The sequence below is a fragment of the Nomascus leucogenys genome, chromosome 12 (genome assembly GCF_006542625.1).
Source record: "Nomascus leucogenys isolate Asia chromosome 12, Asia_NLE_v1, whole genome shotgun sequence".
Lineage (NCBI taxonomy): Eukaryota > Metazoa > Chordata > Mammalia > Primates > Hylobatidae > Nomascus > Nomascus leucogenys.
Genome location: NC_044392.1, coordinates 84,690,446 through 84,834,624, shown reverse-complemented (window position 1 = coordinate 84,834,624; position 144,179 = coordinate 84,690,446). Strand labels below are relative to the sequence as shown.

Here is a 144,179-nt window from a genome sequence, read left to right as displayed (position 1 = left end):
GGAACAAGAACTACATCTTTATTCTGTATCCAAAACAATGTTTTGATATCTCAAATGCTGTAACAGTACCATAGTCCCAGAGAGTCCTGGGCTGGCCTCTGGAGACCTGTGTGCCATGCAAAGTGCACCGAGTACATAGGCCAGCTCAGATGGCATCTTGGTCTTTAATGCAGGTGAAGCCAGGGTCCCTTACTGGTTACAAATAGGCCTTATTTTTCTTAAAGAGTATTTATCTGCTAAGATAACCCAAACCAATATTGGGATCCATTTTACAAAAGAGGTTTAGGGAAGTTTTTAGAGGAAAAGCCCTTTATCATCGTTTCCATTTGGGGATAACACTCCCTACCTCACTGGTTTGTCCCTGCTCTCCAATACCCTCGTACTGGGTTGAATAGCATCCCCCTCAAAATTCATGTCCTCCCAGGACTTCAGAATGTGATTTATTTGGAAATAGGGTCTTTGTAGATAGAATTAGTTAAGGTGACATCATACTGGATTAGGGTGGACCCTAAATCCAATGACTGGCATTGTTAAAAGAAGGCCATGTGGACCAGGCACGGTGGCTCATACTTGTAACCTCAGCACTTTGGGAGGCCAAGACAGGCAGATCGCTTGAGGCCAGGAGTTCAAGACCAGCCTGGCTAGTATGGTGAAATCCTGTCTGTACTAAAAATACAAAAAAATTAGCCGGGCGTGGTGGCACTCACCTGTGGTCCCAGCTGCTTGAAAGGCTGACATGGAAGAATCCCCTGGGCCCGGGAGGTTGAGGCTGCAGTGAGATTGCACCACTGCACTCCAGCCTGGACAAGAAGAGTAAAACTCTGTCTCAAAAAAAAAAAAAATTTTTTTACTTACTATACTACCAGATGCTGTGGTCAATGCCGGTGTGCTATGGACATGGTCCAAGACCTCGCAGAGATCACCTTTTAGAAGGGCAAGCAAACATGAGTTAGAAAACAAGTGTAGCATTGCCACTATGAGAAGTACTGCTGCAGAACATTAACATGGAATTTCGACTGTGCTTTGGCTGAGGACACAAGACAGTAGTTGGCAAGTGCTCCCTTATCCCAGAGTGAATTGCTAGATCAGCTGTACAGGCCTTGCAAAGGAGGCTATGAACTGATTTTGAGACCTTAGCTGACTGTCCTCTCCAGCCTAGGAAAGGGGTTGGAGTTTCTGAGAGGAAGGCTAGAAACACAGAAGGAGGATTTGATGGGTGGACAGTGTGTGGTTCACCCCACCTCCCTACAATGCAGAAGATGCCATGGGCCTGCAGGAGACCTTCTGGAGCCATTGAATGTGTCGCTGGAGGTGGAGTTTTGATTGGTATCTGTTTTGTGACTGGGAAATCTAAAGGCCAGGAGTCTGACTGAAGCTGCCCACGGCAACAGTGCAGAGGGTACAATTTGGGAAGTTTACTCCCCTGACAACAGGTCAGAGGTGCATTTTGCCATGAAACAGAAGTGCAGATATCCAAAGGATGAGCTGTGAGTTGACCAGGAGGCTCCTTAAAGGGACTTTGCCCCAAAGGGCCACTTTTAAAGTTATCGCAACAGAAAGCATTAAATCCTTGAGAACAGGGGCTTCAGGGGGAGATTCGAATGGGCACCTGACCCTCTGAGATTTGGGTGAGGGATCACCCGAATCAGGGAAGTACAGGTGAGAGATCGCGGGAGGGGGGTCGCCAAAGAATCTCAGAGCAGCCCATGGGAGAATTCAGAACACCTGCCAGCCCAGAGAGCACAGAGTGCAAGCACTCAGCAGAAGATTTTCAGCCCCTTATCCTACCTCCCCTCTAACGCTGCAGGAGTCAGAAGTTGCACCTGGTGGCGGAATGGGTGTGGAGGTGGAAGGAGAAACTGGAGCGGTAGAGAGAGAAGCTGACCACATCCCCATTTCCTGCTGCAGGTTTCCTGCCCACAATGGGCCAACATTGAATGATTCATAGTTTTTATTATTCCTCCGGACTGGACACAATTAACTACCAAGAGCTAAAGTGACAGAGCACTTTTCATGACCAGATAATCTATGGTGGCTGCTAGAGGAAACTGTCCCATCAGGGTGGTTTACAGGGGTAATCATGGGGAAAAATTAGTTTGTTTTATGACTGGGCTCTTCAAATTCTACACTTTCAATTACACCATGAAATGGAGGCACATGGCGCTGTAAGTGCATATGACAGAGGGTTGGACCTGAAAGGAGGAGGTGAGGGGAACACAGACAGGGCCTCGGGTAGTGGGAAATCTTGAAGGATTGCAGCAGCAGCAGCAGCAAAGGGGGTGTGAAGAGCAAATAAGCAGGAAGGGTAGGAATTGAGCTCAGGGTGGGCTTTCTGAATTACCCTATGGGAGATGGAATGGTTTGGGGTGACTTTCAGGTAGAGACCATGGTCATACAAAGTGGTATGTGGGTAAAAGTGAGAAGAAGGTGAACTGGAGAGAGAGAACTAAAGAGGCCGGAGATGGGAGCCACTCATGAGATGTGAACTCTAGCCAAGATGATGGCAGGGCTGGAGACAGACAGGAGGGCTATGACTGTAGTCATCAATGAGCAGCGAGGAGCAGATCGGGAAGTCTGCATGAACCACAAAGGAACAGGGCTTCACCGACATGAGCAAGAGTTGGGAAGATAGGAGATTCAGATGGCTCAGTGGAAGAGTTTGGGAAAGAGGAAGTGAGTGGGAAAGTGGGAGGAGGAGAGGGAGCACCACGTTTTGTGGGGGTGAGATCATGGAGTGGGGGTTACAACTGTAGGTCAGCCAATGAATATAGGAATGTGAGGAGAGATGGTTGAGTCCCTGATGGTCTTCTACAGCCTTGCTGCTCAAAGGGTGCTCTGAGGATCAGCAGCATCAACATCACCTGAGAAGTTGATGTCAGGCCCCACTGTGGACAAATGGGATCAGATTCCGCATATGACAAGCCACCTAAGTGGTTCTACGCACATGGAGGTTTGACAGTTCTGCTCTAGAGTTTGACAAGCAATCCTGGGAGGAGCACTGTGAGGTTACCATTTGTAGCTGGATATTCCTTATTTTTTAGTCCATAGGAGGCTGTTTACTGGCCCCCTGGTGCAACATCTATAGGAAAATTGATTTTAGGAGGCATTACAAATAAGCCATTTGGCACATGGCCACTTACAGGCTGCTGTGATGGTTTCAGTTTTGGGGTTTTTTTGTTTGTTTTTTGTTTTTTGAGATGAAATCTCACTCTGTCACCCAGGCTGGAGGGCAGTGGCATGATCTCAGCACAATGCAACCTCCGCCTCCTGGGTTCAAGCGATTCTCCCACCTCAGTCTCCCAAGTAACTGGGATTACAGGTGCCTACCACCACGCCTGGCTGATTTTTGTATTTTTAGTAGAGACAGGGTTTCACCATGTTGGCCAGGCTGGTCTTGAACTCCTGACCTCAGGTGGTCTGCCCATATCAGCCTCCCAAGGTGCTGGGATTACAGGCATGTGCCACCATGCCCAGCCCTGCTGTGATGGTTTTTAGAGACTGATCTATGGCCCAGTCTGTGGATGCTGTTTGATGGGGATACTGTAGCTGAGTGGAATTGAAGTCAGTTTCACATATGAACAGAGTAAGTGATTGGAGGGAGTAGGCAAAGATAAAGCCCCCATATATCTCCCCATCAGCTTGCTTGATTTAGGCCTAACATCCCACATCTCCCACTCCTGTAGCCAAATCCATAGGTATTTACTGGATGTGCACCAAGGGCCAGGCAGGCACTCTTAAATATCCCCTTCAATTTCCACAGCCTTTGCATAAGCCAGCTCACATTTTAATTTTTATTCTCATAACTACCTTTTGAAGGTAGAAGATACTTTCTTTATTTACAGTGCTGGAGGATTTACCCTAAAAAACAGAGCTGATCAGTGGCTGAGCTGGGATTTGAATCTAGATTCTCTAACTTCAGCGGATTTCTGCAGAAAAGGCAGGTTTGTTTATGAAGGGGCTTATTATTTATGTCATAGATACTAGAGTTTGGTGGACCTTGACCTGTTATAAAGTGTTTGGTTTCCTAATTACATAAGCAAGAGGATTTAAAATGCAGAAAGAGGCCCTTTCAGTGACAATCTCCTCTCTGGTCCTCTCTGACCCATCTCATGGGATATCACAAAGCAAGAAGCACCACAGAAAGCAGAGAGGCCCATTTCAATGGGCTTATTTGGGACAATGTGCAAAGAGGCCCTGATGCCCTTTGTGGAGAGGGAGCACTTAGGAAAGCTTGGACATGGCTTTTCTGCTTCCTCACCTGGTGGAGTGGTGGCTTGGCAGCTGCATGGCTGTAAAACACCACTGTCTGGTCACTCTGCTTCTAATTGAATGCACATCACACTAAACATATTGCTTGCAGGAGTCTTAATTTTTAAAAACAAGACAAATGTGGGAGGAATGAGCCGGCTTGTCCCATCACTTTCCAACTCTCTGCACCTGTTCTTCCACGTGATTCTCATTGTCCTCCTCGAGGGACTCCTGTGTAGTCAGGGAGACCGGGCTAGGAAAGAAGTGGAGGGAGGCCCAGAGCTGCTTCTGTCTGTATTGTTTGGCAACCTGAGCTCTCCCTTTCTGTTACACAGCTTGAACCTGAGAGTTGTTTTTCAAAAGCCAGGAGAAATAGCACTGGACGGAAGCTGCCACTGTTGATACGGAAGTAGCTCTCCCATCGGCCCTCTAAATGCTTTTGAGATAAGCTGCCAGCTAGCTCCCATGGGTCATTTGCCTCAGTTGCTTACACAAGTCTACCAGAGATGGAAGGGATGGCTGTGAAATCGAAGTGAACGAGCCTATTTCAATCTTCATTACTCAGTCCCAGCAGCACCTACCAGAGCCCACAGCTTTTTGCTCTAGCAGTGGGCTCAGAGCGTCTCACTGGGCTTCCAGCTGTGTTTTGTTTTTATTTTTAAATTATATGATGTGATGCCCTCAACCAGAGTTGAGGACTCAGTGATAAGGAAAGGCTGTCCTGCCACTGGTCCTAATGTTTAGTCTTTACTTGGCAGAGCACAGGGGCCTATGCTGGGTAAGCCGGTGCCAGCTCTGTGAGCACCATGGTCCCGCAGACAGAGAATTCCAAATCCAGAGAATCTAGATATTGGGAGCTTTTTGTATAATCACCCTGTTTTTGTAGCACTGGCCTCTTAAATCAATTAGGATATTGAATTTCTGAGTTGGCTATTTAAGTACCTTACCAGGAAAACCTCTAAAGAAAGCATGTACCTTAACCTGCCATTCTTACACAGTCTGAAGCCTTCTGATGATTTTCCCATTAACATAACACATTCCTAGAATTAAGGACGTTAGATAAAAGCAGGTCTAAAAAGAATTACAGGCCGGGCCCGGTGACTCATGCCTGTAATCTCAGAGATCTGGGAGGCCAAGGCAGGAGGATGGCTTGAGGCCAAGAGTTTGAGACCAGCCTAGGAAACATGGCAAGACCCCATCTCCACAAAAAATTTTAAAAATTACCCTGCTATACTGATGCATACCTGTAGTCCCAGATACTCAGGAGGCGGAAGCAAGAGGATAGCTTGAACCCAGGAACTACAGGCTACAGTGAACTATGAATGTGCCACTGCACTCCAGCGTCGGTGCTGGAGCAAGACCTTGTTCCTAAATAAATAAATAAGATTCCATAAAAGGTTCTAGGAATGAAGTTTTGATGAAATGAAAAATCGTTTAACTTTTTTCCTTAGCTACTTTACCCATTAAGAGCTAGAATAAAATTGATTAGAGAAAAATAATAGCACCCATATATTGATCTCTTACTCTGTGCCATGCCCTGTGTTAAGCCCTTTCATATATTTCTTATTTAATCCCCATGACAATCTTGAGTTCTCTTCCTGTTAATGGAAAGATGGCTTAGATTTACCTAAATTTACAGAAGCCACTAACCAGTGGGACTGGGAATAAAATTCACATAAGTCTGTGTTTAAAGTCCTTAATTGCCACGCGTCATTCGTAAAAAGATGACTGGAAGGGGTCTTTATTTTATTTTGAGACAGAGTCTCGCTCCGTTACCCAGGCTGGAGTACAATGGCCTGATCTTGGCTCACTGCAACCTCTGCCTCCCCAGTTCAAGCAATTCTCCTGCCTCAGCCTCCTCAGCAGCTGGAACTACAGGCATGTGCCACCATGCCCAACAAATTTTTGTATATTAGTAGAGACAGGGTTTCACCATGTTGGCCAGGATGGTCTTGAACTCCTGACCTCAGCTGATGTGCCCACCTCAGCATCCCAGAGTGCTGGGATTATCACAGGCATGAGCCACTGCAGCCGGCCAAGGTCTTTATTTTTGAACCTTGCATTTTCTATAGCACTTTGTAATTTTCAAAGTATTTTGTGAACAGTATCTTTTTTCGAATATCTTAATAATTCTGTGAATAAGGCCAAGAAGGCCTTTTTCCCATTTTGAAGATGAGGAAACTAAGACCCAGACAGGTTAAATGATTGACCAAGTTTCCAGAACTAGTAAATATTGGAACACCAATAAAAATGTAGGTCTTCTGACTCTTGTCCCAGTGTGAGATCCGTTCCTCTCACCACCTCTCCATATAAGCAAAGAACCATGTGCTGGAAGAGACCTGAGTGATCATGGAGTCTACAGATCTAATTTTTAATTTTCAGAAACTAAGATCCAGAATGGGGCATTCCTTAACCAAGGTCACCCAACTAGCCAATAACAGAACTGGCCCCAGAAATCACACCCAATATTTGCCACTCTTCAAAAAAAAAAAAAAAAAAAAAAAAAAAAAAAAAAAAAAAAAGAAGCGATTTGTAAGCAAAATCGTCATCATTAAAAAACATTTGAGGGAAACATTTTGCCAGTTGCTTTGGAAGCATGAAAGAGGAAACTTCAGGATGAAGCATCGTTGGTTCCTGAGTTCTATTCTCAACCTGCACGGTATTTACCAAAAGATTTTGTTTCAAGAATAAATTTGTTCATCAGTCATTAATATTATGCCTGTAAAGTCGCAAAGTAATTTTTCCTCGGTGTTGATGTGTAACTGGCTATTAAAGATGGTTTTATGTAGGCTACAAGAGCCTTCAAAGGACAGTGTGCCTTAAATTAAAAACTTGAACTGTTCAGACAGAATGAGTCATTACAGCGTCGGACACTAGAGGGCGCTCCGTGAGAAGGCTGGCTACACAAACAGGAAGCCGTCTGGAGCAGCTGGAGACCCAAAAGGGAAGCAAAGAAGAGAAAAAATAAACAGTAAAAAGATACAGTAGTATCAATGGATCCGATGTCACAAGCCACACGATGGGCAATGAAAATGGCTGTGTCTGTGCGTGTCTCTGTATTTTGGTTTTGGTTTTGTTTTTGTTTTAATATAGCCTTAGTCTAGAATAGGATTTTCATGTGGATACCATTAAATCCTCACAACCTTGAAAAGTAGGTATTACTGATCTCCACTTTATAGGTTAAGAAATCAAAGTTCAGTGAAATTAAGTGATGTGCCCAGGGTCATAAATACAAAAGTAGTGTACTATTAACTCCTACCAATAGCATTTTCAAAGCAATAAGTCTTTGATTACTGAAGAATATGTAATAATACCCTATTGTCTAATTAAATGCCTTTCATTTGCAGAATTCCTTAGAATTTCTTTAGTTAAAACTGTTATTCCACATCCTTGTCCTTCCACTCTAGCCAGCACGGTAATTTTTTTTTGTCCATAAATATTTCATTCTGGATTCTCTTGGTGACTTTATTCCAACCTCTTACTAGAAACATCCTCTTTTCTTCCTCCTCCTCTGAGACCACCTAACCTTCATGCCCTAGGGTCTGAATTGGCACCTCCTGTGGCCCTTACACCTCTCCTCTCTGATCCTGACTGAAGAGACTTCTTGAATCGTAGTAGGTGCCTGATAAATACTGGCTAACAACGGTTCTCAAACCTTAATAGGCATCAGAATCACCAAGGGTGCTTGTCAAACTTGAAGATATTCAGACTTTACCCTAAGAAATTATGATTCTCAAATTCTGGGATAGTATTCTTGCATATTTAACAAGCATCTTGGCTGATTCTGACATAGGTAGTCTGTGAATCTCATCTTGGCAAAATACTTCTTGTTGCATTCTTCTAATGATATGATTTGCCATTTGTTACTACTACTGGAAACATTTTCTCAAGCTGCCACACTTCTATACATTTTGTTTCTGAAGGGTAGAACCTTTAGAGGGCAGAGACCTAATTTTCTTTTCTTTCCTATTACTCCCTTTCATAGCCATCAGATCCCCATTGTGTTGGCAGTTCCCAGGCACTTCTCTTCACCTACACCATAACTCTCTCCCCATGCCCTTTACCTGCGTAGCTCCCACCCCACTTCATGGCTCAGTCTGGATGGCTCCAAGTGATCTTATTGCTCAAGTCCAGGAATGCACTGCTGCTACATGTTCCCAAGGCACCCTCCACCTCTCCCACCAGGGCATGGCACACGATGCACACGTCTTTGCCTTCCCTTAGAAACTTTATTCCAACCTCACCCACTAGATGCTTGCTGCACCCTCTTTGTGAGGACAGGACTTTTGGTTTTCTTATCCCAACTCTAGGAACAGAGTTCCTAGACATTATCTTATCCCAACTCTAGGAACAGAGCCTGATATTGGAAAAGCCCTTAATGAATGTTTATAGATAAGTGAATGAACAAACTGAGAAGAATGATTAAAAAGAGAGAAATACAGGAGAAATACACTTTTTTAACTTCTCCTTTCTTTTAAAAAAATTACACCAGAGGAGCTTAATGAGCCCCACTTAACTTTTTGTAGAAAAAGAGAAATACACTTTAAAAATTACCTTATTTCATAAAGGGCATGTGAAGTGTGGGGACAATGCCTTTGGGGTCAGAATGGGGCACCCAGGGATGGCCAGGGGGAGCAGAGGAGCCCTGTTTACTTCACTAACTTCAGTTTCCCTGTGAATCTAATACAGTTCAACTTCATACATATTTATTGGGAGTCTTTGATGTGAAAGCCACTATGCTGGACACTGGGGAGTCAAAAATGTGTTAAGATACAGTCCCTGAACTTGAGGGTATGATATTTAAAGTGAAACCATTTTGTGATCTATATGCCAGTGTGCTTAACTATTAATAGGAAACAAGAGATGACCCTATTCTGCTCTGAGGACAGTTCAAATGATTCTGGGTCTTATAATTGCTACATGATGTAAGGTGAGTCTTAAGAAGCAATGAAGCACAACGGGGGAAAAAAAAGCCAGGCTTTAAAGACCCACAAACCCATGTTTAATACTGTAGCTCCCTCCTCTTACTAGTTATGCTACCAGCAGCCTGGGCTGCCTGTGTAACGTAGGTCTAATAATAATAACACCACTTCTGGCACATATTAGCAGTGGTCAGCATGATTTAGCACTGTAACAGGCACTCTGCTAAGCACTTTCCATGCGTTATCATATTTAATCCTCTCAGCTATCTAAGTGCCACTTTTATTCACATTTTATTACTGAGGAAACTGGCTATCATAGACTGAAGGTTTGTGAACCCCCAAAATTCGTATGTTGAAGCTCTAAACCCTGCTGTGGCTGTATTTGGAGATGGGACCTCAAAGGACATATTTAAGATTAAATAAGGTCATAAGAGTGGGGCCCTGATCAAATAGTTTTAGTGTCCTTATTAGAAGAGACACCAGAAGGCCAGGCACAGTGGCACACACCTATAATCCCAGCACTCTGGGCGGCTGAGGTGGGAGGATCACCTGAGCCCAGGAGTTTGAGACCAGCCTGGACAATATAGTGAGACCCCGTCCCTACAAAAAAAAATTAAAAATTAGTTGGGTGTGATGGTGCACCTGTTGTCCCACCTACTCGAGAGGCTGGGGTGGGAGGATTGCTTGCACCTGGGAGTAGAGACTGCAGAGTCATGATTGTGCCACTGCACTCCAATCTGGGAGACAGGGCAAGACCCTGTCTCAAAAACAAAAAAAGAGACCCAGAGAAAACTCTCTCTCTTCACCCCCTCCCCTCCAAGAAAGAACGTGTGAGGTTTTTGCACCAAAGAAAGGCCTCATGAAGACACAGTGAGAAGGCAGCCAGGTGCAACTTAAAGACAGACCGCTCACCAGACACCCAGACACCAACCCTGCTGGCATCTTGATCTTAGACTTCCAGTCTTCAGAACTATGAGAAAATAAATTTCTGTTGTTTAAACCACCCTGTTTATGGTATTCTGCTATGGCAGCCCGAGTTGACTAATACAGCTCAGAGAGGTTAAGTAATTTGCCTAAAGTGACCCAGATATCAAATAGTACAGTCAGGATTTAAACCTGAACCTGGCTGATTAATAAATTAGATAATGTAGGTAAAATTCCTGCATGGTGCTGGCAAATAGTAATCCCTTAATAAATGGTTTATAATATTCATATCGCACTCCAGAAGTCAGGCCCACAGAATTATTGCTGTTAGGGTGAGTTACTAGGAGGACGGCTCAGCAAGAGAGCAAGGAGGGCTGGGCTCCAGAGCCTGTGGCATGAGCCAGACACAAGAAAGGAGACACCTCAGCCACCACCAGTGCTTGTGCAACTCCTCCTGCACTGAGCTTCCTTGGACTCAGGAGCTATCACCCAGATCTGTGGAACTCTAACATCACAGGGTTACAAAGGCCTCACAGGTCACCCAGGTCCACTGGTGCCTGCATACCCCTATCACATCTCTGCCAAGTGACAGCTGCTGCTTTAATCTCTCATCTGATGGCCTCTCAGTATGGTTCTCAGGCAGGGAAGGCGGGGGATAGAGCCCAAGTCCCAGAAGTCATCCCTGGATGACACTTTCAAGATCTTCTAAGTCAACCCCATGTGTTCCACATGGCCTGCCTGGAGGGGGAATAGCAGGGACTTAACCTAGGGAGAGGCTGGAGCTTTTCCCTCCCTCCTGTAGAATGAGTCATTCCTTCCCAACCCACTTTTCTCATTGTCCTTCCATGAGACAGTGAAAAGGTTCACATATCTGGAAATCCAAATTAACACTGATGCAAACAAAAGGGCCCCTAAGTCATTGGGAACTGGGCGGTCGGCATCACCACGGAGACCTGGGAGGTGGTTGTCAGACGAGAGCTGGCTCAGATGTCAGAGATGCACAAACTTGCATATGCTCAGTCCACAAGCAACACCCCCACAGCTGGCATCTAAACCCTTGATGAAGCTCTTGGCTACAGAGTGCTCGTCGATGACTACATTTCATCTCCCAGGCTCTCCTTGACTTTCCTTTCACTGATACAATGTACTGCAGCTTGAAGCCTCCTACTTTAGCTTTCAGCACAGGGGGTCATTAGTGAGGGGTAATGCTGTATTCACATGCTGGTTACCTGTTTGTCTTGTCTTCTCTTTTCTGATAACACACAGCAGGCAAGGCCTTATCATCCTTTGATGAGTACGGACAGCTATCTTCTTCAAAGGGTTGGAGTCTCAAAATGAGATGGTCCTTTAGATTTTTTTTTTTTTTTTTTTTTTTTTTTGAGACGGAGTCTCGCTGTGTCGCCCAGGCTGGAGTGCAGTGGCGCAATCTCGGCTCACTGCAAGCTCCGCCTCCCGGGTTCACGCCATTCTCCTGCCTCAGCCTCTCCGAGTATCTGGGACTACAGGCGCCCGCCACCACACCCGGCTAATTTTTTGTATTTTTAGTAGAGACGGGGTTTCACCGTGGTCTCGATCTCCTGACCTTGTGATCCGCCCGCCTCGGCCTCCCAAAGTGCTGGGATTACAAGCGTGAGCCACCACGCCCGGCCCGGTCCTTTAGATTTTATAGTCCCAACTCTTTCATGAAATTGTACCAAGATCCTGATTTTCTAAGCAGACATGGGTCAGGAACTTCATTATTACCGTTTAATAGCTTATATGTTAGTAGGTGCTTGATAAAATTCACACTGAACAGGACCTGTATGTGAGTTCATCCTTGGAGCCACTGCTCTGCCCCTGAAGCTTTCTCTCTCCTAGCCCTCCAGATTTCCCTTCCTGCTGGAGTTCTGCCACTCCTGCAGGGCTATGAAATTCAATTGTGAAAACATCTCTCCAGACCTCATCATCAGTTCTTCCTAACAACTCTAAGCCTCTAATACTTGTGCTTAGACTATTTTTTAACTTCTCCTTTCTTTTAAAAAATTACACCAGAGGAGCTTAATGAGCCCCACTTAACTTTTTGTAGAAAAAGAAAATTTGCAGACATTAACCAATAAGTGCTACTGAACACCATGGTTAGCTGGCACGCCTCTGAAAACCTGCCTTCTCTCTGTGCAATACAATAGTTTATTTTTGGACAGCAGCCTCCACACAACACCATGAACACGCAACACTGGGGTTTATAATGAACTTAAAAGAAAATGAAGATTTATGTGAGAGGTTTAGAGAAGGAACTCAGGGTTGCAGAGGGCAGGGTGTGGGAAGGAGGGATGAGTTCCTGGGCAATGAGAAGTCCTGGCTGCCCAAAGCAGCTTCCAGCATCTTGCACCTCCAGATTCTTTATCTTTGCTTTGAATCAGCCAGGTGTATGAATGATATGAAGCAAGTGGGAGAAAATAAGCAATATTTCAGATTTTTGTTCATTATCATGTAAAACTAACACACACACAGACACGCACACACCACCACCACCACCACCAAAACCAGCAACTATCCAAACAAAAAAGAGCTTGAGCTCTTACAAAGAATAAAACGCTGTGGCAATAAACATTTTCGTCACTCATCCATCCAAACTCAAGAGTCCCTTTGGGTCAAAGCTGATTCTAGGGAAAGGTTCTCAGCTGTCCTGTAAGGCAAGAGGTCCAAGTCACAAATTACAGGACTGCCCCAATTTGTGTCATAGCAGTTAGGACATGACATTTGCCCTCTGGATTTTGGCTGAAGTATCATGGAGGTCTTTCCAGGCATGAAAGTAAAGCCCTGTTCTTATTGGCGCTCATACCCAACTGTGCTGGTTGTTCTAAAATCATCTGATTACTTTCCCTATTATCACCATGACCTTCTAAATTGGGGCTCAGCTATGCCTTTACCTAATGGGGTTACAATAAACCCTCTCTGACCTGGGGTTTGTGAACGCAGTGTGAGTCATGCAAACACAGCCTTATTTAATGGCTACTGGTGTGTCTAAGGTCTGGGGACAAGAGAGGGAGGAAGTTAGACTTCATCAGAGGAAGACCTTCCTCTCTGGGTAATTAGCCCATTCTCTCTGAACAGTGTTAGTGTTATAATGTATCATTCTTTAGAATTTTTCTTTAGAATCCATATTATTTCAAGCATTCCATGATAACTCAGAAGATAAAAGTGCTTGCTCAAAGCAGGACAAAGTACTGTCTGGCTGTGTTGGCTAAAAGAAAAGATTTTTAAGATGCTAAGAAATAAAGGAGAAATTTGTACATGACAGGAATAATTTTTAAGTTTATTACCATGGCAAATTACTTGTGATCAAAATGAGTGTGAAGTATTTATTCATGATGTATACAACTTTGATTAATTAATCAAAAGGAGACAGGATAAGAAGAGCAATTCTTTTGAGTTGCCACTCAAGTCTAGTGCTCATAATGAAAAAGGCAAAGAGTTTCGTGTTTAGACTCTTTGACTCTTTTTTTTTTTTTTTTTTTTTTTTGAGGTGGAGTCTCGCCTTTTCACCCAGGCTGGAGTGCAGTGGCACAATCTCGGCTCACTGCAAGCTCCGCCTCCCGGGTTCACGCCATTCTCCTGCCTCAGCCTCTCCGAGTAGCTGGGACTAACAGGCGCCCGCCACCACGCCCGGCTAATTTTTTGTATTTTTAGTAGAGACGAGGTTTCACCGTGGTCTCGATCTCCTGACCTCGTGATCCGCCCGTCTCGGCCTCCCAAAGTGCTGGGATTACAAGCGTGAGCCACCGCGCCCGGCCTCGTGTTTAGACTCTTGATGAGAGGTTAAAAAGTCAACAAACCTCCATCAAAAAAAGCAATTTTCTGAGTTCTTTACTTGCATGTTCGCTAGTGAGGCAAAAGCAGCCAAGGCTTTTGCTTTATGCACAATGTAAACAGAAATTGTGTAATCCTTATTCAATGGCTCATTGAATTTAGGTTTAGAAAGGGCCTCATTGCTTGTCCCAGGCTACATGATAGAATGGAGATGAAGACAAGCTCTGTGCCTGTGCTCATACTGTTCCCTCTGTTGGTAGAACCTTCCCTGTTTTATCTGCTAGGTGAACTTCTGTTCATCTTTTGGGACCCAGCAAAAAATGCTATCTCCTGTCTGAAGGTTCCCTTGATGCACCCAAGACAAAGTATAATCTTTCTATCTGAATTTCTGTCTCTCCTCACAGACTATGGGCTCATAAAGATGCAAGAATATGCTTTATTGATATGTGCATTTCGAGCACAATTGTTGGCTCACAGTAAGCAAGTACTCAACAAAGGTTATCGATCATGTATGTAAATAAATGCTTTTTGAAGGCATGCATATATGGCAATGACAAGGAGAACAAATAATAAAAAGAATTGAATATAGGCATTATTTCATAAATTAATAATCACTGATTCATCACTGTGCAAGGCAGTGGGGGAGACTGAAGAAACTTAAGACAGAGTCTAGGTCCTAGTTGGGAGAGTTAAATGAAACCTACATGAAATAGCAGGGAACACAAAAAGCAATATGTGATTGCATCTTACAGCTAATGGTTCAGAGTAGTGCGGGTAGGTGTCAGAGCTTTGAGTTCTACCCCTCTCCAAGAGGATTACCCGAATCCAATGTTCACCACTCAAACAGCTGTCAGAATCCTTTTCTGGGTTGTTCCTCACCCTACTTTGCACTTTGTTCTGGATGGTAAAAGGTGCTGGAAATCTAGGCATTTATGTGAAATCTCCTGATTACTAAGTATCAGCAACTAATTTTAAAAATCTTAGGACACCATGTAGTGAAAACACATTTGTAGGCTTTGGGTCTACAGCTTGTCAGCCAGGTGTCACAGAAGAAGAGAAGAAAGACTAACATAGTTAACTCATAAAACTCTTACTCCATTTAAAGAGAAGAAAGATCAGATTTTGGGAGACAGGTAAATGTTACTGAGGAAAGTGTCGGGAGAACTATCTGTTGATATGCTGGAGATAAACTTCCAGGGGATATAATAGAGGCTCAGGAATGGGAGGTAGCTGGGCAACTAGTCTCAAGAATGGATGATTTAGACTCATAGTCTCAGCTCCCTGTATGAGTAAGGGTTTTCTCAAGAAATGGATCTAATAGTGTATTTATATAGAGAGATATGTAAAAGAGGATTTATGATGGGAATTCGCTCATGTGATTATGGAGGCTACGCAGTCCCACGATCTGCAAACTGGAGAACTGGGCAAACCAGCGGTGTAATTCAGTCTGAGGCCAGAGGCCTGAGAACCAGGGGAGCCAATGGCATAATTCTCAGTCTGAGGCTGCAGGCCTGACATCCTAGGGGGGCCATTAGTGCAAGGCTGGGAGTCTGAAGGTCTGAGAGCCTGGAGTTCTGATGTCCAAGGACAGGAGAAGATGGCTGTCCCAGCTCCAGGAAGGAATTTGAATTTGCATTTCCTTTGCCTTTTTGTTCTATCTGGACTCTCAACTGATTGGATGGTGCTCGCTTTCATTGGGTGAAGATGGATCTTCCTTACTCAGTCCACTGACTCAAATGCCGGTGTCTTCTGGAAACATCCTCAGACATACCCAGAAATAATGCCTTACCAGCAATCTGGGTATCTCTTAACCTAATCAAATTGACACTTAAATGTAAGCATCACACTCCCCTTTGGCTTAGGTTCCCTGCCTGAGCTGAGCAAGGGCACCAACTTCGAGAATGATCAGCAACAGGAGACAGGACTGCTGCCTTCTTCTGTGCATCTGTGTTGCCCAGGGAGCCACTCACGTTAGGATAACACTGACTTTTAGTGCCATGGCTACAACCTCTCAGTCCGAACTTTATTTTCAAATCATCTCCAGGTTTTGCTGCTTTGAGAAGCTGGCAGGTGAAATTTCAAACAATGCTCAGATATATTAATCTTTTAAAGCCAGAATGCTAGAATTTCACTCATGAGTAAGAAAACCTCACAAGCTGGCTTCTCTCTTCCTGCTGCTACATTCCTCTCTCTAGCGCAGGCACTGCTCAGCCTCATCTTGACATTTAAGGTTTCTGGCTGTGCTCATCTTCTCTTCCCACAGACAAGAGCTATGAGGAGACATACTAACAAAGTAATTTCCATGTGGATTTCTAAACATTCAACTCACCATTTAGAAATAGCAATTACTCTTCCTCTTTTCGAGTGACCATACAAATCAGTTTGCTTTGGGAGCTTTTTAATTTTTTAAGAATTGCTCAATTCTTTTCTTATGGTGATTTTCTCAAGGATTTTTTTTTTTTTTTTGCCATTTCAACTTTCAATTAGAAAAACTTAGATTGCCACTTGCTATTTTATGTCACATCTGTGTTCTTTTATTCTCACTTAAACCTTTTATTTTAGCCAATTAGAATACATAGCAGCCTTACTGCACATGACAGTTTTAAAGTAAATAATATGTTACAGGAAAATGAATGTTTAATCTGCTCTTATTCTTTTCACTATTGTGTTACTTTGTTTAAATGTTTTCCTTAATTAGAATATAATTTAGGACTTTGGAATTACTATTTAGCAATTTTGTTTATTTGTTAAGTCAGATCAGATTGTTTTTCCTTATAAGAGATTAGCAAAAAGTGGCTGGGCATGGTGGCTCACGCCTGTAATCCCAGCACTTTGGGAGGCCGAGGCGGGTGGATCACCTGAGGTCAGGAGTTCCAGACCAGCCTGACCAACATGGAGAAAACTCATCTCTACTAAAAATACAAAATTAGCTGGGCGTGGTGGCATATGCCTGTAATCCCAGCTACTCAGGAGGTGGAGGTAGGAGAATCTCTTGAAACCGGGGAGGCAAAGGTTGCAGTGAGCTGAGATCGTGCTATTGCATTCCAGCCTGGGCAACGAGAGCGAAATTCCGTCTCAAAAAAAAAAAAAAAGGGGGGAGATTAGCAAAAATGGTAATGTTTTCCACTGTTTTATCTCATGCCATGTAAACTACTAGGTGTTGTTTTAGTAATAGGTAGGTATGAATTGGAAACTCTGAATATGAATGCCTTTTTTCAATTAACAAGACTCAGAGAACAGCATGATGTGGAAAAATCTCTTCCTGGGAAAAATTTTCCTGCATTTACTATTGATTAGAAATCTGAAATAAATTCATTAATTCATTATAAAATAATTATTCAGTGTGTACTATGTGCCAGATACTATTCTAAATACATGTGGGCAAAATAGATAAAATTTCCTATCCGCAAAAAGCTTATATTCTAGCAGGAAGAGATAGATAATAAACAAAAAATATAATAAGCAAGTGATAAGTGCCCAAGGGAAAGTAATGAAGCAGGGTGATGGAAACGGAAGCAGGCAGGGAGTGGATTCCAATTTTAGATATGGTTGTCTGGGTATGCTTCTCTGAGTGACGTTTGGGTGTGTGATACGCAGATCATGTAAGAACCTCACAAGTTGCCGTAAGGACTTTGGCTTTACTCTGAGTGAAATGGGGAGTGATCACAGGGTTTGGGCAAAGGAGTGAGACAATCAGACATATGTTAAAATGATCACTCTGGCTGCTGCTGAGAATAGACTGTGGGGAGGAATAGGATAGAAGCAGAACTACATAGACTAATTAGATGACTAATGAGTTAATCGAGGAGAGAGATGATGGTGGATGGGACCAAGGTGGTAGCCGTGAAAGTGCATAGTTGGAAAGTAGAGCAAACAGAATTTCCTATTTCAATATGAGTTGCCTGAGATAAAGAGTCAAGGATAACTTGGGGCTTTTAGCCCAGGCAACTGGAAGAATGGAATTGCCATTTAGTACGGGGGTAAAACTGTGTGGGATGCACAAGTTTTGGGGAGAAATCAGGAGTTCAGTTTTGAACATGTGGAATTTGAGGTGTCTAGTAGACGTGAAAGTAGGAAACCCAACTAGGCAGTCAGAAACACAAGCTGGAGCTCAGGAAAGAGGACTGAGTAAGAGACATAAATGCAAAGTTGTTGGCGTAGAAGGGGAATTCAAGGCTGTATAACTGGATGAACTCATTGAAGGGAGTGAGTTTGGTGTCCTGAAAGGCAAGAGAAGTCCACTTGAAGAGGCAGTAGTATTCAATGGTGTTCAGTGCTGCTGAGAGGTCAAGTAAGGACCAAGAATTGTTGACTGTATTTAGCAGTGTGGAAGTCATTGTTTTCCTTGGCAAGATCAGTTTTACTGATGCTTTGGGTGTAAAACCCTGATTCAATTAAGTTTAAGATGGGGGTGGGGGATGAATTGGAGACAATGAGTTGAGACAATTATTTTGAGATCCATTCATAGTAGAAGCACGCAGGAAGGTGGAGTATATGGGTACAAATTCATAGGCAGTTGAATTTGGTATATATATTTTTTTACAATTTAGTGAAGGGAACACTTATTTCATGGTTACCCATTAAGATGCACCCACTCACTTAGATAGATAACCCTAATTTTACCACTCTCCGAATACATTTTTTATTTTTATTTAAATAGAGACGGGGGTCTTGCTATGTTGACCAGTCTGGTCTCAAACTCCTGGCCTCAAGCGATCCTCCCATCTCAGCCTCCCAAAGCACTGGGATTACAGAGGTGAGCCACCACACCCAGCCCTATGAATCCATTTTAGAAGGCGTAGATCCACTTCTCTCTTCTTTTTGTGGTTAAGACATGTACCCTTAGTTTTTCTAGTTTCAGTTTCGCCATGTTATTTCTAACTATAGCAGTCTGGCAATTTCCCTTCCTCTTTGGACTTGATGTTGTGTCATACTCGCGGAGGGTTATCCCCCACACCCCGCCCAGCTCCATTTCCTCCACAGTGCTTCTCCCCTTTCAACCTGTTCATTGCTAGTCTAGTCATTTCAATTTCCTTAGCTGTGAGGAATGGAGACAGTTTGCCTCTTTAGCTACCTATAAGGCTAAGAGTTTTTAAGCCTGGGCAACATAGTGAGGCCCCATCTCTACAAAATTTTTTGTTTTAAAATAGCTGGGCATGGTGGTGCATGCTGTGGTTCTAGCTCTTGGGAGGCTGAGGTGGGAGGATTGCTTGAGCCAAGAGGTTTAGGCTACAGAGAGTGGTGATGGCGCCACTGCACTCCAGGCTGGGTGACAGGGCAGGAACCTGTCTCAGAAAACAAACAAACAGACAAAAAATCTGCAAGAGTTTAAATAAGTCTGAAAAGTGAAATGGGTTTAACCCATATAAAGAAAGTTTGAAATGGGTCTAACCCATATAAAGAATAGAAAGAACATTAAAGTAGTAGGTAGCACAGGGGAGGAAAGAAAATGAGAAAACATTTGTTTTACCATTTACTTAGGCTGAACTCCTACCATGTAATTTTAAAGCATCATATGTATTAAGTTCCTGTCTTTTAACAATAAGGTGCTCTAGATATTGCATATTATGTTAGTTAGGTTATTAAGAGACACACTAGATTGAGAAATTTGGTCACACTTATAATATGTGGTTGTACTTAGGTAACATTTACTGAGCAATGCCTATTAACCACTTAGCTAAGCCCTTTCCACATATTATGTCATTTAATTCTTTCCCTCATAATCAACTGAGGTATGTATTAGTATTCCCATTTCAGAGATGAGGAAACCGAGAGGGGTGAGAGAGAGGCTCAAATAATTTGAAACTCTTCAGCATTACTACCACTTTCAAGCAAATATACTGTACATTTATTTGTGTATGACTATGCAGGTATATCCATATTTAGCCCTTCCCCCCAGGGCTATTTTTCATTTTACAACGAATTCATCATGACGTTACTCACAAGCCACCTCAGTGCAATTTGAGATCAATTTATAAAGTTTGATTGCTGCACGATTTTTCAAAAACATGTTTACAGATTATTGAAACCCATATTGCCTACCATATGTTAGGCACTCTACTAGGTGATAAAATGGAAGAATGCAAAATCACTCCTCCAAGGAGCTCAGATTCTTCTTTTGTAGGAAAGTCAATTATTCATTCCCTCATTCAAAAGTATTATTGAGTGTCTTGGAGCATGCTATAGTTTAGGTAAGAACAAATCAAGTTAGAATCATCATACTTGGTAAGAGGAGATGCACAAATAATGCCCTTTATCTTACATGGTCCTTTCAGGCAGTACTGTGATTAAGTGCTTAGCCCTCTAGAGCCAGGTCACCTGACTTAGAAATCTAGCTCTGTCAGTTAAAAGCTATGTGGTATTGAGCTAGTCACAGAGCCTCTTTAAAGCCTTCTGTTTCCCATCTATTAGATGAGGATAGTATCTCATAGGGCTGCTGTGAAGACTAAAGGTATGTGTAAAGTATTTGGAAGAGGACCTATGTAAGTATTAGTTGTTATTGTTGATACAGATTTACCATGTGCTGAAACAGTTGCCAACTCTCATAACAAGTAGCAAAGGATAGTAAGTGCTCTATTAAGTTTTTGTTGAATGGAACTTCCTAGGAGCCGTGTGTTTCTCTGTAGATATGTCCAGAGTAGCCTCAGATTCCCTTTCCATCATATTTCTTCATTCTGAACCCAACGTCAAATCAGTTATTGTCCTTTGCTGCCTCCATTCTGTTTTTTTGTGGAAAAGGGGAAACTGATGGGCTGATTTTTTTTGTTTCTGTTTTTACATCGTAGATAATCCGAGTTATTTTTCATTACTTATCATTGGTAGACTTCTTACTATTTTGATCCATGCTATAGGCTGAATATTGTGTCCCCTGTGCCTCCATTTTATATGTTGAAATCCTAACCCCTAAACTGATGGTATTAGGAGGTCGTTCCTTTGGGAGGCGATTAGGTCATGATGGCAGAGCCTTCATGAAAGGGATTAGTGGCCTTAAAAAGGAGGCCTGAGAGAGACCCTCACTCCTTCCACTATATGAAGACACAGCAAGAAGTCACCCTCTCTGAACTAGAAAGAAGGCGCACACACACAGACGTGGAATCTGCTGTTGCCTTGAACTTCCTAGCCCCCAGACTGTAAGAAAAAATTTTTTTTTTTTTTTTGAGACAGAGCCTCACTCTGTCACCCAGGCTGGAGTGCAGTGGCATGATCTTGGCTCATTGCAACCTCCACCTCCTGGGTTCAAGTGATTCTCCTGCCTCAGCCTCCCGAGTAGCTGGGATTACAGGTGCCTGCCACCACTCATAGCTAATTTTTTTATTTTTAGTAGAGACAGGGTTTCACCATGTTGGCCAGGCTGGTCTCAAACTCCTGACCTCAGGTGATCCTCCAGCCTAGGTCTCCCAAAGTGCTGGGATTACAGGCATAAGCCACCACGCCCAGCCAATTTCTGTTGCTTATAAGCCACCCAGCTTATGGTATTTTGTTATAATAGCCTGAATATACTCTAAAACAATCCTTTCAATTTTTAAAATTATTATTCTGATTATCAGAGTAATATGTGCTCAATATAAAAACAACTCAAACATACAGAACTTGATGAAAGGCCCTAGTAATCCCACACCCAGAGATAATCACCATTAACAGCTTGTTATATATGCTTCCAGATTTCTTCTGAAGCATACATTTAATAACATGTATATCTTAATGCAAAAAAATACAAAAAAATGGAATCATACTATTCATATTGTTCTGCAGCCTCCTTTTTTTTTCCCACTTATAGATTTTGGACATCCTTCCATGTAGGTACAAATAGATCTAGCTTATTTTTATTAATGGCTGCTTATGGTTTCCTTCTACAGATCTGGCAAAATTTGCTGAAACAGTTTCCTACTGGGACTTTATTATTTGATGTTTACACCATTACATGTTCCCACTATTACAAACAATGTTGCAATAAGACACACACACACATACATATATAGAGAGTACATGTGTAAATATTTCTGACATAATTTTTGCACAAATACGCTTAACGTACAAACTCTTAGACATGGAATTACCTATTCAAAGGGAACACACCTATTAATCAAAAATTTCCAAATTGTCCTCCAAAGGGGTTTGTCCAATTTCCTCTTACTTTTACAGTGTGTGAGAGTGTCTATTTCTCGACATTTGACTGTTTTCTGAATATCACTTTTTTCTTTTCTCAATTTATACCAATCTTGAAATCATGTTTTTCAAGTCTAGAATCACAATTCAAAACCCAGGGAAGATCAAAAGAACAAAGTACAGAAGATTGGTTTTTTTGGTTTTTTGGTTTTGAGACGGAGTCTCACTCTGTCACCCAGGATGGAGTGTGGTGGCACCATCTCAGCTCACTGCAACCTCCGCCTCCCAGGTTCAAGCGATTCTCCTGCCTCAGCCTCCTGAGTAGCTGGGATTACAGGTGCGTGCCACCATGCCCAGCTAATTTTTGTATTTTTAGTAGAGACAGGTTTTCACCATGTTGGTCAGGCTGGTCTCTTAACTCCTGACCTCGTGATCCTCCTGCCTCGGCCTCCCAAAGTACCGGGATTACAGGCATGAGCCACTGCACCCGGCCTATAATTTTTTTTTTTTTTACAAACAGCCAAACATTCCATATTCATTACAATAGTGGGCTGTTTTCAATAAAAATATCCCACCACTAGTTGTTAAGTTTTAAAAGACCTCTCATCTCTTAGATCAGCAAATCTGACACTGATTAGATCACTTACACATACTCCCTGCCCATACACCTCCTTCTTGGCAGTGTGTGGAACAGGAGTGGCTGCCGGCAAGGAGGGTCAGGGAAGGAAAGTGAGAGCAAAAGGGCCGAGGGCTCAGAATCTGGTGTCATCTTGTAACGGGTCTCAGGCGGTCCCTTGAGTGTATTGTGGACCTCTCTGTTCATGTTCCTGTTTGGGCTGCTCTTCTTCACATCCAATGCCTGATGGCCAAGTGCTCACCATCCAAGGGTCAATTCTATCACCTCCTCTCTGAATCCTTTTCTGAAACCCTGGACAATCATTCTCTTTAATGTCTCACTGTCTCTGAACCGACACCTTCCTGAGTACCTGTAACATTTGTGCAGCATGCTTATTAAGAATATTTAGATGCTGGGTAAACGTTGATTGAACATTTGCTGACATGGAGAGATATTGGTAGAAGACAGATTAGACTTCCCATGGTTTACAGAAACACATGGATTCAGATAAAAGAAGATACTAAAGCACTGGGTTGAACCACGTATTTTGTTACAAGCAAATAACTCCAAATAGCCCGCCTTAATTTATTTATTGGCCCCTGCCTCTGCTCACCCACAAAAAAGACTGCAAATGAACCCTGATCCTACAGCAACAACAAAAAACAGTGACACTATCGGGCTGCAAAACCCTCTTAGCATAGAAGAATCTTTTCATCTGTCTCTTTCAGATGTAACATATTTTTGAAGAAAAGAATGGGATGAAAGGGGCGGACTCAGATAAAAAACAAGAACCGACTTTCCAATACAGCTTCAATAGCAGACGGAACACATGAAGCTGAGAAACTCTCCATGCCAAGAAGTAGTTGTGTGTGCCCCAAAGCTCAGATAAGTACTTTCTCCTTAGAGCTGGAAGGTGCTTAAGTGACTTTTTAACGTAGTTCAACTCCGCACCCACAGCGCCCAGTCTTAATATCAGAGTTTTAGTCGACGAGACAGACTCCTTCGCCCAGGACGGGTGAAGGTTCCTGACCATGCCTCGCAGCTACATGGCAGCTGCGCCTGCCCGGCACCGAGCCCTGCCCAGGTGGACGCTTGAGAGAGCATTACGGCGATGGTTATGAGGCTGCCGTTCTTTCCCTCCCAAGCACATGCTCGGCATCTAGCAATCGCTCGCCGCCAGTCTCCAACCCCAGGCCCCCTCCCTCGCCACGCAGACCCAGTCTGGTCAGGCACTGCAGGGCGACTGGAGAAAAGTGCTCGCAATCACATGGAGGCCCGGGCCCGCCCCATTGGCTGCGGCCGGGCCAGTCGCGGCGCTCGCCGGCTGCGGTTGGTCCCAGAGCTGCAGCGCCTGCACGGGCCCGGAGTCCATGTTACGCTTTGTCTAATTCCCCTCGTTACAGAGTCATGTGCTGCTGCTCTCGTCGCCGCTGCTGCCGCTGCCGCCGCCCGTGGTGCCCCGGCTCCTCCGCCGCGCTTCGAGGTGGCAGCCGCGGGCGGCGCCGCGGGAGCAGGGTCCAGGGCGCAGCGCGCCTTCGCCGCCCCGGCGCGTCCCGGTGCAGCCGCCGCCCGCCGCGGGTGATGCCGCCACCTCCGGCCTCAGCATAAGCCGTGGCTCGGCGGCCGAGCTGCCCCCGAAGGTTGGTGCGCACCTCTCCCGGCAGGGGCCGGGGGCTGCGAGGGAAGGCGACGCGCAGGTGGAGCCGCGCCGAGCCGAAGCGCGCAACCCTGGCGCAGGCGCCGCGGCCCGAGGTGCGGTTGCGACCGGGAACTCATTCGGGGACGTCCGGGGGTCGGGAGGAGGTGGCGGCGAGCGGAGTGGGCTTCCGTTTGCTGCCGCCAGGGCCTGGGAGATTGTTCCGCTTTCTGCAGTCTGAGCGTCGGCCGCTTGGGCCCCGGGCGGCCGGCCCTGCGGGAGGGGAGTGCGGCTGCCAGGCTCCTGGACCCCTCGCGCGCGCTCCCATCTCTCGCCTCCCTCCGCCCTATCGGAAAGGCGGGGAGAGCCGGTTTCGGCTCCGCTGGTTCCTCCCGGAGGTGGGTGTTTGGTGTCTGGCCTTGCTGGCCCGGTGTCCGTAAGGTGAGCCCTTTAACTTCTCCAGAATCGCCTCCCCTCCGCTTCCTTCCCGTGCCAGGTGGGCTGCGCTGGGAGCCCGGCGGGCGGGGGCGGGGAGGTGAAGGCCCGCGCCCCGCCCCCCGCGCCTGTGGGAGGGAGCTGGGGACCCGCAGGTGCACCCAGCCGGCCGCGGGCCATCTCCGGGTTGGGTACCGGTATAATCCGCTTCTAGCTTGTTTGGAGGCGTGGGCTCTTGGGAGCGGGACTTCTGCTCAAATCCTGTCCAGGGGCTTGAAAAGGAGGAGAATTGGGAGTGGTTGCCGGGAGGACCAGCACCTCCGGTTACTGGAGGGTTGATAGGGGCCTTCTCCTTTCCGTCTCCCTTTACTAGGGGGTATCCCTTGCAGATAAATGAGATTTTTTGATTTCTTAAAAAGCCAGCTGCAGTGAAGAAGAACTGCTGCAGGTCGAGGGGAAGAGAGGTAGGTCCTTGCTGCAGAGGGAGAGGTGGGCTGTGAGGTCCCAGGAGCACGCAGTTGGGGTGTGTGTGGCCGAAAGTATAGAGGTAGGGTTGTGGGAAAGAAACAGCCGAGATGAGAGGGAGGGCGCACTCAGGATGTAGGCGGAGAGATGGGGAATAGGTACTGGGGAGTCCTAGCAGAATGTGGGGCCCAGCCGGAGCCGCTTGGCTTACATTTGGCTCCTCGTTGCCTCGCAGATTTCCTGCTCTTGGATCTTGAAAAATATTTTTTGTTGGACAAAGAAAACTCTGAGGACATATTTTGGAAGGCAGGACTAAAGAGCTGACTTCTGGAAACTTTCCTTGGCAGCTTTGATAGTAAAATTCCGTACAGGCAGCGTTTATTGAGCACCTATTACGTGGTTTGTACCGGACTTTGGAAGAGTCTGGACAGGCAGGGAATCCCCGTTTGCAGTAATGATGAGAGCTGTCTACTTTATAAACAACCAAGGGGCTCCTCCCAGTGCCAAGAATGAGAGTGATCAGACCTTCCTCGCCATAGCATCTGGGGCCTCTGCTTCTTACAGACCTGTGGGAAGAACCCTGCACCATATCCCGTAAATGGGGTCTTCAGGCAGCATTTATTTTTACAGTCCAAAAATAGTGACCAAACACCTACTGTCAGCTAGTTGAGAGTTGGGGTTCTTGCTTCATCTGTCTTGACACCAACTAACTAAATCCCTGTTAAAATCCGAGTGCAAGATGGGGAAGAATCTGAGATGAAAATTAGGTGGTTAAAACAGGGGTCACGAAAAGTTGATTTGAGGTGTTTGGTCTCTGTAGGTTACTTATGGAGCCCCCCCATAAAATGATTAGGTAATCTGTGGAGCCAGGGAAAAATTCCAAAATCTTGAATTGGCACAGTTTATTTATATATTTGAACACTATGTTAGATTTGTCTCGTTTTTATTGAGGGTGTATGTGTGCGTGTTGATTAAAACCTAACAGATTAGAAGGTTGGAGAAGAAACTGTCCTTAGATGACCCAGCCTTCCATTACCATGTGGAGTAGCATATGATGCAACAGTTGAAGTATTGAGCCATATTCATATCATTTTCTCCCTGCTGTGTTTTCCAGCATTTAAAAAACGTGGTCAAAACTTGGCCCTTTTTTTTTTTCTCAAAATCGCTAAAGTTTAATGGAAAGAAAAAAAAAGAAAAAATCTAGGCCCCCTTTTCCCTTAATTTTTATATTATGCAGCGTCTTTAAAAATTAGTTTTAGAAAATTTTGATGTGTTTGTCATGTCCAAGTAGTTAAATTGTTTTGGTAGCTATAGTTTGGAAATTAGACTTGATTCTGTTCTCAGTACTGTAGACAAAATAGCTATTAAAGTCAAAAGTTTGTCAAAACTTTGTAATCATAATTATTATGTTGTTGAAGTGGTAGCTTGTAAGAGATTTCAGTTATTTTTAATTGGAGCTGGTGTTTGACATTCTAAGAAACACCAGTTAATATTTGTTGAGTGCCAGCAGGAAGCATAGAACTGGAGTGGGTGCTGTGGGATCTTAACAAGGCAGGAGAGGATTCTCGTAGTAATCACAGAGAGCAGAGAAGACAGGCACACATGAGGATGCCAGCAGAAGCAGACAGTAATAGTTGTCTAAGAATCCAGGGTGTGTGGAACCAGATAAAAGTGTATGAAGTGTGCTGAGGGAGGAGTGGAAATCTGAATTGACTTTTGACAGTGGTCAGGGATGTAGAACAGAATATATGACTAATAAAGGAGGGTAGAGGGAACCTAGTTAGTGAAAAACTTAACCACAAGTCAGTGGTGTTAATCATTTGCCTCAAGACCAGTGGCTCTCAGAAGTAGGCAATTTTGCTTCTCAGCAGACATTGAGGAAGGTCGGAGACATTTATGGTTATCATAGCTAGGCGGCAGGTGCTGCTGTCATCTAGTGGCTAGAGGACAGAGATGCTACATAAGCATCCTACTGTGCACAGGACGTCAACCCCCTTCCTCCTAAACAAAGAATGATCCTGTCCGAAATGGCGATAGTGCCTGCCCTTAGATCTCAGAATAGGTCTTGAAGGGAGGTGGAAACCCTGTCCTTAGATCTGAGAATAGGTCTTGAAGGGAGGTGGTTCTTGACTTGGGAGGAATAATAACACTGAGCTTAGGAAGCTGGTGTAGGAGACTTTTGTGCTCAGATCTGATGTGATTAGGGTCTGGGCAAATCCTTATTGAACGAAAGGGGCAGTTTGGAGGGAAATCATAGCAGACAAGCACAGTATGATAGTGGAGTAAGTTGGGGATCACAGAATCAGAATTGGCATTTTAGAGGGGCCTTATCCAATTTATTTATTTTAGTAAATTCTTACTCTTTCTGGGTAACCTTTCTTTAACCCCAGGAACCGTGAACTTCTCCTGAAGACAAGTTGTTACACCTTTGGACTGTTTGTTGTGTTATTACTTGAGCTGAAGACTGTCTCCTTGAATTTTTTTTTCCAATGATTTTAGTCTTTTGGAGCTGCCTACTCTCTTTGAATGCACCAAGACAATATGATGTCCCCTTGTCAGGGGACAACATGATGTCCCCTTGTCAACCCCCAGTTGACTTTCCTAATGCAAACTAGTCCCAATTCTTTTCACAGTCTTTTATTGGGATGTGGTTTCTTGATGTCTTCTCAGTTTATCAGCATCTCACATGGAGAATCTGGAATTGAATATGTAATTGAGATGTGATCTGGCCAACAGAGAGTACAGTAAGACAGCTGTTTGCTGAGACCTAAGCATAAATGTCTACTTACTGCACCTTAAGCTTACAACTGCCTATGATTTTCTTAGGCAGTGCCAAGCACAAACTTCTTTATTAGATAATCATGTTTTGGATAGTCAAAACCCCCAGATATTTGCTCTGTGAGCTGCTGCATCCTGTATTTCATGTGCAGATTTTTTTGGAGAAGTTTTTGTTGTTGTTGTCGTTCCTTCTCAATGTTATCCTATTTATTTTGATCCAGTCTTCTAGCCTTTGACATGTTTGAATTTATGTCTTCTAATTATATCAGAGAGGAATGGAGGATGACTTTGTTGAAAACTGTAGTCAATACTATGTAAAACTCAGTAGTTTGGGGGGCACTGTTGGTCCTATGTGAGAGCTGGGATCACTGAGTGATGGAGGTGAGTTCTAGGGCTAATTAGCCCTTATTTTGGGGGCTTCTGAGAAATCTAAATGCCAAGCCACATGGCATTTAGCTCTTGAAATGTTTGTATCTGGGGTACCATTTTGAAATTGTTCGAGTCTGTTGCAAGCTTCTGAAATCTGAATTCCTTCCTCTGGGTCTTTGTAGTTCTGTTTATGTATCTGGAAGAGAGTTTCTAATGTTTTTTGCAAATCTGAAGCTTGCAGAGTTAGAGTTGCTTCTGAAATTTGTGAGAAGGTAGGATAACTGGCAAAAATCAACTATGGACTTGGTTCCCACTCAGGCTAAGCTTTGTTTTCTTTTTTGCTAATATGCCTCAAATACTTAGTGACAGCCTTATATTTAGGGAAGGAGAGAGGATTGAGGTTTAGAAACAAACCTTTTTCTCAGAGCTTGGCTTTAACTTGTCATTGATGTAAGTTCATACTTAACTTGAATTTTACAGTCTTCACTGCAAAGACATTAGGAAATTACCATTCCCAGATGTCTTCTGAAGCTGGCAGGTAAGAAATCCCAGGTACCTTAGTGCCAAGTTCTCCAAATACTCTAGATCTATCCAGTGAACTAGATTTAATAAATTACTTGATTTGGGTGATAGCTATCTCACAGTGTTGAAGGAGAGCTAGAGGAAAATTTCAAATCTGATGGCCAAATGTGTGTGACCTCTTTGTGATGAATGTCCATTGTGCCCCAATCCTTTGTTAGTGTGTTGGCTGTCCAGATGGTGCAGTCTACTTGGTTTCCCTTCTCTGCCAGTCCACATGGGAAACCTCTTTATATCCTCTGGAGATGAAGGATATTCCAGTGAAAAGAAGGGCTGCCTTCTGAATATTTGAAATTTCTTGAGGGGAAAAGTGTTGCTGTCCTTTTATATTTTCAAAGGCTCTGTCGAAGTTGAAGTCTTAGAATTAAGGATGCAGTTGTGTCATTTTGAATAGAAGAATATTATAGCTGGAAGGGATCAACCCTTACATTTTATTTCATTTTATTTTATTTTTTTAGATGGAGTCTCGCTCTGTCGCCCAGGCTGGAGTGCAGTGGCACTATCTCGGCTCACTGCAAGCTCCACCTCCTGGGTTCACGCCATTCTCCTGCCTCAGCCTCCCGAGTAGCTGGGACTACAGCTGCCCGCCACTGCGCCCAGCTAATTTTTTGCATTTTTAGTAGAGACGGGGTTTCACCGTGATCTCAATCTCCTGACCTCATGATCCGCCCGCCTTGGCCTCCCAGAGTGCTGGGATTACAGGCGTGAGCCACCGTGCCCGGCTACCCTTAAATTTTATAGTTGAGTGTATCCAGGCATAGGGAGGTGATGTGATTAGCGTAAGTTTACACATGTAGTGACAGAGTAGGCATTAGAATCTATCTGCCTTAAAGACCACAATAAAGGCTAAGGATCAGGATTTCTTCTCTGCTTAGAGGTGTGTAAACAGTGGGGTCCCTCGGGTCTTATTTACATAATTGATCTAAAAGAAGGAGCACACAGTGGAATTTCTAGGTTTGCAGATGACAGCTTTTCTGGATTATGAAATGTCTAACCACTGGGGATTTGCTCCAGGGAAACCACACTAGGATGTATTAGTCATCAGAAGATTTGCAGGTGAGTTTCTTGTGGGCAAATAGGCGGTTGGGTATTAAGGGGAAATTACAGAATTTTCATAGGATGGTGTTTTGTTGGATAAACTCAGGGAAGGGCTCTGAAAATACCTTCGTGTTGTTGTCCTGACTTGCTGTTGCAGAAAAACAAAAACCACGAAATGCTAGGCTTCATCAAAAAGATTTTGGGGCTGGGCATGGTAGCTCAGGCCTGTAATCCCAGCAGTTTGGGAGGCCGAAGTGGGCAGATCACCTAAGGTCAGGAATTCGAGACCAGCCTGGCCAACATGGTGAAACCCTGTCTCTACTAAAAATAACAAAATTAGCCAGATGTGGTGGTGGTGCCTGCAATCCCAGCTACTCGGGAAGTTGAGGTAGGAGAATCAGTTGAACTCGGGAGGCGGAGTTTGCAGTGAGCTGAGATCGCGCCATTGCACTCTAGCCTGGGCAACAGAGTGAGACTCTGTCTCAAAAAAAAAAAAAAAAAAGATTTTGGGAAAAAAAACCCCAGAAAATATAGTCTTAATTGAGTTTTTACTGACTGTGTTTTTTCCCCCAAAGTCGTGGGCACTTAACCTTCAGAAAGACACTAGAGCTGGAATGACCATTGTAACGATACCTAGAATGTTTGGACATTGCTGCTAGAATGTAAGCTTCATGAGGACAGGGTCCTTGCTCATCTGTTTCTCTGATAAAAATATTAGGATTTCTAGCACCTGGAAAGAGTCATCTGAGAGGAGATGGCATGGAGGCCTGTGAAATCACAAGGATAGGGCCGTAGGCAGCCTTGATGGTTCACTTTATTCTAATAAGCCCGAGTGTGCTATTTTAATTGCCTCCTTGTCTTCATGCTCCGCTACTCTTTCAGTGTGGTGAGGGTAGGGATTTATCTCTCTTGTTCTCTGCTGATTTTCTAGTGCCTTGCACATGGCAGGCCCTCTATTAGTATTTGTCACCCAGAGAAATGAATGAAGAGGTATACCTTAAAACTTTACAAGATATAAATTCAGGATAAATGCCAAAAAATATGGTTTTTCTTAACCCTGGCTGGCATCAGAATCAGTCTGGGGAATATTTTTTAAATACATATATTCAGATCCTTCTCCATGCCTATTGAATCAGAATCTCTGGATATGGCGTTTAGTTTTGAAAAGAGCCCTCCCTGCCTCCAAGTAATTCTAATGGGCAGCTCAGCTCAGAACCACCATCTTAGTAGTTGTGCACGAAGGCTGGGTACTGACTGAAGACACCTTCAAATGGGTTTGAAACATTTGTGGCCAGCAAGCCCATCATTGGTTATTAAGACAAAAGAGAAGCTTTAAGGATATGTCAGTCTTCTTGGAAGGTATAGTGACCCGAGCAGCACATGGTCCACCATGGCCCTTGGTGCCTCCATGAGATAGTGCATCCTGGGCTGGATGGATGATGGGACCGACTCCCAGTCCATCCTTGAGCAGTCATTTCCAGAGTGGGTCCCTGATGACAGTTTCACCAGCCCATGAAAAAATGAGAAGAGTAAAGACAATGCAACAAACTTTTCTGTTTCAACTTTAGTGCTAAGTTTATTCAATTACAAGAGTCTGGTTTTTGTTTTGTTTTGTTTTTGTTTTTGTTTTGTTTAATCTTGGGTTGTCCTTCCTACTGGAGGGTTGGCTTGTTTTTTCATTTTATGAAAGGATGGTGATGCTTTTTTGGTGTCATTTCTAGATCCAGTTTTAAGCTGGCAATTTTGTGATAGTCTTTCTTTTGACATTTTACTGGCCTGTGAAATCAAAAGTCTAGGAACTACCACTCCTCTGAGGTTTTCAAGATGTCTGTGTCTACCCCTTGACACCTCCTTTTGGGGAACGCTCATAAATATGGTGTTAGATTCCATTACAAGCATTTTTTTTCCTTAAAACATTTTTTTCTTTCCTCTTATGCTTGCTGGTAATAGGAACATTGCCAGAGAAAGCTTCACTTCCCAACAACGCATAAATCCAGTTGCTACATCTTAGCATCAACAGATAGCCAGCACTGCAATGAGTTCTACAGAACAAGGAGAAGAAAAGATGTACAAGAAAACACCTTTTTCTCTGATGGTCACTGGCTGCCAGAAAGCTGTGTCTCAAAATCTCTCATGCTATAGAGACAGGACAGAACTCTTCAGATTGGGTATTAAATGCCGTCAGTCAAAATTCTCTTCACTGATTGCTTACAACCCAATTTTAAGAAATATTAGAAAATTAAAATGCTTGGAAAAATGGTCCCCGTGATGCTTGCAATGGCACTCTACTGAGTAGGCTTTTAAAATCAGTGTATTCTCAGATATGGCTGCTTTTTTCTTTTCGTATTTAACTTAGCTGGTTAAGAAGTACTTGGACAATGTATGGAACACCTAAAGTTATTAATAGTAACAGCTATTAGGCACTTATTGATTGTCCAAACCTATGCCCTGGAATTTACATGCATTCTCATATAATCCTCAAAACAATTCTTGGTGAAAGATAGACTTATTCCCACTCTACAGATGAGGTCGTAAGGCTGGAGAGGTTATATAATTTGCAACAATGTCACATAGAAGTGGCGGAGGTGGAATTTGAAACCAGACTCATTTTATACCAGACTTTTATATTTTAAACCAGACTTTTTAATATTTTATAATATATACCTATTCTCTTATCTACTGTACCCTTTCTCATTTCTGCACATTTCTTTGTATTTATCTTATAATACCTAGTGATATTTCTGTTACATGAAAAAGAATGAGGTTTTGAGGTGTGAAGGTGCCTGATAACTCCTCTGGTTCGTGCTGCGTGTTTGAAGAGCAGAGCCGTAGTGGCATCCCGGCGTTTAGGCTTCCAGGCCAATGCTCTTGTCACCCCAAGTTGGTCTTAGAAGTATCAGCCTACTGGTAAAACTACTTGAATGAAAATTTATCCTGGAATTGAGAGGATAACTTTAAATCACTTAATTATTCTGGTGTTTTCTCTAGCCCTGTTCTCTTTTGTCACCCATATTGGTGATGGAATGCCACTTGTAAAGTACATCTTAAGCACCCTCCTCCTGGTTAGATCTCAGCCACAATAACTACTGTACGTAAACATATCATGTAAAGATATGTCTAATATTTGCTAAGGTGTTATGTCTTAGCTGAAAAAACTGCTATAACAAATGTTTGCTGAATAAATGCCATAAATATATTCAATAAAAAAATCTATATCCTCAAAGCAAATGAATGAATAAATATCCATATAGCTACATCATATTCATAGGCTGTTTCATTCGTGCCTTTATTTTTTAAATACAAGAAAATTATACTTCATTATACTCAAGTATAATCTCTTTGCTGGAGTGAATTTATTCTGTTCAAGTTTTACTTTAACTATTGAATTATTTATCTTAACATTTAGCCAGTAATAAAGTACAAATTGGGAACTGGGCTGCAGTTTCATACATCTTGCACAAAACACCCCCTTCCTACAAACACACACGCTCAGAGAGAGAGAGAGATGCACTTGTTCTTTAACTTAGCTCTCAAGATATTTTTCGATTCCAAAATAGTTTATCTTTCACCTGTTCTAAATTCTTTTCCTTGTAACTTATTTACACCTGCTAAGTTCTGTACCAAGCAGAAATTAGATCTGTAATTTCTGTGCTAATCAGAGTTGGATACTAGCAGTAGCTTGGGGGTCTTGAGCAAATAGTGTGCCTCAGAGATGATTTGTGGCAGCAGGCACTCGCCCTCAGGGTGGGGTCATCAGGAGTGGGAGGCCCGTCAGAAGTGGGTCTGTTGAGCAGTGCGTTGTTGCCACGTGGGAATGTGGGCCGGTGTTGCCAGTTCTTCTGATTTTTCACTGTAAGCCAGAAATCTGGATTATTGTGTAAAATCTGATTTGAAAGATTGGCTAATTCAACATTTTAGAACTTCCTGTAACCAAACAAAATAGCTTTGTGGGCTGGAAACAGCCTCTTTAGGCCCTTAGAGATAGCCCTTTAGTGGCCAGATAAATGGAAGCATAGGGTTTGAATAAAAAGCACAATACGGCCGGGCGCGGTGGCTCACGCCTGTAATCCCAGCACTTTGGGAGGCCGAGGCGGGCGGATCACGAGGTCAGGAGATCGAGACCATCCTGGCTAACACGGTGAAACCCCGTCTCTACTAAAAATACAAAAAATTAGCCGGGTGAGGTGGTGGGCGCCTGTAGTCCCAGCTACGCAGGAGGCTGAGGCAGGAGAATGGCGTGAACCCCGGGGGTTGGAGCCTGCAGTGAGCCAAGATTGTGCCACTGCACTCCAGCCTGGGTTAAAGGGCGAGACTCCGTCTCAAAAAAAAAAAAAAAAAAAAAAAAAAAGCACAATACACTTGTTTTTTTTTTTTGAGATGGAGTCTCACTCTGTGGCCCAGGCTGGAGTGCAGTGCTGTGATCTTGGCTTGCTGCAACCTCTGCCTCCCGGGTTCAAGCAATTTTCCTACCTCAGCCTCCTGAGTAGCTGGGATTACAGGTGCGCACCACCACACCCAGCTAATTTTTGTATTTTTAGGAGAGCGGGGGTTTCACCATGTTGGCCAGGCTGGTCTCGAACTCCTGACCTCATGTGATCCGCCTGCCTCAGCCTCCCAAAGTGCTGGGATTATAGGCATGAGCCACCACGCCTGGCCCACAATACACTTTTAAACATTAATTTAAATTGACATAAATTGAAACTTGATTTCATTCTTTTCTCTCCCAACCCCAGACACAAAGCAGAGCAAAGCAAACCCCAAGCCCCGTACTTTTAATGATAACAATTTCTGACCTTTAAATGTGGCGTATTACATCTGGAGTGGTTGCATTTGAACAGGTTGTCTGGCCTGGGGAGGAATAGGTTTAGGGAGAAATAGGTAGAGTATGAATATAAAAGAGGAGAGGACAGGTGGGACACGCAAAGAGAAGGAAGGGTAAGAGCCACTTGGAGTTGAGTAAAGAGATCATCTACCCCAGGAGATACGGGAAGATTTGTTCATATCTTAAAATTGATTTGGGGTAAATGGGGAAGAAAGAGAAAGAAAGAAAAAATGTCAATATTTAGAAATAGTGCAGAGTCTATGTTGTTGGGGGGTAAAGAGTGCTATTATTTTGCAATTCCTAGTGTATCATGTTAATGTATACGGTGGCTTCTCCAAAAGGGGAATTGGAATGAAAAGGAAGGGAAAGAGTTTATGTCAGAAAGAAGACTAGGGAGTGAGATAAAGAAGAGGGGTCCAGAGAACAGCTGATAGCAAAAAATAAACCAAGAATGCTGGAAAACATTTGCATAGGGGAAAGTTGGCTATGTTAGAGTACAAAGCATCGTTTTTTTCCCCCACCCAAACGACGACGTTGAGGGGATATACACAGCAGTCCCTAGGAAAAAGATGGTTTGGAACACCAGCTTGTTTTGCTGTTGAAGGGCCAGCCTCCAGGGTCCCTTTGTGTGAAGCAGTGTCAGCAGGGCTGCGTCTGCCCTGTCAGGGCACACTGCCGGGAGGATATTGTCTAGTGGGTTTTAGCCCCTCTCCACCATCTGGGTATCCTGGTGCAGGACAGGACCTCAGACCTTTACTGTGACCCCAATAGTGCTCCTGTCTTTAGTTTTATTTGCTTTTCTGGGGGAAAATCTAACATTGTTTGTGTAATTTGTTGTATATACACCCTCTTTGAAAGAGAAGAGAGTAATATTTGAACAGATTTCTGCTGCTAGCAGAATCCTAGTCTGAGAAGATTTTTAAAAGCATTTTGCTCTTAATCATCCTGAGTATATAGTACCTTGTTTCTGGAATTTCAGCATTTTCTGGGGGGGCGGGGAACAACGTCTTTTGATCCATCTGCAGGTTTTATTCCAGTCCTAGGACTATCATCCCTGTGTGATCTGAACTATGTCTTTCTAGACTGGAATAACTTTAAATTTCTAATATTTTGGTTGCTTTTTAGAATAAATTCATTTTAAAATGTTGCCTTCTATTTGTTACCTTAATGCAGTAAGGATCTTTATGGATTTCTTTTCCCCCTTATGGAAACCATTTGTAGTATTGAGAGAATGGGTTCAGGTTTTCTTGCACTGTTGGGAAGAAGAAAAATTCTTCAAATTCCACTGCTCAGCCTTCTAGGGACTCTACTCTACAGATGGAAATCCTGGAAGATCCTATCAGGAAGTGAAACTTGTAAATAATCTTTGTGCTTATTTGGGGCATTATGCATTAACAAGTTGTACAAGAAGTCTTCTTTAACCTTATAAAATACACTTAAAAAAGAATCCAGTCCTAGTGACGAATCTGGAAATAAGACTAGGAAACACTTCACCATGTGCCAGGCACTGTTTGCAGCACTTTACATATATTAGCTCATTTACTTCTGACAACAGCCCCATTTTGTAGCAGAGGAAACCAAGGCTGGGTTCTCTAGCCTGGCTGCTCCTCCCAATCACCATGAGCAGCCAAGGTCATTACAGGAAGTGGCAGAACTGTGATTTGAATCCAAGCTGCCATGGCTTCAGGATCTGTGCTTTTTAGGACTGCTCCATTGCCCCTTGAACTCTCTCACAACAATGACGAACACAAATTTGCTTTAGAAACTTCTTTTGCCTTCCACATTACCTCAGTCTTAAAGTCAGCATCAGAGTTTGGTTGAAAAAAGAAATAAAATTATATTCCTTCCCTGATACTCCCTCCCCAAACCAAATGAACAAATGAAATCATGGAGACAGTTTCCATCTAGGAACAGAAACCTGACTAAAGGATCTTCCTGGAACACCATACTAAAACGCTGGACTGATCATTACAAAGGCTGTAGTTGGAGCCTTGTGGCTGTGACAACCCGCATCCTTGGCACCAGAATCGTTTTTAACAGCACAAAACCCATCTCGTTTTACCTTTACCTTTACAACTGGTAGATTTGGTGAGCTTCTGAGAGCACTTTTTTTTTTTTTTTTTGAGACGGAGTCTCGCCCTGTCGCCCAGGCTGGAGTGCAGTGGCGCAATCTCGGCTCACTGCAAGCTCCGCCTCCCGGGTTCACACCATTCTCCTGCCTCAGCCTCCTGAGTAGCTGGGACTACAGGCGCCCGCCACCACGCCCGGCTAATTTTTTTTGTATTTTTAGTAGAGACGGGGTTTCACCGTGGTCTCGATCTCCTGACCTTGTGATCCGCCCGCCTCGGCCTCCTAAAGTGCTGGGATTACAAGCGTGAGCCACCGCGCCCGGCCTGAGAGCACTTTTTAAATTGCTTTTTGCAACCTATACGGAGGCAGTGGGAAGGACCTAGGATTTGGAGCTTAAAAGACTTGAGTTCTAGTTCCAGCAGTCTCTTCTGTGGACTTGTGTGACCTTAGGTTTCATCTCCTGTAAATGGGGGAGGGGACAGTAACGGCAATAGGATTGGTTTGGTGAGGATAAGAAGCTATTATATCTGACAGTATTTTATTCACAACAATAGCCATGTGTGTCAGGCAGTGAGCTGACCAGCAAGTCCTTTGTGAGTCTTGGAATGCATTTTCCATGGTGGGTGGTGAGGTAGGTGGTTGGGGAAGGTTTGTGTTGATCTGAACCCCTTTTCTTTCCTGTTCTCTCCTTACCTGTATTCTAGTGTGAATGATAGTGTGGGTGTCAACTCAGTTTTTGGCCCAAATTCCTTTTCCTTGGTTTTCCCCCCTCCTAATTTGGGCTCTCTTCCAGTTTGCCTACAAAGTGCTATTTGTTGCAAGGGTGAAGCAGGCAATTCTCTGGGCAGCGACACTGTGGCTGCAGGCAGTTACTGTAGTTCAAAGCAAACAGCCAAGCTAGAGTAGGAGGGACACTGACAGGGCTTGTTCATTAGAATTTTGAACATTAATTTTTGAAGGAAAGAAAGGGGAGTACAAATAGAATAGGAATAGAAATATTATGAGATGTTCTTTATAACAGAACAAAATTGGGTCAGGAGAAAGGACTTTAAGAAATCACTTAACATTTATCATTACTTTGAAAGCAAATGCTTTTTTTGAGTAAAAGCAAATGCTTTTTGAGCATTTACTTTGTCTGCAATGCACTCTAGTGGGATGGGAAACAAAAGTTAGCACTAAATATTAACGGCTATCATGTTAGTGCATTTCAGGTGGTCCACCGTGGGCCACTTTTCTGTTTTATACTTATATCAGCCATGAAGGTTGGTGTCATTGGTGTTCCATTTCAAAGATTACAAAACTGAGGCTCAGTGTGTTTAAATAACCCACTCAAGGATACACTGCTAGTAACTAGCAGAGGGAGCTAAACTTTGACCTAGGTCTCTTTCTCATCCACAGTATGAAAGATGAGTAGGATATGCCCCTGCTTTGAAGAGAAGACCTGCATGTAAACAGTTTAGTATAATTCAGCACAGTTTGCAGTATGTGTTGTAATTCTTGTGAGAGCTACATTTTTTGGACATTTGCTCAGAAGGAGAGACTGATTTTGACTGGAAAGATCAGAGGAGGTCTCACAAGGAAAAATACCTTGAATAGGGCCTTGAAGGATGACAAAGATGGTGACAGGTAGAGAACTGATGGGAAAGCTGAGGGAATGTTGGAGCAGCAAAGCATGGAGATGTAGAAGTATAGAATGTGTTTGGGGAATGCTGCTGGGATGGAGTGAGGGATGGAGGAGGAAAGGAAGCCAGAGAAGTAGTTTGGGACAGATTACAGAGGGCCTAGCGTGTCCTGCTGAGGAATTTAGACTTCACTTGGTTGCCTTTGAATAAAGGCTATTCCACTGAAGTTTCTTGAGAAGGGAAATAATTTTGCCTTGATCTCTGCCTTCAGCAATTCTGGTGGTAGCATGGGCTTTCGCCAACTAGGCTGCATCTAAGGATCACTTGGGAGTTTCCTAAATGTGCAAATTCCAGGAGCACCTCTCCACCCCCATGATTTCAATGGTTCACATCTTGGGTGGGGCCTGGGAAAGCGTGTTTTGAAGGCTCTGCAGGTGCTTCTGAGGGCAGCCTGGTGAGGGAAGGGTTCTAGAGGGCATTGGGGCATTCTAGAGAAGGGTCTGAGCTGAAGCTAATTTTGAGTTTGTCATTGTACGGATGATTTTTTAAACCATGGGAGGGGGCTAGTCATCAAACTTTGTGGAAGATCTGTCTGTGTAGGTTCTATGGTTTGCTTTTTGTCCTCTGTAAGTATTAAACAGTAATCTCTCAGAGCATTGTCATTTGGTTGAAGTTTTTCACATATATTTCCTGTTCAAATCTAGAATGTGGGGTGGCTGTAATCCTTATGTCTCTGTGCTACATTTCTCCTTTTTTGTTGCTGTTTCTTTTAGAAGGCAGAGGAATATATGGGATTCTATTGTGGGCTGTACCTGTCTTCAGTGACAATCTCTTGGAGAGCATGAGCTCTGGAGTCTACTGCCTAGATTTTTACTCTGCCTTTCTAGCCATGGGAACATGGGAATGTTACTTAACTTTCTGTAAAATGAAGATATAACAGTATTTACCTCCTAGGGTTAGTTGTGAGGATAGTTTATATAAAATGCTTAGAACAGTTCCTGGCACATAGTTAACACTCAGGTGTTAGCTGCTGTTGCTGTTATTATTGTCATTAATTCTGCGGATACCCGAAGGTATTCCTTGCCTGCATTGTTCACATATTGAGGGCTTCACCTTAAAAAATAACCGTACAAATTATGATTGAGAGTAGTAAGGGTGACGTATTAGAAAGTTTTAATTATTCAGTGACCCTCTTTCCTTTCAGAGCCTTTGATTTTCTAGAAACATATGCTTTCCTCCCATAAACAAGCCTGCTAAGATATACTTAAAACCCATATCTGGTCAAGAATCTCTTCCTGCATATTGGCTACAGAGCTAATAGTGCAGTTCTTCAGTCTCTTGGGAGCTGCATGAAATGATGCTCACTTTTACATTTCCTAGGACCCAGCCTGAATATAGGTCATTTTTTTTTTTTCCAAATGTTTCAGAGCTCTCTTACTCTCATTTGTGAGTTCTAAATCAACTGCTAACATTTAAAATACAATTTTTGCTGGGAGGACAGATAGTTCTACCAAGGGATAAGCTATTTCTCAACATTAAAGCAATTAGAAATTATAATTTATGCTTAAAAAAATAATGTTAGTTCAAGTTTTAGCTTGCTTCTCTCTCCCTTCTCTGCTGTTCTTTGTCCTGCTATGTGTTTGCAAACCATTCTCATGACCTTCTGCCTGTGCGGCATATTTGTAGTGGGGCCAGATTATACATATGCTACTGACTTTTTCATCTGACTTCCTAAACTCAGCCTTTGAGCCCCTTCTTTCCTCTGGGTTTTCCTAACGAAGTCTTGTTGAAAGGAATATTATTTCCCATGGAACTTTACTGATAGTGTATGGAATAATGCGATCCTGCTCTGTGAAGTTCAGACCTGAAGTCTTAACATTTTAAACATGTGTCTACGTGCTATTGCTTACTTAGTTCAGTCTTGGCATTTTAGGTCTAGAGGTGGTTACTACCCATTGGACATCCATAGCCACTCCCTGCAAATTAAAGGGGACACAAAAATGAAACTGAACTTCTGTTTTTTCTTCACCTCTCTGCTAATTTAACTAAGTCAATTGGCTTGCCCTCATTTGCCCTCTTCACACCTCCCAAATTAATGTTATGTGCACATTTGATTAAAACAGCGTGAGTAATTTCTAAGTTACTTTTGAATACGGATTGAATTCCGTTCCTTGTAGCTTTTCTCTTCATCATATTAGTAGATGTGGCCAGTGTTTTTCTTTCTAGCCTGCTTAACTTGTGTGGTTCTTGGAACAACACAAGTTTTAGTTGATTTAGGATCCTGATTTCACAGGACACTGTATCAACTGCTTTACCAAGATCAAAGTACATGGGTTCACTGCATTCCTTTCAGTTGCTAATTCAGTTGTGCTGTAGCCAGGCAATCCTGGAGCCTTGAAATCCAGGATTCTGGTCAAGGTGAGGAAGCAGCCCTTCCTCCTAGCTTTTTCATTCTGCAAATATCTTTTCTTTCCTTCTTAATATTTATTTATTCAGCAATGTGGCCCAGGCTCTGCATCCCTGACTCCCTAAAGCTTTCAGCCTAGTGCCCCTAGACTAGTGGTTACATTCCTGCTACAAACTGGAAAGTCTCTGAGCCCCTCACCCCACTCCTCCGCACTTCTTTCTTCTGCTGTATTTATGGCACTGTACCTCATGAACTTTCACACTAGGGAAAGCAAACTCAATCCAATTGGGTCTTATGGGTAAGAAAATGTGTTGGTTAAAATAGATTCTGGTCAGCCAGGCTATTGAAGTTTTAGTATTTACTAGCAGTGTGACTTTGGGCAAATTACTTAACATCTCCATGTCCGTGTCTGTTTTCTCATCTGTAATATGGAGGTAATGATAACTCCTACTTCATAGGGTTGTTGTCAGGAATCATTGAGTTAATACATGTAAAGTGCTTGGCATTTATTAAACTAGGGTTAGTTAAAAAATTGATGAATAAGCTATTAAAAGTTCATAATAAAGTTTCTGGAGTTTTCAGGTACGCCGTTTCTCTTTCGTGCCATTTGCCTTGGCTATTCCACTATAGGCAAAGGAAAGGAGATGAAATTTAAAGTATCTAATTTTGTAACCTTAAATTATTCATGAATTGTTTTTCTTCATGTAGACTCCACTATAATGTATAATGGAGAATTGTATTCAAGATATGATGTGTGTGACTTATTCCTTATGAACTCCGAAAGTCATTTTTAAGAGCACTTCTTAATAATGAACATTATGTTTATTTGACTTTTAAGGATCCAACCCTTTTACATTGTTGGGCTTTTTAATATGTTATTTAAAAAACAAGATTGCCCAGGCCAGGCGCGGTGGCTCATGCCTGTAGTCCCAGCACTTTGGGAGACCGAGGTGGGTGGATCATTTGAGTCCAGGAGTTTGAGACCAGCCTGGGCAACATGGCGAAACCCCTGTCCCTTAAAAAAAAAAAAAAAAAAAAAAAAAAAAAAAAAAAAAGAGAAAAAAGAAAAATTAGCTGGATGTGGCGAGCTTCTGTAGTCCCAGCTACTGGGGAGGCTAAGGTGGAAGGATTGGTTGGGCCCTAGAGAACAAGGCTACAGTGAGCTGAGACTGTGCCACTGCACTCCAGCCCGGGCAACAGAGTGAGACTCTGTCTCAAAAATAAAAATAAGATAAATAAGATTGCCCAAAGAGAATTAAAACAATGTTTCAAATAAGGAAACAGATACTACCACAGGAGATTAACAGACAAAACATGCTTTCCAAAGGAGAATGAATTATAGGACAGTATTTCATCTACATAATACACATTAAAATCAACAGTCATTAAATAACCCAAGGCTATTCATTCCTAGCAGTCTGTGCTGGGAACATTTTGAACAGTCTTTTATACAGGTATTTGCATTTAGTCAGAATTTTGGGGTATCTTACCCTTCTTTCACAGTATTATGCTTAGTAAATCCCAGTACATCAACCATCGTGTCCTACTTTACATGCATTTTTTGCATACTAATTGAAGAATGAGAGAGGAAGCTTGGAAAAAATGTGTTAAGATTTTGTTTATCACAGTTTGATCAGTGGATCTGTCTTCTTATTTTATAAAATAATATCCAGCTGCAGCTCAAGGGCATATTTTACCTAATTTATATCTACTTATATTCCTGTGGCTTAAAGTCAGTTGGCCTATTACAAAATACATGTTTATCCTTTACACTTTACCAAAATCTGGTGAGGTGATGAGGGTGTATGATGCACTTGAGAGACCACATTACAAGTTATGTTTTTAAAGTGGGATTTTTTTCTGAGCAAAAAATATGTAGTGCAGAATAATATATCCACAGCCAAAATGCACCCACTCATTTCTATTCAATTAAAAGAAGGAAGAACAGACCTAGGGTGAGTTTTCGTTCCATTACCTAAGGCTTTGAGAATATCACTTAACATCTGTGAGCCCCGCTGCTGCTTCTGTAACACATTAATGATGACACCTCCCTGCAAAGGTAGTTCTGAGAATTCATTGAGGCAGGGCCTGTGAGGGTTTGTCCTGTGTAATGTTAGTAATTTTGTGCAAGGTGTGTGGGTTCATTGTGTGTGTGTGGAAGCTGAGGAAATTGGAGCATTGAGCTTAGAGAGATACCAGCTCAGGCCTGTAGCCACCCTGGCCCTATGTTTCTGCCTTGTGGCTGGATCTTCTAAGTCATGCTGTGGGATGCTTTAAGTAGTGCTTTCCTTATTGTTTGCTCAAAACCAGGAAACTATCTTACAGGCATATTTATTTTTTTAAGATGATTTGCGACCCTTGCTGCATTTTGTCATGTGAAATGACACTTACTCTGGTTCCTTAAAGATGGCTAATAACCCTCTGTGGGTAAATGCCAATCAGGCCAGCCAGTTGGCTCTGCGAAAGGCTTCCTTGAAAGCCATGGTTCAGGTTTTGCAGAGGCCAGGAAGTGAATGTGAGTGCCAGAGACCTCCTTTCCAGAAAATCCTGTTGCATGTGCTACCCCGGAGGTGTGAAGACAAGGTAGGGAGGGACACTGCTGTGAAGGCTGATAGTGCAGAGAGGTCATCTCTTCGGTAACCAGACAGCTTGTCATTTTTTATTTTGTTTGCAAAATCCATGTGTAATAATCACCAAGAATCCTGATATTCACACAGAGAATTGCTTGTGGCAAACATTTTTAACCACCAAACTAAGATCTTTCTTAAGATGAAGAAAGATAAGCAGCATTGTTTTTTAGAGATGAGTTTATCATTCTCCTCCTCCACACCCATTAGTCCTCAGAAAAGCTATTTCTTGAAACTGAATTTGGAGCTTCTAAAATGGCTTTCAAAGTGTTGCTCTCTTCATCTGGGGATTGTGGTACTTAGGGAGTGGAGACTTTCAAAGTGAACCTTCCACATTTTTCCAAAATCGTTTGTGGCATAATTTGTGCCTACCTGAGAGTGTACTTTTTCTTCTTATGAGGCTGTGATTTTAATATATATACACACATGTGCGCATACACACACACACAAAAGCATAACAGCGGCTATGAGAAAGAAACACTTCTCCACGAAACACAGAAGGAGCGGGCGAATAGCTGACCAGGGGAAAGTATGAGATGGTGTTCAGGCCTCATGGTAGTTAGGATTAGGAAATGTCAGGGGCTGTGTTGTATTCGCCAAACTGTAAACTTTGGGAGTCCTACAGAGTGAATGTTAAATATTTTTGATAAGGAGGAGGGTTTGGGTTCATAGGGAGCCTAAGAAAGAGAAATGTGGCTGCCCTTCTCCCACAGCTGGCCACTGCTCTAGAGGGGAGAGTATTACACATTTGGGTGTGGACATAGCAGCGTAGGTGAATACCAGTGTTAGTCTCCCACCAAATGCTCTTCTGTATTTTGTTACCTATTAAACCATACAAACTCTTCTATATATCATTAAATTATCACTCAGTACAGTACTTGGACAAAATAGGAATAGTCTACTGTTGACTGTTTTTCGATTAATGACTTTGAATTTTTCCTAAGAGAGATTTTAAGAAGTTAGATAGTCTAATCTCATGAGTCCCAAATATAAAAAACAAAGGCTCTGCAGGTTTAAGTTTTCCTTTGCCTTTTCTTAAGAATTTAAACATTTTTCTTCAGAGGTTTTCCTTTGGGCTGTTAGATAATGAGTAACCAAAATGAAGGAGGGATACCAAAAGATATTTCAAAACATAATTGTGTCCTTAAAAACATGGTAATAATTGACAGGGTTTTTAAAATGAGAGAAGTTTCTAGCTAAATGCCCTGCTTCACACCCCCACTCCCCACACTGAGTACTTTGTGGAAAATATGTGGTAGCTGTTTGGGAAGAAATATTAAGCTTGTGAAAAGAGATGAAGAGTTGCCAGGACCACGGTAAGCAAAGGACTGAGAAGGAAAAAGGTGGACAGAGCTAGACGCTAAAAGGATGCTAAGATCCGTTGAGAAGTCTTTTAGTAAGAAGCCATCATTAGACTGCAAGTGCCTGGTGGACAGGAATGCATCTCACTGGTCCTTGCAGTCTTCTTGCCAGCCCCTGCCTTTGTACTTGCAGGCCATGGTCATCTGGGTGCGCTACAATTCAGGTCTGTGAGGTGGGGAGAAAAGGGTGGGTGAGGTGTAGTTCATCATCTGGAGGCTTCAGTATTGTCAAGATTCCCCCCTCCCCTTTTTTTGAGTGCGCAAGACTCTTAATCACCTTTTCATTTGGTTGCATCGGGAGCCTCATAGCAGCATGCTACTGACAGGTGATTGTGAACTAAGTGTTAAAGCAGAAGGAAACACAATGAGAGAATGTCAACTTGAAACCATGTGTGTTTTTGTGAACAACGTTTGCCACTTTCTTAAAGAGCCCCAGTTAGAGAAAAAATAATGCAGGAAGCAAATTTTAGTCAGGTTGTTAGGTTCTGAACTGGACAGACGTTGTGCCTTGGCATATGAGTAGCCATTCTAGAACCTTTTGAACTTTTGCCACCAAGTAATTCTGAAAAGGCTGACAGCCAGCAGTAGATAATGGAAAAAGCCAGTGTCCTCTGCCCGAGAAATTAAGGTATGTATTATTCAGGTGGTTAAAGAAACTGCCTAGCACAACAGCAATAGCTGGTAAGTGGCAGGATCATTCAGAGATGAAGGGATGGATCACAGGATGGTTGCTGTGCTGGACTTTCTCTCTAGAAGTCATGATCATTGGCCAGGCATAGTGATTTATGCCTGTAATCCCAGCACTTTGGGAGGCTGAGGCAGGTGGATCATGAGGTCAGGAGATCGAGATCATCCTGACCAACGTTGTGAAACCTCATCTGTACTAAAAATACAAAAAAATTAGCTGGGCATGGTGGCGTGTGCCTGTAGTTTCAGCTTCTTGGGAGGCTGAGGCAGGAGAATTGCTTGAACCCGAGAGGCGGAGGTTGCAGTGAGCTGAGATCACGCCACTGCACTCCAGCCTGGGCAACAGAACGAGACTCTGTCTCAGAAAAAAAAAAAAAAAAATTCGTGATCATTGTAGGAATTCGCAGTGTAGGGGAAATGGTGCAGATTTTGTAATCAGGAAAGACCTGTATTCAGCTCTCCATTTGACCACTTTCTAGCAGAGCCATGGGAACAGTTAGTTAATTTCTCTGACCCTGTTTCCTCACTTGGGAATAGGACTTTGCAGATCTGTTGGAAAATATTAAGGCCAAGAGGGGTTTAAAACGAGATGTTGTCTAGCACTGAGTAGGAGCTTAATATCTATCAGTTCCTTTCTGCTTCAGTCAAAACTGAGCTTTATATGTAGAATAATTATTGTTTGTATTCCATTCTCCATTTTGAGTATGGAGCCATGAATGCCAACAGCTTGATGATAAAAGGAGCCGTTTGTCAGAGACAGTCCTGTAAGCGCTTTGTAACCTGGTAGACTGTGCATGTAAGGGCAAGCAGGTTACAAATGAGAATCCCCATAGCCAGCACACTCTGCATGCAGCAGATTCTTAAGCCATCTGTGTACTCTTTTTAACACTATACCGAAGTCCACTTAAGTCAGAGTTCAACAAAATGAATGAATGTAATCCCGGGACTATGGAACTTCTCTGTGATTACATAGCACAGAGAACTACGGAATCATTTTCTGGAAGAATGCACCATGCGATTATGCTCCATGCGGAATTGGTATATGTAAATGTTGGTAGACTGTGAGGATGAGGTTGACAGGTTGATCTGAGCAGAGACCCTAGGAGGAACCGAGGATACTATGTAGTTTTGTGGTTGTTACTGTTGTTTTGCGGTTCCTGGCTGCTCTGTGTTGGCAGCTGTGTGCACGCTTTCTCTTTTGAGCCAGCGAGGCACAAGACAAGTAATTTCCCATCCTGAATCTCTCACAGCTGCTGAGCTGTAGTGGATATACTGGGATGTGGCTATGAACTTTAAAAATTTGCATAAATCCAGCCCCCACTCCCCTGCAAAGGCTCAGTCTTGTCTTTACACATTCCCTGAGGTGATTATTTTCTGGGAGTAGGGGTGGGGATTGGGAGGGTGAAGAAAGGAAGAAAAAGAAGGCCGACCACTCTGGGCACCGGCGGAGGAAGCGTGGAGTCCATTGATCTAGGTACTTGTTGGGAGGGGAGAACCCGAGCAGCAGCTGCAAACGGAAGGGCTGCGAGCGAGCGGCGGGCGGGCGGCTGGCAGCGAGGCCACCGGCAGGGGGGGCCCGGGCCGAGGCCGCGCCACCTCGGCACCACGCGGGCAGCCGGTGCGGCGGGGTCGCCGCGGCCGGGGGAGCCCTGGGTGCCTACCATGGCAGTTATGCAAGCGGTGGCCCCCTGGTCATGCCTCCCCGCCGCCCTGCACTCCTTCCTCCCCGCTGCCGACACTCGGAACTCTCTCGCTCTTTCTCTCCCCTGTGTTTTCAAACAGGAAGTGCACGGCTGTCTATAACGTGCTGCTGGGTCTCAGGATGGAGGAGTGAAGTCTCCTGTCGCCGTGGTTCCAGCCTCCGGAGCTCGCCCAAGCCGCGTCCCCAGAGAGCGCCCTGAGAGAACAGGGTGGCCGCTTGGTCCAGGTGCGCGGGGTCGGGTCTGGGTCCAGGGCGCAGGTCTGGGTCCATGGCGCGGGTCGGGAAGTCCGCGGCACGGAGCGCTGCTGGTGTCGGATCTGCATCTCCAGCTCTGTGCTACAGCTTCACTTGCCCGCCCCCCACCACTGGCTTCTCACCCGGGGTCTCTGCCAAACTCTGGCTGCTGCCGCCCTGGGTTCGGGCCGGCGGAAGGCCCTGGGCATGCGCTGCGGGGCCGCCTGCGAGGACTCTACTAGGGCGCTTTCCAGGCTGGGCTGCCCCGGGCTGCGCTGGCGCTGGGGCTGCCAGTGCCCTAGGAGTCTTCCTAGAGTCCCCAGCTGCCCTCTCCACCCTCTCCTCCAGCTGCTGCTGCGTGAAGCAGCAGCTCTTTCAGCTCTTTGTTCCTCCCTTGCTGGTCTAGGGTCATGCACATAAATGTCCTCGGAGGCAGGGTGGTGTGAGAGTAAGGGGTTGGGACGTAGGGAAGAGGAAGAAGATGAGTTGTGGGTGAAGTGTAAGGTGGACAGGAGAAAAGAATCTTAGTGTCTATGCTTAGAAATCAGCTCCTCAGCTGCTGAAACAGAGGACCCTGGTTCCTTGGTTTCTGTTGTGGGAAAGCCAGGCCATGCCAAACGGAGGGAATTAATGATGCAGGCACACACCGGAAAGGTAGGGACCAGGAATGAGGCACAGCAGCGCGTTCTGAGATGTTTAGTCTGGTGTCTGGCTTGTTAACTCCACTGTGGTTTCTGAGCCAGGCTTCCTCGCTGAGACAGAAGGTACTCTAACATATGAGCCAGGCACCTTTATTAATTCCATTTGTCATCAAAGTAAAATTCAGAGTGACTTTTCTCAAATTCACCAGGTAGATTATAATTTCACATCCACATCGTGTTCCATCTCAAATGTTCACAGAAGGAGAATAAAACGCTAGGGCTGGTTTTATGCTACAGACGTTTTGCATCTTTATTTCCCTGGCAGGTCCTCTTTCTCCAGACTAACTCAGATGGACTTCTTCCCCCAGTAAAAGCCTAGCCTTGTTTTACCGCCTGTTTATCTACCTGGTGAAACTCTAGTCTTGGGGAGGACACTAAGGGGAGTGGGATGGCTGAGAATAATCAGTTTGACGGGATCATTATATGGCCTCAAATTAAATGAGCCCTATTAAAGCCAGTAGCATCTTCTTAATTTTTATTTCCGAGGAGGGGATGTGAGCATATGACTAGAGGGGAGGAAAGTGAGACTCTGCCAAAGAAGGCCTCTCCCTGTAGCACAGAGGAAAAGTGAATCTGTAGCACAGTATCACATACACTGCGTGCTTTCACTTTATTGGGTAGCCAAGCCATCTAAGGAGTCAGGGTTAGGTGTAGAATTTACATTCATGACGTGGGATGCTGACTATAGCATTCTGATGCTGAAAATTTTATCATAAAACGTATTTACTACATAATTAAGTTTGCTTTGAAAGGAAAATTTACCAGGGTGGTACAGATTTACCAGCTTGAGTACAAAACATGTACTCAATAAGTACATGGCATTAAGTAGTCAAAATGCACTATGAAAACTGAACAGTTAAACTTATCCTTCCTAGATAGACATGGACTTCTTAAGTTTGAATTTAATTGTGAGATGGCTGTGTTTATGCCTCTTCCTGCCAAGTACGTCATGAAAAGTGAGAAAGTAATTGAGAGAAATTCTTTTTATTTTGAGACGGATTTTCATTCTGTCACCCAGGCTGGAGTGCAGTGATGCGATCTTGGCTCACTGCAATCTCTGCCACCTGGATTCAAGCAATTCTCCTGCCTCAGCCTCCTGAGTAGCTGAGATTACAGGTGCACGCCACCACACCCAGCTAATTTTGTATTTTTAGTAGAGACAGGGTTTTGCCGTGTTGGCCAGGCTGGTCTCGAACTCCTGACCTCAAGTGATCTGCCCACCTCAGCCTCCCAAAATACTGGGAGGCCACCACGCTCAGCCAGTCAAAAGAGATTCTTGAAAGACCTGTACTACCATAGTGTTTTGCATCTATTTATTTATTTATTTATTTATTTATTTATTTATTGAGATGGAGGAGTTTCGCTCTTGTTGCCCTGGCTGGAGTGCAATGGTGCGATCTTGGCTTACCACAACCTCTGTCTCCCGGGTTCAAGCGATTCTCCTGCTACAGCCTCCTGAGTAGCTGGGATTACAGGCACACGCCACCACACCCAGCTAATTTTGTATTTTTAGTATTGATGGGGTTTATCGATGTTGGTCAGGCTGGTCTAGAACTCCTCACCCCATGATCCACCTGCCTTGGCCTCCCAAAGTGCTGGGATTACAGGAGTGAGCCACTGCACCCAGCCACTGCCTCTACTTTTATACCTATGTGTGTTCCATGCCCCCCAGTTTATTATTTGGGGACTTTCTTTAGCATCTGCCACTCTGCTCTAAGATACAGTAGAACAGCTTTTGTGAGCCTCCAAATCTCTCTCCCATTTAGGAACAGAGTCTCCTTCCATTCTAGTGATATTTAAACTCAGAAATCATAACTGGCCTTTAGATTGTCATTTTCTGTTTACACAGTGTATATGATGTATTTTTTTTTACTCCTTTCAACAGAGCTAAACTCTTCTTGCTCCTTTCAATGATGTAGTGAAGTAGGATTCATTTTCTCCAGTTTATGGAGAGAGGAAACAGGCTGATGAGATGTAACTTGTCAGTGGTCGTATTAGTAAATGGAGTTGTTGGGACCTGAACAAGGTCTTCTGATGTAATCCGTGGCTCTTTCGTAGTCTGGAAAGCCGCTGCCTAAGGAAGAGGTGGTAGTGCTGATTCAGGTGGTCCTTTGCCATTCCAAAAGAAAGCTGGATTGCCTTACCAAATCTCCAGGTTTTTCGTTATTCCTCTTCACTCAGGCTCTGCCCAGAGCTCAAGGTTTGTTTTCATTTTTAAAGCAGTTTTTTTTTTTCATATTTGAAATTTACACTTCCTGTGTGTCTGTGACTAGATTTAGCTGTGTTTGCACCAGTGTGATTTGTATTCTGCCAAAATTCTAGTAGTATATTTTAATTTACAGATACCTTTTGTCAGGTTTTAGTGAGCAAGTGTCTTTCCAAGAGTTCAGATTATCATATTTTACCATATTTTAGAATTAAAAAACCTCTTCTGGCTTACTCCTAGGGCAGTTTATATCCTAGAAAATTAATTAATTAGTAAATGATATATATGACTCTCCACTCCCCATTACTACTGCCACCGTGCACATCCCCTACTCTTTCATTCCAGCTCACAGTAATCCACTGAGAGGTTCACATTACAGAACAATGTGAGCAAACCCATGTAACTTTAAATTATAGATTAAATATTTTTGTAACATTCCTTAAATGCAAGTAAGTTTATTTCCTTATCTTTGTAGCGCTTAAAGTTGAGGCTGTCTTTAGTTACAGTTTTAATGTTGCACCATTAACTAAACTGTAAAATTATGGTTTAATTTGTTGTACTGCAAATTAAAATTTGGAGTACACTTTTCATAAGTGTTGGATAAAATATTTGTTTTCTCTTCAATAATTGGAATATTTATAGTGGCCTATAACTTTCCCTCTGTAAAACTGTGGTCAAAACCCTCAGGGAGAGGAGAAGGTAAAGGAGGAGCAAAAGAGAGGAAATGAGAGCTCATTCTTTTATAAGGGAGGAATGAAATGATATATGTATGGTTCCTTAATACGCAGTGCACTGCCTTTTCTGTCTGTTGGTGAGTTGCAGTGGCTTGTGAACCAGCCATGTATCTCTTCCAACAGAAAGGCTAAAAATGAAAGGGTAACTAGCTTTGATGTTAAATGCCAAGGAAAAGTTAATGGCCAAGAGGGGACTAGGAGTGGAGATAAATGCAAGTTAAGATTTCATTTTTTCAAAACTTTTTTTCCCTTCGTGTATATTATAAAGTAAAAAATACCTTCTTAGTCAAATTGTAAACTATAATGCAGTGGCTCCTGACACTTAGAAAAATCAGGAAGCTTTTATTTAATATTAAAAGATTTCAGTGATCTTAACTGGTTCACTATTTTACTTCGTATCTCTTATAATTGCAAATGTTTCATGAGAGTTATTTAATATCACTCAGCCGAGTATATATTGCAAGTAATGACTTCGGCATCTTCCTGTATTTGTAAAAGAGCACTGCATGTATGTATGAGGTAGGGATTCAGCCTACAGACCTCTTGCAGTACCCTGAAGTCTACAGGTTGGGAATCGAGGCCAAAGCAAAACAACTGCTCCAGACTGAAAATGCTGAAATGGTGATGAAAAATGCATAATATGTTAGCCATCAGATTATAAAGATTCCCAGGTGGAATTTTTCCTCTTTGTTGTACATTAAATGGATTATGTGTTAAGCCCTGATTTTGGATCTGGTCTTGTTTCCGTGCTAATTGTTTTTCATGGTCAGCTTTGAGATCTTTGCAGTTAGTCATGGATAACTGGATTTCTCTTAAGAGCATTTTCCCTACAATACTTCTGCGAATATCCCTTCCCTGTTTTTGTAGAGTCAGGACTCTGAGGCCAGTTTCAGAATCATGACAGTCATAGCCACCACCACCACCACCATCAGCCCTATATTCATTTCCCAGAAGCTAAAAGAGGCTTCCCAATCTTAACCTTTACAATTTGTGGTAAGTTTTAAGGAAAGGGAGATAGGATTTATCCCTGTTCTGCAGTGGGAAAAACTGATGTGTGAATTCATATTGAATTAGTCTTTCTGATTTCTGTGTGCGTTGTATTGACATGAATGTAAGTCATTCTGCTTAAGATAGGTTGAGCAGGGCATGGAAATCTAATAGGGTTATTTCATGAAGTTCCTTTATTTGGTTAAAAGAAATCACTTCCTATCTATTGAACATCATATTTTTCAGGCACTGACAAATAGACATTGATTATCTCTAATCCTCCTGCTATTATGCAGAGTGGGTAATAACCCTGTTTGTTTTTTTGTTTTTTGGGTTTTTTTTTTTCTGAGACTGAGTCTCGCCTTGTCGCCCAGGCTGGAGTGCAGTGACACGATCTCGGCTCACCGCAAGCTCTGCCTCCCAGGTTCATGCCATTCTCCTGCCTCAGCCTCCCGAGTAGCTGGGACTACAGGCGCCCACCACCACGCTGGCTAATTTTTTGTATTTTTAGTAGAGATGGGGTTTCACCTTGTTAGCCAGGATGGTCTCGATCTCCTGACTTCGTGATCTACCCGCTCTGCCTCCCAAAGTGCTGGGATTACAGGCATGAGCCACTATACCCAGCCAATTACTCTGTTTTATGTGAACAAACTGAGGCAGGCGGAGACTCCAAGTCACACAGACAAGCTAAGGCCTGGACTCAGGATCCAGATTTGTGCAGTCTCCAACACTAAAACATTTCCCTCACTGTATATCCTGCTTTCCTTGTTCTTAAACTAGCCTATGTAAAGAAATGATCATGGTTTGTGTAGTCTTACCTGCTTTCAGCAAAGGTTAAGTTAAAACTGTAGACAATATGGAGACAGTACAAATAGGGGCATGAAAGGGTCAACATTTTTATGAATATTTTTGGCTTCCATGTAGTATGTATTCATTTTTTTCTAAGCAACCTAGGCATATGGAATTTATTGGCCTTCATGAGAATTTCTTGAAACGATATTGACCACAAACAATATTGCTGGATCATAGGATATGTGCGTACTAGGAACTACATAATTTTACTGGGAACTGCACCGATAGTTGCCAACTTTATATCTCCACCAATACTGCATAATGCCTTTTTTTTTTTTTTTAACAAATTTCCTGATTGCTGCCAACCTGATAGATGTTGATTATACCTAATGGTTTAATTTTGCCTTTTTCTGATTGCTAGTGAGGCTGAACATGTCTTCATTTACTAAATTTAATTTCCCTTTTCCATGAATTGTCTTTTTATGTCTTTAGCCTGCCCTTTATTTTCTGTTGGGTCTCTTGCCTTTTTCTTGCAAGAACTTCTTGAGAGAATTTTTGTAATGTTTCTTGTGTATTCTAGAAATTAATTCCTCTTTGTCTTTAGACATTGTGAGTAATTTTCTTCTAGTGTGTCACTTTCCTAATAACTTTGTCTATGGTGCCTTTCAGTAATAGCAACAATAAAATCTTTAGTTTTAATGTAGTTATCTCATCACTTTATATTATTATTATGGTCCATGCATTTTGAGTCATTTAGGAAATCCTCCCCTATTCTGGGCTCACAATATTGTCTCTCATTTTCTTTTATTAACTTCAAAGGTTACTCTTATCATTTGGGTTTTTAAACTCTTTGAAATTTGAGATATGAAGCATTAACCCAATTTTTATTTTTAAAAATCTGGTCATATTGTGAGCCAGTTTTCCCAGCACTATTTGCCAACTAATACATTTTTTCTCCACAGAGTTTTGGTGCTACCCCTAGGATGTAAGTGCATATATGTAGATGTCTCTTTCTGAGATCTCTATTTGGTTCCAGTTGACTTAATTGTATGTTCTTGGGCCTTTGATATACTGTTTTATTTATTTATTTTTCAACTTTAAGTTTAGGGGTACAAGTGCAGGTTTATTACAAAGGTAAACTTGTGTCATGGGGGTTTGTTATACAGATCATTTTATCACCCAGGTATTAAGCCTAGTACCCATTAGTTATTTTTCCTGATCCTCTTCCTTCTCCACTTTCCAAAAGGCCCCACTGTGTGTTATTTTCCTCTATGTGTCCATGTGTTCTCATCATTTAGCTCCCACTTACAAGTGAGAACATGTGGTATTTGGTTTTCTGTTCCTGTGTTAGTTTGCAAAGGATAATGGCCTCCCACTCCATCCAAATCCCTGCAAAGCACATGATCTTGTTCTTTTCTATGAATTTTTATGTTCTTTTTTTTTATCAAGGAATACTACTCCTTGGTGTATATGTACCCCATTTCCTTTATCCAGCCTGTCATTGATGGACATTTAGGTTGACTCCATTTCTTTACTATTGGATACACTGTTTTAATTGTTCCATGTACCTTTATATAACATGATCTTATTAGCATGACTTCTTGTTACATGTACATTTATATAACTTGACCTTATTGTTATGATTGATACATTAATATAAATTTTAAAGTTCAAGACTTTAAGATTATTTTGAGGCAGATTCCTTGCCCTTATTTGCATGTGTTAACTTTTTGCAGCTACACATTTTCTAAAAATACTTTTCTAAAAGATACATTTTTCTAGAAATGTGTCGACCTATCTAGGAATATTGTTTAATTTCCTTACTTGGTAACATAATTTTAATATTGCTGACATTACATTTTCTTCTTTTTTTTTTTTTTCTCTTTTCTTCTTTTGTTAGCAGTTATGGCTCCCTTTCATACTTGGTCATCTGTGTAGGGCAGTGGTGTCTCACTTCAAAGGCTTGTCCTCCTCTCTTGCTCTGTATGTGCTTATAGAGCTATGATGTACATTCCTGGTATGGCTTTTGAATGAATGTCTTATGAGGTGTGATGCTGTACTGACTGCATGGGTGAATACTCTTGGAAGTCTCTTAATTATAGATGTCTCTTTATTATTGGGACAACTTTGTCAGTTTCAGCTTGATTTTCTCCAAGTTTACTTTGCTCTAGTCTTCTCAGTTTAGTGGGTCTTATTCTTTCCCCTGTCTGCAATTTATGTCACACTGAATCCTAGGTCACTTTATTTGATAAGTGGGTGTTTGTGTGCCTGTGCAGAGTACAATGTATTTTCCCCTTGTCTTTTTTTTTCTTTTCTTTTTTCTTTTTTTTTTTTTTGAGACGAGAGTTGCTGTGTTGCCCAGGCTGGAGTGCAATGGCACAATCTCGGCTCACTGCAACCTCTGCCTCCTGGGTTCAGGTGATTCTCCTGTCTCAGCCTCCTGAGTAGCTGGGATTACAGATGCACACCACCACGTCTGGCTAATTTTTTTGTATTTTAGTAGAGACGGGGTTTCACCATGTTGCCCAGGCTGGTCTCAAACTCCTGAGCTCAGGCAATCCACCTGCCTCAGCCTCCCAAAGTGCTAGGATTACAGGCATGAGCCACCGCGACTGGCACCACCTTGGTTTTTAAAATGTGATGAAACCACGTTGTATACATAGCATGGCTTATTATTATAAATAAATTTGAAATCATGATGGGGACAAATTTAGGTCTCAAAATAGATATTGTGTGACAAGGTTAGGCTAAGACAAAGATGTTAACCTTGGCCAATAGTTACAGGATTACATAGATAATAGCTGTATTTTTTTTTTCTAGTGTCTGTAGTTCTTCAGGTGCTTTATGGACACAGGAGAGAGTTGCAGTCTTTTTAGTTAACTGCTGAGATTTACCAAGCTTGCACAAGGTCTGATAAAATCATAATATAGAATGTTCTAGGGTCCAAAACCTGCTGAGATGGATAAGACTGATATCTGTGGGCTGTTGGAATTGTTCTCATATTGTGCTTTAAATGGGATTTATTAGCTATTCTCTTGAGTTTGATTATAACAGCCCTAGCTAGTGACCTGACTAAACTTACATGCTCATTAGAGGACTTTATCAGTATGGAAGTTCTCCATTTCTCATTCAGATTCCTCTGTGCTCCCCTTAGCAGCTGTCCTACCAGCCTTCCCTCTTATTCAATTACTGTAATATAATTGGCAGCCAAACTACTTCATCCATTCAACAGGAGACATTTGCTGAGCTCCAAATTATTAAATCTTAGTCCCCGCCCCTCCCCACCATCCCCCCGCCTCCTGTGTACTGGTCATTTTGTTAAGTTCTGAGGATGCAATGTGAGTATCAAATGGTGCCTAACCTCTGAAGATAGACTCATAAACCACTAACTAGAACTTAACTTTTTTATAACTTAAGGCACTTTATAGCAATATATTGTGGTGATAATGATAGAGAGTAGGGCACATAGAAGGGAGTGATTTGTTCTTTCTTGTTTGTGAGGAAGGAATTCCTGAAGGAGGGGATTTTGGTGCTGAATATTGAGAGGCTGAGATCATTTACCAGGCTGAGGTGGAGAAAGGACAGACAGAGGAAACAGCCCAGGTTCAGAGCCCCAAAGGGCTCAGTGAATGTGGAACATGGACTATGAGTGAATGGAGCCAAGCAATGGTGGTGCAGAGGGGAGAAGAGGCTGAAGGTGCCTACTGGCTTGGATTCTTGGTCAAACCCATGTCTAGGGCCATGCATTTCGTTTCTGGAAGTGTAAACTTTATCCTGACAGCATTGTGGAGTCATTAAAGGTAAAATAAGTGTTCCAATCACTGTTTTCAGGTATGTGAAAAGAAAGCAGGGAGCAATCTAGTGGCTACCATCATAATCCAGGCAGACGACATGAGGATCCGAACTAAGGTGATGAAGGTGAGAAAGGAAAGGAGAGACTGGATTGAATAAATGATTAGGAGAAATAATTAGTTATCGATTAGATGGAAAGTAGGAAAGGAGTAAGAGGAAGGAAAAAGATGATTCTTGATTCTTCTGGTTTTGATGACTTATGTCTGAAGGTGTCATTAGTAAGGATGGAAAACATAAGAAGTTTGGGGACAATTGTGAGTTCAAGTTGAAGTGGAGTTGAGGTGTCTGTGGGGCATTCTTTTGACCTTAAGAGGCCTGAGCCCCAGGAGAGAAGTGAGGGCTGGAGACAATTATTGAAGAGTGACTAGGATTGATCGTGGTAGCCATGAATGTCGTTGAAACTCCACAGGGATGGCCAAAGGATCAAAGACTGAGCAGACAAAAGAGGAAAATCTGAAAACAAAAGTGACAACATTGAGTACCAGGTGCTTTTTGTTTGTTTGTTTTTATATATTATACAATTCTTACAACAATCTCCTGTGAAATAATTATGTTATTGTCTTTTACAGACAGGGTGTCTAAACCTCAGGTGAGCAACTTGCCATGCTGCTCAGAGAGTAAATAGGGAAAAGCTGTCAGGTCCTATCAGGGCACAGGAAGGTCCGGTAGAGTGAAGATTGAATATAGGAGATTGCATCTGACAGTTAGGTATTCAGTGGGTAGTCAGAAGACCTCTAAAGCCTAACACTGGATTGTCACCAGTGAGGAAAGAGGAGGAGTTAAGAAGTGGGGGAAGCAAATGGAGAGAGAGTGAGAGAGCACAGGCAGGAGAGCGAGCAGATGCACGCGGGTGTGTACACGTTTGCGAGGAATTGTGTGTATGTGTGTGATAGTGAATAGAGCTTATAGTTTGGCTGAGAATAGTGGTGAGGAAGTGACTACAAGTAGAAGAGGAAATCATTAATGGAGTAAAGTTCCAGAAAAGATAGGGGGGCCAAGTTCTAGAGCACAAGCATACTCAAAGGGGTTGTTATAAAAGGGAATTGGGACGTTTATTCCATTGGGACAGGAGAAGATGAGGAAGAGATATGTGTGGCTGTAGGTGAATATGCAAGTGGGTGGGAAAGAAGTTGAGAAAGTTTGTTCCTGATGGCTTGGATATTTTCAGTAAAGGAGAAGATGAAATCTGCTGAGAGTGTGGGGCCTTGAGGACATAGCTGGAAGTTAGTATACAATTACCTTTGTAAGAGGAGCCCAGTGCTTTAGGATGAGAGATAGCTGTGCATCATTGAAGTCCCAGTTGTAGTTTTGTCAGTGGTGGTTAGGTGCTGATGGAGGATTTTTTTTTTTTTTCTGTTTGATAGAGTACTGTAAGATGAATAGCATGAATGACCTTTTAAAATAGAACGCACAGGCCCTGCCTGAAACATTAAGTTTGGATGGTGATATAAAGATCAGATGGGAGGAGAGAAGGAGCAGCAGACTTAACGTTAGGGAACTTGAGTTCTAGTTCTAGTTCTTCCATTTAATGGAAGACGGGGAGTTCTTCCTCTTTATCTTTCAATGGAGGAAGTTGCATTTAATGTCCTCTCAAGTCTTCTGTAGCTCTCAGAACTTCTGTGAGATTTGCACGTCATTAGACGAAAATGAGTGGAGAAGAGACTAAGAGCAGCTAGAGTCCTATCACTTATCATTTATGGGTTCTTCTGATGGCAGCACTAATCCCAGAGCCTTTGGGAAGTTACAGCATGAACAGCAGGATGGCTGTTAGATAACGGTACCCAGGTGTCTGCAGTTGTGTCTGTGCATGGCAATGGGAGAGGGGTAGCAAGTCAGAAAAGGGGAAGGACAGGAGCATGAATCTGTGATGGGATTTGTGTGTGGGGTAGACAGTGTGGATTTACCCTTTGCCCCTCCTGCTGAGTGCCATGGTTTCCTGAGGAATCACTGGTAGCAGATAATTTAGTCCTTTCATAAGAGGAGGTGATGCTCTTTGCATTCATCTCCCTATGTTGTTTCTCTCTCCCTCTCTGGTTCCATTTTCTTTTTTCTAGGCTCATTTCTCTCTTAGTTAAAAGTGTGGTGTTGTAGAAGAGAATCGAACAGTTGGAGAAGGCTAAGTATTCAGAGGATCTTACCTTAAAGAGTCCTTTCTCCTTTCCGTTTCCATCACTGCACCTTGAATGCCTTTGCCTGTAGATTTTGAAGGATTTCATCACTCTTCTGAGTTGGCTGTATTCTTCCTCTGGAAGGTGTACTTATTCTTCAAAGCCATTTAACTGTCTGAGCCCCCTTTTAAGAACAGGGATAACATCTTAAAGCCCTCAAGGTGTGGTTAGCATTAAAAGGTGAATCCAGTCAGATGAGTGGCTCCAGAGATTATTGTAATAATTTAACAAGCCTAAGCAGGTGATAGGACACTCCTTTGTAAATTAAGCCTCTAATCTTTCTTTATGCTCATGCCGATTTGAGAGAAACCTGGGAATTTCCTTTTCCCCCATTAAGCTATTACACAACTTAATGCTTGGAAAATTCTTCACAGGAAGAAACAGGGTGTAACAGTTTTCGTGAGGCATCTTTTAAAAATGCACCCTTTTAGCTGAAGTCTGAGAATACAATTGCCTCTCCACCCCCTTGCTCTAGTTTCTTTCTGAAAGTCTTAATTTCTCCACATAATTATGTACTCTTCAAAGTGAAAATAGTTAAAAAATTAAAACCACTTAAACTGAAAGTTAAAACATTGTTCATAAATGTGTTCTTCCATTTCCTGAGAAACAACAGGAAAGATTTGCTTTCTCAAAATAAACTAAGTAGCCTGAGTATGAAGTCAGACCAATAGAGATCAAAGATTCACACATCATCACACAATGGGAAATTTTTAGTCATTTTTCTAACCACAAAAATAAGTCTAATGCTAGTTTTGGGGGTTTGTTTTGTTGCCTGTGGCTTCAAGATATGTATGTGTAATTCAGAATGTACCTTTGGCATATTTGAAATTGACTTAGCCTAATGTGACTATCTAGTGTGTCTGAAAGAGCCTATTTTCAAGATATATTTGATGAGTGTGAACATACTACATATGCAGCAATGGAAAATAGCCTTCTTGGGCATTAAATTTAGGAAGAATGTAGAAAACCAGCTGACTTTTTGTATCTGTTTAACATCTAAAATTAAAATTAAAGTTGCTAGATCAGTAAATAATTGCATAGCTATGCTAGTAGTAAAAGTTTAGCAGCTCATGTTGAACACTGAACCATATTGAAAAAGGCATCTGCTACAGTAATCTCTCACACACACATACACACACACACTCAGGTAAGAATAACAGCATCTATTAATATTTCTCTATTTCCAGAAATAAGATATGAGAGGTTATTTTAAAGAAAGAAAGTAAATGCTCTTATGATTGGCAGATTTTTATTTGTGGGATACAAGCAAGATGAGGGAGCAGTATATGCATGCAGTATTCATCTATCATTAATTTGTGTCATATAACGTGATTCTATATTCCTCAAATGGTGTAAAATAGGTCAACATTTTGTCTTTCACAGAAAGATAGAAAATCAGATCTCCAAGCAGTTTACTGCTATGATCTCAGCTTCCTTTTCAAATCCCTTAGGTATTTTAAACCTAAGTCTTTATATTTAAAATGGGTTTCTTGCAGACAGTGTATATTTGGGTCTTGTTTTCTTTATCTACTCTGACAATCTGTGTATTTTAATTGGTGTGTTTAGATAATTTACATGTAAAGTGGTTATTGATATAGTTGGATTAATATCCACCATGCTTGTAACTGTTTTCTATTCATTGCATATGCTCTGTTTCTCCCCCCACTTTTACTGCCTACTGTGGTTTTAAGTTAACATTTTATATAATTCCATTTTATCTCCTCTTTTAGCATGTCAATTATACTTTCTTTTTAAAAAGGTTTTAGTGATTACCCTAGAGTTTATAATTGATTTTAGTTTCTTAAAACAAAAAAATACCCCAAATCGTATGTATGTGTATGCATAGAAAAAAATTCGAAGGCTTTTCAACGAGACATTAAGAGTAGTTATCGGGGCCAGTCGGTGGCTCACGCCTTTAATGTCAGCATTTTGGGAGGTGAGGCAGGTGGATCACCTGAGGTTGGGAGTTCAAGACCAGCCTGACCAACATGGAGAAACCTCGTCTCTACTAAAAAATACAAAATTAGCTGGGTGCGGTGGCGCATGCCTGTAATCCCAGTTACTCGGGAGGCTGAGGCAGGAGAATTGCTTGAACCTGGGAGATGGAGGTTGCGGTGAGCTGAGATCACACCATTGCATTCCAGCCTGGGCAACAAGAGCGAAACTCCATCTCAAAAAAAAAAAAAAAAAAAAGAGTAATTATCTCTGAGTGGTAAGATTATAGGTGATTTAGACTTTTTATAATTTTCTGTATTATCTGATTTTTTTAAGAAAATAACAAGCCGGTATTTTATAATCAGAAACAACGAAGCTTTTTCCATTTCAGTGAGAAAGAAAGAGGTAAATCACAGCAAAATAAGCTGGAAATCTATGGTTCTAAAATGTATACCCTCTCTCTGCTTCCACCTTGAGATAAGCTCATTATCCCATAATTACCTGCACTCCACTAGTGGGAAAAAGGAAAGGGGTTTACTGCTTTTAAGCTTGCATTGGAAAGGTTGTCAGCCCCTGTCCTATACCTTCTGTGCCTACACAATGAAAATTGAATCCTCAGAATGCCTTGGAATCAGTCCACCCTGTGGTTTGACATAAAGTTTTCTACATATGTAAAGTTAACCAGGCCCCACTATTTCTGCATTATTGAGGTTCTCCCCTAAGTAGAATGTCTTTTTGCCTATTCACTATCTTTCAAAAAATAATGAGTAGAATTAGAGCACTTGAAAACCACTTTAAGGTATAGCCTTTGCCAGGCACGGTGGCACACGTCTGTAATCACAGCACTTTGGGAGGCCGAGGTGGGTGGATCACCTGAGGTCAGGAGTTTGAGACCAGTCTGGCCAACATGGTGAAACCCCATCTCTACTAAAAATACAAAAATCAGCCGGGCATGGTGGCAGGCACCTGTAGTCCCAGCTAGTCAGGAGGCTGAGGCAGGAGAATCGCTTGAACCTGGGAGGCAGAGATTGCCATGAGCAGAGATCACGCTACTGCACTCCAGCCTGAGCGACGAGTGAAACTCCATCTCAAAAAAAAGTATAGCTTTTCATGACAACTTTGTAATACTTTTTTTGTTTGCTGTTATGAAATGTCTCCTTTTGGGTGGGATGGAGAGGGGATGTCAGGTAGTATCTGTGGTAATAGGTGAAGAGATTATAGCTAATGTGAGGCTGTTGGTCCATCTGGATTTCAGGGAACTCACCTCCCCACCTTGTGAAATATTAGAGAAAATTACCATTACTGTTCTCATGATGTTAATTATATCTTCTGAAGTTTTAGAGGTTTACATATAAACCAAACCCAAATTAAGGTTTAAGAAAGTGGCATGACTTAGTGCAAACAGATGAAATGTTGATTTCTTTAAAAGTTTTCTTATTACTAATGGATCTTGCAGGTGTTTTCAGGAAAGTTATAAATTTTGTAAGTATAATTTTAGTAAGTAAAATTTTGTAAATGTAATTTTAATTTTGGACTTTTTTTTCTTCCTTACCTGCTGCATTAAAGTGAACAAATGACAAGTGAAATTTTTTTGAGTCTTCTGAGAGAAGGAAGTTTATAAAAGCAGATGCCTTTTTCTGTACTTCCAGGTCAAAAATTGTAGGCCCCCATTTTAATATAGCTTATTGTTAGAACAAGGAAATTTCATTTAAGACAAGAAATGAAGTCATAGTTACATTCTGTTTAAAACTAATAGAATTAAACATTTTGACATAAATAAAACAATTAGAAAACTTTACAAAATAAGTGTAAAAAGAAATCATTCACAATACACTGATTATTACAGCTATGTTAAAGTCTCCAAATATTGAACACAAAATATAAACAATTGTTATTTAAGGGATTATAAGTAAATTTAATAAATTTTCCTTACAAAATTTTTCGGTGAGATATAAGAAGTAGAGGGGTCAGAAATCAAATTTCTGGGATGCTTATTAAGATAAGCTTGAAATGTAATTGAATTTTAAAATTCGCATTACAAGTCATAATAGTAGACTATTCGGTAGATGTAGGGAGTAATGGTAGGTAATAGCAAAACTAGGTAACTTGACTCTTTTTTTTTTTTTTTTTTTTTTAAGCTCATTTTCAAATGAGAGACTCCATACACGGAGATAGTAGTGTCGAACAATGATAAAAATTCTAGGAGTTGTTACTATCTTAACAGATTTATCTAAGCATTTACCTATGTTGCCTTGGTGCCTTTGACTGCTGACATTGGACCCTTTCCTCTGTTTTTAACTTGTCGAAATTGTCGTTATAACATCTATCTGCCTCTTTTTTCCTCAGGTATAGCTGTGAAAATACTTGAGTGAGAAATGGTTTGGGGTTAAGGATTGTGAATGGGAGGAAGAAATAATCCTCTCATTATTTTCAATACAGGGAAAGAGGATTATTTGTAACCCTGAGCCTTTACCCCAAAAGAACATAAAGTATAATAGGTGATCTTTGCTTTTATAAATGTGAACCATAATAACTACTCTTGGGAAAGGATTGGTAGGCCCTATTTTCTACTTGCCTTTTCATCCATTTATTTCATGATAATTCTTCTATGTTTCCTAATCATTTGCTGTTTGAAAAAAGTGAGAGCTTGTGATCAGTCCTGCACAGAAGCCAATACACAATCTAGGTATTGGAGCAGTGCATTGACAGAGAGGCTGCCTTCCATTTTGTGCTTACAAGAGGTGGTTGTAAATAGGAAAGTGAAAATTGTTAAATGACAAAAATTACTTTGAAGTAAATTTCTCTGCCTCTTTTAGAACTTAACTCTAGATGAAGAATCAGTATATTTTGGGGGCAGTAATAGTAAGACCAAAAAGCAACGTTTTTACAGCAGTCTCAGAATATCTATTTGCCAAGTATTATTTCCAGTTTATGGATGGGGCCTAAAAGCCAGATAGTTTGTTTGACTTGAAGGTCACTGGTTAGATGAGCCTCTTATTACTAAGTAGGTTTTCACCGGTGCTGAGCAAGAAAGCTTACAAATCTCCCACTTAAGGCAGGCTTATATCTGAACCATTCCAAGATAAAGAAAATGTACAATTTAAGCTTTTCTGGAAGAAAGGAAAACCTCCACACTTTCTGATCTCTCTCAGATCAATAGCATTTTAAACTAAATCTTTTATGTGCAAAGTTAATTAAGGCAACTCCAATTCCTTTCTTAACAGAAATGGTTTTACATCATCCTCCATGAAGTAACTAACCAAAGACAGGCCCACCTTCATCTTTCTCCTTAGTAAGTGTATTGATCCCAGGGCTCTTTCTCTTACAAGTCCAATTTTAAAATGTACACGCGGCCGGGCACAGTGGCTCACGCCTGTAATCCTAGCACTTTGTGAGGCCAGGGTGGGCGGATCACGAGGTCAAGAGATCGAGACCATCCTGGCCAACATGGTGAAACTCTGTCTGTACTAAAAATACAAAAATTAGCTGAGCGTGGTGATGCACGGCTGTAATCAAAGCTACTTGGGAGACTGAGGCAGGAGAATCACTTGAACCTGGGAGGTGGAGGTTGCAGTGAGCCGAGATCATGCCACTGCACTCCAGCCTGGCAACAGAGCAAGACTCTATCTCAAAAAATATATATATATATATGCACATATACACATATATATGTGTGTATATGTATATATATAGTATATATGTGTATATATACACATATATAGTATATATACATATATAGAATGGCTAATGTTAAAAAGAATTTCAAGGAAAATCTTAAAAATATGTACAAAATGTGTGTGTATATATAGTATATATATACACATATATACTATATATGTATATATACTATATAGGTGTATATATATACTATATATACACACACATTTTGTACATATTTTTAAGATTTTCCTTGAAATTCTTTTTAACATTCTCCATTCCCCCTTTTAAAGTTACTTAGAAGGGCTGTTATAGGAAACCTCATTTGCTGCAGATCTGATAATCTTCTGGGATAACGATAGGTAGAAGTTGCAGGGAGACATACTTTAGGTTAATGCAAGGAACAAATCAACTTCAAAGCCATGCAGAGCTGGGCTGAATTGCTGGGTGCTGTCCAGGGCCTTAGCATCAAGGGCACTTTTGAGAGTCTGTCCATCCTTGGCCAAGGCAGTAGAGAGATTTGACACTCCATGGGAGGGTGGGGCAGAGATGCTCTCTGAGGTTACACAGTGTGTACATACCATTCAGTCACAAGCTTTGTGCTAGAAAAGCCCATGCTTAAATACCACCTCTGCCCCCTGCTAACTGTGTGACCCTAGGAAAGTAAGCTAAATTCACTAAGCCTCAGTTTCCCCCTCTTTAAAATGAGGTCAAAATGATAAGAGGATTATCGTGTGACTTTAACATACATAAGGCACTTGGTTTAGTTATTCCTTCCCACTGACTTTGTGATTCTATAGTTTTTCATTCTGTGCCTTTTTTCCTTTCTCTCTTTCTTCTTTTCTTGCTCTCCAGTTCATTCACTGTAGAGCCATTAATGGTTTTTTCACCTTGTATTGTCCTCTTCTTTATTAATACCTGTGCCTTAGGGCCTACTAGTGGTGCCAGGGATTCCCTGAGCTCCTTTGGTTGTTATCACTGTCCATGTCACATATCTGGACAAGTTAGCGAAGAGGAATTGGTCCTCTGTATCCTTTGGACTTGGCATATGGGCATCCCTGAAGACTTTTACAAAGCCAAGATTCATTGCTACTTTAGCTTTCCTGTGATGTGTACTGTAACACGTTCTGCTCCATGAAAGCATCAGATAGAAGTTGGATATAGATGGAGAAAAAGGTTTTGTATAGGGACTTATGGATGTAGAAATCTATGCTGGTGACATTTATTTTTTCTTCATTTAAGTTTCTGTTTTTGGAGCCAGGCTTCTAATTACAAATAATTGTATTTGACAGAGAAGAAGAATATTAGATCCAGAAGGGCCAGAATGATTCATCCTCTTTAAGGGGAACATTTAACATAACTTTGGGGAATAGCTCTAGATACTAAAGGGGCAACATAAAACATTTATTGATTACAAAGTGTATGAAGACCCACTTGCTTCGCAGAGTGATGTCATTTAGAAAAGTGGTAGGATCTCATTCGTACACATTTCATGACTAAAAGAGCTGGTTATACCGTTAGATTGTTAGAGCTAGAAGGAGCCTTTCAGGTCACTCTATGCAGTGATTTTCTTCTATTAATAATAAAATGGAGATCAGAAAAGTGAAGTGACTTTTTCCTTGAAACATAACTCTTAATACTAAAAAAGGCAAGTCAGGGAGATGTGGGCCCTAACTTTGTTATTTTCTTACATCTAGTGTACCACCCTGACTCCAGCCTCTGGACCTGGGAGTCATTTCATTGTAGCTCAAAGAAGGCTATATATACCCTGTTAGCCCATACTGCTTACTAAGTTGTTAATGAAAAAGTTTTTGTTCTTCATAAGAGACCCGTCTTTTGTCCATGTTAAATGATGTTATGAAATTTTTGGTTTATTTGGTTGTTCTAGGTTAGGAATAATTGAAGTAGGCCAATCTTTGGACAGTTTAGTTCTCCTGTGTTTAGCACTTTTTGTATTTCTTCTCTGTGCTGGATGTATTTATGTTTTTCAGTCTTTCTGTGAGTTAACCCTAGGATATGGGTATAACTGTATCCATTTTTGTCAGATGATAAAAGAGGCTTGAAATGCTTAAACAACTTGTTCCAGGTTATACAGCTTATAAATTGGAGCTGGATCCCAGGTGAGTTTTCCAGAGCACATGTTCATAATTGCTGTCTTTTTTTTACATTTCCTGCTTCCGTTACTACCTGAGTATTGGGGGAACAGTATGTGGAATTGAAGATTTTACTGTAACAAATGATCCAAGGAGGATCATCTGGCCTGACCCCTTGGCTTCCAGTAGATAGGGTGTTTTCTCCCGTGATTTCATGGATGAGATATTCAAGGCCTTGTTTTTATTTATTTTTTGGTTTGCTATTTCAAAATAAAAAGGCTTTTAGTTCTTTGTTACTATAAAAGTAATAAATTCTCATGTAAAGAAAATATAGGAAATAAGGAGAATTAAAAATGACCCTTTGTAGTTCCCTAGTCAGATGATGAAGAGTGGATTCAGGTAGCTGTATCCCCTCACTAGCTGTTTGACTTTGGGCAAGTTTTGTAGCCTTTTCATGCCTCAGTTCCCTGTATGTAAAACAAGAATAATAATAGTGCCTGCTTTATATAGTTGTTATGAGGATTACATGGGCTCTTATTTGTGAAGCATTTAGAACAGTAACTGGCACATAGCAAGTGCAGCACAAGCGTTGGTTGGATAAAATAAAGGGCTGCCCATGTAGGTAGTCTTCTGGTCTGTGGCCCCTGGAGGAGGAGGCAGAGGCAGACCCAAATGTAGATCATGCAGTACACAAGTGAGTAATGGGCTGAGCTGTGTGTTGAAGCAGAGGCAGGAAGAGGCGGCCTGGGAACCTCAGTTTCTATTTGCCTCCTTAGTGATCCTAATAACCTGGAATATTAATAAACTTATGTCCCTCACTTTCAAGATGCTGAAAATGATTATGCTTCTTTTGTTTTCATCCTAGCTTTCAGAGAGCCCATGGAAACTAAGCCTGTTTATTTGAGATTTTGCTGTTGCAGGGTAGACCAGATATGAATTTCCTTTCATGTGATATTTTCTGTGGTCTGTGTTAGTTTAGTTCTTCCTTTGTTTTCTTGTGCTTTGGTGTGAAGAAAGAAGATGCCCGGTTTATAAAGCCTGGGTGTCTTTCATGTATCATGCATTCTTAAACTAATTCCAGTTGCTGTGACCCTTTGAGATTTTAAAATTGCTTTGTTCCGGTTTTTAAGTACTTTTGAAATATTAAAAATGTTCATGAGGGAGTGGGTCATGGGAAAAATTTCCCAGGGTTGTTTGTTCTTAGAAAATTGTGGATTTGCACGGAGAGGTTTTATGCCGGGTTAAATTCTGCCAGGTGCATTGGTCATTTGAACTTGAGTCTGGTTCTTTTGATATTTAAATCCCTGTTTTTATGGCATAAAGTGCAGAGCTGGAACCTCTTAAAACTAAATGCCTGCTATGTTGAGCTCTTGCCCCATTGTCCCATCAAAGAAAGGTCTTAAGTAGTACTTGGGTTTGCATTGAGGCACCATGTCAATAGTGAGGATCAAAAGATTGGTCTGTTCTGTTTTTTGTCTTTGAACCAAGACTTTCCAAAAAGAACATAGACTTGTTTTGGATATTGCCGCCTCTGGGTGTGAGTGATTATGCAAGTCAGTAGTACTTTTGTTTTTTTTGTTTTTAAAAAACTGTTCATCATAGATGCAGAGGTAAGAAATTGCAAGAAAAACAAAAACACTTTTTCAAACTTGTACAAAGCAGTCTTTGAATGCAGGTGGTCCTCAGTTTACAAGGATTTGTAATTCTTCCTTCATCTGATGAAAGACACCACTATCCACCAGTTACCATTTGAACACTTTCCATAATGTATCCTTCTCAGTTAACTCCCAGATGCAGTGAATTGCCAAGCCCTCTCAATTCTATCTTAAATTTTATCTGGTATCTCTTGACTGTCTCCTGTGTGCTGCTGCAGTCCACAGCTCCAGCTGCGGCCCCCATCATGTCTTGCCTGGACTGCTGCAGCTACCTCTGAACTCCAGTGCTCTCTATACATTGGAACCTTATGTCAGTGACCTCCTTAACACCCTCCAGTGACTTCTCATTATCCTTGGAACTCCTTAATAAGGAGTTAAAAGCCAGAGTCCTTAAGACATCAAGACCTTGCTCCAGGAAACCTCAGCCTCCATCTCTGGTCTAGAGTACTAGCTTTACCTCCCCCCGACCCCTCACCATCTTCCAGACACAAAAAACTTCTTCCTGTACTTCTTGTTGGCCAAGTTTTCATGACATTAAGCTTTGACTACAGGGTATATCTGATGCCTAGCACACTTTTTCCCCTTCTGCTCCTTCACTTTTGTTTGGCTAACTCCTGTGTCTTCTTTTGGTCTTAATGTCCTTCCAGAAGCCATCTAACCCCTAAACTGGATTAGGTCCTCTTGCTATTTCCATAGAACATTTTACATCTCCAACATTTCACTTATTACTTTGATTTGCCTTTTCTAATAGATTTCAAGCCCCATAAGGGCATAAATGTGTCTATCTTGTTTCCCACTGTATCCCAATACCCAGCACACAGTAGGATCTCCAGTGTTTTTGAATGAATGAATGTGGTCCAGATCATTCCCTTATTATGACTTGTAGTAGTGCTTAACACACAACCTGTGAATGAATTTCATTCCTTTAAAGGGAGTTTTCAAAAACCGTTCTTGTTGACTTTACTTTGCTTAATTGTACTAAATATGTATAAACATGAAATTTTATATATGTATATGTACTTTCTGTGCTTATAGTTTTTATAAAACTATTAAAACATTTTAAAATCGCAAATACAAATAACATATTAAAACCATTGAAATTTAAATTAATAAGATGAATGCTTTTTTGCCAAAGCTAAATCACTTATGTTGATTTTTTAAAATATGAAGTTGTTCCATTGGGTCCAAATATATACTTAATGCATATGAGTCTTTTGACTGATAGTAGTAATGCAGAGAATACTTATTTGCATAAATAAATTATTCAGAAGCACATTATGCACTTGAAGGCCTTGCTTGCTAGCTCAGGACTATCAGAACTTATCAGACCGTAAGTCTGCCAGTGAATAGTTCTTTAGTTACAATTTTAATGATTTTAATGACTTACAGCTTTTTTGTTAGAGCTGTAAATGTCCTGTTCTTTCAAAGATGATGTTACCATTTCAGAATTATTGACATCAACTCCAAATAGATATCTAATTCAACTATTGGCAGAATCAGGAACAGGAATATGTTTGTAAATTTTAGTTCTTAGAGATATGGAAAATTTTTAAGTTTTTCAGCATGCAGCCAAGTGTCAGACTGTTGAAGGAAGTCAATAGATTATAGAAATGACTCATTCAGATTATTTTGAAAACAACTTGAACAGAACTCTTTGTTGTCATTGCCTTCTCTTTATAATTTTTGAACTGCTAAAACAAAACCTTTGCTCTACAATACCTTCATGTGTAGCACATACCTTCATGTCATTTGACCTTCCCTTGGTGTGTTTCTGTGGATTATGTATCAAGTCTGCCTCTGTCCTTTCCTCATCAGCCTGAAGCAGTTACTACATTCCTTCACTGTTCGTCATTTTATGGTGCCATGAAATCAAAGTCTTGCTCAATGACAGTCTTAAATTACATTTTATCATGGCCGTGTGTGCTTATCAGCACCCCAGGAGTACTAATCGCTGATGAGGAATGCTCAGTGATGTGGCAATTGTAAATATACACTTGGGCATGGTATTGCTAAGGGGGTCATTCAGGTGGTCCAGTGTGCATTTATATCAGTTTCCTTTAGATTAACATTAAGATGAAAACACAAATTGAAAGATTATTCTGGAGAAGTCATAGACTCTTGAATGTGTCGGTAGTTTTTTAGAGATCCTTAGACCTCTGTTTGAGAACACTTGCTTACAGCATTCATAGCAGACTGTGTACAAAAATACAGCCAGATTATTGTGTTTCTGGAAGTGTTCTGGCTTTTGTAGGCCATTCCTTTAGTTCTCTACTTTTCTTTAACCTTCAAGCCTATCCTTACATCTTATAAAACCCCTTCTTGGTGAGAGGATTGTCAAGCTTTGTTTTCTGGTCTCATGAAGGCCCAATAGGCTCTCTGTTGGGGTCTCTCTCTGGCTATTTCTGGTTACCTAGGTAACCCTGCAGTCCTTCCCCTCAGGAGCATGGAGAATACACACCTGTTGAGGAGGGAATAGAGAGAGCAGGGCGGCAAGGAGAGTTAAGGGCAGCATGAGGATTTCAAGTGTATCAATCAGATAGATACTTATACTTAACACTAAAAGGAAAAATTGGTGTGATGTCGACCCCGAAGTCGAAGGTATTTTATTAAGCCAAACAACATCAGGGTAGCAAGTCACTTAGTATTTGTGTATTTTTTTAAATGTTTTATTGAGATATAATTCATATACCATACAATTGGCCCACTTAGAGTGTATAATCCAACAGTGTTTATAGTACATTTAGAATCATGTGACCATTACCACACCAATTTTAGAACATTTTATCACCCGAAAAGAAACTCTGTTCCCAGTTAACATCATTCTCCACCCTTTTCAATCTCACCAGCCCCTGACCAACATTAATTTGGTCATTTGTAGATTTGCCTATTAAGGACATTTAGAATAAATGAAATAATACAATATATACTTTTTCATAAATTATGTAGTCACTTTTTGACTGGCTTCTCTCATATTTTTAAGGTTCAGCTACATTGCAGCATGTGTCAGTATTTCATTTCTTTTTATTGCCAGATCATATCCCATTGTATAAATATGCCAGATTTTAAAGTGTACCATTCTGTAATGTTAAGTATATTCACATTGTTTTGAAACAGATCTCTGGGACTTTTTCATCTTATAAAACTGAAGCTATATACACCACATTTTATTTACCCATTCTCATAGATTGAGTTGTTTTCTACATTTGGGCAGTTGTGTATAATACCGCTGTCAACATTTGTATGCACGTTTTTAGGTGGAGATATATTTTCATTTTTCTTGTGTATATTCTGCCTCTAGGAGTGGAATTGAAGGGCTAGTCGTCTGGTTATTCTTTAACATTGTGACGAACTGCCAAGCTGTTTTCCAAAGTGGCTGCACCATTTTGCATTCCCACCAGCAATGTCGTTTTTGACTTGCATTTTTCTAATTAAGGATGTAGAACATCTTTTCATGTGAAGACATTTAATTAAAATTTTTTCCTTAAAATAATGTTTTACTAGATTCTCAGGGTTATAACTTAGAAAGGAAACATCCTTTTGGAATTCTTCAAGGATACAAATTGTAACCCAAATTCTGAGGATTGAAAGACGAAGAGTAAATGGCTGCCCTCATTGTAAGGACTGACTGTTGGCAGGTTAGGTTTTAAGTAGAAGTGGTTTAGCAGTCTCATTTTCAGGAACATAACTAAATGGAGTCCTGAACTTGGTTATCTATGATAAGCAAAGGAGGAAAGAGAAAAAGAGGCAGATGGGCCAATGTAAGCCATTCCCTTTCAAGATGCTCAATTACTAGCACAATCAAGCCAAAGAATGGCCTTCAAATAATGAGAAAATACATAAGCCATCTATGCATTTTCTAGTACCTTCTTTGGTGTCTGGCACAAAATATTTATTCTGGGTTTTGAAGAAGATAGAACCTTGAATGCAGCTGACACACCAAGAGTTTTGAATCATAAAACGTAAGGATTAGAAGCTAATGATTCCTGCAGAGAACATTATATTAAGTAAAAACGGGCTGTGCAGACCATCCCTGGGTTAAATTCTTAAAGCTACTGGACCCCCTCAGGTTATGCAAATTTCTTCAAAACTATGTCTGATCTCTCCCATGATTCCCCCAACACATGCATGAAAGGTATATGTGAATGCCATGACACCAATGAGGTTTATTTATGTAAATATACCTCAGCGTATTCCCCCGCCCCCACCAAATAAGGCACATCAATTTTTTACAGTCATAAAGAGCTAATTGTTGAGTTCTAACTGTATGCCAGGCACATGCTAAGCAGCGTACATTGTGTCATTTAATTGACATAGCAACTCGATGAAGTTGATCCTACTCTTATTCCCATATTACAGAAAAGGAAATTTAGGTTCAGCAAGACCAAGTAACTTGCCCAGTATCATACCAGCTCTAAAGACGCTACCGGAGGATTCTAGGCTTCTGGTCAGTGCTCTCAACCACTGAACACAAAAATGTCTTTCTTATTCCTCTTAGTCTGCTGCAGTAATTGGGAGGGTATGGAATGAGAACTTTTTAAGTATTGGCGCTGTATTTTTTTTCTTTTTTTCTTTTTTTTTGAGACAGAGCTCACTCTTATTGCCCAGGCTGGAGTGCAGTGGTGTGATCTTTGCTCACTGCAACCTCCACCTTCTGGGTTCAAGTGACTCTCCTGCATCAGTCTCCCAAGTAGCTGGGAGTACACACGCATGCCACCATGCCTTGCTAATTTTTGTATTTTTAGTAGAGATGGGGTTTCGCTATGTTGGCCAGGCTGGTCTCGAATTCCTGACCTCAGGTGATCAGCCCACCTCGACCTCCCAAAGTGCTGAGATTACAGGTGTGAGTCACTGTACCCAGCCAACACTGCATTATTTTGACTGAGATTTTTGTGATTGCTACCTTGGCCTGTGCTAACTAGAATAACCAGTTTAGAGAAGAACATAAATGACCTGATGGAGCTGAAAAACACAGCATGAGAACTTTGTGAAGCATACGCAAGTATCAATAGCTGTATCGATCAGGATCAACTTAATGTAATAAAGGGAGAAGACAAGATTAGAGAAAAAAGAATAAAAAGGAACAAACAAAGCCTCCAAGGAATATGGGACTATGTGAAAAGACCAAATCTATGTTAGATTGGTGTACGTGAAAGTGACGGGGAGAATGGAACCAAGTTGGAAGATACACTTCAGGATATTATCCAGGAGAACTTCCCCAACCTAGCAAGACAGGCCAACATTCAAATTCGGGAAATACAGAGAACACCACAAAGATACTCCTCGAGAAGAGCAACCACAAGACACATAATCATCAGATTCACCAAGGCGGAAATGAAGGAAAAAATGTTAAGGGCAACCAGAGAGAAAGGTCGGGTTACCCACAAAGGGAAGCCCATCAGACCAACAGCAGATCTTTCGGCAGAAACCCTACAAGCCAGAAGAGAGTGGGGGCCAATATTCAACATACTTGAAAAGAATTTTCATGGGGCGTGGTGGCTCAAGCCTGTAATCCCAGCACCTTGGGAGGCTGAGGCGGGCAGATCACAAGGTCAGGAGTTTGAGACCAGCCTGACCAGTATGGTGAAACCCTGTCTCTACTAAAAATACAAAAATTAGCTGGCCATGATGGTGCACACCTGTAGTCCCAGCTACTCAGGAGGCTGAGGCAGGAGAATTGCTTGAACCCGGGAGGCAGAGGTTGCAGCGAGCAAAGATTGCACCACTACACTTCAGCCTGGGTGACAGAGCAAGACTCCATCTCAAAAAAAAAGAAATGTTCAACCCAGAATTTCATATCCAGCCAAAGTAAGCTGCTTTTTAGTTTTTCTAAAAAACTGATAGAGACGCTGGGCGTGGTGGCTCACACCTGTAATCCTAGCACTTTGGGAGGCTGAGGCGGGTGGATCACGAGGTCAGGAGATAGAGACCATCCTGGCTAATGTGGTGAAATCCTGTCTCTACTAAAAATACAAAAAATTAGCCGGGCATGGTAGCACGTGCCTGTAGTCCCAGCTACTCGGGAGGCTGAAGCGGGAGAATCGCTTGAACCTGGGAGGCAGAGGTTGCAGTGAGCCAAGATCGTGCCACTGCACTGTAGCCTGGGCGACAGAGCGAGACTCCGTCTCAAAAAAAGAAAAAAAATTGATAGAAACTAAAGGTGTTTCCTGGCCTCAGTTTTCTAAGTCAAGAAGAGAGTCTAGTTAAATTTTGTATACTTTTACTACAGATTTCCTATGTTTTTGCAAAATTTTCTCTGAAGTTGGTGCATTTAGAAGGGAAACTTAATAAATATTTTGTCACTGAAGAGATGAGAGACATTTGGCACCCCCTCCCCAACTTCCCCTCAGAATTCAAACTGATAATGCGGAGGCTTTCACAGCCATCTAGTCCCAACATTGTCTATAAGATGATTCAAGATAGAACTTTAAGGAAAACAGACATGTAGGAGGCAGTGACCAGGGGTACTTGGAAATAGGTACCCTTTCCAATTTAGCTTTGTGAACATTTGTTCAATTAGGTAGTTTTTAAGCTAACTAATAGCATTGTGGGTATTTTATTCTTGGATTTAAATTTGGGTAATTTCTATAGGACACTGAAATAACTTCTACCTAGACATAGAATTCAACTTTAAATAATTCTACTTTAAGTCTATTCCTGGGATGAGGTACTTAGTAATACAGTATTGAAGTGGTAGATGATGAAGTTACTTCCTGTGGTGGTGTTTCATTCATGTCTCAGGTTGCAAAGTTATGTAAGTTGTTTACAGCAAAATACTAGTGAGGAAAAGTTCATTCGCCACTGCTAGAAGGTACAGACTCCCCGCATTTAGTATGATGACTATCTTTGGTCTTTTCTTGCAGCTGTCTTGTTTATAGAGTCAAATTATCTTATGTCTATCTAGGGTTAAATGTCACAGTCTCATGGGTAATGTAACAAAGTTTGTATTTTGTGCTTTGTTAAAGAAAGCTAGTAGGTGATTACTTGCGGTTGAATCGGTATTTGGAGACTCATTAATGATTAATTGAAAACACACACAAGCACTTTTTTGGTAACTGCCTGTGCGTAGTGGTCTTTTGGGGTTCAGATATTTAGCAGATACCCCCTTCCCGCTCCTAAAAATATGCATTTATTTTATATTCTGTTAGACTTAAAGTATATTTGAGCAGAATGTGAAGTTTATGATTCTTAAACTATTTGCATTTACATATGGTATAATTACTCTTAGGTCTCTGATAGTAATAGACGTCCATTTTTTTTTCATTAATACTCTTGTTTCTTTCTAGTGTTTACAGGAATACTAACAAAATACCTTAACTATCATCTCAAAAGTTAATGATAAATGTTAATAAACTTCATTATAAAACTTTTTGGTGATTTACAACTTGAAAATATTGGCAACCTGCAGTACCTGGTACCAGTGGTTTGGAACATATGGTGAATGGATTTATTTCAATTCCTTCAGTGGCTCTTTTCTGAAAAAGTGCATTGAAAATCTTATGAGGTAGGCCGGGCACGGTGGCTCACGCTTGTAATCCCAGCACTTTGGGAGGCCGAGGCGGGCGGATCACGAGGTCAGGAGATCAAGACCACGGTGAAACGCCGTCTCTACTAAAAATACAAAAAATTAGCCGGGCGTGGTGGTGGGCACCTGTAGTCCCAGCTACTCGGAGAGGCTGAGGCAGGAGAATGGCGTGAACCCGGGAGGCGGAGCTTGCAGTGAGCCAAGTTTGCGCCACCGCACTCCAGCCTGGGTGACAGAGCGAGACTCCGTCTCAAAAAAAAAAAAAGAAAATCTTATGAGGCTTGGCCAGGCGTAGTGGCTCACGCCTGTAATCCCAGCACTTTGGGAGGCCGAGGCGGGCGGATCACGAGGTCAGGAGATTGAGACCATCCTGGCTAACACGGTGAAACCCCGTCTCTACTAAAAATACAAAAAATTAGCCGGGCGTGGTGGCGGGCGCCTGTAGACCCAGCTACTCAGAGAGGCTGAGGCAGGAGAATGGCGTGAACCCGGGAGGCGGAACTTGCAGTGAGCCGGGATTGTGCCACTGCACTCCAGCCTGGGCGACAGATCAAGACTCCATCTCAAAACATAACAAAACAAAGCAAAACAAAAAAAAAAGAAAAGAAAATCTTATGAGGCCTTTTTTCTACTTTTGCCTTTTTTTTTTTTTTTCTGCTTGCCTACTCCTAAATACTACCTCATATTTGTCCACTTTTACTTTCGGGCACTTACAGCTTTTACCTTCATTTGGCATTGGGGTCATTATACTTCTGTTGACCTAGTATTGCTCAGTTCCTTGGATGATCTCTTCCTCATTACCTGGCAATCTCTGGCAAAATTTCACATTTACATTTTATAAACTGGGATATCACTTTCCTGAGAGTGTATTCTGTCTGCAACTGAAATGCAGGTTCTTTTGGGACAAGTGCCATAGTTTAAATGTAAATTATTCATTGACAGTAGCAAGTGTTGTGCAAACTATGCAGTGCTTTCTCAGTAAGTGCTCATTGAGTTGCCCTGTGTGCATGGTGGCCAGCTGTGTTATCTGGATGTGGAACATAGAGAGTGTTCTGCTAGCTGTTTTCAGAAATGTCGCATATCCCTTCCAGGGCAGACCACTCATTGCCAAGGCATAAGGTTGAAAACTGCCCAGTGGGGTGGAAAGCAAAGGCAGTTGGTTAGCAGTTGGTGCTTTCTTTACTCTCTATGAGGATCTTTCAATGGCAGTGACCAGGACTTCTTTCTGTTATTTGTTATAGAAGAGGCAAGATATGAACCAACCCAGTCATATTCTGTACCAAAGACATCTGTGGTCCATTCTGCTTTCCCCAGCTTTGGTTTCTTCATTTCACACGTCCAAGAGAATTAATATGTCTAATTGATAATGAAATGTCTGTATTTAGCTTTTTAACTTTCTTCTGGGTTCTCTCTGCTTACTTAATGTGACTGCATTTCCCTGAGATGAATGCTGTGGGTTTTTGCAGTCTCTCCCCAACTTTGCCCCTCCCCTCTTAGATGAAGGTGCATCACTAGAGAACCTGCACCATTGTGTCTCCTACTCTGTATCAGGTAGACAGTATGTGATTAATAATGTGTGTGCAGAGCTTTCATGAATGCTTTTAAGAAGTCGAACTCTTAATATTTTGCTTAATTTCCACAAGTTTAGGATAGGATTAACGTAGAGTTGAAATTAAGATAGCATCTTGGGAATTTTAGATAGGAGTAGTTTGTGACCCAAAATGAGTAAAAATTGATATTACAAGCAGGCTTTTAATTCAGAAAATTTACTTATTTTGTCCAGACTGTGAACAGTTGTCTTGTTCTCACCAAAGGCAATTTTGGTGAAATGTTCTTAGAAACAGTGTGTACAGGCTTCTGTAATTGTACAGGGGAGAGATCATAGAGATCCAGGGAACATCAAGATACTAATTCAACCTGTCCTCTTTGAAAAATTTGACCCCCTCCCCTATAACTCAACAACCCCTCAAAGCTGTCAATGCAAAGTTGCAAAATAGCAAAGGCTTCTATATTAATTACTGTGTTACAGCCTTCTGGGAAGAGAATGCTGGGAGAAAAAATCTTTCTAAATATGTAATTGCATATATACACTTTTTAGGTTCTCCTTGTATTTTTAATGACCTAATACTAGAACATTTTGATAAGTTTAGTTCTTAAACAGAACTACCAAACACAAAAGCCAGCTGGAGGCAGCAAATGACTAGGTCGATATTGAAGCTCATGACTTCCTTTCTGTGGCCTCTTCTTTGTATACAGCTCCATGTTTATGTCCAGATGGACTGACTGTATTGATAGGTTCCAGATAAACAATGGACACGTTAGAAGAGGGGTGTTATCATCAAAAACTAACAACTGAAGAGTTAAAATATGAAATATATCTTTGTCATCATGTAGGATTGAAAACTATCATATTTTATTGAATCAAATTTATGGCATGTTTCTTGTAAACCTAAATTTTATAATCCTATCTGTTAAGTTGGTTGGCAAAGCCCAAATATTTTCCCTTACATTCCTGAAACAAGTTTATAAAGTCAAAGAATCGGCTATATCATAGCAAAGTTAGAGTGCCGTTTGATAATGAATGACCTAGCAGGTTATTAATATTTTCTATGGGCAGTGTTTTTTTTTCCTCATCAGCTGCCTAAAATATTTGGGAAATTGTATCTTGTGGGAGTTGCCATTCATCAGGAAATGCTTGTTCATAGATGTAAGCCAGACCACATGTAGCAGTAAATGTTATGTATCACTATGGAAACCAAAAATCACAAATGGGATAGTCTAAGTGTTAAGCATTCTGCTTCCTATGGCAATAAGTCATACCCAAATTTGGTTCACTTCACTCAAATATTTATGGGGCACTTACGATTAAAGGGTTTGTAGGTACTTTGTTTAATGAATAAATTTCTCCTACACAAAGCTGAAAACATCATAAAGGGAAAAACTAGGAGGAAGAGTTGCCAGTTTATGTGGCTTATCAAGCTCATAATTATAGACCCCTAAACTGGGAGGCAGAAGACTAGAGTTTTAGCTGTGGTGCTGCCAGAAGCTAGCTGTGTAGCTTTGAACTAGTCCTCTAACTTCTTTGGAACTCAGTTTTCTCATCTATAATGAGATAGAGTTGGACTCTATGACCTCGAAGTGTGAATCTGTTTTCCTTTATTATTCCTTGGGAAGTAAGAAACTATTTGTGTGTGTGTGTGTGGTAAGTGGGGCGTAATATTTGGATTCATTATGTTAGGAGTAACGAAGATTACTATTACCCTTCAGTGACTTTATCGCCTAAAAAAAGAACAAAAACCCATGCTTAGTAAGGTTAGGGTCCACATGTTGCCATTTATCTATGGATTCTGCCTTCCTCTCCACTCAGTATGTATTGACAAAGGATGTCATTATCACCTAGCAATGATGAAGTATTGCAATAATCTGAATTGTAGATGTTGAATTGACTCATAGCCAAAAGGTGGCATTTAAGGAGCATAATTACTGTTCATAGATAAAAGTAAGCATAATGACTTAAGCAGTAATCCAAAAATGTTAAGAAGTTGGTGGAAGAAGAGGCTGGCTGAATAGATGAGTGAGAATGTTTATTCATAAATTCATTTAATTCTCAGTTCTACTGAGACTTTACCATGATTGTCATTGCAGTAGTTCCTGTACAGTGGGAATATGTTCCTATAATGGGAATTTGAATCATTCAGTGTTGCTGATCTGGTTGTATCTGGACAAGGCAACTTCTCTTACCTGTTGTCTCATTATTTAGTGGGAGGAATATCTATCCCATCTTTACTTCTCAAGAATAATATGAGGATTAAAAAAACCTACATAAAGCTATAAACCAATATTATTTTGTACAGGTTAAGTAGCCTGGTAGAATTTTTTGGAATTGATTGAAAATACAAATGCCTTTTTGACAGGCATTGCTGTTGGATTTTTTTTTAACATGGGAGAAGTTTACTAGATTTCAAATTTTAAGATATGCATGTGATTAAAAGTTAGAAGCTCTAAAACATTTAACTATCTAGTCTTTACAAAATATCATAATAGGTGTCTATTAAATGTTCTTCATTCACTCATTCATTTATTTTATAGTTTTTGATCATTTTCTGAAAGCCAAGCACTGTTTTAGAAGCTAGATTATACAGTTGTGAATATAACAAAATCCTTATCCTTATGAAGACCATATAGTAGATGAGTCTGATAAGCATGCATTTCATGGATATCTATTAGATATCCTTTAATAAGTGCTAATAACAAAATTAAGCAAGATAAAGAGATAGGGCAATGAGAGAAGGGGGTGTTACATGGTCAGAGAAAGCCTTTCGTATACAACAGTGTATTTCCGTCTCATAAGGTCTTCTTTATTTCTATATGTTGTCATCTGACACTGTACCCAACACATAGAAGGTGCTTATTAAATGTTAAATGATACTTTTATTTATTTAACAAACACTTATAGAGCATTTACTCTATGCCAAGCAGTGTTCTAAGTGCCTTGCAAATATTATTTGATTTGATTTTCATGAGAACCCTTTGTATACTGTTTCATTTTATGAGGAAACTGAGGCACCAGGATGTTGAGGAACTTCCGCAAGGTCACAGCTAATAATGAATGAATCAATTTGTAAAGGAATTAAAAAAATAAAGATTCTTAAAGGTTCTTAGTGTCACCTCTGGCTTTCAGGAACACCAGATAGGGTGGGACTCCATATTTTGGGAGCATGTTAGGTATGGAGCATGTCAGCCCCTGAGGTCCTTTTGAAAAGCTCCTAATACCCCTGCCTCCCAGGCCAGGGAGATACCACTCTTCTCCAGGCTTCCATCCACTCAGAGCTCTTTCCTGCTGGACCCGTTGGAAGCTTCAGTTGTACCTTCATCTGCTCTGCTGACACCTGGACTTTCCTGGGGCTGAGGTTAAGTGATAGCTTTTTCTCTGTGGTTGGGGAATTACAGCTACTAGAAAAGAATTTATCCACTTCATCCCTTCTCCTGCCTACTATTTAAATGGCAAGTAGTGTTTTTATACTGTGGTCCACAGACCCCCAGGATTAAAACCGCCATGGGGCTCATTTACTGTACAGATTCCTGGGCTCCACCTCAGACCCGCTAAATCAGGCTTTGCAGATAGGGCCCAAAAATCTCTATTTTAAGCTTCTTAAAAACTACTGCGTTAGAGGATGTGCACTTCCCATGTGAGGGGAAAGAGATGAAATAAGAAAAGAGTTACATAAGACATGTTTCTCTCCATTGAGAGTGCAGAGAGGTTCTATAACTCTGATGGAATTCTTTCCCTGCCTGGTTTGGGCAGAGAGGTGGCAGAGTAGTGGGAGATCAGATATTAAGGGAAAATCCATGTGAAAACTCCACAGTCATTTAGAATAATGGTTAGTTAACCGTGGCCTACAGGACAGCTGCCTGTTTCTGCAGTAAAGTTTCTTTGGAACATAGCCACATTCATTGGTTTGTGTATTGTCTGTGGATGCTTTGCACTACACTGATAGAGTCGAGTAGTTGTTACAAAGACTATACTGCCTCCAAAGCCTAAAATATTTAGCATTCGGTCCTTTATAGACAAAGTTTGTTGGATAGCTGACCAAATAACTACATGAAGATTGAAAAGTTTCTATCTGCTCTCCAATTTGGTAGCCACTGGCCCTTGAAGTTTGGATGGTGAGCACATGAAGTGTGGAAAATGTGCCCAAGTAACTGAAAGTTTCATATTATTTAGTTTTAATCAATTTTAAAAATTAGTTTAAACCTCAATAGCCACATTTGGCTGGTGGCTACCATGTTGGATAAGGCAGAACTAAAGTGAAGCTTTCAGATTGGGATTGGCTGTAAAATGTCAAATATGACAAGGGTCTGCTTTAGGCCTCTGGAAAGGAAAGGAACATCTAGAGAGGATATATTTTAGAAGAAACTTCTAACAGCTCTTTCTCTCTCTCTCTTTTTTTTTTTTTTTAATTTGTGTTTATTAAGAGTTACTTGTGAGGATCCAGTTCTGCCACTTACAGCTGTTTGACCTTGGTCAAGTTACTTAGCTTCTCTCTGCCTCAGTTTCCTCATTGGCCAAACAAGGATAATAACAGTACCTTTTAAAATTTTTATGAGCTTTAAGTGTGTATGTGCTTTAAAAATACCTTGCACATAGTAAAAGCTTTGTGTTTGCCGTTCTTAATTATTGTTATTATTATTTCATGATTTTTTGTGGCCTAATCTAAGAAAATAATCCTTACATATTTGCCCCACTCCCCCTTTTCTGTTTTAAGGAAAGTGGATTCTGAATTCCAGGGTAATTTGTATATTAACCTGGCTAATGCAGCCTGTTCCTAAAACGTGGCTAATGCAGCCTGTTCCTAATTTAGGGACCAGCGGTGGTTCATCTCCTTCCACGCAGGTTCGTTACAGTTAACACAGTTGGGTCCAGCATGTGACATACATGGTACGGTATTGTCTAGGTTTTATTGATGGTCGCTGTAAACTTTTATAGATAACTGAAACTCTTCAAAAATAAACGAGGCATTTTTATTTAGAAGCAGGCTGTTTCTTAGTGTTAGTTCTTGTTCCTAAGCAGGAGTCATAGTAATATTTGAAAGGAAGTATGTTTCTATTTTATCTTGAGATGTGTCAGAATCTCCTAACATGAGTATGCTTGGTGCCTTCCCTTTTATTAGAAGCTGAGCAGGACTGGCAGGAACTGTTTGAGAGGTGCGAGTTCCCTTTGTTTGTGTAAATGATAGCAGTAATAGAAATTGAAAAATGAAAGAAAATTCAGAATCATGTCACTATGGGTTTTTAAAATCCAGTGGCTATTTCTTAACTCTTTCATCTTCAGTATTTTTTACTAATTAGTTCCATAGACTCGCAGTGGATAAAGAATATCACTTAAAAACTTCGGAGAAGCCAGTGAGTGCAGCTTCTTGAAAATCTGCTTTTAAGTTTTCTGAGACAGCAATGATGTGAAAATACTTTATAGTGCCTAGATCTGTTATCCAAGGCTCGAAAAGCAGAGTGTTCAGCAGATATTATGTGCTCAACAGTTGCTCATCAAGCTGCCTTTTTGACCTGTAAGATGGCGTTGCCAACACCCGTTGATCAGCACATAATATAAGAAGAAAGCCCTTGGCTAGATGGCAAGAGGTATTTTCTTATGCAAGTAGTCCCATTCTCTAGGCCGTATTGTTCTGTTGGTTGTCTTTTCTATTCTGGATTGTGTCTGAATGTATCTGAGATGCATTGAACTTGCTTAGAGTTTCCATGGACTCGTTGTACTTAGAGCAGAAGAAATGAGAACATGGTCAGCTATTAATATCCTCTAGCTTGAAACCATCTACAGTCTGAAACTTTAGTCATCTTAGGGAAGGAGGATATGAAAGTACAGAAGTCTGTGATGAGGCCGGGCATGGTGGCTCACGCTTGTAATCCCAGCACTTTGGGAGGCCGAGGCGGGCGGATCACGAGGTCAGGAGATCGAGACCACGATGAAACCTCGTCTCTACTAAAAATACAAAAAATTAGCCGGGTGTGGTGGCGGGCGCCTGTAGTCCCAGCTACTCGGAGAGGCTGAGGCAGGAGAATGGCGTGAACCCGGGAGGCGGAGCTTGCAGTGAGCCGAGATCGCGCCACTGCACTCCAGCCTGGGCGACAGAGCGAGACTCTGTCTCAAGAAAAAAAAAAAGTGCGGGTGGATCACCTGAGGTTAGGAGTTCAAGACCAGCCTGGCCAACATGGTGAAACCCTGTCTCTACTAAAAATACAAAAAATTAGCCAGGCATGGTAGTGGGCGCCTGTAATCCCAGCTACTTGGGAGGCTGAGGCAGGAGAATCACTTGAACCCAGGAGGCAGAGGTTGCAGTGAGCTGAGGTTGCACCATTGCACTCTAGCCTGGGCAACAAGAGCGAAAATCCGTCTAAAAAAAAAAAAAAGAAGTCTCTAATGAGATGTGTCCCATGAAGGACTGGATTGCCCAGTAAGCACAGCTGTTTGGCTGCAGGCCCTATTTTTCTGTGCACATCCGTGCACCCCCCTGCTCCGTATCTCCCTGCTGCATTTGCCTGCTAGACTTCATCTATGCTTTTCTAGCGCTCTTATCTACAGCCGTTGACACCCATTTGTATCTCTTCAGCTGAAAAAGAGTAAGCAATGAAAGAGTTTATCCTGCTATAAATTCAATGTGTGTTCTTCTCCTTTTGTTTGGGGATGCAGCTTGCAGTTTAGAAGGTGGTTCCAATTATCAATTTCCTGGGGGTATAAACCTTATTAATACAAATTGCAGAGCTAGAATTAATGAGGAGAGGTTTTGAGCACACCGACATCAGCTCACTGTAAGGAAACAATTGTTGACAACTAGAGCCGTCCAGTAGTTTGCTATTGAAAGACCTTGGAAAAGCTCAGATGATTCTGGTAGGGATGTTGAAATGGATAGGAAGCTGGTGAGATGGTTTTGTATGTTGGGATATTGTATACTTCAAAGATATTATAACAAAAATACTTTCCTGGTAAATCTGTTGTGTTACCTTATGTATGATATTGTATATAAGAAATAATTTCTTTTTTCTTAAATCATAGGTGAATGAGACTATCAAATGTGGCACACTAGTAGGCACCATTGTTCTAATGATGCGTGTTGTGTAATCATTTCTTCCCTACAAATTTATTTGAAAATTAATTAACAATTTACTAATTATAGTATACTCGACTGTATTCAGTAGTTATTTGTTTGGGACCTGCTGTACCCATTACAGTGTGCTAGCTTCATGAGGGATAAAAACATAAATATGGTGCTGCTTTTGCATTCTAATTGGAAAAAGAGACATGTAGGTTAGCTAGAATATAAATGAAACTATGAAATGTATTAAAATTGAATTACAAAAAGGTAAGTAGGAGCCATTTAATTCTTCCTGGAGCAATCTAGAGAGATAGTGTGGACTGAACTTCCAAAGAAGTAAGGTCGAAAGAGGCAAGGATAATAATTATTAACATTTATTTGGTATTTAGTATGTGTGAGACATTTATCTATGTGCTTTGCATGTCTCTATGACGTTTGGTACTGTTACCCTCATATTACTGATTGGAAATTGGTTAGGGGCAAGGAGGAAATTTGATATAGATGTGTAAGCAGGGAATGTTGAGTAGTCTCGTGTAGCTGACTATAGAATTTGTGGGGACAGGGAACTGGATAAGAGATGAGAAATGTAGACTAGGGTCAAATTACCTAATCCAAAAGAAAAATTTGACTTTCCAGATTCATTTCCAGGATCATCTGAGGCAAAGTGTTCAATGCAAAATACATTGGCATTGGAGTGATGAGCTTTAGATTCCAGTGCTAGACTGTAATAATGTGAAATCTCATTAGGTTGGACATTTGTCATAAATCAGAAAGAAGAGACCTAGGTTTGATTTTTTTTTTTTTGGCCTACCATTTACTTGCTGAGTGTTCTACATTCTGCAGAGATTTAGGTTCATTATCCATAACATGAGTAATAAAATTTCCCCATGAGTATGTGAAAGTTCCATGCTTGGTGCCTTATATGTATATAGGAAGGATGTAATAAATATTAGTGGATCTAAATCAGAAAATAGGATTTAAAGCAGCAACTCTTGCCCAATCAGCTAGATACCCTTATATATATTTCCTTTGTATCACTCTTCAACCTTTTGAATTCAGCACCTTATTTCTTCTTGCATGGACTGTTGTGTTAGTCTTTGAACTGATCTATTCATTCTATTCCAAATACAGAATGTTAGATTAATTTTTTCAAGCACAACATGTTATTGCTAACATATGTATGTCGCTGTATTACATAATGTAATACAGTGTACATATTACATAATATATGTAATATATAATATACCTATTACATAATATATGTAATATATTATATATTACATAATACATGTCACTAGCACTGGAATCTAAAGCTCATCACTCTAATGCCAATGTATTTTGCATTAAGGACTTTGCCTCAGATGATCCTAGAAATGACTCTGGAAAGTCAAATTTTTGATGGCACTCCATTTCCCACAGAATGAAAAGCAAGTTCTTACCTATGGGCTCTTAACTATTCCATTATTAATCTCTTCTTTTTACTGGCCTATCTCATTTCCAGCTCCATTTCTATCCCTAATCCTCCCAGTCCAATGATTTCTCCTTTATGGTTCTTTACATCTTTGGACATTTTTCATCTAGTCATCTATTCAGCCAACAGGAAGGCTGGTAAAAGTGGGAGTATGTGGAAATTCTCCTTCGATTGCATATTTTTTGGAAAATACAAAGCGCAAGGTTTTCCAGCTGAGGGTGGGGAGGAGATTTCTAAAGAGAGGAGAATGTATGAAATAGTCATCTGAAAAAGGGAAGAATGATGGACTTGGGAAATATGCTAGGATTGCTAGGCCAAACTGAGGACCCACCTGAGATTAGTGGTCATAAGTTTAAAACAGTACTTGTCAGTCAGCATGGTGACTGATTTTCTCCAAACATGTTCAGCAGCCCGGGTACAGTTGCAGAGTAGGTGGAGATTTGGACTTAACAAAACTGTGGTTTGTCAGATGAGTAAGATGGAGAAAAGAAGAAGCAAAGGGAGCTATGGTGTAAGGAAGGAAGGAAGTGTTTATAGTAATAAGGCAAGTGGAAGGGAGAACCTAAGGGGGCTCAAGACATGAATGGCCTGAAAAGGCATGATCACGCCTTTTCTTAGGCATGAATTGTGATTTCCATCCATTAACCTGGAACAGCCTCACTGAACTTCATTTTTAGCTTCTGTTTTTCATTTCCAAATTCATAGTTGAGTGGTCATTGGCCTGATGACCCTTGGCCCAGAACAGCAAGGCCATGCTGAGGGTGCCCCTGGCTATGAAGTAAGAGATGGAGTTGGCCCTGTTAACTGTAACTCTGCGAGCTGTTCATGAGTCTTCATCTGGAAGCGGTTCATCCATATCCACTGCCTTGGTGATGGAGTAATGCACTGGGAGGGGCTGGGACTCCTGAGGCCCTGCCCAGCAGAGCAGCTGCCAGAGAGAGGAAGATAAGGCCTCACTGCCATCAGAGTTCGGACCAGGACCTATGTTTCTTGTTACACACTGCCTGCGGAGCTTTTGGATGCACTCTGGGACAGGAGACTGGAAACTTTGGCAGTTGTTTGAGAAACAAATTCCTATAGAACAGTAGCTATGGCTATTTAGCGTACATTTGTTAGGTCCCCTTATGTGCTAAGCCCTGTGCTGGGCCCCAGGAACACAAAGGTGAATAAGGTAGAGATATCCCTGCTGTCATGGTGATTTATTTCTTGCTTCCTGCCATTCATTTGTTTCATTAGCTTTGCTGTTTGAGTACTACGTGCCATACACTGGACTAGCTATTGGATTTTAAAAATTAATATGAGTCTACTTAAGGATAAGCAGATAAATTATAATACCTTTATATTTACTCTGTGAGATATGCTGCAGGTGCTGTGAGTCTACAGATGGTAAATGCTGTGGGAGATAATGAATGCAGAAAAGGGCTCATCCCCTGTCTTCAGGGAGGTTATAGTCTATCCAGGAGAAGAAAACCACAGTACCCCAGAAGCATATCCCGCTATTCAAATTTTTCACTGTTTCATTATTTGCATGTCAAACTCCAAATGTTTTTGTATTCCCAGCAGAGTTCTGGCGCCAAAGTGCTAATAAATGTTGATTGAATTAATGGATAAATAACTGTGTATTGCAAGACAGAAATTGACACATTGCTATAATAGAGAGTAGTTCTTTTAGAAAGAGTGACATTTGAGCCAGGCCTAGGAAACTAGATGGCCGTTCCACATGAGAAAAGAAGAGGCATGCCAAACACCAGAAATGGCCACTTGTTAGGCCCAGGGAACAACCTGGGGTTCTGGCTGGTAGTGAGCCTAGGGCATATAGAGAAATGTGGAGAGATTAGGAGGAGGACGAGGGCAGATAGTGGATGGGGCTTTAACTGCCAGTCAAGGGAGTTTAGACTTTATTTAGCAGGTAGTGGAGTTTTTTTAAAGAGGAATTCCAGGGCTGGGCATGGTGATGCCTGCTTGTAGTCCTGGCTACTGAGGAGGCTGAGACGGGAGGATCCCTTGAGGCCAGGAGTTTGAGGACATAGTGCATGATCACGCCTGTGAATAGCCACTGCACTTTCACCTGGGCAACTTAGTGAGACCCCCATCCCTTAAAATACATGTGTATGCATGCGTTCGTGTGTGTGTGTGTGTGTGTGTGTGTGTGTGTGTGTGTGTGTGTTCAGGGGGCAGTATTTTCAGAAACTTATTTCAGAGGGTACTTTGAGAAACTACTTTTGATAGCAATGTAGCGGGCAGATTGGAGCAGTTAGATCCAGTTGGATCAACTGAGATCCAATCTGATCTTAGTTGGATTAAAATAGGATTTTAGTTTTGAGAATGGGGGATATCCAAGCATGACCAGAGGGTAAAGGGAAGAAACCCTTGGGTTTTCTGAGTGCAGGATCACGGCGAGATGGTAAGGGAGGAGGAGATGAACAGCACACCTCATTGGGGGCCTGGTCAGCACTGGTATTGGAACCTCTCAGTGAAGTACCTGCTGAAGAGAGACGCCCTGGAGGAGCTGGCCTAGGCTGTGGATTCTGGGCCTTTAAGGCTGCTGTTAAAATCACTAACTGTGGGGTTTCAGCTAGGTAGGGAAACAAGAAAGAAAAAACAAGAGGGGCTAATGATAGACCCCTTGCATGCTGCAGAACATCTAACATGTTGTTCAAGTGGTATAATTGACATATTGACGATCAGACAGAAAATGCAGAGCACTGAACGTTCGTCTCTTAGGACCCTAATTACCTCCTTTGTAAAACAACCCTTCAGATTCTGTTCAGCACTGGCAGCCTGTGAATCTGTCAGTGGAGAAACATAGGGACTTTAGAAAATCTGGGTGCTTTCTGAAAACCCAAACAAACACCCACTGCCAGCATCCAACTCAGGAAGGGCATCCCATCCTGTCAGTGTGGGTACTTTGATCCATTTATTTCTTATTCATTATTACTGATTCATTGTAGATAAAGTTTATAGGAAAGTAAACCAGCTAGGTTGGAGTGTGTTTCATGTTAACCTTTTTTTCCTTTCTCATTGCTGAAGAAAGTAGGGCACGTTGTTTGAACAGCATCTAGTCATGCTACAGCCTGCACCTAAAATTGCAGATGGGCCTTTCTGCAAGAATCTTTAATGCGTGAACACAGATTCTTCATTTGTTCTTTATATCTTGTTATAAAAGAAAACGATCTCACAGTAAGCCTTAGGGTGGGCTGTAGATGAGGTAGACTTTGTGTATAATGGAGCCCTTTCTATTTCCTGACATTAGTCACTGAAGGAAAACGCCCACATAATAATAAAAATAATACCTAACATCTGTTCAGCACTTTGGAGCTCCCACTTGCCGTATATATTCACATCCAGATATCAGAAGTCATATATGCAATGTTACACTCTAACTAATGAAAGCAAAGATAAGTATTGAATACTTAGGGGCATGCATTTATTTAGGTAAGGATTTATGGTGAAGAGCAGGTTCCTTGTGTTTTTTCAGGCGTTGACACTGGGGAAGCAATAGAGTGGATGAGAACCGTGGAGTTAGACAAACATGGGTTCAAACCCCAACTCTAGAAGCAGGGTGACCTTTAGCAAGCTGTTTAATGTCTCAAAGATCCCAGCTTTCTCATTGTAAACTAGAATTATAATTCCTCTCCGACTTGATGTGACAATGGAAAGAAATTAGGTTTATAAAACTCAGATACGCTTGGAACCAGAGAAGGGCACAGTAACTGGTAATAACAATTACTTAAATGGTGTACTGTTGGATCTTGGCATCAGGAACCTTTTCTTGCCTTTGTGCCTTATACCCAAACTATTACAGTTCCCACCTACATTTCTCCTTTTAAGATACTGCGCTTGCACTTTCTACCTCAGTCCCACTGATAGCAGGCTTGATATTGCCTCCAGCTAAGTTATGACAGCAACCTCCCAGACAATCGATAGTATCTCTCATCCTCCCATCTCCCCACAACCACACCACAGATCTCATATACCATGGTATGACTATACGTTCTAAACCTATTTTACGTTATTGTGAATCTGTACCATCTGTCCGCTGCCTATTAAATAAAACTACACTCCCTTTAAATTTTGATGTCCTCTGAAATCTGGCAAAATCTTACCCTTTGACTTTATTTCTTATGACTACTCAGTACAAATTTTTGGCTTCATCCAGGGATCTTAGCCTTAAACACAGAATGAACTCAGTTCTCCTCAGTGCCTTTGTTCATGGTGGTCTTCCTGCCTAAAATGCTGCATATAGCATTGTTTATAAAGTATGGGTGCATGGATGCATGTATTATGAGTCATAAAAGAAACATGAGGGCCCAGAAACACATTTTCCTTTTAAAGAGTGATGAGGAAATTCATATCTAGACACATTCCCCTGCTTTCCATTTCATTTCCACCTTGATAATTAATGTCCTGACAGTGTTAGAATGCATTAACTTAATAATGGTGTGTATACATCCTAGTAAGGATAGTACCAGCGCATTTAACAGCCTGAAGGAAGACATTTTTAAGTTAGGGTGTTTGGAAAGGGCAAAGAGGCAATAGTAAGTTTCCTATATATGTGCACTAAGAAATATCTGTCTGGACCCATCAGAGAACCGTAATTCTACTGTTGCTGGTGTTTACTGTCTTCCTTAACGTTGTTTTCTTTGAGGGAATAAACACATTGTGCTTGGGCATCAGTGAAGACCTGGTGTGCAGAGAGTGCCCTGCTGTCTTTCACTTACAAGATCCCCAATTCCTCAAACCGTGGCTTCAGGCTGCAGGCTGTGGAGGCAGAATGGGCAAGGAGTCATTTTAAGTTTACTCCCTGGTTTCCTTTACATCAGTTTTCATAAGATGTAATCTGATGTGTCTTGGACCTATAGACAAATGCTGTTTTGCTTGGTCTTCACAATGTAAAATTATTCTGGTTTGTCGAGATGCTTTACCTCACTTACTTGCATTTTTCCTTCTATTCCTTTACTCCTTAAAGAAAAGTTAAGGGGTGAGAGTGGGGAGAGGAATAGTAATGGGAGAATCTGTTCCATATCATACCTCATCCATGATGAATCTCATTGCCTTCGAAATTTTTACTCCCATTTTTAAGAGTGTAGTGCCTCATTCGTGGCAGTTAGTGGAAACTTAAATATCCTAAGATTTATCCTTTGCCAATTCATTTAATCTCTGAAGAGTGAGAGACTCTTCTCAAGTCTCAAGACAGGGAGGTGCTCTTCTCAAGAGCCCCAGACGGGGGAGGTCATTTGTAACTTCTTAAGGGATAGAAGTTACATTTAGGATTTTCTTTTCCCTCCAAGTTTCTTCTTAGAAGTTTAAGTAGTGGAAGAAGGATCTAGTAGGTCTTATACTGTAGCTCACTCAGTAAAATTTTTCCTTATCCAATAAGGTAAGTACTTGTTAAAGCATAGTAGCATTTAAGAGGCTGCTTCTCTCTTTCTGTTGGCATTCATTTATTGTAAAGACAAGAACATCTTTTTAGAAACCTTAAAGCACTTAATAATAAGCAATTTAAATAAGGTGAGAAGGAAGAAACATTTTCCTCAGTTTTTATCTCAAAACATATGGTGTATTCACAGCCCATAAATTGGCAGTAACAGCAGCCTATTTAATAAAACGGAAATATGCATGTGAGGTTAATCAGGTCAAATGCAAATATGCATATGTAGAATGATAACTTCAAAGAAAACTGCAAATTTATTCATAGCAAAGAGTGGAGGGAAATGCCATGAATATTAACAGTGGTCAGAAACCTGATTTTTTATTCTTTTACTTCTATGTATTTATATTTTCCAAATTTTCCTTATTGAATGTCATTAACTTTATAATCAAAAAGTCACTTTTTAAAAAGACATTTTTAAAATGTGGCATTTTAATGCTTTTAAAACTGTTTTAAAAAGACATTTTTAAAAAGTGATGCCAAATGGTGGGTATGTGCTGATTTGGTGATTTGTTATTTAAATTTTATTTCTTAGAAGAAAAAAATGGGAGAAAAGTATAAAATGTGGGAGAATAAATGATTAAATATGACTTGTTGAATATACTAGTCGTTTACATGGGCATAAATCTGGAAACCTCAGATATCTGGAAGGGTCACAAAGAGCCGATTTATTTGATTAAGTTAATTAATGCATATGAAGTCCTTTGAGCAGTGCTTGGATATGATATGCTCTTTTTTATTGTTTTTATTTTCGTCATTGTCACCCTTGGACACTAGCACATATCATAATACCTTGTACCAATGGTAGTATTCACTAAATGCTTGTCGAGTGAATTTTTCTAGACTTTTCACAACTCTGGTTCATTTAGTAGTTGTGTCACATTTGGACTTTGATGCCCGGAACTGAACTGAACACAGAATGACACACATGATCTGACAAGTGCAGACTGACTGTCTCCTCCCCTGTCCTGGCCATTGTCCTGGTAATGGTTTTTTTGATGAGCAAGTCCCTTTGTTGCCTCATACCAAGCTTTCAACCTATGAAAACACTGAAGTATCTCATAGATGCAGTAACTAAACTAGTTCTCTTTCCCTGATCTGTACTCTTGAATTTTGGAATCAAATTATTAACTTCCCTGGTAATCTAACCTTTTTTTTTGTTTGGCCCACCTTTCAGCCTATTAAGGTGTTTTCATTGCTAATTCTTTCTGTCCTATATGCTATCCTCTTAAGCTTTATGCAGTCAAAATTTCTGCAGCAGTATCATGAATTTAAAATATGAGATAGGACGAGAGCCCTATGGCATGGCATTCTTCTTATTATTTTCTTTATAATGTTACCACCTCAGTTACTTAGTTTCTTGGCTAATGACAGATTAGGGAGCCACAGGGAGGGAGGTTTCTTAGAGAGGGGTGGACTGATCATATCCTGAGTGTATTATCTGATGCTGCAGGAGAAAACAGAAAAGATGTAAAAAGGCACCAGGGGAGACGTGACACTATGCATTTGTCAAAACCCATAAAACTTTACAGCACATATATTGAACATTAGTGTATCTAGATTTTTTTAAGTCATTTAGGAGGTTGGAGGATCCCAGGATGAAATTCAGACTATGACAAAAGAATCCAACTGTATTGTAAAGTACAGAATAAACTCACTGAAGAAAGTGAATGAAAAAGGGTACCAACCTAAGTAACTTAGGAACTATATGCAAGCACTATACTCTATTCGATAAAGTTGTTTCCCATGAGGATATAAGTTAATGATTCTGAAACTATTATATATGTACACTGGAATTGAATAATAAGTAAATAGATAGTGGATCATGAGGGCCTTGGTTTCTCACTTTGGAATGGAAAGTTATAGATAAGCAAGGAGAGAAATGATCCATGTGGTAATGGATTTGAATTGGAGATATTGGTATGAATTCATGTTTAGCTTGATATAGATACAAAATACAAAGAAATATTTATAGATATGTGTATATACACAAGTTAGTATTCACACAATTTCTTCGCTGTGTCAGCTGAGAGAGCCTAAAAGCAACAATGTCCCAGCAGCAACAAGCATACGTGGCATCCAGATTTTGGTTTCTAATACCATTATCCTGTAAAAGCAACCAGGACTCCTGGCCGAATGATGGATTCCTGATTCTAGAGCAGGGACTGGGAATGTGCAAGATGAACTTGGAGCATCTTGTAGTGCTGGAAAGTAAGGAAGAGCTTAAAAACCCACAATGACGAAGGTTTATCAGAGGGACACAGGAGATACTGAAATAGCTCACAGTGGCCAAAGATGAAATAATTTGAGCAACAAAATAAAGTAGTAATGAACTATAACCCAAACTACGAAATATGTACCCATCCTGATATACATATATGATTGAATCAATAAATAAATGAAGGAGATAGACAAATCTGTGCAGAAAAATTCCAAATGACTTATGTAGGTATTCTCTCAAAGAAGTGGGTTATAATAACTTGTCATTTCCTTAAGTGTGGGCTGTGCATGGTGACTTCCCTCCAAAGAGCAATGTGGGAAGGGCTAGAAACCTGACAAATACTGCTCTAGTCTGGTGAGCAAGGTTAACATCAACAGTGGTAAGTCAGGCTAGTGTTTATGCTTGATATGATGTGATGAGAATGGCACTTTACCTCTGGGGTCTTCCTCCCAGAAACCCATAATTTCACGCTAATCATGAGAAAAACATGAGACTAATTCCAATTGACGGTCATTCTATAAAATACCTGACCAGTACTCCTCAAAACTGTCAAGGTTATCAAAAACAAGGACAATCTGAGGAACTGTCTCAACCAAAAGGAGCCTGAGGAGATATGAGTAATAAATGTAATATGGTATCCTGGATGGGATCCTGGAACAGAAAAAGAACATTAGGTAAAGTCCAAGGAAATCTGCAAAAAGTGTGGGCTTTAGTGGATAATATATTTTTATTGGTGTGTGAATTGTGACTAATGTATGATATTATTAATGGGTGGAGTACATTGTAACTCCTGGCAGTAACTTCACAAATTTCCTCTAAATCTAAAATTATATTGTTAAAATGTTTGTTAAAAAAAAAAAAAAAAAAAGGCAGGCTGGACGCACTGGCTCATGCCTGTAATCCCAGCACTTTGGGAGGCTGAGGCTGGCGGATCACTTGAAGTCAGGAGTTCGAGACCAGCCTGGCCAACGTGGTGAAACCCCGTCTCTACTAAAAATACGAAAATTTAGCCAGCTCTCTTGGTGAGCGCCTGTGGTCCCAGCTACTTGGGAGGCTGAGGTAGGAGGATCCCTTGAGCCTGGGTGGTTGAGGCTGCAGTGAGCCGAGATTGTGCCCCTCTACTTCAGCCTGGGTAATAGAGTAAGACCCTGTCTCAAAAAATAAAATATAATATAATATAATATAATATAATAGGCCGGACGCGGTGGCTCACGCCTGTAATCCCAGCACTTTGGGAGGCCGAGGCAGGTGGACCATGAGGTCAGGCAATCGAGACCATCCTGGCTAACACAGTGAAACTCCATCTCTACTAAAAATACAAAAAATTAGCCAAGTGTGTTGGCGGGTGCCTGTAGTCCCAGCTACTCGGAAGGCTGAGGCAGGAGAATGGCGTGAACCTGGGAGGTAGAGCTTGCAGTGAGCCGAGATCGTGCCACTGCACTCCAGCCTGGGCGACAGGGCAAGACTCTGTCTCAAAAAATAAATAAATAAAATAAAAGCCTTCAGGATTCCAAAAGCATTGTAGGAGAGGGTAGCATACCACGCCCTAGGAGCCTAGGGGCCTCCGTGTTACAAAAGTGTTGATTGATGCTCTTGATAAGGGAGCTGAGTCATCAAGAACAGGTTCAACTTTGTCCTGAGAACCAACTAATTCAGGGATGTTCTCACTACATTTTCCTGGTTACAGCCAACTTTTTGGTATTTATAGCCCCAGGCTTTGTATGCTATATCATTCATTCAGTCTTTTTCCGGACATGGTTTAACCTAGGAGTCTCAATATGTAGAATTCATGTCTGAGTCAGCCTCTCCATATCCCCTTTATCTCCTGGCACAATCTCTGGTTCCTGGCTCAGGCACATCCATGTTTTTGATTTTTGATTTTGGAATTGTCTTTTGACTTAAGAAGTCACAAAAATAATACAGAGTTCTCCAGTACCCTTCACTCACCTTCCCTTATGTTAATGCCTTACATACCATAGAACAATTCTAGAAACCAGGAAGTCAGCATTTATACAATACTGGTAACCAATCTAGAAACCTTATTCAAGTTTTACCAGTTTTCCTACTAATGCCCTTTTTCTAGTCCAGGATCCAATTCAGAATCCCACGTAGTACTTAGTCTCCTCCAAGCCATGATGATAGTTCCTCAGTTTTTGTCTTTCTTCTTTTTTTGGAGACGGAGTCTTGCTCTGTCGCCCAGGCTGGAGTGCAGTGGGGCGATTTCGGCTCACTGCAAGCTCTGCCTCCCGGGTTCACGCCATTCTCCTGCCTCAGCTTTTTGAGTAGCTGGGACTACAGGCACCCGCCATCATGCCCAGCTAATTTTTGTATTTTTAGTATAGACGGGGTTTCACCGTGTTAGCCAGGATAGTCTCGATCTCCTGACCTTGTAATCTGCCTGCCTCAGCCTCCCAAAGTGCTGGGATTACAGGCGTGAGCCACCGCCCCCAGCCTCAGTTTTTGTCTTTCATAACATCAACATTTTGGAAGCATACTGGCCAGTTACTTTGTACCTTGTCCATCCATTTGGGTTTTCTGGTATTTTCTCATGATTAGATTGGGGTTATGCCTTTTTGGCAAGAATACCACTTAAGTTATGTGTTCTTCCAAGTTTGTCATATCAAGATGCACATGATGCTGATATGTTTTATTACTGGTGGTGATAACTGTGGTCTGTTAGTAAGGATGATGTCTGCCACTCCGTTATAAAATTATTGTTTTCTCTTTTGTAATAAATATCTTGTGGAGAGATACTTTGAGACTATGCAGATATCCTGTTTCTCATACTTTTGCCTGCAACTTTTAGTGTTTATCAGTGTCTTGTGCCTGCAACAGTTATTGCTGTAATGTTTGCCTAACGGTGATTTTTGTCTTTCCATCATTTCCTCTACATATATTATTTGGAATTCTACTTTAAGAAAGAGCTGTCGGCCGGGCGCGGTGGCTCACGCTTGTAATCCCAGCACTTTGGGAGGCCGAGGCTGGCAGATCACGAGGTCAGGAGATCGAGACCACGGTGAAACCCCGTCTCTACTAAAAATACAAAAAAAAAATTAGCCGGGCGTGGTGGCGGGCTCCTGTATTCCCAGCTACTCGGAGAGGCTGAGGCAGGAGAATGGCATGAACCCGGGAGGTGGAGCTTGCAGTGAGCCGAGATTGCGCCACTGCACTCCAGCCTGGGCGACAGAGCGAGACTCCGTCTCAAAAAAAAAAAAAAAAAAGAGCTGTCAAGGTGCATTCATTTTTAGTAATAATGATAACCACAATAATGTTGATTATAATAATAATGGTACCCAACATTGTTATTATGACTTGCTTTGTGCCTGGCACAGTGCTGAGTTCTTGGTTTCACTTTTATAACACCTTCTTAATTAGCTCATCTGTCTGCAGGAGTTATATTTCCTGGAGAACCCTCTCCAGCCTTTCCTTTCCCTTTGTTCCTGTAACTTTCATTTGCCCCTCTGCCATCATCCCCCTGCCCTCTGTAGTAACGATTCTGGGTTCTCTCTCTCCACACTAGACTTTGGTCTCTTATCTCTGTATCTCCGGTTCTATGTGTAATATCCATCACATCATAAGTGCTCAGAAACTGTTATTGAATGAAATAATTTGTTTTGAGCCTGTGTAACCCCAGTTCATCCTACCTGAGCATGCTACATTGTTCCGTTTCACATTCTGATAATTGTTCTTTAGTAGTCAAGCCATATGTTTGCCCCAAATGAAGCTCACAGTGATAAAATGCTGGATATTTCACAGTGCTGCTGCTGTTAAGCCAGGTGTCCTGAACGCCCTCTCTCCATGTTTGAGTTTTTAAATTATGTACAAGGCTTTAGGCTGATCCCTGTTAAATATCATCTTGTTTGTTTTAGCCTGCCTTTTCAACCTATGGAGATCTTTTTGATACCAGATTCTGTTCCCCAGCGCATTTGCTATCCTTTTCAGCATTGTGTGATTAAAAATTTTTCATCTTCCAAATGATTGATAACAGTGTGGGATAAGGCAGGACCAAGTTCCCCGCTTGGTATTATTTAGCACTCTAGGTGCAGTGATTTGGCCTGTAAGGAATCTACAGAACTGTCACTAGATTGACATTTCCTTTTTTTTCTATTGAGACAGAGTCTTGCTCTGTCGCCCAGGCTGGAGTGCAGTGGCGCGATCTTGGCTCACTGCAAGCTCCGCCTCCCGGGTTCATGCCATTCTCCTGCCTCAGCCTCCCGAATAGCTGGGACTACAGGCGCCCGCCAACGCGCCCGGCTAATTTTTTTGTATTTTTTAGTAGAGAAGGAGTTTCACTGTGTTAGCCAGGATGGTCTCAATCTCCTGACCTTGTGATCCACCCGCCTCGGCCTCCCAAAGTGCTGGGATTACAGGCATGAGCCACCGCACCCAGCCGTAGATTGATATTTCTATCAAATTCACAAGGTTATTGTATGTAACTTTGTTAAAACTTTCTTGAAATCAAGTAAAATTCAATCAGACAAAGTTTATTTGAAATTACATGTCCTCAGCTCTCAGTTGACATGTGGTTAATTTGTCCTTTCATTCATTCATTTATATATTTATTAAACAGATAATCTGTAAACATCTCTATGACAGGTACTGTCCTAGGTGCTGAGAATAGAGTGTGAACAAAATAGACAAGATCTCAGCTTATGGATCCAAAAGCAACCAAAAACATAAACAAGATAATATAAAATAGCTGTAAAAGCTATGAAGACAATGAAATGAGATGGGGACTAATCAGGAAAGGCCTCAATGAAGAGGTGCCAGCTGAGCTAGGGCAGGAGTGATGAGCAGAAGGGAACAATGAGAAGATCTGGGGAATGAACAGTCCTGCACAGGGATGAGCATGTGCAGAGGTCCTGAGATACAGGTGAGCTTGGCATATTCAAAGAACTGAAGGGCAGCCAGTGGGCGAAAACATGGTTATAGCCTTCAGTTACTTGAAAAATATTCATATCACTTTTTTCCTAGAAAACATCTAACTTCATGCTTAAAATTTGACTTTATTTGCTCATTTAACTAGGAAAAAAAAGGTAGACCAGAATTGCAAGAGAATTAGCATATTTCCCCAGGAAGAAAGTATTCTGAGAACAAAACAACAGAAAATACTGGAAATGATGCATTTTCAAGATTGATAAGAATGCTCTTGTTTTCCCTAGCGTACAATTTTTCCCTGAAGTAGATACAGTGGAACCCATCTATATTGTAATGGGACATACATTATTGTTCTGGATGCTTTAATATCTAGTATTTTAGAATGTCTTTTATACTGGATAGTAGTGTAAAATGCCTTGAGACATGTAGTTGGTTTTTAGACTGAAGACCTCTTGATGATTGCAGACTTACTCTTTTTTTCAGTACAGCATAGTGGAAACTAAAGAGTTTTTTAGATGTATATCTGGAGTAATTTAATTACCATTTGAATTGTTCTGTATTTGTAGATAATTGGTGGTGTAAGTTTTTGACTGACTTGAGATTAAAATGTGCTAAACCCTTACCTGATAACTCTCATTAGAGCAACATATGCTGGAAGCAGAGGGCTCTTGTTATAGACTAAGTGTTTATGTCCCCCACAAAATGTTGAAATCCTAACCCCGGTGTAATGGTGTTAGGAGGTGGGGCCTTTGGGAAGTAATTAGGGCATGAGGGCTCTGCCCTCATGGATGGGATTCATGCTGTTATAAAAGGGACCCCAGAGAGTTCTCCTGCCCCTTTCTCCCCGTGTGAGCATAGACAGGGAAGTCAGCTGTCTGCAATCTGGAAGAAGGCCCTCACCAGACCCGGCTGTGTTGGTACCCTGATCTTAGATTTCCAGATTCCAGAACTGTGAGGAATAAATGTTTGTCATTTAAGCCACCCAGCCTGTGTAATTTGTAATAGCAGTTCAGACTAAGACAGCCCCATATTACTCACTCTTCATCTTAGAGTGAGCCGAGCACATAGCATTCTTGGCATCAGTAGCACAAGGGTACGAAGGGAAATGCTTGAAGATGACTGGAATGTATAGTATAAATGTGATTCCTGTTTATCTCTGAGTGTTAACTTTCAGAACACAGGAAATTGAGATGCTCCCTTAAACATTCTTTTAGATAGCAATTTAGGGAGGCAAGTTGGACTTAAATCTTTTAGGAAATTGGACAGAATCATAGCCCATTGGGTTTAGAGATAGTATAAGAAAGGTTGCTGACATTAATTGGCTAAAATGAATGGAGAACAGAGTAAACCAAGAAGATAGTGTTCATGTACATTATCAGCACAATATCGAGTAAGCTGAAATATAGAAAAATAACGTATGCTTACTATTATTGGAATGTGAGTGACATAAGTAAATTTCATAAAGGGAATATAAGTCACCACTCAAATAGTTGTTTCTTTCCTTTCCTTAAGATACAAGCATTCTATATCTTACGGGTGAGTACAATATTGGCTGACGTGATATGGAAAATTCTGTCAAGTTCGGAGATAGCCATAATGTTGAAAGTTCTTAGTGCTTTCAACACTATTAAATAGTGCTCTTGTTCTTTCATTGTCAGATTCCACGACCCAAGTGTGTCTGTAAGTGAAGGTCTCCCACGCCCACCCCACCCACTGATCACTCAGTAAGCAAGCAGGCTGATATTTCAGTGCCTACAGTGAGCAGTGTTAACTGACTCCTGTACTTGCTTGTCTGAGGACAGATAGGTGTGCTAGATAATTAACATTTTTTAGAAACAAAATTATTACATTATCTTAAAAATAGATCAATGTACTGGGAACACATGCGGGACTTTTATATTACTACCCAAGAAAAGATAAGCCTACTATATTTATATAATATATTATGAAGTCTGTTAGATGGCCTTAAATTTGTTCATTTTTCTTATTTGACAAGAGTTTTAAATCCCTATATATTTACAGATTTGGCAGACTTGGTATGTTTTCTTCAAGCTGTCATAAACAAGCAAATGGCTCAGAAAAATTCCCAGCTAGGTAATTTTATCTCAAATATCTGCTTAATTTCAAAGGCAACTTGAGTTAGCCCTGTGCAAACTCAAAACACTGTGTGTAAATATATGTGTAATGATTTTTTTTCTATGTACCACGTGTATCTTCTAAGTAGCACAGTGTTGCTTTTAAAGATGTACCTGTTTGTTTTTTTACTTATCTTTTAATTTTCTATGTGAACAAATTTGACATGTACTTTTAAAAATTAAAATATCTTCAATTTTCTATTTGTATATAATATTTCACTTCAGGCAACAATTGAACTTCTGAAACGTTGATGAGACGTTGAACTTCTGTAAGCTAAATTATTTTTAGATGTCTTGAAAGAACTCTAAGAAGGTGAATAATCATACCAATTTTTTCATGATTTTAGTAATCTCTTTATCATGTTTCTTAAAGCAGTTTACACCTATGTATAATTTGTGAGGCCCAGTATAGAATGTCTCTGAGTCTGATACTCCAGAGTAGCATACTCAGCTCTACAGGGAAAACTTTTCCGCAGGAAACATCAGAAAAGGAAAGGTATGACAGCACATATTTATTAAACATATTACATAGTATATATGTCTCCTCCTAAAAGGCAAGCGTTAGAACCTTTATTAGACATCGTCATCTTAATATAATGTCCACAAATACATTCTCTAATAGACAAAAAATGGTACATAAGTTTTAGGTTTCCAGACTAACAACCCAAAATCTATGGCTTAAGTGGCTTTGTATAAATACATGGCCAATAATGGCATATTTCCAGGACTTGGAGCAGAGGTAAGAGTGTGGGGAGAGGATCAGCCTTGAAGACTCCCCTGTGGGTGAGTGGGAGGGTAGAAGGGTGGATGAGGGTGGTGAAGGATAGATGGGAAGAGGCCAGGAAGTGGGGAAGGGAGAGGTCGTAAACGTTGGATCTAGAGGAGCCCTTAGAGATCATGTCGTCTGACACCATCATTGCACAGAAGGGGAAGCAAGATAAAAACGTTTATGTGCCTGGCTCGTGGTCACATAGCTAGTGGCCAAGCAGGACCTAGAATGCAGGTTTCTGACTCCCAGCACACTTTACACACTGGGAGTTTGCTAAGAGTAGCTGAGAAATACACACAGTGGCTTGGCAGGGAGAGAGAGGCTGTGAAGAATTAACACAGGTGAGGGGTGCTGAGGCCGAGGGTAGGGCAAGCTCCTGTATGAAGATCAGAGTTTACCACCCCTGGAGGAAAAAGGTGGTGAGAACCCAGCACAGAGGTCAGGACTCTAGCCAAATAGATTAGCATTCAGGACAGAGTCCAGTCTAAGAGCGGGAAATCGCCATACCACACTGGTGATGATAATAATTACTCTTTCTTTCTCCCTTTCTGTCTTTCTCCCTTTCTCTCTCTCTCTCTCTCTCCTCTCTTTTCTTGTGAATCGTAGTTGTTAATAAACAAGCTAAATCTATATAGTGCGAAATAAACATTCACATATTCTCAAAAAAAAATTACTACTTCTTGGATACCTATTGTGCATTAGACATTAGGCTAGACACTTTATTGCAGCATAATCATTTAATTTTCATAATAATCCCTTTGGAAAGGTGTGGTGGTTCAGTTTTTGCAGATAGGGGTGCTGATTGATATTCAGAGAGTTAAATGATTTACTTGAAGTCAGCAGAGTGTATTAGAACCTATTCATTACGTTGGGACCAGAGGGGCAGAAGGAAATCCAAAGGAAGAGAAGTAGGCAGATGTGTTCACATACACATTTTGACGATAACTATTGATGTATGTACGTCTCTCTTGGATATACTATAGGAATACTTTAAGTAATTCAGTGGCAATATACCTTCTTGTTAGTATTTTAATAGTATAGATCTGTTAATGAATTACCTTAGAAACATTATACTTGGTGTATTCTGTTGCTTTATGGTTTCGTTTTAAGTTGAGTATTAAGGGAACACAGTATTTTAATCAGAACTCTGCCAGTGCTTTTATCTAGAGGCCTGTTGCCATTTTTGTCTTCTGTGAAATTTTTGTTGCAAGAAAGGCGGGATTATGTTTTTTCCTAGCAGATTGAGTTGGTGTAGTATATTCTTGGTTATCAAAATACTTACATAGATTTGAGATTTTGAATTGGTAAATATTCATGCGGTGTTTAAAGCATGATACTTATTGCACAATCTTAATCCCATTAAATTGGATGCTGTGTCTGTACACACGCAGGACCTAGGAGGACGTGTCAAACTGTAAACTGCTTGTGATTGTGGATAACTTTGTTCTTTGCTTCTTGTGTTTTTCAGTTTCCTATTAGGCATATATTAACTTTTTTTAAAAAAAGTTTATTTTTAATAACCTGAAAAAAAATGATTTGCTGAAAGTCAATAGTTTGCTCTGAGAGAGGACACCATGATTTGAACTGGTCTGCCTTAGCCAAATCTCATTTGATTTCTGCAGTGCTATGTTGCCCTCCCAGAATCACAGATAAAAGTGGTGGGCAGCAGAGGTGCAGTGGAGGTGGAGACTGGGACAAGGTGCATCCCGGTGAGTGCCTGGTACAGGGAAGGAGAAACATGGTCATGGTGTAATAATTGGAGGCCACCTCTCCTAGCACAGCAGAAAACAGAAGGAATTCCCACCTAACCGCTATAGTCGCTCCTAAGCAGCTGAATAAAGATGTCTCTGATATGTGGCTGAACTTCTGTATGTGGTTTAGTGCTCACAGGCAGCTGATACTGGGAGGAAAAATCTTGGGTTCCTAAAACTTTTAAAACATTGAATATGAGCCAGTAAGCAGTCATTGGTATACTGCAGTTATTGTACCAGAGTTAACTGATGCTGTAGAAGTGAGGCCACCACATTTATCAAATCTAATTTAAAAGCAGTTAATGGGAGGATGGTGAAAAATGGAAAACCGCAACCTGATGAGGAATCATGAAATATCTATGTGTGGATGTTTAGCCTTGTACTCCACCTCTATGGGGAAGGGAAGGAAAGCATTATTCATTGAGCATCTCACAGTGTTCCAGATATTAGATGCTTGCCAATCCTCACAAATTCTACGAAGGAAATACTCTCACTTCCTGTGGATCAGGACATTGAAGCTCAGAAAGAGCTCATCTGCTGTGGATCACATAGCTAGTAAATGGATTCACACCCAGATATGCCTGAATTCAGAGTCAAGTGGAAGAGGAATTAGACTTAAATCTGAGTGGCCCCAGCAGCAAGGCTAGGATCAGTGAGTGTAAAGGAGAGATCGGTTAATTTCATAGAATGATCCAAAAGAACTTTCTTGTAATAAGTGCTGTTCCCGAAATCAAGCAAAGTACCATAAAACACAGGTATACCTACACAAACAGCTTTACTAAGATTTAATTTACATACTGTAATATTCAGCTGTTCTAAGCATACAACTACAAAGTGCCTTTTAAGGTAGTACATTTCCTGTCATTAGAAATGTTTGTGCAGAAAAGGCTGGAAAATCTCCCAGATAGAGTAGAGGAATGTTGTGTTTCCATCTCTATGAAAGCCAATGTTGAGTAACTCAAAAGCAGTGTCCATACTGCGATGTGCCGAGTGGCTGTTTACTTAAGTGTTTTAAATGTCGATGGATGTAAAGGAAAGGAAAGTTCCAAAAGGTGTTCCAGTTGTGCTTTTCATCTTAAATTTGGATCAACGAGATGAGCTCTTCAGCTTCGGAACCACCCAGGCCTTTCATTCTGGCTGCACACTACAGTTGCAGAGGAACTTTTCAACAATTCAGATGTAGATTCAAGGGCCTACCCTAGGTCCACTAAGTTGGTACCTCCGGGGGTGTGGCCTAGCATTACATTAGTTTTTGAGGCCACCCCGCATTATTCTAGGGTGCAGCTGTGCTGAAAACCACTTTCTTTGGCTGAGGAGAGGCTCAAGTGTGCCAGAGGGTCATGGAGGGTCAAAGTTACAAACCAATCCCATTCTGCCGGTGACCTGTCTTTTCTGCCTGGTCAAATCAGCCACATGCAAGTTACTTCTAGTTCGCCAGCCATTGCTGCTGTGCCATGTCTGGCTCTTTGAAGATGTCTGACAGTGTTGGCAGTTAACCAGAGACAGTTTTGTGACCTAATAACCAGATCGACTTTGTATCTAATTCATGTCCACCAGACATTTCTGCAAAGCTTTAGGATGGAGAGGACCTTGAGGAAAGAATTAATGTAAACTCCATCACCTTAGCTGATCATCATTCCTGCTTTTAGAACAATTTGAACAGTTACACTCACATTTGAAAATTTTGTGCATCTGTTCTTCAGTTGTGCAGGTCACAATGTATAGGCCCACATCAAAGGATCAATGCTTTCAGATTTGTCTTCTATGTGGAACTTGTATGGTTAAATTATTATAATGTAGTAAAGTGAAAATCTAGTCTGGGAGCTAGAGGGTGTCAGAACTGATGCTCCTGGGGATCCTTTGAAACCTCTCTGAGCTTGTTTCTTTGTCTGTAAAATGTGACCAACAATTCCTGCCTTGCAGTATCATTCTAAGAATTCAGCTGAAGAATAAGTGTGATAATGTCTTACAACTGTGTATTTATTGCACCCCTTCCATGTGCTGGGTAGTATACTAGTCCCTGGGGAAACAAACTTGAATGAATTATGATCCCTGCCCTGGAGAATCTTACAGCTTTAGTGAAGGAGATAGACTCAAAACCAGATAATTGTATGAGAGTGTAGAGGGGCAGAAATGCACAGGATACTCTGGGAGCATCAAGGGAGGATTAAAAGGACGGGGTTATTGGTGTAGAGATTTCCGGGAAGGCTTACCATAGGCACTGATGGCAGGCAAAGACAGGAAATTAACAAGGTAAATTGGAGAAAACTGGGTACTTTAGGCAGAGGAAATTCAATAGGCAAAAGCCTGTGGATGAGAACCTGGTAGAGGGACGATGTGTTACAAATGCTGATGGTGTTTTATTCAATTCTTGCTTTCCCCTGGGAGAAATGACTTTTGGGTACAGTGCATCAGAGAAGATTCAAAAGGTAAAGGTGGTGAGAGATATAGTTTAAAAAGTCATCATCTGTTTTCTTAGTTTGCCTGATTTTGTGTAGGTATTTGGAATATACCTACACAAAATGAAGCGGAATGCAGTTGAGTGATTTATGTCCATCATAAAAAAAAACTGTGACTAAAAATAAATCTTTGTTCAGGCCAGATGTAGTATATGTTTACCACTTGAGGTGAACATCGAAGCATAGTGGCACTTACTGGAAGTATCTCTCAGAGAAAGGAGGCTGATTTTATAAAGAAAGTCTTTGGAGCTCAGGAAGTCTGAAAGCTAAGAGTTGGTCCACAGAGCACTTGAAGTTAAGCTTGTTGAGCCTCACAGTAATTTTTGTCTGTCCCAATTTTTAGGCAGCAAAACCACAGCAGCATCTCATCAAGACTATTGTTAATGCAGCTGTCTCCATTGGTTTATGTGTCTTATCCTTACCCTGTTTCCTTCACAACTGTACCATCTTAGGAATCACAAAGCCAGGTATCCAATAGTGATTTCAGTTCTTTGCCATGGCGAGTGGAGGCCAGAGGGGTCAGGGAATGTAAGGGGTGCATAATTCTTGTGCTGTAGGCTTTCCTGCCATACGTTATCAGGTGTACTCTACAGCATCCTGATACCAGCCTCTGCCCTGGGAAACAGACTGTGACCATGCATTTCTAGTCCAGCAAATCCTATCAGAAGACCAAATGGCTTCATCAAAAACAGAGTGACAACCTCTTCTCTTTGCCTCTTCTGCCGATTCTTAACAGGCAGCACTGGGGCAGGAGAGCCTGCAGGGCCTTTCACGGCTGCTTGAGTCCTCACCTGTTTGTCTGAGCCCTGATTCCTTTGCCCTGTAAGCGTAAAGGAGATGTGCTGAGTGGAAAGAGCTCTAAACAGGCAGCCAGGAAGCCAGATTTCAGGTCTATCTCTGCCTCTAACTGGCAGCCTTGCCTTGGGTAAATCATCAGTGGGCAATAGTTTCTCTCCTGTAAAAGGAAAAGATTGGGTTTATATTGTTTCTGAAGTTCTCTCTAGATTTAACCTGGCAGGAGTTGAAATTGCTAACCTTACTCTTAACTGCGCCACTGCCCAATCTCCAACTGTCTTCACCTCTGCCCCACCCTTTCATTGCCACTGTCTCCTTCATACTTCCCTTTCCACCTGACCTGTCCCTGCCAGACCTGTCCCTGCCAACTCCATTCTTTCATGCCTGCCTCTCTGTATCTGGAGGGAATCGTTTGGTGCCCAAGCAGGGCTAGATTACCAGATACGCAGACTGAACATGTGTTTGGGGCACCAGAAAAGCAGACACCATGCTCAAATATGTTTTTTAAAAAAATAATTTCATATTTGCTGCTTAAAGAAATAAAGCTGTGACCATGAGAAAAAGCAGACCTTAGCTGGACTTTCTTATACTTATTTTATGGTTTATTATTTAAATTTGATTTCTATTTGGAGGAACACTATAATCTTTGCAGTGCTTCATGCCTCTGAAGGCTTCATCTTCTTCCTCCTCCTAAACTTCTTGAACTCAGCCTTTCCACCGAAGCCTCACAGACAGAGGTAGGGAGATGCTGCTTTGCTCTGCCCTTTTCTCTGTACTGGCCTCATGTGTGCAGCTTTTAGTATAGTAACACATTTCGCTATAGCACTCTCTAGGTGAGCATCTCCATGCTGGGGGCCAGGGCCTGGGGCAGAAGTAGGCCAGGGAGAGAGGCACAAGGTGTGAGACACACTCATCCTACTCCAGAGTTTATAATTGAAACATATGTTTTCTCCACAACAATTAAATGCCAGAAATGGCCATACTACGTATTTGAAGGAGTGCAGAGCAGTCCCTGGAAGATGCTCCTGCAGCAGGGACCTTGAAGAGAAGATGGAGGAAAGTTTAACCATATTAACAAAGTGTGCATATCTGAGTAGCCTGTCACTTTATTTCTAAGCCCTAAATCCCATGATTGTGGACTGTTGGCTGTTTCCCATTTTCAGAGCTGCCCCAAACCAGTTTCTCCCAGACCCAGGCATTCTCTCTGTGTCTTCATATCTCTTCTGAACTGACTTTTGTCCTTTGAGCCTGCCCTCTCTGATAAGCTGCCGTAGCCACTGAGAAGAATGACCAAGTTGAGTCCCTGAGCCCACAGAATAAAAGGATGTTTTCTTTTTCTTTTTTCTGAGACTGAGTCTCACTCTGTCACCCTGGCTGGAGTGCAGTGACACCATCTCGGCTCACTGCAAGCTCCGCCTCCTTGGTCCCTGCCATTCTCCTGCCTCAGCCTCCCGAGTAGCTGGGACTACAGGCGCCCACCACCACGCCTGGCTAATTTTTTGTATTTTTAGTAGAGACATAGTTTCACTGTGTTAGCCAGGATGGTCTTGATCTCCTGACCTCGTGATCCACCTGCCTCAGCCTCCCAAAGTGCTGGGATTACAGTCGTGAGCCACTGTGCCCAGCCAATAAAAGGATGTTTTCTAATGGGTTCAGTCTGGTTGCCTAGAGGGAACATTTGGCTTTCGCGTAGACTGTAAGTAATCCCCATTTCTTTATTTTCATAGTCTGGTTAATCCCATGTCATTGCCTTTGAAGTTAAATAAATTGATTGCTTAGTGTGCACTGGGCACTGTGCTAAGTGCAGACATGTATGGGCTCACTAAATCCCCACCACAACCTTTGAGGTGAGTGCTGTTGTTTCCCACCTATTGAGAAAGACAGAGGGAAACAGAGATGTTAGGTAACACACCTGACATCACACAGCTAATAAATGGCAGAGCCAAGATTCTTGGCTCTGGCAGTGTGACTCCTGTGTCTCTTCTCTTAATGATTGCACTGTATGTTCTCTGAGTGCAAAGGCAGAGAGGGTAGAGTTGTGGGTGTGCTGGAGACAGCATGGGGAAAGTAGTAGCACTCTCCATTTGAGTTATTGAACTGATTTTGAGTTTCTTTCTTTCACAATGAAAGTTGTTTGAATTGTTAATAAGAGGAAATTTTAGAAAATGCTTCACCTTGAATATATTAGGTTATATCTCTTCTCTGTAATGGCATCTTTTCAATTCTCTTCATCACTTTTTTTGTTTGCCTAGTATGTGATCAAAATTAAAGTTGTCTGCTGTGGATGCCTTTTCAATGAGGTACACAGTATCACATTGGCACATGTAATTTCCACTCAGGTGACACTGTTCTCACTGCTGAGAGAAATGGCAGGATTAGCAGAAAGGGTGGTATTAGATATTTTATCTCCCTTAATCTACAAGCAGACATGGTTACATATATTGGAATATGTCTTTTCAGGATTCTGGTGGACTCGGTTGGTTTATTTTAAGGATGAGAGTTTCCTCCAGAAAGTTAAGCATTATTACATCTGCTGCTTTACCACACTTACTTTTTGGGGTGTTTGCTGATGTTCATAATTAGTAATAGCTGTGATTCATAAAAAGGAATCTCTTATTTTTATGAACATTTCAATCTGGTGTCTTGAGTTGAGCCCAGAAACTTTATAGCTGGCTCTGAATTTATTTCTCCCAAAACATGAATGTATTTTTGAGATCCTCTTAATACCTCTGGTATCTGATATTCACACATCATTTTATTTAATGATTCTAGAGGCTTGGAAGGCTGCTAAAAGTCATTGTTTTCGCCTTTGAGAATAATTACCATCCTGGAATCCCCAGTTTAGCCTGAGACCACCTAACCTCCCCCTACGCAGGATTCAAGCCAGTTCTGTCCAAGGACAAACCAGAGAGGGCCTAAAGAATTAAAGTGGGCGGGGCAGGATGAAAACACTAATAGTAGAGGTAGCTTTCTGAGCTATCTGGAAGGATCGTCCTCACCCTCTCCCAATACTTCTGTCAAAGTTAAAAACATTTCCCCCTTAGCTTGGCTCCTTCGGGAATCCCCAGACTCAGTTGCAGTTTTCATTGCAGCTGTAAGTGACCATCTGACCACTGGTGAATTCAAGAAAGTTGGACCTTCGAGCTCTTTTTGGAGTTAATGGAGCATCCTGTAGTTTAACAGATGTGAAACTGTTTTTAGAGATATCAGCTGCCTGCTGGTCTGGTTCCTGGGCTGTGCCTTTTCGGTTCAGCCCAGGGGAAAGGAAGGAAGGAAATAAAATGAAATGAGTTCATTCACTTTTCTTCCTTAAAAGGACTGCAGGAATACAGGAGAAGGATCAGGGGCATCTGAACTCAGTGAATTAACTTGTTCTTCTGTCTGCTCCAGGTTATTTCCTTTGGTTCTTGCTGACATGCTTTACCTGGAGCTCTATTGGCCACTCCTGCACTGCACACGTATTAGGACCAGACTCTGTAAAGCTGCAGGGAGGGATGTAAACACCTTAGCATCCAGAGTCATGACTTAGTAGAAAACACGTCAGTATTATTGTGAGACCTAAGTTTGAGTCCCAGTGCCACTACTATTAATTAGCTGGGTAATATTGGGCAATCTTGGAGTTGAACTTTTTGAACAGTTTTTCCCCTAACTTGAAGTTGGTAGTAACACTTACTTTACAGGATTGTTGTATGGTTGTGAGGATGAATTAAAATGTTGACCATGTTGAAGTCATTTTGTAAGCCATCCAGTATCCTTGCTGTTACAGTTCTATGCACAGCTGATTTTTTAGTTGCAGGCAAACGAATTTTTATATGGAAATACTTGATTTTGGAGGTTTTAAATAACCCTTTTATAAAGGATTAATAGTTTAAAATAGTTGCTCATAAAAATAAAAAGGAACTTGGAAAGAAATGTCATGGTGCCCTTCAGATTTATTTCAGCACACATAAAAGAAGCCTCTTAAGAGTTAAGTTTTCACCTGTTCATTTGGCTTAGAAAATAGTTTGAAGAAACTTTCCATGGGGTTAATGCTCTACAAGGGTCAAAAACCTATTTCCATGTGCTAAGACATCAATAATATTTTTAATAGGGCTGTTTCTCTTTTGAATATATGTTAATTGTTTCCCTCTAAGAATTCACACAGAAATTGGATATCATATTTTGGACTACCTCCCAAGACTTCTGTGGGATGGAATATGGTCAAATACTCGTTCATGAACAAATAAAACCAAACAGATTTGTTTCCCTGTCACCACATTTTTGCACATATATCTTTAATAAATATTCACTGAAAGCTGTAAGCTATACAAAGCAAGGAAAACTACCCACTATTGAAGTTTGAGGGAGCCAAGTGAATAACCCCTCTTTCATGCCCAGATTCCACACCAGTTAGAAAGATAAAGGAGTCAGGCTGGTAGATAGCCAAATACCATCTTTATTACTGATGATGCATTTTGGAGAATATGGCTTTGGGTCTGCAGCCAAGTAGGCCTCTAGAAATTTTATCCCTGAATTAGATAAAACTACCCACCTTTTCTTGGCATGCCAGGATAACGGAAGCTGGTACCCTGCAGGGGAAAGCTGCCTACCCCCAGCAGGAAAGGGGTCCAGAATTCATGGCCTTTGCAGACAGGCAAATCTCAAAGAGAACGAAGAGAAGGAATTAGTGAGGGGGCAGCAAGGAAGGCCCGGTGTATTATTGTAAGGAATTCTCTCTTGGCGATGTAACATGAAGAGAATGAGTAAGTGTCCTCTTACCTCAACACCTGCAGTAGGGTCTTCAAAGGTAGCTGAGACCTGGCCTCTGCTTGCCAGGGACATTGAATGGGGAAGGAAGAGATGACATCTCTACAATTGTATTTGAACAGTTGTCCTTCTTCGCAGCTTTAGCTAAGGCTCTAAATGCAAGTGGGAGCACATTTTTATGGGGCAGCCACCTTGTTCCCTGGTGTTTTAACTGCCCCCCAACTGCTGTTTACTTCTCACATCTTAATCTTCTTTCAAGCATCACTTTTAGGCTTAAACAAATCCCTATTTGACTAAAAAAAGAGAGGAATGATTCCTTTTCATAAAATGCTAAACAGAACTAGACATCTGGTACTGTACACACTGTAGCCCAAAGGTGAATTTTACCCTCAATATAAGCAGAGTATGCTGTATGGCAACAGTCAGCTCAAACACAAGCTCGAGCATCACTGTAGAGCAGCTATCATCACTGAAGGGAATTCATCATTATCCCTGTTAGTAATTTCATAGCTTTGGAAACTGGTTTATAGTACTTAACTGACACAACCCCAGAATCCCACCCCTGACTCTGCCTTTTCTACTTTTCCCCAACTTCTGTCCCCTTTCTAAAGAACAAGCTTTTGTGGAATTTAAAGTAGACTGTGACTGGCCAGGTTGCTGCTTGCTCACAATGCCTGTCCTTTGTGTTGGCTTTCTCAGGCAAACTTTTGGGAGCCAGTTGTCACCCAGGACCCGGGGCTGGCATTCTTTGGAAAAACCTGCCTGTGTGTTGTGCCAAGTTGTGTTAGCCACTCCATGTTATTCTGGAGTACGTCCAGAGTCCATGTCGCTCTGGAGTACGACCACCTGTGTGCATGCATTTGTAGTAGGCACTGGATAAGAACTGGAGTAATGACTCCAGAAATGAAGGGTCACAGCTCTAACCTGCTGAGTCATCTCAGCTCAGCCTTGCTGGCAAGGCCTCCCGGGCTGCATATAGTTTGCTTTTCCTGTTCATTGCATTCCAACCTGTCAACGGCTATTTTCTGAAGATCTCTGGGGGCTCATGTAGAAAAGGAATAGGTCTGGGTGGAGGCCAGGAATCTGAATTTGTATCGTGTACCCTAGCTCATCTTAATTCAAGTGTTAGTCTGTAAGAAACACAAGAACGGGTAACTCAAGCTCCTCCAAACAAATCTGTCAGCATTTACTCATGCAGGAAGGCTATTGTCATGTATCACGTTCAGAACACAAAGGGTCCCAAAGGGCTTCCCATCCATCTTTCAGGTGCTGGGCTTCCTGTCTTCCACTGTGTCTTTTTTTTTTTTTTTTTTTTTTTGAGACTGAGTCTCGCTCAGTTGCCCAGGCTGGAGTGCAGTGGTGTGATCTTGGCTCACTGCAACCTCCGCCTCCCAGGTTCAGGCGATTCTCCTGCCTAGCCTCCTGAGTAGCTGGGATTACAGGCACAGACCACCACACCTGGCTAATTTTTGTATATTTAGTAGAGATGGGGTTTTGCCATGTTGCCAGGCTGGTCTTGAACTCCTGACCTTAGGTGATCCACCCACCTAACCTCGCAAAGTGCTGGGATTACAAGTGGGAGCCACCATGCCCGGCCACTGAGTTGTTTTAAATCACGTGTTAGCTATGAGCAGATGAGGAAGAGGAATCACACTGTGTATTGAGATTACTGACAACCTTTCTAAGCCTCATTTTCTCAGAGTTTTGGCCTCAAAAGGAACATTGATCAATTTGTAGTCTGATTTCCTTCTTTTCTCAGTTTACAAAGAAATTACAGGAATTCTTTCATGAGTCCCCACAAATTAGTCATTTCCTGCTTTGTGACCCCACAGCATTTTGTTCATACTCCATATTTTAAGTAAACACTGTTTGTAATTAATGTGTTTATATGTCACTTCTTTCCACCATCACCACCAGCCCCCTTGCACCAACTGATTTCTTCAAGAGATGGAACCAGGTCTAATTTATGTTGGTCTCCCATCAACCCAGTGACAGATAGATGAATCATGTTGCCTGGAGAGTTAAGGGATTTGCCTAGAGTAGCAGCCCTGAAATGTGAGTGGCTTTCACAACTCCCAGCCATGTACTTATCACTCGCATGTTGCCAGAAATGTTTTTAAATGATATGAATCCATGCAAATGAGTTAGGACACAATTTTCCCATTATGTTCCTCTACACTAGCTCATTTATAAAACATTCATAATAGTGATGATGATGATAATGATGATGTCATCACCACCCACCCAACTGTATCATTTTAAGGATCAACCTAAATAATATTCGTGAAAGCTTTGAAACTGGCAAAGCCACCTTATGCAGGTATATAGATTGCTATTACTCTAGTCTGTTATTATTTCTGTGTAATTTACAAAGTATTTCATATTCATCATCTCACTTCTCATTACACCTCTGTGAAATAGGTGGTCTCATTGTCATTTCATAGACACGAACTGAGGCTGAGCGAGACTAAGTATTTCAACCATAATCACAAATGGATGAAAGACGACTAGAACCCAGCCAGCGCTCTTGCTTTCTTCCAGTACAGCCACCAGATCAAGGCTGCAGAGTTCCTCAGGGGTGTTGTCATCATCATCTTCTGTTGAATCTGTTGCATCTTCTGTTGTGTGTTTGGGTCCTCAGGTCCCTAAAGCCCTCCTGGGTGAGCCCAGGAAAGAGACATCTTCATGAGAAATTAGAGTGAGGCCCTTCTAAGACCAGTTATGTATGTGTGTTTAAATGCTAGTCAGGTTTTTCATTTTACCAAAACGCAGGGCTTGGACACAGAATGCTTCATACGACAAAGCAAGTTTGATTTTGAAGTGGCCGACCATTGACCATGTTGGACCAGAAGCAGCAAGCAGCATGTGGATATGTGGGTCCAGGCAGGAGGGGCTAACCTCTCCATGGCTTTTGTCTCAACGGGGAGTTCCTTACCGTGACTCTCAGAGGAAATGAAGGATGATAAATCCAGCTGCTGCTTCCTGTTTCCATAATTTGGGGATTTATTTTTTTAAAGGGTAGAATGCTTTATTTTTAAACCAGTGGAAAATACCCTCAACGTGTTCCTTGTTAGTATTTCCTTGAAATCTAGATGCACTCATTTGAGCTTTAAAGGAGTGGGTGTGTGTGTGTGTGTGTGTGTGTGTGTGTGTGTGTGTGTGTGTCTGAAATTCCCATGATGCTGCCTGAGATGGCTCGCTCTCTCTCTTTCAGTTTTTCAACAACAACAACAGAATGAAAACCAATTAAGGCAGATTTCACTGGGCAGGAAGCTCTATGTGAGATTGATGACAGTATCTGATTTAGAGGAGGCCTGTAATTTATATCTGTGGTATTACTATCTCTCAGGCTATGCTTGTGCAATTCAGGTCTGGTTTTTCTTCTGCTTGTGATTGTGTCATTAGTAATAAAGACCTGAGTCATTTAGGAAACTCACTGCCTCCTCACATATCATTGTTTACAGACAGTAGCTGTTTGGTATAGATGATTAGGATGCCACTTTTGGAGTTCGATTATGTAGCCCCTGACTCCATAACTAAAACCAATAGGTAGAAATATATTTTTCCAGTGCCATTTTTTTTTTCATTTCCTAATTCAAGAGACAGAGAATGTATATGGGGTTCCAATGGTACATCATTCAGGAGCAGCATAGGAAATTTATCTGGCAAAGTAGAATTATAAGAATTTAGTAGGGCCGGGCGCGGTGGCTCATGCCTGTAATCCCAGCACTCTGCGAGGCCGAGGCGGGCGGATCACGAGGTCAGGAGATCGAGACCATCCTGGCTAACATGGTGAAACCCCGTCTCTACTAAAAATACAAAAAATTAGCCGAGCGTGGTGGCAGGTGCCTGTAGTCCCAGCTACTTAGGAGGCTGAGGCAAGAGAATGACATGAACCCAGGAGGCGGAGCCTGCAGTGAGCCAAGATTGCGCCACTGCACTTCAGTCTGGGCAACAGGGTGAGACTCCGTCCCAAAAAAAAAAAAAAAAGAATTTAGTAAATATTCCAAATCCCCTCACTGAGTAAGAATCTTGGCTCTAATTTAAGTCCCTCAGCCCCTCCTTTCATATTCTTAAAATCACAGCTAAGGTACTATTCTGCTTATCATGGGTGGTCAGTACATATTTTGTACTTATGAGCCAGTAGGCCTAAGTGAGTTGTTTATTCTTTTAAGAATTACGGTTACACTTTAATGAATTCAGAATAAAAAATCTTCACAGCCTAAATTTAGTGAAGAGATCATACTGAATATTTGGTCTGACTTTGTTAACAACTTTTTGAAGATAAGATTAAAAAAATTTGAGACTATGACACTTACTGGAGGACTGTTCCAGCACACTGGATGTTGTAGAAGTCTGGAATTCTCATCTCCATTCTGCCATTTCCTTGTTACAAGTTTCTTGGCTATAAAATAAAGTTGATATTATTTCTTTGTCTCATAGTAGTTTGTGAGGATCAGATTAGTTGGAATCCATGGAATTGTCTTTTAAAAAGTGAGATTATGATAAAGACTTTAGGTAATATTGTTGTTAAATGACAGTTGGGTTGTTACGTTGTTTCATTTTATTTTAGACTTTACTCCTTGTGCCCTTAGGCAGCCTTTGAGTACCAGCATTTTGTCACCTTCACTTTGAGGGTTCCTTCTAATGATTTTTTTTAATTTGTAGAAGCAAATTTAATTTAATTTGAGTTAATCTCTAGTTTAAAATAAACTGAGGGGGCAGGTATGGGCTTCATAGTGTCAGTCAGATCTGGGTTTGAATCCTGGTCCACCTTGTATTAGCTGTGTGATCTCGGTCGAATTACTCAAACTTTCAAAACCTGTTTTCTCTCCATAAAACTGGAGCAGTAATACCACTGCTCAGGATGGATAGGACAATTTAATAAGCTCAAGTATGTAAGTGCTTGGTTATTCAGGAGGGGTAATTTTCTTCCTGTCTTCCCCTGTCTATTAGCAGTAGCCTCAGTGTTGAATGGCAAGATACAGCCCAAGATTTCCCTGTAAAGACGCCAGCAGTGCACAGCTCCTCCCCTCTCTACCTCATCTTTGTCCCTGTATACCATGGTCAAGGAAATGAGAAGTAAACTAGACGCTGTAGGTCACCAACACTCTCCTTATAAATACTAAATATTTCTTTTCCCACCTTATTTTCAGTGTAATCTGACCTGAGTTCTCTGAATGCTTGACCTTCCCAGGGAGTTTCAGCGGGTGAGAAAGCCTGACACTGCTTGGATTTCTTGAATATATACAGAGCTACTCACTCATATGTCCGTGCGTTTTTGGGCTTTTTTTTTCGTTATATAGTTTGTGGAATTATTTTGCAAGTTACCTTTTTGCCTTTAGACTTTTCAAAGAAGAACGTTTTAAAATTTTATGATGGGATAAGCAATATGGTGGTTAGCAAGGTTAATGTTTACCAGTTTGCTGAAGGGAAAATCAAACAACATATGTCCAAACTCTGTTTAAGAATTTCCATGGGATTCTGAATTCCTTAATCTGTGTAGTTTTATGAAGTCATAGCAACATGCTGCATGCTTGAGTTATAGCTCCTTGTCGAAATGTGTTTGTATAATTTGACTTTATGTTCAAAATAAGAAACAAGTAGCCATAAGAAAGACATCTCGGTACTGTCTCACCCTGCTATTTCCAACTTTTACCTCTCTACTCCTTTCCCATCCTGAAAAATACACCCTCCCATCATACCTGCCTCCCCTCCTTGCTGTTGTACCAGCCTTTTGTTTCATCCCCAGCTGAGATTTGAGAGGTGAATATTCATACTTTCCCACATACCCTTGCACACTGTGAGCCAGACTTCTTCACCGAAAGTGCTCAGGCGAAAGTGTCAAGTGACTCTCAGCTGCCAGATCCAGCAGTCACTTTTGCCCCTTAATGTGCATGACTTGCTTTTGACACCTGCAATACTGCTTACCACTCTCTTCCAGAAGGGGTTGCCTCCTTTGGCTTCTAGGCCAACATTCTCTTCATAGTTCTCCTCGTCCTCTGGCCCACCCCTCTTTCCTCTGCTGAATCCTTTTCTTCTCCCAGTTCCCTAAATGCTAGTGATCCCCTGGATTCTGCCATTGGCCGTTTTTCTCTCTGTGTGTGCTCTCCTTGGATTATCTCGTCTTGCATGTGTGGATTAGTCATAAATCTGTAAATCCCAGATCTTTCTCTTAGGATTCAGGACAACCAACTACTAGATACCTTGACTTAAATTTGTTATACCAGCACCAGCTATTCCAACTGAAAAACTGAATTGACTGGAAATCATGTTGACTATAGAGTAGTTTTCTCCTTCATCTCCCTGCCTCCAGTCTTTCCTGCCTTCAGTCTTGCTTCCACATTCCTGGTAGGATTCTTTTTAAAACAGAACGGTGACCTCATTGCCTCACGTGTTAAAACTCTTCAGGGGTTCCTTACTGTCCCTTTCTAATTAGGATCTTACAATATTGAACTTTCCCTGAGTTGTACTCTGAAAAATCTCCCCATCCTTCAATTTTCCAACCCTCAACCCCCACCCCCACCCTTTGGTGTTCTGGAAAACCACAAAGGGCTATCTTGCTCTCCAATATTCTGAGATTATACCCATCTCTGTCCTTCCTGACTCCCAGATGACTTCCTTGTTTACCTGCCTCTATAAAACTCCAGACCCCTTCCTTTTCTTTGAGACAGCCCTCATTAGTGTTTTATTGCAATAGCTTGAAGAAAATCACCTCCTTAATTGTCTGGTGCATTTTGTCTCTCACAAGTCTTACCCTGTTAATTTATTATAGTTATCATTATATCATGTTATGTTTGTTTGTAATATAATCTCTACATTCTATTATTTATAATAAATTACAATATATTGTTCATAAATTGTTAGTATAAAATACTATTTTATGTTTATACTTCCACTTTAAGTCCTTAGTGTTTATAAAATACTTGTATTTATAAACAAGAATCAATTATAAAATAAGTCTGTCCAAATCTATTTCTAGATGCTTTTAAAAGGTGTTTTTTAGTAGTTGGATGTTTTATTAATTATGTTACCAACTAAACTGCTGAGACACCCAAATAGAATGACTTAAATAAGATAGATGTTTATTTCCTCCTCACAGAACAGTCCAGATATGAGCAGGATAGCACTGCTGTGCTACACACATGATTTCTAAGGTTGTCCTGCTGTCCCCATTTCTAGCCCTCAGGAAAAAAGGAAAAGGAAGGCCAAGTCAAGTAGCCTTGTCTTTGTGAAGGTTACCAGGAAGTTAGTTGAACTGCTTCTTACATCCTGTTGGTCCCTCCTCATTAGGTGGCCACATCTGGCTGCAAATGAGGCTGGGAAATGTTATCTCTAGATGGGCACCTTTGCACCTAGCTAAACTGGGTGGTGATGGTGGCAGGTGTCTGTTACTAAATAATGGTTTTGGGGGCACACTTAGTAGTTATCATAGGAATGGAAGACTATTTTGATTAAAAAGTCAACTTGGGAGGAAATGAGTGATTAAAAAGAAAAAACATCTGGACCTACCCTAAAAGCTTCAGTACTTGCCATATGTAAGTAACAGGACTCAATACTTCTTTCTTTTTTTCCTTTTAGAAAAGTATGCCATGCAGAGTTAAGAGTATGTAAATTTAAAAGACAGTTTGTAGCTCTTATCCTCAACCAGTGCATTTGTGGTGAAAATGGGCGGCATAGGATACATGTGCATATTACAGACAAATGCTTGCAGCATGGAATCCTCGCTACACTTTTTTGTCTCATTACTTATATTTTCAGATTCAGTACAACTTGTGATATCAGTTTATCACCGTCTTCAAAATATTTTCTGAAAGATAATATTGATATATTTTCAAAATGGAAGAATTATTCCTTTCCTACTCTCTTGTATTCCTCACTCTCAAATGTGTTACATAATTTGGGTCAATTTCCTGGCTGATGTCCCCTGGCATACTAGTAACGGAATGAATACATGCTTGCCGACATGCACATCCTCTCAGCCCATGGTACAGGGCAGCCTCTAACCATGAGCAGCTTCAGCTGTTTCCTGCTTTATGCAGTACGGATACTGTCATGTACATATATTCTGATACGGAAAAGTGTGGGAAATGCTGTTTTAATGGTTTATGCCAATTTCATCTCTTTTTGTACTCCAAATTTTTTACTAGAAAATAATTGTAATATGTAACATCCTACCATGGTAAAAAGTCAGTCCCCTTGGTAAAGAAGTAAAAATTGTCTTTTTATGTTATCCACTTTGGATGGACTATAACTGTAAAATATCTAAGATATGATGTGACTACAGATTATTTGCCTAAAAATATCTATACTTATGTTTATATATCAGCCTTACATAATGGCATCAGACCTTTCTAGCCCATGTGGCTTGTAATTAGGGTGACAGTAACACTTGGTTTTCCTGGAAAAGTCCCTAGTTTTTGTTTACTGTTATTGCTTATTGCTGGTCTCAGTTATCACAGTTTGTTTTTTTTTTTTTTTGCAGTTATACACTTTGTTGTCTTTTTAAAAATGTTTTACATATAGTGAAGATGGGGTCTTACTATGTTCCCAGGCTAGTCTCAAACTCCTGGGCTCAAGCAGTCCTCCCAAAGTGCTAGGATTACAGGTGTGAGTCACTGCACGTGGCCGTGTCATTTTAGATATTAGCACTGCCTACCCTAAATAATTCTGGGCAGAATGGTGGTAGTGGTCCATGCTCCATCTTTTCCAAACTACTTAAGATAAGTATGGGTGGATCTTTAAGTTCTTGGAGGGCAGGGACTCTATCTGTCTTGCTCTACTCTGTGTGTGTGTGTGTGTGTGTATGTGTGTGTGTATGTGTGTGTGTGTGTGTGATGTGTTCAGCACCTAGCACATTACTTAAGCTAAGCATTTGAAAATGTAAATGATTATGAGCTTGATGGCTTCATGACAACGCAGGTTTGGTAAAGTCTATGATGGGCAAGATACGTTGTTGCCAGCTACAAATCCTAAATACCTAACCCAGTGTGTAGTGTTTAGGAATGAATAGATGAATGATGGGTCACCTCAGTCTTATATATTTCTTAGCGTTTGCAGTCTCTGTCTAAAGGTATTGTGGTCCATCAACACATTAGACAATCCTACAATTACAGTTGTAACATGTTGTATATAAAGTCACACAAACAAGCAACTGTTTCTTGGGTATAATGATCTGTGTTTACTGTTTTTTGATTTTATGAGGAAAAAAGATGGCATTTAATTACTCCAATAATGATCACATCGTAGATAGATAAATTCTATCACTTGTAAGATTTAGACCTTAATTTATAACCAATGTATGATATTTTAGGCTGGAATTCCCAGTGGATGTGCCAGGAATGGCTACTGGATGGCTGAAATACTCACTCCTTTGGGCAGGTCCGGAGACCCTTTCCCTGATTGCATTTGCCCTCCTCAGTTTACCCCAGGGCATATATAAATGTCCTTTCCTCTGTGGGCCATGAAGTGAAACAGATTGGGAAGCACTGTTAATGACCTCTACAACCAAAATAGCAGGTGCTTAAATAAATGCATTGGCACCCTTGACATTTGAGTATGCAAAATAATTTTTCAAAAATGTTATCTTGGGCCATTTTTTGAGAGTTAAATAGGTGTGCTTTATCAGAAAGTAAATATCCAAGATTAGCAAAGTCAAAGACCATAATCTTCAAAGAAGCAATTCATCTAAAATAAGTAACAACATACTGAATTAGAAAGCATGTTCTCACATGAAGTTCACAAAAAAGTCCCACAAAAAAAGAAAGATAGTATGTTTGTTTATATTTTGGACCTTCCCACCACAGGAAGGTTTAAGCGTGTTTATGAACTGCAGGCTGCTCAATTGCGATTCAGCCCTACATCTCTACTAATGCTTTATTGCAGGGGGAAATGTTAGAAATTATAGCATCATAACAGTGGCTCTCTACTAAAATTCTGCTAGTTAAGATAATTTGGGGAAAGGGGAGAGACCGTTAATTCCAAGCACACCTTAGTTTGTGAAGGGCTTCCAGTTAAATGTCCTATCAGATCTGCTTTTCTAAAGATCATTTGTTATTTTCATAAGAGCTGCACAAATAGATGCTAAGTACTTAGAAACAGAATTAAATAAATCGAATATGAATAAAACATTTGTTTGCTTTATCAAATCCTTTGAAATAGAACGAAAGTTATATTTAGCCAAGTTTACCAATTTATCACTACATCGAAAATAAGGACTTGTTTGTATTACTTTGAAAGGCCAACCCTTTAGGGGAATTTTTATTTAGCTCTAAAATGTTTTTTAATGTCAATAATGAATTCCACTACAATAGCGATTATATCGTCAAAGGTCATTAATGATATTTGTCTTCATTACGCTTTAATGAGATTGAGATTAAGATCTCTGTAATATTTGACTGATATATAATTTAACTCTATGTCTCCTCATCTATTGATTTTCTTGCTTTTCTGTTCTCCCTTTTCTTCGTTGATTTTTTTTTTTTTCTTCTCAAAGCCTTCATGATCTTTATTTCTCCCCTGTCACCACCACATTTCAAATCCTGGGTTTTCCTCAGGGGCCCCCACCTTCCCCAAATTTTTCTGGACATTTAAATCCAATTTTGTGGAATTTTTAGGGTAGGAACATTCAATGAGCGGGCCTACCATGTGTTCAACATTACACTGGGTGGTGTATGTACCTTGTCACAGTGGGGTTTTATTTCCATTTCATTGATAAGGAAAATGAAGGCCCAAGTTTACACAGTGATGTGAAACATTATCTATGTTCCTATTTTACAGGTGAAAGGTGGAAACGGGTGAAAACTCAAGCAAGCTAACTCCTTAAGCCACATTCTTATCCATTATACTACCAACTTAAGAATTGAATTTCTAGTTTAAATTAGCTCTATAATAGAGACTCTAGGCTATTTGTGTTTAAATTATTCCATCTGTTAGCTGTCTTTATACAGGCGTAAACTATTTGCCCTAATTAGCCCATTAATCTATCCATTTTACTCAATACCTTTTCTACCACTCACAACCTAGTTTTAACTACCTACATATATCCTTTGCCTGGAGTCATGCAATAGCTGCTTTCCTGATCTTATATGCTTCCCTCACTAACCTGTATGCTAAACCCAGAGTAATCTTTTAAAAGGCACAAATTTAATTTTCATCAACCTCCATTCTGCAGCTAAAAACACACCAGTGACTTAAAACTGCCCTTAGTTTGATGACATCAAATTACGCTTCTAAGCATCATCTCACACTGCATGTTCCTGTGACTCTTCAAGCTTTGGGCACTAGCCGTCTTTCAGTTCTCTGGTCATTCTTTGTTCCCCTCTCTCCACAGGGCCTTTGCACATTCTGGGCCACCATACCCCTATACTCTTTCTTCACACCTCCCTTCCATCATGATTCCTCAGAAAATTCCTCCCTGATCTTGCCAACTGGAGGAAACACCCCCTTATGCACTTTCATAGTACCATGCAACCGGGGGAAGGTCCAAGCTTCCCGGGATCTGAAATTTATGCAATTTGAGGGGCTGTCTTTAAGAAAAATAAAATTAGAGATACAAATATGAGTATAGGGCCTTGGAAGCGGTCAGTGCGAGGATAGAATCCTGACCCTTAACCTTCTTTCACTGCATGGCAAATCTACCTCAGCCTGTATCTCTTGTTGGTAGCTCTTCACATTGACAATTTAATTTATATATGCAACTAGGTGAATATTTCTTTCCCCTACACTATGCACTGTGTGAGAGAGGAAATATGTCTGAATTTACTCCCGAAGCTTTCTCCAGGAATTTGCATAGTGTTAACACTTGAGTATACAGTATATATTTCTTGGGTAAAGGAATAAATGAGCAAATGAATAATTAAAAGAAGACTTAGAGTTAATGCTTATAATGCCTGTATAAAACTGAATTTTTTGGAACCCAAAGCCAAGTGGAGAACATCTGGGTTCCATGGCTCATACCATTTCATCATGAAAGACAAACTTCTCAGTATCGGGTGGTAAAGATGAATGTTGATAGGTTTATTTCTATAAAGCACCTTATTCCACACAATGAATAATAACCAGCAGCTGTTACTCAGTGCGGACCATGTGCTGGGCACTTGCTCAACACTTGCACATGGTATTCTGCCTTAACACATATGGCATTCACCACTAACTCCAGGGTTACTCCCAGTCAGAATTTCTGCTTCCGTTGTCCATGCAATGCAGAAGGGCAGAAAACCCCATGCAGGACAAGGAAAAGGAGGCCTGAGGTGCTGGCACCTTCACTGTCTCAAGGGTCTTCCCTCTCTGGAGCTCCTTCCTCTCTGCCGCTCCTTCCTCTCTGCCGTTTTATATCACCTGTTATGTGCTAAAACGGTGTTTGCTTGCCACTGCCCCAGAGATCATACTGGCTTATCACCTGCCCTCTGCTTAGTTCTTGGTATTGTCTCCTAGTGAGGGTATGCCCAAGCTTACCTTTGTCTTTGTTTTCCTGTAGAGTGCTTAATTATGAGTCAAACTACATGCAGGTGGTCTATCCGAATGAGTTAGCATCAGAATGACCTGTTTTTTTAGAGTTCTAATATGTTGCCCAGCTGGACATTGAAAAATGCCTGTCAGAGTTGATCATTTTGACTTTGGCATAATTAATAGTGACCTTTTCTCCCTGCCAGTATTTGGTTCAGGTTGGGTGCCTTCTGAGCACCCTTCTGGAATGCTGTACACTTGTGAGTGATTCATTCTGTTAACAAACCTCTATTAAGTGCCTAATCTGTGCTGTGCCCTGAGGATATGCAGATAAAAGAAACTGTCCTCCCATTAGGTGGAGGCATTGAAACCCAAGTGGAGGAAGACAGGGAGACAGAACTGATAGTTCTGCTAGTGTCATGAGCAGTCATTGTCTGACTTTGCATTCATTTCTGATCCTACTGGCTAGAATCTCCCAATAAACTATGAAGTAATCCTTTTAACTGAATAAGCTACCTATCCAAGGATGAGAATTAGTATCTGAGTATTTTTCTCTCATACTAACTTTGAGAACTTTTTGAGGGTTAGTGAGGTAAGCACCAGGGCAGGATACTCAGGTACTTTTCCAGCAATCTGTACCAAACCAGGAATAAGGACTGATAGGCTCCCAGCTGTCTGTCACCAGAGCAGATATTTATGGGTTTATGATCAGAGGGTCTTTTGGTCCCAAAAAGTAACTGGAAAAGAATGTGGCAACTTCCTGGGACCATGGAAAGCTGCTTGGGTGTCAGGGATATGCTATGCCAGGTATATGCTAGAAGAAATACTATTAAATGTCAGTAAACTTGAAAGGAAAATGGTCAAGTTTAATCTAAGATGTCCATTTTGCAGATGGAAAGAAGCAGGGAATTTAAAAATGCAAGCAAAGTTCCCATTAGAAATCCTACTGACTGTCTCATAAACTGGATGAAGTTAGGCAATAAAGTTGGACCAAATTCTTCACTCAGTTTGGGATGACTTTCTCTGGAGCCTTTATTAAGGTCTTTTAGCTGCCAGACTCTGTTTTAGGGACTAATGAAACTATTGTCATTATCCCTTGCTCTTTTTATGTTTCCTCTAAGTTGCTTTCTCAGTAAGGACAGCTTTTAATTTTTTAAAAAATTATTTCCCTTTTTAATCCCCAGAACCATATAGCAAAAACTCCATAATTATTTGTTAAAGTTTCTAGTAGAGGGTACACTAAGTGGGGTCTATAGAAACTGAAGCTCTTGTGAAATTCTGCTGGCCTGAGTTCATGATTTAAGGGAATGCTGGTGATAGCTTGTAGAAGAAACTGAGATTGTATGGAATAAAATGTGGAAGCCATTGATTTTAGAGCCTCTTTTTTATTGTTCTGTGAATAAAATCTCATTTGTAAGCCCTCAAACATGGGCCTTGACTTTTAGAATTGAGAGCTAGAAGTAAAAACAAATTCGCAGCAGTGTGCTAACACATTTTTGTTAATTCCTAAGATATTTTGCTTTAGACCTATTAACATATTTGAGTTATGTTCCTTAGCTCTGAAGCAAATTTGCTTTGTGAATAGCACTACACTAGGAAGAAATCCTAAAAGAGACACTAAAATGTAATTTGTGTAAAGTTCTTTTATATTTCACAAGTTATGAATTTTCTATAGTCCTCTTCTTTTAAGTGTTAAATGGATTTATAAAAAGCTTTTGGTGGTTAGCAAAATGGGTGGTTTTTGCCCAATGCGAAATCTGAGATTGATAAGTTTTATATAAGGAGTGTTTTTTAAAATCTTGAGACTTTTTCTGTAAAAAAATTGTTTCAGTTATTTTTGAGATATCTAAACCAAAATAGCATTAGAAAGGAACTATTTTTAAAAGTTTAATTTCTTATCATACTCTTTTAAGAGGGAGTGACACCAGTGACATTTCATTTCTATATAGAATTATATCGGTTATAGAGTATATTGTATACTTGTAATACCCATAACTATTAACACTTAAATAATACAGTAATACAGAGGCCTATTGGGGGAAAAAAAAAAAACTAAATCATTCCTTTTTCCCCTATTGCTTCTGAAGCATTTGTTATTTTCTTTAACTGTATAAATTTTTGATAACTGATTTGGGTGTGCTGTGTGAGTATGTGTGTGTACATACACATATGTGCTTATGTGTCTGTTGAGTGTTAGGGAAGGCTTGTTGTAGAGATGGTGTAGCTCATTATAAACTTTAATTTGTTCTCATTTGATTTATTTCAATGAAAGATTTGAGAATTTGATCCTCGTAAGTCTCTTGCATGTTCTCCCATTTGCCCAGATTGACCAAGAGGGCTGACTTTTTTCCCTGCAGAAAGAAAGTGAAAGTTGGTATTTGATTGGGTTAGTTAATTCATGCCTACATGAAAAATTACAGGCCAGATGTGGCGGCTCATGCCTGTAATCCCGACACTTTGGGAGGCCAAGGCAGATGAATCATTTGGATCCAGGAGTTCAAGACCAGCCTGGGCAACATGGTGAAACCCTGTCCCTACTAAAAATACAAAAAATTAGCTGGGCTACTCGGGAGGCTGAGGTGGGAGAATCACCTGAGCCCAGGAGGTCAAGGCTGCAGTGAGCTAAGATCACGCCACTGCACTGTAGCCTGGACAACTGGAGTGAGACCCTATTTCAAAAAAAACAACAAAAAAGAAAAACTAAGTATAATTCAGTGTTACATTGATTACATTAATCAAGCCATTTGCTTCTTTATACATTAAACTCTTATTTAAATAATATTTCAAAGCCATTTGGCTTCCTTCTTTTAATAGGGGTACTAAGACCTCCTAGTACAGATAAATTTTTTAAGTTTTTTTTTTTTTTTTGAGAGAGTCTTGCTCTGTTGCCCAGGTTGGAGTGCAATGGCACAATCTCAGCTCACTGCAACCTCCGCCTCCCAGGTTCAAGTGATTCTTCTTCCTCAGCCTCCCGAGTAGCTGGGATTCCAGGCACCTGCCACCAAGCCTGGCTAATTTTTAAATTTTTAGTAGAGTCAGGGTTCCACATGTTGGTCAGGCTGGTCTCGAACTCCTGACCTCAGATGATCTGTCCGCCTCAGCCTCCCAAAGTGCTGGGATTACAGGCGTGAGCCACTGCACCTGGCCAACTTTTAAAGTTTTAATTTAGGTGATTATATTTTTCTGTTTTAATGCTAAGGTTTCCTTTATTGCTCATAACAATCTCATGAATATATGTTTTCCAGCAGTCACCAAGCTACCCACATTTACTCTGACTAACAAATGTGAACAAAGAGCATTTTTGCTCGTTTTTTTTTTTTTTGGAGATGGAGTTTTGCTCTTGTTACCCAGGCTGGGGTGCAGTGGGGTGCAGTGGGGCAATCTCAGCTCACTGAAACCTCTGCCTCCCGGGTTCAAGCTATGCTCATGCTTCAGCCTCCCACGTACCTGGGATTACAGGTGCTCGCCACCACACCTGGCTAACTTTTTGTATTTTTAGTAGAGAGCAGGTTTCATCATGTTGGCCAGGCTGGTCTCGAGCTCCTGACCTCAGGTGATCCACCTGCCTTGGCCTCCCAAAGTGCTGGGATTACAGGCATGAGCCACTGTGTCTAGCCAATAATTTTAATTTAAATGCATCTAAGAGAATAAGTAAAATTGAATGCCAAATATTTATCATCAGTCATTTATTCCAGGATTACTCTGTGTACATGGTGCTACATGCTAGTTCAAAATTCAACGAATTGGTCTAGTCATCTTCAGTTAGAGACTAAGACAGACTTTTCTCCTCAATGATTCTTTTTTTCTTTTTTAAATTCAGATTCAGCCAACATCTGTGGGGGCTTACTTTGTGCCAGACTCTAAACCAGATGTTCCTAATACATTACACTATGAGATGGTTTTTATTATTAAGATTTTACCGATGAGGCATGAATGTTAGAGAGGTAATAACATAAGCAATCATTTAAAAACATACTTGAACTTAGAACGTAGTCTAGCATGAATAGCTACAATAGGCTACAATCATATCTACCTTCACTGTCCTATTTTTGTTGAAAGGCAGTTTAGGCAGTAAAATAAACAAAGGTTGAGATCTGGTTTCTTTAGTTTAACAGCTTTATGGAGATAGAATTTACATACCATACAATTTATGCATTTGAAGTATATAATTCAGTGTTTTTTAGTGTAATCACAGAATTGTCCAACAACCATGTCTTCTGATTTTTGAACTGTTATTGATTTTTTTCATTACTACTAACCATACATTTCAATAAGAAAACAGGATCATAATTCTAAAAGGATTTAGATTCAACCCTGTTATTTTCAGATTTAGTTTTGTTCAACCAAAGTCCGATAACTTTCCCTTTCAGTTCTAGTACAAAAAGCTTCCTTGACTTCCATGAGAAATGTTTGCTTACAGGAATGTTAAGCTGATTTTCATGTGTGCCATTGACAAAGAGAAGCTTTGGAATGTGAAACCCACTTCCACATAATGTAATTATTTAAGTCTTTTGCAATAGACATACTATAAAAGAGAAATCAAAGAATATATGCAATTAATACTTACTAAATATACCTTTCTCAAGTTAAAAAACGAAAGTCCCTTGATAACCATTTATAGCCATTCTGAGTCCTGATTCACTAAGATCAAACCTCAAGATATGGATAGGATGCAGAGAAACCAGGTGCTGATCTCTTCTCTCATTGGCTTAAGTACACATTAGAAAGAATTATATTGTTATGATGGCCATACTTCCCAAAGCAATATATAGATCCAGTGCTATTCCTATCAAACTACCAGTGTCATTTTTCACAGAATTAGAAAAAACGATTCTAAAATTCATATGGAACCCAAAAAAAGCCAAATCACCAAAGCAATCCTAAACAAAAAGAATAAAGCTGGAGACATCGCATTACATGACTTCAAACTATGCTACAAGACTACAGTAACCAAAACAGCATGGTACTGATACAAAAGCAGACACACAGACCACTGGAACAGGACAGAGAGTCCACAAAATTACACACATACAACCACCTGATCTTTGTGACAAGGTCAACAGTAACAAACAATGGGGAATGGACTCCCTATTCAATAAATGGTGCTGGGATAACTGGCTAGCCATATGCAGAAGATTGAAACTGGACCCCTTCCTTTCACCATATACAAAAACTAACTCAAGATGGATTAAAGGACTTAAAGGTGAGACCTAAAACAATAAAAACTCTAGAAGAAAACCTAAAAAATACTATTCTGGATGTTGGCCTTGGCAAAGAATTTATGACTAAGTCCCCAAAGGCAATTGCAACAAAAACAAAAATTGACAAGTGGGACCTAATTAAACTAAAGAGCTTCTGCACAGCAAATTAAACTATCAACAGTAAACAGCATACAGAATGGGAGAAAATATTTGCAAACTATGCATCTGACAAAGGTCTAATATCCAGAATCTATGAGGAACTTAAATCAGCAAGCAAAAAGCAGTCCCATTAAAAAATGGGCAGAGGACATGAGCAAACACTTCTCAAAAGAAAACATAACATGCGGCCAACAAATATATGAAAAAAATGCTCAGCATCACTAATCATTAGAGAAATGCAAATCAAAAAGTCAGTGAGATACCCTCTCACACCAGAATGGCTATTATTAAAAAGTCAAAAAACACCAGATGCTGGCAAGGTTGCAGAGAAAAGAAAACACATATGCACTGCTGGTGGGGATGTAAATTAGTTCAGCCACTGTGGAAAGCAGTGTGTAGATTTCTCAAAAAAGTTAAAACAGAACTGTAATTCAACCCAGCAATCTCTATTGTGTATATACCCAGAGGAAAACAAATCATTCTACAAAAAAAGATGTGTACTTGTATGTTCATTGCAGCACTATTCACAATAGCAAAGACATGTGATCAACCAAGATGCCCGTTGACAGTGGACTGGATATTTTTTTAATATGGTACATATATACCATGGAATACTATGCAACCATAGAAAAAGAAGATACCGTGTTTTTTGCAGCAACATGGATGCAGCTGCAGGCCATTATCCTAGGCAAAGTAATGCAGGAACATAAAACCAAATACCACATGTTCTCACTTATAAGTGGGAGCTAAACACTGAATACACATGGATACAAAGAAGGGAACAATAGACACAGGGGCCTGCTTAATGGGGGAGAGAAAGGAGGGGAGTTGGGTTGGAAGGCTCCCTATTAGGTACTGTGCTCATGACCTTGATCAGGGATCCCCAACCCCTGGGCCACGGACTGCTACTGATCCATGGCCTGTTAGGAGCTGGGCTGCACAGCACCAGGTGAGCGGCAGGAGAGTGAGTGAAGCTTCATCTGTATTTACGGCCACTCCGCATTGCTGACATTACTGCCTGAGCTCTGCCTCCTGTCAGATCAGCAGCAGCATTAGATTCTCATAGGACTGTGAACCCTATTGTGAACTGTGAATTCAAGGGATCTAGGTTCTGCTATTCTTGTGAGAATCTCATGTCCGATGATCTGTCACTGTCACCCGTCACTCCCAGATGGGACTGTCTAGTTGCAGGAAAAGCTCAGGGATCGCACTGATTCTGCATTATGGTGAGTTGTATAATTATTTCATTATATATGACAGTGTAATAATAATAGAAATAAAGTGCATAACAAATGTGATGCACTTGAGTTAGCCCAAAACCATCCCCCTCCCCCATCCATGGAAAAACTGTCTTCCATGAAACCAGTCCTTGGTGCCACAAAGGTTGGGGACTGCTGACCTTGGTGATGGGATCATTCATACACCAAGCCTTAGCAACTAGTTTACCCATGTTACAAACCTGCACATGTACGCCCTGAACCTAAAATAAGTCACTAGAGGATCATAATGTACTTAATATACTATATTATATAAATATGTGTTCAATATACTTTATACATATACACACTCAGTATATATGAAAAGCTACTTTTGTTTTCAAAGTGCTTGTGCATCTTTAATTCAGTTGATGGTTGAAATACCCCCCTGGTAGAAAGGGCATATGTCATTATCCCCATTTTTGGTGGGTAAAATGGTATAACAGATGCATTAAGTCAAGTCCTGTGGCTGACATTGCTGGAAAGTACCGGTTTTCTGCCTTATGGCCTGGGCACTTTCTTAAGCCTATACTTAACATCCATGCTTTGGTTTCCATACTTTGGCTTACCCATGAGATGTGATATCTGTACAGGGGTATACTAGACCAATAACTGGGATAGCATTAAAATTATTTGTACTTTCTCTAACACATTATTTATCTCATGCTATGCCTTTGCCCTTGCCATTTCTTCAGTCAAAATTGTTTTCCCTCCTCTCCCCACCACCTCATGTCTCACCCTTCCTTCATCTCTCAGCTCAAAACCACACCTCTGTGAAGTTCTCCCAGTTACTACATGCAGACTTGGGCTTGCCCCGTTCTGTGCATCTGCTATACTTTGTATTAACTTCATATTACTTTGTATTAAGGTGAGAGCAATGCCCTTACTATTAGGTTGGTGCAACTTTTGCCATTAAAAGTAGTGGCAAAAACTGCAATCACTTTCACACCAACCTAATATGTTGTAATTGTACACTTACTGCTTATCATCCTGCATTAGACTGGGATCTCCTTGAGGGCAAGGATCTGTATTAGATCATCTGTGCATTCCCCTCCATGGTGCTTGGCACAGGGCTGGTGGCTTTCTTAAATTCCCAGTGAATGTCAGGAAAGGATGGTGGTGATTACATAATTTCATTGCTTTGTCACCTCTAAGCCAAGGACAACAGTAAGGAGTTTCCTCCTTCCATAGCCAACCCTTAGCCAATAACACAGGCATTGGATGATGTGTGGTAGAGAAAAAGATTTAGAGATGAAAGATTCTGTTAGCTCTCTCACTTAATTAGCTCAGAGAGGTCATTTAAGCTTTTTGAGCCTCAGGTTTCCTCATACTGTTGGGCAGTAGTAATGCCTAGACCACTGGGTTATTATGAAAATAAATAGAGATCTTGTATAGGAAAGTAGCTTGCAAACTGAAACGCACTGCAAACATGAGAAATAAAGAAGAAAAGGTAATCCGGTAGGAAGAACATGTGCTTTGGCCTTAGGTGGGATTTTAAATCCAGACTCTGCTACTAATTATTTAACGTCTACAACTTCTGTGAGTCTATTTCTTCCCCTCTCAAGGGCAAATAACAACACTTTGGCTGCTTAGAGTAATGTTGTGAAGGTTAAATAGGATTCAGGCAATGTTCCACTACGCTCCACCTGTGTTCAACTTGTTCCACCCAGAGCTTTCAGATATTGTATGTTCCTACCTCTGCACCTTCTTTTCTATGGCAGAATCAGTCCTTTGTACTCCAGAGAAAGCAGGCACCTACTCTCAGGCCGGGGAAATAAATAGTGAGGGGATACCACCAGAGGAAGAGACAGGCTTCCCTGGCATGTAATCCCAGCCAGCCGGGGTGTGCCTTGGGACAGGGTGGAGGCACAGCCTCAATGTCATGTCACAGCACATTCCTAGGACAGCTGTTTCTGCAGCAGCTTCTTTTACTGAAACTTTTTATTGAAGTGAAAGCATACATACCAAAAACATTTTACTGAAGCGGAAGCCTGAGTGTACAGATCACGTTTTATAAATTGAACACACCCATGTAACCAGATCATTCATTCTTGTTGCTGCCTAGTATTCTATTTTGTAAATATACCACATCTTTTATTCTACAGTTGATAGGCATTTGGACAGCTTACAATTTAGAGCTAATACAGATGGTGCTGCTATGAGCATTCTCATACATGTTTTTAGATGAATATATACCCGTGTTTCTTACAGGTATATACCTAGCAGTGGAATTGCAGGGTCATAGAGTGTGCTTATGCTCAATTTTAGTAGATAATACTAAAACATTTCCCAGAGTTTCCCAACATTGACACACTCACCAGCAGTATTTGCATTCCATTTGCTCCAGCATGCCCACTGGCACTTAGTATTATCTGTCATTTTAATTTTAGGAATTCTGGTGGATTTTATAATTTCATACAACATTTGGAAATAGAGCCATTCTCTTAGCCCCCAAAAGCTTAAACTAAACTTTTGTACATTCATTTTCAGGAATGTGCTCTGTATAAAACTGGGAAGTTGTATCAGATGTAAAGCCCCTAGTACAGTGTTTGCCACGTGGAAGGAAAATGACAAGTGATAGCCACTATTACTGTCACCATTATCATCACTAAATGCCATCTGTGTTCTTCAAGGGTGAGAGTAGGTCATGGTGGATTACAAAGGTGAACGAGACATATTCTCTGCCTACAAGGAGCTCAAGATCTAGTGGAAGAGACCAAGATTAGAAACAGATTTTGTTTTTGTTTTTGAGACGGGAGTCTTGACCCGTTGCCCAGGCTGGAGTGCCGTGGCATAATCTCGCCTCACTGCAACCTCCGCCACCCGGGTTTGAGCAATTCTTCCTGCCTCAGCCTCCTGGGTAGCTGGGATTACAGGCACCTGGCACCAAGCCCCGCTAATTTCTGTATTTTTAGTGGAGACGGGGTTTCCCCATGTTGGCCAGGCTGATCTCAAACTCCTAACCTCAGGTGATCTGCCCACCTCGGTCTCCCAAAGTGCTGGGATTACAGACATGAGCCACCATCCCCGGCCTACAAACAGATTATTATTAGACAACATGATAGCAATTTGAAGGAAAAGGTAGTGCTTGAGCTGGGACTTAATAAGGAAAAATTCAATAGAAAGAAAAAAGAGAAATGGGCTGGAGAAAACAGCAAGGGCACAAAACTTCTGGTGGGGGGTGGCAGAGTAGACAATGTACTGGAAGACAGGAGCTCACCTGAGGTTGGAGTGGTCGTGTGCTGTCTGTTATTCAGTGTTACCATTCTTGCGGGGAGTCTGGGGCCGGAGCTGGTGACCGTGTGTGAAGTTACAGTACTCTGCACTCTGTTTCTATGCCCACTGCCACTACCTTTGAACATTTCTTTTCCCACTGGGAAGGTGGACAGCCTCTTCTATTTCCTGGGATCAAAGCCTGTCCTGAGTACAAGGTGCTTGAAAACTACCATTGACACTTCAACAGCTGCAAAATAACGCTGGTTGCAAGAATCCAACAATGTCTCTGCTGTGTGGTCCTTTAACTATTTATTTTTATGCTGAGACCTGGCTTAGAGTGTTCATTCTTGCATAGATCCAGGTTGCTTTGTGGTAGCAATTCAGGTTAATAAAATGCTCCTCTGCCCAATACCATCTGTAGATGTTAATAAATGTTCTCAAGGAATTTTTAGGATGCTGAAGATGATGATCAAGATCTCAAAATCATTTCACTGATTGAGCACCTACTGTCAGGCATTGGATACATAGGACAAAGAAGGAAGTTAGACATAGTGCATATCTTCATTGAATTGGTAATCCAATGGGAGATCAGACAAGTAAATACAGTGTGATAAGGGCTGTGATGGGCGGAGGTACAGAGTTCTGTGAGAACACATCGAAGAAGCACCGCACCCATACTAGGGGATCAGGGAAGGCTTTCTGGAAAAGGCTGCAGAAACCTGATAGCCTAGTGAAGAGGGGTAGGGAGGAAGTAATCAAGGCAGAGGAAACAAAGTGTTGGAGAGGCTGAACACAAGGGAGAGAATGGCTTGTTAGAGAAACTGGCAGAAGTTACTGGCCTGGAACAGAGAGAGCCTGGAGAGTTTTTACCAAGGGACCCATGGCAAGATGGAAAAGGGATTAAAGGAGGTAAAGACTGGCAGCAGAAAGACCAGTTGTAATAATCATGGTGTAAAAGGCAAATAACCAATGTCCTCAGTACACTTGACTTTCAAAATTCACTTATCTCTCAATCTGCCAACCCAGACATCCTGGCCTCCCTAGAACCAGATACAACTACAGTCACATGTCACTTCATGGGGATACCTTCTGAGAAATGTGGTGTTAGGCAATTTCATTGTTGTGTGAATATCAGAGTGTACTCACACAAAGCTAGATGGTGTGTGTGTATATGCATGTATGTATGTATTCATATGGAAAACCAAATTCCCAACATCATGACTGAATATCAGTCCTTTCCCCTACTTCAGGAGTCCCCGGGCCCCAGGCTGCAGACTGGTACCTTGTCAAGGGCTGTTAGGAACTGGGCTTCACGGCAGTAGGTGAGCGGCGGGAGAGTGAGCATTACTGCCTGAGCTCCGCTTTGTGTCAGATCAGCAGCAGCATTAGATTCTCATAGTAGCGTGAACCCTATCGTGAACTGCGCATGTGAGGGATCTAGGTAGTGCACACCTTATGAGAATCTAATGCCTGATGATCCAACCAAGATGAAACAGTTGCATCCCAAAACCATCTCTCCCCTCAACCCCCATTTCTGGAAGAATTGTCTTCCACAAAACTTGTCTGTAGTGCCAAAAAGGTTGAGGACCGCTGCCCTACTTGATCTGTAATGCCAATGATTAGTGCTCTATATCAGGTTTCTATGTACTTCATTATAAAATGGAGTCTCACTCTGTCACCCAGCCTGGAGTGCAGTGGCGTGATCTTGGCTCACTGCAACCTCCTCCTCCCGGGTTCAAGCAATTCTTCTGCCTCAGCCTCCCAAGTAGCTGGGATTACAAGCGTGAACCACTATGCCTGGCTAATTTTTGTATTTTTAGTAGAGATGGGGTTTCACCATATTCCCCAGGCTGGTCTCAAACTCCTGGCCTCAAATGATCCACCCACCTTGGCCTCCCAAAGTGCTGGGATTACAGGCATGAGCCACCATCTTGTATCTTATGGGACCACCATCATATATGCAGTCCATTGTTGACCAAAACACCATTATGCAGTTAATGACTCTATTTAAAAAGTAAAGAAAAATCCTATTTGAAAGAACTACTACATGCAAAAAAAAATCTATTGTTCCTATTACTCACGCAGATGGCCCTTTAAAGCCAAAAGCCACGGTCCCCAGGTATGACTGTTACGTTCCTTGCCAGAAATAAACCTGTGCAAGGTGTACTTTCTAGTCTCTGTGCGTGAAGTAAGAGTCATTCTGTGCTTGATGCTGTGTTTTGTGCATTCTAGATAGGAACTGAAGAGCTCAAAATGACATGAGGTTGAGCTGCTTCTCATTTAGTTTAGCTTCCTATGCTTCCAGTAGCCTTTCTTCCTGCGTATCCAAGCCATTCATGAAAGCAAAACCCACACACAAGATACAGGAGCTCAGAATAAAAGGGGTTCAAGTGGGCATGTTATCTGCCACTTCCCCTACTAAGGGACAAATAGTTATTTTTCTTTTTTTCACTTCCTTGGTAATTTTCTTTTCTTTTTTTTTTTTTTTATTACAAAGACTGGATACCAGGCATTTCATACTTAAGCCCTGAAGTCTGGGAATGTGATTTCTAACAATTTTATGTTTAGAGTTCTTAGGCTTGTGTTTACCTGCTTACATAAGAGATAATTTCGCTTACAAAACTAACTACAGATGTGATCATTGCTGTAGTATACATTGTATTTTATTAAGAAATATTATGTACCTACTCTGTGCAGTACTAGGTATGTGGAAGGGTTTCAGAAAAAAAAAAGACCTGGTCCCTGCTCTCAGAAACTTAATTTAAAACAGAGCAGAATCAAAGTACTAATGCCACCTTTCTTCACTGTGTCATCCAAGGAAGACATGAGTAATCAGTCACAGCACTGTTTCCTACTGAAACCAGGATCAGCCTCAGAATCCTCCTCAACACAGCATTCCAGACAACCCATGAATAGATAATTCATCTTCCTGGCCGGGTGTTGTGGCTCACGCCTGTAATCCCAACACTTTGGGAGGCCAAGGTGGGCAGATCACAAGGTCAGGAGTTCGAGACCAGCCTGGCCAATATGGTGAAACCCTGTCTCTACTAAAAATACAAAAATTAGCCGGGCATGGTGGCGGATGCCTGTAGTCCCAGCTACTCGGGAGGCTAAGGCAGGAGAATCGCTTGAACCAAGGAGGCAGAGGTTGCAGTGAGCTGAGATCGCACCACTGCACTCTAGCCTGGGTGACAGAGTGAGGCTCTGTCTCAAAAATAAATAAATAAATAAATAAATAAATAAAAATAAAACATTAAAAATTCATCTTCCATCCTTAATTTAAAAAAATACATGCATTCCCAAAACTCTGGGGTACTTGCCTTGGTTTTTACTGCTTGGTCTTTTGCTAGTTTTTAAAGAAATAACATGATTTATTTATTTAAAAAAGACAAAGCAATATGAATATGGAAACCAAGAACCTCCCAAGAAAGCAAAATATGTTCATGTGGTTTTTCAAGAAGTTGAAACACTCAGTTCATGCACATAATTAGAGCAGCGTATTCCCATTACTTCCCACTATAAACACTGTTTTTCTTGGTTACTTCCAGGATGATTATCCTCGTCCTTTATTATTTGTATAAACTAGTTCCAGTGCTATAAAGCTGCCAGCTGATAGCAAATAATAACCACGTTTTCAAGTTTCCTGGCACCGGGGCTTCATTCATGGCTGCTCAGGTCACCTGCTTTGGTAGAGATCATATGTCTTCCTGGTGCTGACTTATTCAGCATCACCATCACTGATTATTTCATGGCCACCTGAGTCTTGAGCTGTCTTCTCAAACCACGTGCTTTCCATAGGACTGCATCAAAGGCCAGAGTGTCAGCTATATATATTGATACATCCCAAGTGTGTATAGTAAGACTCCTCCTAAACACTAGACCCTTACTTTCAACTGTTCACGGACACTTCCACCAGAGTGATTGGAGCTAACGTAAACAGCTAACAAACACTTGTGGCCAGAGGGTGTGCTAAGAGCGTCACAATCATTACTTAATTTAACCTTTCCAACAACCCTTAGAAGTTTTCATCCCTATTATACAGATGGGAAATACACAAGGCTTAAGGAATCAACCATTAGTAAGTGTTAGAACTAAGTCTGGAACATAAGACTATCCAGGGTTTAATGGTATTTAATGGTATACACAGACCCTTCAATTTTGGCTTATACAAAATAAGAGTCATCTCACTCCTCGACCTCCAAATTTCAGTCTTAACCTTTAATGAGTCCACAACAAATGCCATCCTGCTGTCGTATCCTCCTTCAAGGTCCACTAAGTAACCACTAGGGACTTGGTGCAGTCTGTCATCATTTCTTACCTAGAATGCAATTCTTACTCATTCTTTCCCTCTTCCCTTGCACTAGGAGAGAAAAGCTATATATTCCCCTTTTAGTTTATTTTCTACTACATTTATATTGGATAAAAAGATAGGACCTGAATGAGAAAACTTTAGTTTGGAGCAGGCATAGGGTTTTTCTCATTTATTCTTTTCACTTGCATCTCTAGAATAATGTCTTTTGTCTTCTTGTTTTCTAGGAATGTTTACCCTTGCGGAAGTTGCATCACTTAATGACATTCAGCCAACTTACCGAATCCTGAAACCATGGTGGGATGTGTTTATGGATTACCTGGCTGTTGTTATGTTAATGGTAGCCATCTTTGCAGGAACCATGCAACTTACCAAAGATCAGGTGGTCTGTTTGCCAGTATTGCCATCTCCTGTAAATTCAAAGGCACATACACCACCAGAAAATGCCGACGTCACCACCAACATCCCGAAGATGGAAGCAGCCACCAACCGAGACCAAGATGGGCGGACAACAAATGACATTTCCTTTGGGACATCTGCTGTGACACCTGACATACCTCTCAGAGCCACATATCCTCGCACGGATTTTGCACTTCCAAATCAGGAGGCAAAGAAAGAGAAGAAAGATCCAACAGGTCGAAAAACAAACTTGGATTTTCAGCAATATGTATTTATTAATCAGATGTGTTACCATCTGGCCCTTCCGTGGTATTCTAAGTACTTTCCATACCTTGCTCTTATACATACTATTATTCTCATGGTCAGTAGCAACTTTTGGTTCAAATATCCCAAAACATGCTCAAAAGTAGAACATTTTGTTTCAATATTAGGAAAGTGCTTTGAATCCCCTTGGACCACAAAAGCATTGTCTGAGACAGCATGTGAAGACTCAGAGGAAAACAAGCAGAGAATAACAGGTGCCCAGACTCTACCAAAGCATGTTTCTACCAGCAGTGATGAAGGGAGCCCCAGCGCCAGTACACCAATGATCAGTAAAACTGGCTTTAAGTTTTCAGCTGAGAAGCCTGTGATTGAAGTTCCCAGCATGACAATCCTGGATAAAAAGGATGGAGAGCAGGCGAAAGCCCTGTTTGAGAAAGTGAGGAAGTTCCGTGCCCATGTGGAGGATAGTGACTTGATCTATAAACTCTACGTGGTCCAGACAGTTATCAAGACAGCCAAGTTCATTTTTATTCTCTGCTATACAGCAAACTTTGTCAACGCAATCAGCTTCGAACACGTCTGCAAGCCCAAAGTTGAGCATCTGACTGGTTACGAGGTATTTGAGTGCACCCACAATATGGCTTACATGTTGAAAAAGCTTCTCATCAGTTACATATCCATTATTTGTGTTTATGGCTTTATCTGCCTCTACACTCTCTTCTGGTTATTCAGGATACCTTTGAAGGAATATTCTTTTGAAAAAGTCAGAGAAGAGAGCAGTTTTAGTGACATTCCAGATGTCAAAAACGATTTTGCGTTCCTTCTCCACATGGTAGACCAGTATGACCAGCTATATTCCAAGCGTTTTGGTGTGTTCTTGTCAGAAGTTAGTGAAAATAAACTTAGGGAAATTAGTTTGAACCATGAGTGGACATTTGAGAAACTCAGGCAGCACGTTTCACGCAATGCCCAGGACAAGCAGGAGTTGCATCTGTTCATGCTGTCGGGGGTGCCCGATGCTGTCTTTGACCTCACAGACCTGGATGTGCTAAAGCTTGAACTAATTCCAGAAGCTAAAATTCCTGCTAAGATTTCTCAAATGACTAACCTCCAAGAGCTCCACCTCTGCCACTGCCCTGCAAAAGTTGAACAGACTGCTTTTAGCTTTCTTCGCGATCACTTGAGATGCCTTCACGTGAAGTTCACCGATGTGGCTGAAATTCCTGCCTGGGTGTATTTGCTCAAAAACCTTCGAGAGTTGTACTTAATAGGCAATTTGAACTCTGAAAACAATAAGATGATAGGACTTGAATCTCTCCGAGAGTTGCGGCACCTTAAGATTCTCCACGTGAAGAGCAATTTGACCAAAGTTCCCTCCAACATTACAGATGTGGCTCCACATCTTACAAAGTTAGTCATTCATAATGACGGCACTAAACTCTTGGTACTGAACAGCCTTAAGAAAATGATGAATGTCGCTGAGCTGGAACTCCAGAACTGTGAACTAGAGAGAATTCCACATGCTATTTTCAGCCTCTCTAATTTACAGGAACTGGATTTAAAGTCAAATAACATTCGTACAATTGAGGAAATCATCAGTTTCCAGCATTTAAAACGACTGACTTGTTTAAAATTATGGCATAACAAAATTGTTACTATTCCTCCCTCTATTACCCATGTCAAAAACTTGGAGTCACTTTATTTCTCTAACAACAAGCTCGAATCCTTACCAGTGGCAGTATTTAGTTTACAGAAACTCAGATGCTTAGATGTAAGCTACAACAACATTTCAATGATTCCAATAGAAATAGGATTGCTTCAGAACCTGCAGCATTTGCATATCACTGGGAACAAAGTGGACATTCTGCCAAAACAATTGTTTAAATGCATAAAGTTGAGGACTTTGAATCTGGGACAAAACTGCATCACCTCACTCCCAGAGAAAGTTGGTCAGCTCTCCCAGCTCACTCAGCTGGAGCTGAAGGGGAACTGCTTGGACCGCCTGCCAGCCCAGCTGGGCCAGTGTCGGATGCTCAAGAAAAGCGGGCTTGTTGTGGAAGATCACCTTTTTGACACCCTGCCACTCGAAGTCAAAGAGGCATTGAATCAAGACATAAATATTCCCTTTGCAAATGGGATTTAAACTAAGATAATATGTGCACAGTGATGTGCAGGAACAACTTCCTAGATTGCAAGTGCTCACGTACAAGTTATTACAAGATAATGCATTTTAGGAGTAGATACATCTTTTAAAATAAAACAGGATGCATAGAAGGCTGATAGAAGACATAACTGAATGTTCAATGTTTGTAGGGTTTTAAGTCATTCATTTCCAAATTTTTTTTTTCTTTTGGGGAAAGGGAAGGAAAAATTATAATCACTAATCTTGGTTCTTTTTAAATTGTTTGTAACTTGGATGCTGCCGCTACTGAATGTTTACAAATTGCTTGCTTGCTAAAGTAAATGATTAAATTGACATTTTCTTACTATATCACCTTTTTTGAGGGGTCTTAATTTACTTTGCTTAATTGGTGCAATATTGCTTTAACTCAGTTCACTAAGGACAGACACATCAAGTCCAAACTTGTAAATTTAGATTTGCTAAAATACTGATTTATTTCCTGTTTTAATTTAAAGTGCCTCAAGTAAGCAGCTCTCACAATAGTTGAGTGGTACTGCTGATCCCGAGCACCTCGTGTCATAGATTTTATGCTCTTACAGACTTGGAATGTAGTAGAGGTATGTGGATTGTTAGGGGTCTTGTTTTTTAAGAATAAGTAACAAGAAATAACACATTTCTTAATAATAGCTTTTTTGACATAGTTTGGAGTTCTGATTATATGGTACATTTTTCTACCAATAATATAGGGTTGCCAATAAATAGAAAATGTTTTCTAAAAATAAATTTTATTACAACAAAATAAAAATTTTAATGACTTATTAACACAACCTCCAGTATCACCACCATTTGGAAGATAACACAGAATCACAAGTATCATTTAATTTCTTGCCCTTTTCAGTGTTGTTCTGGTGTTGGTGGGAAAATAATAGGAAATGTAGTTCATTGGGTAGGGAAACTGTTAACTTTCCCTATCTTAGTGACAAGCTGTATTTTCTATGTTTTTGTGCAGCTAGAAGTCATAGCCAGACAAATGCTAGGAGAATACACTTTTTAGATAATGATTTCTTTATCTAACTGACCAGTGTCTAATCAATCTCAGAAAAATCCAAAAAATTCCCTGCCATCTGTTTAGGTATTAGTTGGCAGATGTTTCATAGGCCTTCTACAGGACTCTTTTCAAGAGAATAGAGCAGTTTGGCACTCTGACAAAGTAGTGTCCTCTCGCTACAAAACTGGACTCACTTAAACACTGGACTTTTGTCACTTCTAAGCACAGCTTGAAGGATTTTGCAGAGAATGGGCAAAGATGGACTCATATCTTCGCTTTCCTCCCCAGAACTGAACTCTGGGAGTGCTGGTCTGTGGCCAATGGAGGTGAATCTTTGCCTGCAGTAGAGCCTGTGAATGCTCTGAGAAGTATTATCACAAATAGAAAAGGCTGCATCCCCTGTAGCTGAGTCAGGAATTGACGCTGGCTCTGGCATCCTGGCCGTTCCTTCTTCTCAAAGGCTTGAGGTAGGGGACTAGCTTATTAAACATTTTTTAAGCTTAAGTGTGAATAATCAGACAAAAAGCAGTGGTGTATTTTCAGTACAGCAAATTCTCTTCTGTGCATCTTCCAGTTGTCTCAGCATTCATTAATGTATTCACTAGGATTAATGATGTACCCTGGTGCCTGTCTAACACAAGGAACTTGGGATTCAGTATTGGAATAAGTTCTGGCTACATGGAGGTTTATATAGCAAAGTAGAGAGATAAATATTAATTATGTAAATAATAGAAGTGTTTAATTACAATTATAGAAGGTGTAGGTCAGGTGCAGTGGCTCACACCTATAATCCTAGCACTCTGAGAGGCTGAGGCAGGAGGATGGCTTGAGCCCAGGAGTTTGAGACCAGCCTGGGCAACATAGCAAGACCCCATCTCTACAAAAAATTTTAAAAATTACCTGGGCATGGTAGCCTGCACTTGTAGTCCCAGCTACTTGGGAGGCTGAGGCGGGAGGATCACTTGGGCTCAGGAGTTCGAGGCTGCAGTGAGTTATGATCGTGCCATTGTACTCCAACCTGGTGACAGAGCAAGACCTTGCCTCAAACAAAAAAAAGTGTACAAAATCTGTGTAAATGAATAATGGCAGGGGTGGAGTGAACTTAAGAGCTTCAGGGAAGTTTCGTACTTGTAAACAGTCCTGAACATTTCCCTTCCACCAGCCATGTAGGGCACTGTTCTCCCTGCTTGGTAATGCCACCACCTGAAATCAGCACAGTATTTTTAGAAGGATGCCACTCCATCTTAGTTGTGAGATAAGGAGTCCAGATCTTAGGATCTTTGCTTTTAGGACTGGAAAACTTGTCTTCCCTTTTTTTAAACAAAACAAAACAAAACACCTTATTGAAGTATAATTGGCATATAAAAGGCCCTACATATGTAAGGCCTTTACATATGTACCTTAAATGTGGTAGCAAACTACATCTCAATGAGCTGCCTTTCTTAAAACAAGTGTATGTTGTTTTTGAAGGGCAGGGGTGGCAGGATGCCACAGTTCACTTTGCTTTTCAGAGAAGAGCCATTCTGTAGGAACCACAGTCTATGAGATAATCCCTAAGTTTGGCCACTGGCAGCTCTGCCCATAGGCCCCTGTTTCCTAAACACTGCTTGGGGTTCAGTCACTTAGAACTGGTTGGTGTTAGATGCCTTCAAACAGTATCAAGGGGTACCTCTTTTACCCAAATTTCTGTTGACTATCAGCCCTTACAGATTTCCTTGAACTCTGAAAAGTTCACGGTCGGTTGATTTAAATGTCACATTCCATACCACTGTTTGCAAATAGGAATACTCTAAAAGAGAGTTCCTGAGAAATGCTGACTCATTTAACAGACTTTAAATATACTGGGTTTTGACACCTCAACAACAGAAAAAGAGTTGTGGGCCCAAATAGACTGTCAACCTATGTGTCCTCTTGAATGTATGTTGGCATCACATGGACCAGACGTGGGAGAAAAACAAGTTAGTATGTATACGCTTTGGCTTAATATTTTCGTATCTTTCCACGAAGTCCGTTGAGCACCGATCTGAAGAAGAGTATTTAAAGTCTGTTTTTAAATATGCCATGTCTGGGTGAGTCTCACAAAGTCTGAAAGAACTTGGTTTCCTTGTGGCTGTTTAATTTTTTCTCACTGCAGTTAGTTGTCTTGACAGGATTGGCTTTTTCAAGGGTTCAGAAAGATGAGCCAAAATTGTCACAGGGACCTCATTCTTAATAGTACAGATTTAGTAATTTAATAGTAGGCAGGAAGAGTTCATTGTATAATTCATGGCCAGCAAAGTCCTGACTGTTTGACATTTTTTTAATATAAAGAAAGAAATCATATTCTTTCTTAATATCTGTAATACTTTCTCTGTCTCCCCTGGTCTCTACTTCAACCAGCAACCAAACTCTCTTAAGTTGCTGATGGCAGCAAACTCCAAAGTGCCCTTGAGGCCGACGCCCAATAGTTATTTCCATTCACCTTGTTGAATAAAAGCCAGAGTGCTGTCCTCTCGCTGAGATTTCTGGCAGCACTTGCGTCAGTAATTCATTCCAATAAAATGGTCCCTTTATCAACTGAATCCTCAAACAAAGCCTATACTAACAAAAAGCTCCTTTCATGAAAAAAAAAGAAGGGGGAAAAAAGAGCAAGCTCCTGGAAACCAGTTTTCAAAAGTCCTCTAACTTGTGACTGCAACACGAAGAAGTGGCCCCCTCTGATCCTGGCCAGCTGCAGCTTTCTTAAAGGCTCCGGGTATTCAAGGCGGTATCCACTGG

At 41.1% G+C, this 144,179-nt stretch overlaps 1 protein-coding gene across 3 annotated transcripts; it reads left to right on the top strand.

Annotated features, from left to right (window-relative positions):
* Nucleotides 1-23,973: 23,973 nt before the first annotated feature.
* LRRC8D (leucine rich repeat containing 8 VRAC subunit D) lies at nucleotides 23,974-140,743 on the top strand. Of its 3 annotated transcripts, none has more exons than XM_030825068.1 (3): nucleotides 23,974-24,245; nucleotides 47,284-47,428; nucleotides 137,817-140,743. In XM_030825068.1, the coding sequence occupies exon 3, from the start codon at nucleotides 137,819-137,821 to the stop codon at nucleotides 140,393-140,395; it is 2,577 nt and encodes an 858-aa protein (XP_030680928.1). In that variant the 5' UTR covers nucleotides 23,974-24,245; nucleotides 47,284-47,428; nucleotides 137,817-137,818; the 3' UTR covers nucleotides 140,396-140,743. The 3 variants fall into 3 exon arrangements, with proteins under 3 accessions (XP_030680928.1, XP_030680930.1, XP_030680929.1); XM_030825069.1 differs by lacking the exon at nucleotides 23,974-24,245 and adding an exon at nucleotides 24,276-24,357; XM_030825070.1 differs by lacking the exon at nucleotides 47,284-47,428 and having other exon boundaries at nucleotides 24,177-24,245.
* Nucleotides 140,744-144,179: the final 3,436 nt, after the last annotated feature.

Bases quoted from the DNA above. Each gene is read 5' to 3' on its own strand.
- LRRC8D (XM_030825068.1), top strand. From the start codon at position 137,819: ATGTTTACCCTTGCGGAAGTTGCATCACTTAATGACATTCAGCCAACT.